At 38.0% G+C, this 144,179-nt stretch overlaps 9 protein-coding genes across 20 annotated transcripts; 3 read left to right on the plus strand and 6 right to left on the minus strand.

Annotated features, from left to right (window-relative positions):
* Window positions 1-11,152: 11,152 nt before the first annotated feature.
* LOC104597511 (bZIP transcription factor TGA10-like) lies at window positions 11,153-17,001 on the plus strand. 2 transcript variants are annotated; one of them, XM_088891393.1, is made up of 11 exons: window positions 11,153-11,730; window positions 11,852-11,949; window positions 12,755-12,831; window positions 12,937-13,065; window positions 13,199-13,267; window positions 13,367-13,426; window positions 13,541-13,618; window positions 13,723-13,795; window positions 13,973-14,244; window positions 15,354-15,593; window positions 16,674-17,001. In XM_088891393.1, exons 1-11 carry the CDS (start codon window positions 11,693-11,695, stop codon window positions 16,821-16,823), a joined length of 1,284 nt encoding a protein of 427 aa, XP_088747519.1. In that variant the 5' UTR covers window positions 11,153-11,692; the 3' UTR covers window positions 16,824-17,001. The 2 variants fall into 2 exon arrangements, with proteins under 2 accessions (XP_088747519.1, XP_010257393.1); XM_010259091.3 differs by having other exon boundaries at window positions 11,216-11,730; window positions 11,849-11,949.
* Window positions 17,002-28,639: 11,638 nt separating this feature from the next.
* On the plus strand, window positions 28,640-30,877 carry LOC104597510 (large ribosomal subunit protein eL6-like). Its single transcript, XM_010259090.3, has 4 exons — window positions 28,640-28,989; window positions 29,085-29,191; window positions 30,192-30,373; window positions 30,467-30,877. The coding sequence occupies exons 1-4, from the start codon at window positions 28,733-28,735 to the stop codon at window positions 30,620-30,622; spliced, it is 702 nt and encodes a 233-aa protein (XP_010257392.1). The 5' UTR covers window positions 28,640-28,732; the 3' UTR covers window positions 30,623-30,877.
* A 5,081-nt stretch (window positions 30,878-35,958) lies between these two features.
* Window positions 35,959-38,082, minus strand: LOC104597508 (polygalacturonase inhibitor-like). The gene has a single exon (XM_010259088.3). It carries the CDS (start codon window positions 37,870-37,872, stop codon window positions 36,847-36,849), a length of 1,026 nt encoding a protein of 341 aa, XP_010257390.1. The 5' UTR covers window positions 37,873-38,082; the 3' UTR covers window positions 35,959-36,846.
* A 5,441-nt stretch (window positions 38,083-43,523) lies between these two features.
* On the minus strand, window positions 43,524-44,742 carry LOC104597507 (polygalacturonase inhibitor-like). Its single transcript, XM_010259087.3, has one exon. It carries the CDS (start codon window positions 44,707-44,709, stop codon window positions 43,687-43,689), a length of 1,023 nt encoding a protein of 340 aa, XP_010257389.1. The 5' UTR covers window positions 44,710-44,742; the 3' UTR covers window positions 43,524-43,686.
* Window positions 44,743-54,204: 9,462 nt separating this feature from the next.
* Window positions 54,205-55,470, minus strand: LOC104597506 (polygalacturonase inhibitor 3-like). The gene has a single exon (XM_010259086.3). It carries the CDS (start codon window positions 55,425-55,427, stop codon window positions 54,405-54,407), a length of 1,023 nt encoding a protein of 340 aa, XP_010257388.1. The 5' UTR covers window positions 55,428-55,470; the 3' UTR covers window positions 54,205-54,404.
* A 4,115-nt stretch (window positions 55,471-59,585) lies between these two features.
* Window positions 59,586-61,489, minus strand: LOC104597760 (polygalacturonase inhibitor-like). The gene has a single exon (XM_010259484.2). It carries the CDS (start codon window positions 61,032-61,034, stop codon window positions 60,030-60,032), a length of 1,005 nt encoding a protein of 334 aa, XP_010257786.1. The 5' UTR covers window positions 61,035-61,489; the 3' UTR covers window positions 59,586-60,029.
* Window positions 61,490-63,221: 1,732 nt separating this feature from the next.
* On the minus strand, window positions 63,222-96,119 carry NOXY38 (tetratricopeptide repeat (TPR)-containing protein). 6 transcript variants are annotated; one of them, XM_010259084.3, is made up of 29 exons: window positions 95,551-96,119; window positions 94,738-94,971; window positions 93,076-93,137; window positions 92,574-92,763; window positions 92,337-92,468; window positions 92,026-92,182; window positions 91,641-91,834; window positions 91,434-91,535; window positions 89,766-89,901; window positions 89,444-89,572; window positions 82,776-83,172; window positions 82,537-82,641; window positions 82,083-82,201; window positions 79,262-79,370; window positions 79,066-79,173; window positions 74,536-74,670; window positions 74,161-74,331; window positions 73,782-73,868; window positions 69,691-69,825; window positions 69,277-69,429; window positions 69,101-69,169; window positions 66,465-66,623; window positions 66,272-66,328; window positions 66,143-66,183; window positions 65,470-65,589; window positions 65,063-65,372; window positions 64,849-64,956; window positions 64,692-64,763; window positions 63,222-64,029 (listed from the first exon to the last, which is right to left on the minus strand). In XM_010259084.3, exons 2-29 carry the CDS (start codon window positions 94,958-94,960, stop codon window positions 63,562-63,564), a joined length of 4,248 nt encoding a protein of 1,415 aa, XP_010257386.1. In that variant the 5' UTR covers window positions 94,961-94,971; window positions 95,551-96,119; the 3' UTR covers window positions 63,222-63,561. The 6 variants fall into 6 exon arrangements, with proteins under 6 accessions (XP_010257386.1, XP_019053360.1, XP_010257385.1 ...); XM_019197815.2 differs by having other exon boundaries at window positions 89,766-89,925; XM_010259083.3 differs by having other exon boundaries at window positions 92,337-92,471.
* Window positions 96,120-108,709: 12,590 nt separating this feature from the next.
* JMJD5 (2-oxoglutarate (2OG) and Fe(II)-dependent oxygenase superfamily protein) lies at window positions 108,710-132,632 on the plus strand. 6 transcript variants are annotated; one of them, XM_088891994.1, is made up of 6 exons: window positions 108,726-109,333; window positions 111,114-111,323; window positions 112,469-112,603; window positions 124,092-124,320; window positions 128,860-128,952; window positions 132,037-132,603. In XM_088891994.1, exons 1-5 carry the CDS (start codon window positions 108,872-108,874, stop codon window positions 128,925-128,927), a joined length of 1,104 nt encoding a protein of 367 aa, XP_088748120.1. In that variant the 5' UTR covers window positions 108,726-108,871; the 3' UTR covers window positions 128,928-128,952; window positions 132,037-132,603. The 6 variants fall into 6 exon arrangements, with proteins under 6 accessions (XP_088748121.1, XP_088748120.1, XP_010257384.1 ...); XM_010259082.3 differs by having other exon boundaries at window positions 124,092-124,235; XM_019197839.2 differs by lacking the exons at window positions 128,860-128,952; window positions 132,037-132,603 and adding exons at window positions 127,251-127,376; window positions 127,464-127,569 and having other exon boundaries at window positions 124,092-124,235.
* Window positions 132,633-136,981: 4,349 nt separating this feature from the next.
* Window positions 136,982-138,778, minus strand: LOC104597502 (UDP-Glycosyltransferase superfamily protein). Its single transcript, XM_010259081.3, has one exon. The coding sequence runs from the start codon at window positions 138,548-138,550 to the stop codon at window positions 137,063-137,065; it is 1,488 nt and encodes a 495-aa protein (XP_010257383.1). The 5' UTR covers window positions 138,551-138,778; the 3' UTR covers window positions 136,982-137,062.
* Between the last annotated feature and the right edge of the window lie 5,401 nt (window positions 138,779-144,179).

The following is a 144,179-nucleotide window of genomic DNA, read 5'->3' on the forward strand; positions in this document are numbered from 1 at the left end:
ATGTAATATATTGCTTTTTTTACATGGTCAAACAATTAAATAAGGAAACAAAATTGGTTATAGAGAAAAGATAGTCTAATTGAAGCTTCTAGCTTGGCCATTTTTTCCAGGTGGAAAGATGATGCTGCCAAAATTGTTTTGCATCCTTTCGTAATCTAGAGTAGTCAAGACTTTGATGGTTGCCTGTGAATAGTGTGCCATGTTAGGATTTTGAGATGGAAAACTGCAACGAGTGTGAAACTTAGCTTGCATTTTAGTCTTTCATTTCTTCATTATTTCTTTTTAATTGTTTTTTTTTTCATTTCTTAGATAAATATATGATTAGAAGAATTAGGGGCAGATCGAAAGGGACTTGGATGAAAGTAATAAGAAATGATTTAATCATCCATAATTTATTGGTGGATATGGCACTGAATAGAATGAAATTAACAAAACCCGGCCATATGGTTGGGAAGATGATGATGGGGTACCTGATTAGTAAATCGGGTAATGCGTTGTCTATGCATCAATTCCTACAGGCTCGACCAATCAAGCAAGCTAGAATCTTCATTAACTCTTGGTGTGTTGCTAAGATTAAAGGGTCCCTTTTATAATATTTTTTCTTTTAGCTAGATACATCTCTTTTGATAAGCAAGAGCTAGAAAGGGTAGTTCTGGATCTGGTTTTGTCGTTCAAACATTGGCCAAACCCCCTCTGGTATTTACAGATACACCATACACCTGAAGAATAGAACAATCAGTGGCTTATAAGGATTGGTAAGTAAATGGGCAAAAGTTGTGTAAGAATTTGAGTTTTGGAACTGGGCTTCAGTCCTTCCTCAATGGAGACTAGATATACCCACCTTTCAAGCAGTAGGTGAAGTTAGACACGTAAATGTAATGTGGTGGTAGTGGTACATTGATTGGGTGGTGATTTTGCAACCAAGTCTTTCTTTAATTTGCACCAAAAGTTTCAGCAATTTATTCTTGATAAAGAGTTCATTGAATTAAATTTGCTCTCATCAAAACTAAAGTGACAGTTTAACTGATCACCATCTCAGCCACAAATTTGACGCGTGACGTTTTAAAAATGCTTCAACAAGCTAATTTAGTTTGTAGGTTTCCCAACTAGTTATATATCCTGTCTCGCAAACTAACAATTTGGCTATGTTTGGTTTGAAGGAAAAGATAGGAAAAGGAAGGAACAAGGTTTGTGAAGGTTTCCTACATTTTCCATCCTTCCCCTACTTTTTTCTTCAAACCAAACACAGTGAAAAAGTTTATCACTTTATCAGTGTTGTTGGAGACTAGAATTTCTCTAAATGAAAACTCATTTTCTGCTCCCCTCCTCTCACACCCTGAAGCTTTTTCTCAATCCCTTAAGTTATGTTTGGTTTCAAGGAAAATGCAGGGAAAGGAAGGTAAGCCTTTACAAACTTACCTACCCTTTCCTTCCTTTCCCAACCTTTTCCTTCAAACCAAACATAATCTTAATGTCAAGACATGCGATGTTGTACAAATTGGAGTGCAGGATTGGGTCTCTCTTCTAATTCTTCTAATTTGAAGCACTGATACCAACTCCCAAGTGACACTTTCAAGCATGCATTTTCCTTTCAAAGATTCTCTTCAAGCGTTGAAAATTTAGTAAAATGTAGTAGTGTCTTACCTAAAATACTAATCAATTGATGAAGGCTGTATTTTTCCTAACTAGAGATCTCTCTGAAAACGAAATGAAATGGAGTCGAGATCAGTTGAGGTGCACTGCTATTTCTGTATCATGGAGTTTAGTGAGATATGCTTCTATGGTACAGAAACACATTTTGATGTACCTATAGTATAGAATCCACCCTCAGCTATAAAGGTTGTGCCATATATTGAACTGAGGACACTTCTAGTGATTTGAGTAATTCATTTTAAAATCTAGTACCAAAATTAGCTACAAATATAATCCGGAATTTTTTTTTTTTTTTGTTGTAAATATTTTGAAGGTGCAGAAAAAAGTTGTACTAAAATTTCTCTCATGCTTAAATAAGATGATCTGGAGTCACCAAGGCATTCTCCTAGGTAGGTCCTAATCTTCCCCACATCCAGTCACTTTGAAGAGTTAGATCCCTTCAATTAGGATTTTCTTCTTCTAATTATTCCTAATTTCTGGCCTTACCTGAGATTTCCATACCACAATTAGATTAGGGTCATTGACCCTTGATCGAAGATAATCCCTTGGGAGGAAGATTGTAATTTCTATAAGGGCCTGTTCTTTTTATGTGGGATTCACAAAAAAGTTTATTTTCCCTATATATCATTTGTTCCGTAAGTGACACCCATCCCCTATGTGGATAAATAACTTTTCCAATGGGGGAGTTGCATGATCATTTTCTTATTTACATGAAAAATAAAAAAACATGAATAAATACATTTACCTCAATCTAACATTTTTCAAAATTAATTTGCAATCAGTATTGCTATCTAGACAAATGTCTTTCATGCCAATAATCTTGGATGCATCAGCATTCCCCATACGAACATGTCCAAAATCACCATTAGTGTAAGTTGTGAAAAATTCACCATGGGGAGTAACATGAAAAGAAACACCTGAATCTATGACCCATTCACTGTCTGAGCATGCAAAGTTGACATAATTATCATCACAAACAATAACAACATCACCCTCAGCTGCAACAGCTGTAGTATCTTTTTTTTCTTTCTTGCTTTCACCTTTCCCTTTGGCTTGTTCTCTTTTCCAGACTCTGCATTCATTTTTGTAATGTCTTGATTTATTACAGTGATGACAAATGATATTTTTCTTGGACCTAGACCTTTGGTTTTATCATATTTGTTATAGGGACCTCTACTCTTACTTCTTCCCTTACTTTCTTTCTTTTCTTCACAAGAGCTTGAGATTCTGAGTAAGTCCCTTGTTCTTTCCTCCTGGACTCTTCATTCAACAAAGTATCTTTGACTGTGTCAATGGTTACTATACCCCTAGGGGTTGAATTACTGACTAAAACCACCAAGGTTTCCCAACTGTCAAGCAAGGAACTAAGTAACAACATGGCCTGTACTTCATCATCTAGATTCAATTTCATAGTAGTCAATTAATTTATCAAAGTTTGAAAATCACTCAAATGTTCGGACATATTAATCCCATCTTTATATCTCAAGTGTGCTAGTTTTCTAATCAATGCAACCTTGTTTAAACCCGTTCTCCTTTCATACATAGACTCTAATTTTTTCTATAAAACATCAGCCCTAGTTTCTTGTGCAACATGGTGAAAAGTACTGTAGTCGATCCACTGTCGGATTTGGCTTACAATTTTCCTATGCATGATTCCCCATTCATCACTTAACTTTGCTTCATCACATCTTATGGGTAGGTACAAATCTTTGCAATAAAAAATGTCCTCCATTCTAGGTTTCCAAATGGCATAATTCGATGAAGTCAATTTTATCATAACACTCGAGGATTCCTCCATTTGTATCAACATAAACAATTAATTTAGCTAACCTATCTCTGATACCACTGTTGGGTAAGTTACACTATAATAGAGGATTTAGATCTCACCAAGTTGCTGTAAATTTGAACTGAGAAGTAGAGAAAAGAAAAATCACCAAATCTGAATTGGAGTGGGATTCTTAACTCCAACACTTAATACCATCAAGAACGGGCTTGAAAGACACCTCCGAACTTGATCTTGAATGGAATAAGAGCCAGAAAAACCCTTGGTTTTGTGTTTTGTTTTTTCTTGTTTTTCATAGTTCAGGTGGTTACGAACATGATGCCCAAAAAACTGAAAAGATGAAAGCATTTTTCTTCCACTATACGACTCCTTTTGGGAGCAAATAAAAGTGGAGTGGGCCCCTCATATGGGCTGGACCCACACCCAACAATAAAAAATGTAGATCACGGTACAATACAAAAATGGTGGTGGGCATATGCACTTAACCCATCATTATCTCAATGCAAGGTATGATCCCTTTCATATCCTTTATTAGTGGCTTCCTTTCGTTGGTAAAATCTAATATGGGACTTAATTTTAACATGGGGTGTGGGGAACATCCCTTAAAAGGCAGCTTCGAATAGGTTTTGGATCAAATCAGGTATTGGCAGATCCGAAATTGATTTGTTTATCTTCAAATTCAAATCAGATCATATTTATATATAGAATATTTAATGAATTCGAATAAAATTTGGATTACGATTGGATATTAAATAGTATAAATAAATTAGACTACAAATGATTAAACTATTATGTATTATTGATAAAATGAGCTAAAAATAACTTTTATGAACAAAATGAATTAAAAGTACTTGTATAAAACTTGAACCCTATGGCAAGTTAGTGAAATACAGCATTCGGATCAACTTCAATGATAAATATAATATAAATTTTAAGTATATATATATATATATATATATAGGATTGGATAGGGAAAAAAAAAACTTTTACAGCTGTAGTTGTAATTTTAGGCATCCAACTTTAAAACAGATGAAATTAAGTTCAAAGACTTATTTCTTTGTTCCACTAAAATATTTAAAAAATAAGATAATCAAGGGTGTAGTAATATACAAAGCAATAAGCATTTCAGGTGGCCCGTTCTGCTGTTATTAAATGGCCAGCTTACCTACTTCATTTGGGTGATTGATATTTTTTTATGCATAAAATCAACTAACCCATTTCATTTCTTCTTAATTTTTGGGTAACCGGAAATTTAATATTAATTTTATGGGTGATTTGTACATGATTCCGTTAGTGAAACCAATTTTGATGATAGAAAACTTTTGATAATCTAAAATATTATGGTTAATCATTTGAATAATTTGAGAGCTTTGAATTTTAAAACTTGAAATATATAAGAATAAGGTCCAACTTGGCCCAACTCAATCCCAAGTCATCATTCTTACATTGTGGTTCACCACTGCCGGCCATTCACCTCAAACTCAATGTAGATGGGGTTTCCAATCAATTTTAGTGTGGACTTGGACTTGTGGTTTACAACTCTACGTACAGAGGGGAATTTTACTTGGGTTGTGCGATTAATGTCCCTCCGGAGGTTATTGAAGCTCCAGCTGTTAGGGAGGGTCTGCCGTCTGCGGCATACCATCGACGAAGGAATTAAGAAGATTTGATTACAAGGAGACGCACAACAGATTATTAGTTACTTGTTGGGCATTTTTTGGGAGTTCAGATCTACGCCTCACAACATCCACACGGTATATCCCTGCCATGCATTGGAAATATCTCCCGATGATAGTATTAAAATTGATGATATTATTAGTGGGAGATGCTTCTAATACACGGCAGAGATATGCTGTGAGACATTGTAGGGCACAAATCTGAACTCATTCTTTGAAGGTTCCTTTGCGTTTACATCATCTACTAGCCAACTGCAGGAACCTGTTGCAAGAATCTGATTACTTTTCTATCTCCTTCATTCATCATACAGGTAATACTAATACTGTGGCCTATTGCTTAGCGAAACATGGTCGGTTTATCCCCCATTTCTACTACCCGTACTGATGAAAGATTTAGTGCAATGAACTTGTCTATGGGTTTTACAGGAAAAAAATGTATAAGAATAAGGTCGCTACAATTCCGAGTTTACAATTCACCTTTTGGGCCATTACACTTCAACTACGACTTTAGATTCCTTAGGCTCAATTTGGAAGGAATATAAATGCAAATATGTAGAATTACATTTTTTGTATTGTTTTATATATATATATATATATATATATATATATATATTTGTATTTATACACTTTTCCAAACTGAGCCTTGATAATTTATTTACCGAAAGATGAAATAATAAATCACCCCTCGGCTGTTATCAATCATCCCCTTACTAGGAAAATATCATGTGAATAAATAACTTCTTTTTAAACACTTAACCTCTTCTCTTCTGTTTCACCCGTGTCAAGAACTGAAATTTCATCCATCTTCCGATCGGTCCCCTATGCATACTCTCACAAAGTCACAAGTTTACGTCACTTGTGTTAGTCTCTGCAGTACTGCTCAATATGTTGGTCCTTAATTTTCTCAACTAATAATTCAAGCTGTTATTAAAAGTTTCAATTTTTTAGTGTTAAAAAATTTACAAACAATGACTTTCGTTTTGCCAAGTGGCAAGCTGTGACCTGAGGTTCCAAGTGAAATTTCTTAGAGGACCGCTCTAGCAATTAAACCTGAACCCCCATGTTATTCATTGATTGAATCATATCCTAAACAATGCACCCATCAACCATTGATAACCAATTTTGGACGGTCTGATGAAAGCTTCATCTCCTTTTTCTTCCTTTAAACTTTTTTGCATATTCAAATTCAATGTCGTCAACACCAAAAGCTTTTTCTTAATGTTATCAAATCTAAAAACTTAATTCCTTCTCTCTCTCTCTCCCTCATGCAAATGGGGTTCTAGTGAATAGAATGAAAGAGTTATAAAGGACTAAATTAAACAATGAGGATTTTCATTTACAAAACAATAATAATATAGAAATCAAAATCAAATTGTTAGCATTTCTTATAATCTATAATGCTATATGCAAGCCTTCCATCAGCATGATGGGAAAGCTGGCTGGTGAACAGTCACTACTTACTAGCATTAGAAGGTAGGGTTTAACGCTAAACCCAAGTATACATCACCAACCCCTTATACTTTACCTACTAGGCAATAAAAATCACAGTTTCAGGAAGCACTTGTTATATATCAAATTTCATGCCGATGAAGTGGTATATATCAAAAAATTCATGGGTGGATTTTGATTGGTCAAAACACTTCCGATATTATGTAGGGCAAAATCTATGGTGCATTAATCACACCATGCAACAAAATGAGGGTGTGAATCAGTGGTAAAGCGATACTTTACAACTGACATATTTGATGCTGCTAAAATTTTTATGGTAAAAATTTTATAAAACAGAACTGGTGAAGGGTGAATAGATCACATAACGTTTATAACATGATTGGTTGAAATCTTGATTTAACATGTGATAAATAGTGAATACATCGGAATTGATCAACCTTTTTATAGGCTTACATTTATCTACTTCGAGTGCGATATAGAAGCATATTTTACTCCTATTTTAAACGCAAAAGCGTTAAAAATTTAAATTTTACTTTCATTTTCATTACAAAGGCATAATCTCAAACCAAAAGGCTTGATATGGTGCTGGAAAGACATGATATTGAAAAAACTCATGACCAACTAACCAATATTCATAAATCAGGTATAACTTCATCGAAATTCACAAGAGGTTGTGATTGGTCAAAACCATTCTGTTTATAATACAACATCATGCCCATAGGAATACGATATCTAAACTAATAATAATAATAATAATAAACCAAGTTTTCTTGAATTGCGTAAAGTGGTTGTTAAACAATAATCTGATTTAATTAAAACCATTCTGATCAAATGAGAATTCCAAGAATATTAAAATTTACGGTGGACAAAGACGTCCTTTTCAGTTCAAATTTTTTAATTTTATTAATATATATTGTTGAATAAAACACGCCGAATTTTTCTAATCCCGAAATTTCGTTGTATGATAAAACGTTACGTGTTGTCATTTTCGGGTCCGGAATGTAGACGCAACCAATGGGAGGAGTGGTTGAAGCAAATCCCTAGCCCCTTGCCACGTTTGACGATGGCCTTGAGAGGATGAGAAGAGTTAAAATCATAATTAATTTTGTATAAAACTTAGTTTATTTTGTTAATAGATTCTGATATACCTAATTCAAATGCTTCTCTCATCATAAACGTAACAATCGCATTCGCATCTTCTTATTTAACTTATAAAGAGGGTTTGTCTCCCTTCTATGTGAAACAAATACTAAACTGTCTGTGATACAGACAAATCAATATTTGATAAAAGTTTTCACTTTTCTTCTGAATTTCAATTTCTCTTATTGCACAAATTTCTTAATTTACTATTTTTTTCTTTTAAGATTACACAAGACGTGGATGTTCTAATATTTTAAAATAATTTATCCAGTATTTGGTTACATTGAACCATGCTATGAAAGAAGTTCATTTCTGGTATGTGGTATACATTGTAGTTCTCGCAAAAATTACATTTTATGTGGGCTTAATTAATCAGACCCATTAAAGAGGAGCTACACAAGATGGGAGGCAGCCGTAAGATGTACAAAAGGGACCAAGGAGATTTGAAGGGTCCAACTATCCAAGAGAGGAGAGTCAAAGGTTTCGTTGTCTAATCGATCTTGGCAACTTGATTAGCTTCACAAAAGACATGGCGATAGGCAACACTTGGCTCCAGCTTCATATTCATAGATTAGGTTCTCTTTGATGATGTTCTTCAATCCCATTTGGGCAGTTTTTACTACCTTGCATTTGCATTGAGAATATCTCCGTATTTGTGTGTTTTATTTCATAAAGAGATATTCCCAATATAAGATTGCAAAAAGCTGTTAGAATGGTATAAATACAAATTTGCCCTGATAAAAGCCGATCTCCCTCAAACAATGATAAATTTATTTTTAAAGTTCAGTGCCAAGTCATGGGCTTCCCAAACAGCCCAGGCCTCAGTGACAATGATTTTAAATCAAGCACTCTACCCAAATAATTTCGTGCAATAGAACACAAACCAGTACGTTTCAAAATTGATTTTAATATGTTTGGGACTTTCCAAAGAACCACCAGAATTATCAATATAGTACATTTATAACCCAATAAGCCTAGGTATTTATGTATATGACAATTAATTGGGCTTAGCACAGTCACCTCAACCCAATTAAGCATAAGGTTTACCATTTAACTAGACCCACTGACATCCCTAATTATATATGGCAGCATAATTTTAAGACCAATCATCTTTTGGCTTGTAAGAATGTGATTTTAATTAAATGTGGCATATATTTATTGCCTTTTCATTGGGAATGTCCTGGTTTACAAGTCAGCACCACTTCTTGTCCTAGTGGCCAGCCAAAAATCAATCTAACAGCATGTACCAATTAAGAACAAAGTGTTATTCATTTTATTACTTTTTAATTAATAATATTATCATTTTAGTTTAATGGCTCAAACTTAATCTCTATCACTGGATATGGGTAAAAAAAATTAAGAAAGAGAAAATTAAAAAAAAAAAAGACAGAAGTGTAACTACAAAACAAGGTTTCTAAAACTGACCCAGACAATAAACCAGTCAGGGGTCCAATTTCTGGGTTAAACGGTCCAATTGTTTGAATTAAATAATTGGCCCGTTTTGACAAAAAATAAAAAAATGGTCAAAACTGTTAAATGGTTCAAATAATTCAATCGTCTCAGTTAATAGTTTGCTGACCAAATCAACGTTTTTTTAGCAAAAATTTAATTTTAGGAAAAAACAGAATCGATTACCTGACCGGTTCCCATTTTTTCCGGTCCAACTGTTTGGTCCAGTCTGGTTTTAAAAATCATGCTACAAAATTCCTCTCTCTCTCAATCTATCTATATATATATTATATTGATGGACGGTCTTGATTGAACAGGCCCAGTCGCCATGCCTTTTGGGTTAGGGGATTTGGTAGAAGGACTAGAAGCGGAAGAAAGAAGTTAGTAAGACTCGTAACCGAATTGGGTTTGTTTGTCTGTTCTAAAATTCTTCTAAATTTTCAATATTTGTTGATGATAATTTACCCTTTTTTTTAGTGATTTTGATTGATTTTCATTTGCAGATTAGCTGCTGGTCCGGGATTTTGGAGTGGTTGGAAACGGGAACTAAAGAAATCGCGGGAAAGGAGAGGGGGGCTGGTCGGTTGGGACCCACACTCTTCCAGATATTTGATTTGACGAATCTGGTGCTTTTTGAACCTCTTGGCCGTTAGATTCTTTCATTTTGTAAAGCACTGTGGGTCCAATCCTCTAACGTCCCCGATTTTCTGTTCCCGCAAAACGGGCCCACCTCTTGGGAGCACGTGCCAGTGTCATGCTTATGTCAGCATGATGACAGTTACCTACGCTGATTCGTTCCGGTCCATCTAAAAACACCAAATGACAAAACTACCCTCACTTGTTCCTAAATTTACTTATTCCATTTCCATGGCTACTATACTCTATATTTCCATTTAGTTTAAGAGTTTTTCGATAATGGCCGTAATTCCTTTTTTCTTATTTTTTATTTCTTTTTTAAGAATAACACGGTAATATACTTAATTACTCTCCTTCAAAATCAATGGTAATGAGACTAAAATCCGCATCTTCATTCGACCAAACCAGCTAACATATCAACTCAGATGTTATTTAGATTTAGATTGTAGACAATGAACATTCACATTCAAACAATAAGAAGAATGCTGAGTTCAGTTATTCCGCATTCATTAATATTGGTTGTACACTAAATTTAGATTTTAAGTGATGATATATTAAAATATTTTATTTTTATTGATTTATATTTCATAAAAGATATTTTTACTTTAAAAGGAATTGAACAAAAGATATCATTGATCCATATCTTTTGCCAAGAATGTTTATCAATACAAAAAAAAAAATTTACAATTTTTTCCAAAGAAAAAAAACCTGTCTATGACCTGAAACTGTGACCTATTTTGGATGTTTTCACCAAATTCGATGCTTGATACCAAAGAAAAGTTAGTAAATATATCCCACAAGTGGGTTTTAATTAATTCTCAATTCGATAATCTTCGTCCAGAAACACATAATCAATTGACATATACCTCTCATCAAAAGATCGTAACCATCCATCCAATCAATTATCCATTTTTCTGACCCACCCCTGATTTAAAAAAAAAAAAAAAAAAAATGCAGCTGATATGAACTCAATACTGTTTGTTTTTGTTTGTATTTTGATCCATAAGTCATAACCAAACCCAAATGACATTTTAGGGTTTGAGCAGACCACTCTCCCTCTACCTGGCTTAGTCATTCGTGGTCGAATTTGGGTCAGCCAATTTCAAACCAGCTTTGGACCCACCGCTATGTGGTTCAGACCACGTGTGAACTGGTTGTTTCAAAAGGAATTTCCAATTTTCCTTGTAAAGGAGAGGTGGGGAGACTTGAACCGTAACCGGAAGAACATTTTGACAAGATAGTATCGACAAATTACCTGCGCACGAGTACAGATAAAAGTCCGACACGCATGAGGGTAACCATGGTAGTTAATTACATTTGGAAGGCTGTTTATGTCATTTAAAGAAATTTAGAGAAGCTCACACAAGAAATGGGAAAAGCGGTATTCGGTAGAGCTTGAAAGGGCGGTTTCCACCTTCCCCCCCGAAGTAGTTTTCTTAAGTCTACGGCGGTTTTGTCCGCGTGGAGGGAGAAACTGAGAAAGAGAGAGATTTTAGCAGCTCTCTCTTTGTCTGAGAATTGTCGTGGTTTGCTCTCATAAAGTCGTCGGAGGAGGTCGGGATGAGAGAAAGAGACGAGAGTAAAGAAAAAGCTTCTACTTTTCCTTCTTTGCATACTTGTGCTCCATTTCTTCTGCTATAGTTTTTCTTAAGCTCTTCGATCAAAACTCTCTCTCTCTCTCTCTCTGCCCTTGCCCATCTATGATGATGGATATCGAGAAATGATCGCCATGGAGAAAACAGAAGATCGTTTAGCCATTAATGGGACGCTTGCTCCATAGCTCTTAAAGCAGAGAAGGAAAGAAAGCTCGTCGGGGTCCTCTCGATTTGTGGCTCGCTGGCTGGCTGCTAATAAAGACAACAGCAACCAAACCCAACAACACGAACGCCATCAGATTTCTGTTGGGATGATGCAACCCACTTCGTCCTTCTCTGGAAACCTCATGTAATAATCGAAGAAAGCAAGAGATTCACAACCCATGTTTTCAATTTTCCTGTCAAATTTTCTTAAGAAAAGAATCGATTAGTGGTGCAGAGAGCCTCATAGTTCTTGTTTGTGACAGCAGCGGTAAGGACACTGGAGCTTATGACTTGGGTGAATTGGATCAAGCTTTATTTCTGTATCTCGAAGGACAGGATCACTCATCACTACAAGAACAAAGACGTAAGTTTTATTATCTTCTTCTTATTCATGTTTTTTGTTTCCTGGGTTTCTATAATGTTTCCTCTTATTTCTTTATTTATTATGCTTTTCCCTTCGGCACGAAAGAGAGAGAGAACCATTGATGTTCTTGACAATGAGATCCTTTCGGTCCTGGGAAAAGCGTTTTTTTGCAGATCAATTATTCAAATCTGAATCTGCTTGTACTGTGTTTGACTGGATTCCCACACATAAAATATGTGAAATTTTGAAATTTTGACAAGATAACTTTTTTCTTATTTTCTAAAGTTTTTCTTTTCTTTTCTTCAAGTTCATTGGGACCGTGACATCTAACAAACTGCTCATGAATTCCTCGCAAATTCCAGTGTACTGCAAAGAGTACGAAGAGGGCATCAGTTTTGCTTTTCTTTGCTTTTTTTTTTTTTTCTTTTTGTCTTTGTTTCTCTTTTCTTCTTGGGACGGTTTTTTTTTTCTTACTTTCCTGCTTGGGACGGTTGAGTGCTGCAAATCACAAATGCATGGCGATCCTACACTCCCTCATGAGCCATAGACTCCTATTCCTTTCACCTTTTTTTTTCTTTCATGGCTCGTGTTTCATTTAGCTTTTATCTCCTGCCTCTCACTCGGGTTCACCTGTAATCATTATGTCCGTGCAAAAAAGAATATGCCCTCCCTCCCTCTCTCTCTCTCTCTCTCTCTCAAAAACACAATTCAAGTTTGAACTTTGAATTGCAAATTTTGGAGAGATTTATTTAATGCCTGTAGTGTGGCATGATGGGTTTCATTTAATTTCATGGTATATATGCAGAGAGCCCAGGGATCAGACCACCCACTTTGAATATTTTCCCTTCTCAGCCAATGCATGTAGAGCCATCTCCTACAAAGGTATGCAGTCTAAAGCATGGAAGTTTCTTTCTTTATTTCTTTATTGTGGGTTTTGCTTATTTTAATAATAATTTGAAATGGGTATATTTCATTTTATTTTTGCAGGGTAGTGCAGTTTTTGTTTCTCCTACAGCTACAAACACTGGTCCAAAGAGATCATCAGAGCCGACCATGGAGTTATCCAACCCTAAAAATGATAAGGCATCTGGTCCAGAACCAGCAAAAACTGCCAAGGTAGGATAAGAGATAAAAAGAAATTGGTGAATGGGTTTGGAAAAATACTTATTTTGAGGTTAGTTCCCAACTTTTGTTATGTTTCTCTTTCGAATTAGTTGTGATTCTTGTGGGTTTTGATTGTTGGGGGCAGCGTGAAGTAAACCGAAAAGGCCCAACATCGAGTTCAGAGCAAGAAGGACCGAAAACACCAGACCCTAAGGTGGCTGGCTACTGACTTCAAGACAAATCTATAGTTCTGTTAATTGCTTCTGCCTTTCAGCATTGACTGTGTTTTGTGTTTTGGTTTATTTCTGCCCAGACATTAAGACGGCTTGCTCAAAATAGAGAAGCAGCTAGGAAAAGCAGGCTACGGAAGAAGGTCAGTCTACAGCCTCGAAAAATTAAAAAAAAAAAAAGGGATGAGCATATTTAAAATTTCTTCTCTAATTCTTCTTGTCGACCAACCTGAAACTGAGTTATGTTTCAATTACAGGCCTATGTTCAGCAACTAGAGTCTAGTAGGATTAAGCTAACTCAGCTGGAACAGGAGCTCCAAAGAGCTAGAGCTCAAGTGGGTCTTTTTTAATTAACACCCGAAGCTACTATTTCTCGAGATTGTAGACATGGTTAATACTGTTCTAATTTGTTTGCTCTGGTCATCTTCTTGATCACTAGGGCGTATTATTTGGTGGAGGAGCCCTCCTAGAAGACCAAGGCACCCCTCTGGGTATCACCAATCTGAGTTCAGGTATTCCTCTATATATTCTTCCGCCGAACTACGTTGGCTCTGCAACAGCTCATCAGCCTTAGAGTCATGTTTCAATGTTCTACCTTTTTCTTATATCCGGTTGTGATTAATATACATATATATATATATATATATATATATATATATATATATATATATATATTCTTTGTGTTTTAGATGCTGCAATGTTCGACATGGAGTATGCAAGGTGGCTTGAAGAGCATCACCGGCTCATGTGCGACCTCCGAGCAGCGGTGCAAGAACACTTGCCTGAGAACGAGTTGCGCCTCTTCGTGGACAATTGTCTAGCACACTACAATCAAATTATTAACCTGAAGAGCATGATTGTGAAATCCGACGTCTTTCACATTGTTTCCGGCCTCTGGAAAACTCCGGCAGAGCGCTGCTTCATGTGGATGGGTGGATTCCGGCCCTCAGAGATAATTAAGGTCCAAACCCAATAACTTCTTCGAACCATTTCCAAAGATAATGCTTTTCTAATTTCACAACCCATACAAATTCAGAAACAACTGCACTGCTGCAAATTCCTGCATTTTCCAATTCAGAGAGCTGAGAATAATGGGTTAGGATCGGTTATTGCTCCCGAAGGGTATCGAATTCGGAGTGTGATGCAGTAACACAGAAAATATATAATATAAAAAAGCTAGCTAATACAGTTTTCATCTTTTTGGACCGAATTTACATGTTTAGAAAGAGAAAAAGATAAATAAAGGAGGGAAAGAGAAGTTTTGTTAGCTTTAATTTACAAGCTTTGGGCCAATAAGTGACGAACACGTTCGGATCACACTATTTACTCTGTGTAACTGCTCCTGCATGATCACCATTCATCATCCTCTTTGTTTTAATATGTACGTGGATATGATAAACGAGGATTGAAGATAATAGCTATATATGGTGAGACTGAGATGCCAAGCTGGGAAAGAAAGATTTAATGCATGGGGAGAGTTAGTTCTCGGGATACTGGCCAATAGTTAATGACGACGATAGTATCGTGTTCGTGAAGGTTGCTATTACTTATTAGCTGTCGTGGTAGAGTATATAAACTCGACCATCATAGAGTTTTCATACGTCCCGGCCCGTGCACTTCTTTTCTCTTGGAGGTTGCAGCTTCACCGCCGGTCAGTCGGCGTGAAGTGACCTGCGACGCTTTATCGTCACCTTCTCCATCCCTGTATGCAGTGAAGAGGAGGCGACGAGATGATGCTGCGTTACGTTACAGAATTACAGTCTGTATCTCTGCTGTTACCATAGAGGAAGAGAGAAAGAGACTTGAAGGTTTTTGATTACTTTTTCCATTAATGGGTGGATAGTGGTTTAGATCGAAAGATGCATATATTACTTCCGTATCTAGACACTAGACCGAATATCTCGAACTTTCTTTCTCTTGCTGCATTGATGAAAGCTATTTCTGCTTCCTTCTTTGTTGTTTAATAAATAAGTGAAGCTCTTACAAGTTTGTAGAAGAGAAAATAGAAAAAGAAAAGTGGAACAGTTTTGTACTTGATGTCATGATTTGGTTCAAAAATATGTTGGGCAGATTCTTTTGAATCACATGGAGCCATTGACGGAGCAGCAGATATTGGGAATATGTGGACTACAGCAGTCGACGCAGGAGGCCGAGGAGGCGCTCTCACAAGGGCTCGAAGCCCTCCACCAGTCACTCTCCGACACCATTGCTTCTGACGCTCTGAACTGCCCTTCTAACATGGCTAACTACATGGGCCAGATGGCCATCGCCATTAACAAGCTCTCCACCCTTGAAGGTTTCGTTAGACAGGTAAACGGAGCTCCCTCTACTCTCTCTCTCTTAAAATTTTCCAGGCAAGCCAAGAATCGTTTTATTCCATCTAATTCTAATTTTGTTTTGATCTGTTTCAATTCTGTCTGCAAAATTCTGTCCGTAACTCGGTATTACTTTGAAATAGAATGAAACCTAACACCCGGCATGGACGTAGGCCCCACATCTACCATGTCCGCATTCCGGAGATATCTGTACACCCATGTGGACATGATGTCATGGTCCCTAACCGTCTGATCCGTAGATTTGTGCTTTCCTCCGCGAGTGATATTTGATTTTGTCTTCTGTCCATTTGAGGGAGGGAATATTGAGATTTTAATTGATGGTTAGTTCTGTGTTCCGGCCCGGCGTGCATATTAATTTACATTATTCATACACATATTTACATATTTATATTTATATTATATATACATATTTTATGTGTTTTTTATGTTATATTTTATATATAAATATTATATAATAAGCCTAGGCTGCCGGGCTATATCACAGATGCTAAGCCCGGCCCATGATCACCCCTACTTGGGATACTTTTGAATGATTCATAAATTCAATTGGAAATCAATCAGTTAATCGTTTGATTGATTTGGTTATTTGATTTTTCAGTTTTTTATATTTATAATATATATTATAAATAAATTTATTTCAGTAACCGGTTGACCCGGGTATCGCACAGGTGCTAACTGGTTTCGTTTCACCTTAAAACCACACCACTCCAGGGAGGCCAAAAACCGTTGATTTGATCGGTGACCCACTAACCCGCGTGGTTGATCCATCGATTTGGATAATGGTTTTAACCAATTTTTTATTTTATTTATTTTTTAAAAATCAAAAGGGGCCGTACGTTCAAACCAGATGGTCGGACCATTCGACCTAGAACCGATGGCTAAAACTGTTTCAAAATTACCAAACTGAAACTAAATCGAAATTTTCGATTCAATTTCATCGGTTCGATTCAGATTTGGGTTTTTTTTTTATGATCACCCCTAGTTTGTATCAGATACGGGATGCATGAGTTGTAATGTAAGTACAAGGAGGTAATGTTGTTTGGATGACTTACAGGCTGATAATCTGAGGCAGCAGACCCTTTACCGGCTTCACCAGATCTTGACGACCCGCCAGGCTGCCAGATGTTTCTTGGCCATCGCTGAGTACTTTCACCGGCTACGAGCTCTCAGTTCTCTGTGGCTGGCACGCCCTCGCCTGGATTAAATAACATGCATGACATCCTATCATCCTTCTTCTTCTTCTTCATCTTTATCAGAGACCCCTTTGGACTCTTTCACATGGAGATGTATAGCCAACCAGATAAACAGATGGATTAAAGCAGTGTACTGAGACATATACATTTCATCTATGAAAAAAGAGATCGATACTCTCCTCTTCTCTCTATCGTTGTCTCTTATATATGGTTAGGAAATTGGGAGAGGTAATGATTTAAGAGGGTCGAGACTCAAGAATATCAACCACGTGCATGAAGAAAGGATGGAACAGAAGAGAGCTGATTGATTCATGTATCTTCTAGAGAACGAGAATGCCAATGTGATTTTAGCTTAATTGGGGGAAGGACGCAGAGGACGAGTGTGCGAGTCAAACGTCCAAGTGGCGTTTTAATGGGTGAGTGCATGTGTTTTGGACGTATTCGACGAAATGTGACAACGAAGCCTCTACCAAGGACATTTTTATTCTAACTCTAGTAGTCTAGTTTTCTATCAAGTTTGGGTAGTGATGGCTCTCCATTGAAGTCAAGTACTGACGTTCTGTAAGGCATAAACTGACAGTCATGGAGGGTTGGTAGCCCAACAGTCATAACAACTGTTACATAAAACTAAAACCAAATGTTCAGTCATTTCGCCATGGTCAGCAACTTGGGGTAGTCGTGGGTCGGGTTGGTTTGAATTGGGATCACCCCAGAAACTTCCATGTTTGAAATTTGAATGATATAGATCAACTCGGGTTGGTGAGGGAGGGAGATAACTTTCTCAATGGGGCCTCCATTGTGTGGGTTAATTAATGGGATTGGGACCAATTTTGAATGGGCACTGTGTGAGCCTCACAACCTAAGTTTTGCCCCAATTAGTCAGATAAAAATAAAATTTATGAAAGAAAGGAAAAAAAAAAAAGCTCTATTGGTATGTCAACTAAATATAGTTGACAATCGTCTATAGTTTGACATTTGAGAACTAGGGTTTCAATTATCTTTGTTTGGAGGTTAGGGTGATTATACATAAGAAATTGTTCTGACTTGTGACCAATCTTTGTGCTTCTTTAATTCTAAATGAATGAAATACTAAAAGGGCTTCACGGTGGGTTGAATAGGGTGGAATAATCCCAGATTAAAAGAATTGCAACACCCGCAAAAAAAAAAAAAAGTTTATGCTGACATGGCAATTGCTTTTGTTTCATAAAATAAAATTATACATATTTCTTTTTTCTGATGTGGCAATTGTTTTTATTATAAAAATTAAAGTTATAATAAGGCTTAAAAAATATAATACACAAGAAAATGTCTATCATGTATTTCAAACAATGAATACTCGTTTTTTATTTTTATTTTTTTCATCTTGATATTTACAAATAGGTTTGTTAGGATGGATATTAACAGTTGGAACCATTAATATTTACAGATAGGATGAAAGTATTAACATCCCTGAACTCTCATTATTTCACGTATCAGTGACTTGTGGATAACCTTGATATATATGATATTAACACCATCACATGATATGCATCAATATTAATATTGAAACTTGGTTTACGCAGCATTCCCAAACACCCCCTAAACTTAATTAATACCTAGCTAGGATTGGAAGGCAACAAAACCTTTGTTAGTAAAGAAATAGGGCGTGAATTAGGGGTGGTTTCATAAAAACTCAAGTGACTAAACTGAATGGCTTACTGCTTAGTCTTTCAGTTTGTTGGACATTGGCGCACTTGAGAGCTGAATATATTTGGAGTATAATTGAAATTCTTGGACTGTTTTTCAAATTTTTTTCTTTTTTGCCCCTAATGGACATGGACATGGACATTGCATTATGAATTTGTGCAGTTCTCAAGCAAGTGGCATCATCAACTTATAAGGTCCCACTTGGTTTGCGGGAACAGGGGTATGGAATGGAATTGGAATGCGGGCCATTCCAATTCCAACTGTTTGGTTGGAGGGAATCAAAATTTTATTTTCATTCTTGGTGGAATAGCATTTCTTTATTTGAGGGAATGACCATTCCCCTCCCTCTCCCTTAAAAATAAAATCTCATTTCAACTGATTCTAATTCATGTTTCAATTCCTGTCTGAATCAAACAGATTATGGAAATAGATCATTCCAATTTCCATTCCCAAGAATTTTGATTCCAATTTCATTTCTGAATGATTTTGATACTGCAACTTTGCTTATATCAATACAATCTTGTTCTTACAGATAAGCTGTCGTTTAACAGATTTTATGAAATTTTGGGCTCAATTAACAAATAGTAATCTGATTAGGATTGGATATCTTGAAACAAAAGCCTTAGGCTCAGTTTGGAAGGAGCACAAGTGCAAATATGTGGAGTGTAAAACCTTAGGCTCAGTTTGGAAAGAGTGTAAATACAAATATGTACACTGCAAAACCATATATTTTGTATTAGGGTAAATTATAAAGACCCCCCTGTACCATGACCATGAGACAAAGATCCCTTGACCATTAAATTTTTCTATTTTCTTTTTTTGCCCTTTTTTCTCTTAAAACCTATTTAACATATTGTCTTGCGTTTCTTCTCTTCTTTTCCTCTCCCTCACCGTCCTCTCTTTGGCCACGTGAGAACTAAAGGATGGATACGACCCTTCAGTTCAACACTTCATAACTCGTAAAACTGCGCCTCCTCTATTTCTTGTTCTCTCTCCTCAGAAAAACAGAGGAAGACACGGAAAGAGTGAATGACTGCGCCTCCTCTGTGAGGTTGGTGTTGGTCTGTAAGGGTAACTAATGTTTTGTCAATTTTGCATTCGTGAGTTGTGATTTTAGTATGCAAATAGCTAAACATAAATAAATAAATAAATAAAATATATATATATATATATATGGCACATGGTACCAAACCAACCATTAATTCTATAAGCATACAGATGCAAAGATGGTTTTAAGTACATCGGATTCGTTTTCTAGTTTGAGCTTGTTAACCAGATATTTCATCAACAATCGAACTGTCATTCTCCCATCTCTGTAGAAGACAAGATTAATTTACGGGGGGAGGGACAAATGCTGTTGATTAGACGAGGAGTTGTTTTAACCAAATACCACGGTTTTCCTTTCAGATAAAGCACAGACATATAGAAAAGGAGGGAAAAGAAAGAAAGAAAAAGTAACAGACTTACTTGATTCTTAGGTAGCTCTTGGGTATCTGAGGCAAGAAAGGTTCTCTTGTTCCGCATTGAGTAGCAAGGTGCAATAGATTAACTGGAAGCGACACTAAATCAAAAAATGAAAGAGAGAATAGGGTCTTGAGTTTCTTCCATTATTTCTTCGTGATCTGATTCTTCCATCTATTTAGTACTTACTGATGTTGTGATGCTTGGAGAATAAACCAAACACCGGATTGCGTTCTCGGAGGAGCCTCGACGACTCTAACATCTGAGCTCGGACTGACAACGTCTAAAGCCGGTTGTTGAAACTGTCGGGCGTAATAAGTTGCAGGCAGCAGCATCGGAGAACAAGAAGAGGATGAAGCTGTTGGATTCCATGGGTTAGGCCTATATCGCCATAGGACCTCAGGTTGAGGAAAACTCAAACTGGTCCTCGGGTGCGGCAAGAACAAAGGCGTACCGATGATACTGGTACCACCACTAGAACTGCTTGGACGATGTTTAATAATGGTTTAACTTGTTGTGTGATGCTTCTAATACTACTGCCGCCGCCGCTGCCGTTGGGTGGTAATAGATCGAGCTCCACCAATCTGACTGTTGGAGTGGTTGGTTTCATTTGATTATGCTTAAACTCGGTTATTCCCGCCACATAATTACCGATTCCCAGCTGAAGCTAACCTTCGTCTTTCTGATCTTGTTGGAAATCCTTGGAGCTGGAGCCGGCTTCGTTGAGGCTACTGGTTTTGCAGTCGTCTTCGGCCATTTGACCAACCACCGGATCGGATTCGGGGAGAGAGAGGAAGAGAGAGAAATGTGAAGGAACAGGAAGATGAATAGTGTTTTTCTCGTTTAATTATGGGGATTTAAAGATATTGTAACCGCCTTTTTGGACGGAAGGCTAAGGGAAGGTGGTCTTTGTCTCACGGTCATAGTAAGGGGTCTTTGTAATTTACCCTTTTGTATTATTTTGTATGCATTTGCACTATATATATATATATATATATATATATATTAAAATTGGTCCTGATACACCCCTCTCCTTGTTTCAAAACCCCCTTTCTGATTTTTTGTTTTTTTGAAATTTTTATTTTTTTTTTAATTCCACATAATTACACATTAATCCAATAAGGAAATCACATATACTTAATTACTACTAACAATCATAAAAAAGAGGGATTTGCTTTTCTAATGTTTAGCCAAATAGCACCACTTTCCCCCACTTCCTCATAAATTGTCTCTAATTCCAATTTATGTCCTAAATAATTTCTAACTCTTATTTATCTCTTAAACTATCTCTAATTTAGTAGAGAGATTCTCCCATAAAATATCTGTAATTCCTATTTATCCTCTCCCCCACTTTTTATCTATATCTATCTAAATAAAGTTTCAATTAAAAAAATTCAGAACTATTTAAATGTTATAATGAAATTAAATACTAAATTTAAAATATTTATTCAAAACACAAAAAAAATTAATAGATTTAATAATATTCATATTATTAATAATAAATTATTTTTATAAAATTCATCATAAAATTATGTAGTAACAATATAAACTATAATTTTACGAATGATTCGATTTAAATGTTATTCAAATAATAAAAATTTAACACTAAAAATAAAACATTGTTTCAATATTTCAATAACTAAAAATCTTAAATAAAAACATTAAAAATAGCTAAATAATATAACAAAATGTTTAATATTACTAATAAGATTAAAATAAATATAATTCAAATAATGAAAATTTTTAAATATTTTACATATTATTTAAATATTTAAATAACAAAATATTTAACATGACAAAATTTTAAATAGTTAAAATAACGAAATTATGTAATAAATTTAAAAAATTCTTAAAAGTAGAAAAATAATTATCATATTCATATTAATAATAATTTAATAGTTTACAAAATTAATAACGAATTATGTAATAATAGTACAATTATAATTTTATGGATTATTAAATTCAATAAATAATTGATATTTTAAGAATTTAAATAACAATATTATTTCGATGACTAAATAATATTGTAAATAACTAATTTCACTTATATCAATTAATAATTATAGAAAATAACTACCAACAAAATTATATTTATTAGTAATAATTTACAATAATAGTGTATATTCCTTATATATTTATATATACTATAATTAATATTTATTTTATTTTCAGTAATTATTTATTGTTTTTTTATAAATGTTCTTTCAATAATTATTTATAAATGTGTTTTTATTTTTTTATTAATAGAAATTTATCAATAATTATTGGAAATTAAATAACTATTATTTAACTTTTGTAATTTAATTTATTGTATTTTTTTATAAATTTATTTTTAATAATAATATATTTTTTATAATTTAGATTAATACTAATTAGAGATTAAACTATTATTTAAGATTACACTATTTATTGACTAATTTAGTATATTTTCAGTATTTATTAAATTTTTGTAATTATTGTATTTTTATTATATATTTATTATATTTTCATTATAAACTTATTTACAATGATTGTGTACGTTTGCTATAAATTTTCAATAATTATTGGAAATTAAACTATTGTTATTTATTAGATATTAGACTACAAATTTAGTTGAAATTAGGAGTATTCAATGATTGGTTCAATTCAGTTGTAGGTTGTTTCGCCGACCAAATCGATATGGTCAAGTTCACAGTTTGTCACGTGAAACCGATTGACCATTAGCGAAAACCCACCAACTCAGGTTGAATCAATTTGGGTCTATTTTCGGTTTAGTTTGTTTGTTCAAAAGATTTAAACTTAAAAATTAACTTTAAATTTCATAAATTTTAATGATATTATTAAAAAATAAATTATAAAAATTAAATCTATGATATAAATTATTTTAAACTAACAAATATGGGAATTTTCTTACTTTCCTGTATTAAAAATTTTAATTTAAAATATAAAATATTAATATTTATTTATTAAACCAAAGCCCATCTGAAATACTAGAAAACTGACCAACTCGGGTTATGTTTGATCAGATTGTTTATTAAAAAGTTAAAATATAAAACAATTATATACTCTTATGTATTTCTATTCTTTAACTTTTACTTAACAAGGCAAGTGTCCCCGTCACCATGCCTCTCCTTTCTCCATTATCCCCACCCTGCATTCTCTTTTGACTTTCTCTCCTCTCCCCTTCCCACCACTCCCATTAAGCCATGTCACCCAACTACCTAAAAATATTCCTATAACCTCTCTCTCCTTAGGTATTTCATTTAAACCAATAGGAAATTATCATATTGCCCCACTCCCTAATCAATTCCTAAAATGCATCCCCCCAATCTATATCCACTCTCCCTCATTTAAAATATGTATATTAATTAATAAATAGTTAAATACGGTTAATATTTAATCTCACCCATAGTCAATGAGTATTAAATAGTGTTATGACCAAAAGTTAATAAATAGGGTTAGTAAATTATCAAAAATTAAATATTCTTATTAGTACGGTTAGTAAATTACCAAAAATTAATAAATATTGTTATTAATTAACTCATTAACAACATTTTATAGAAATTGAAAACTCTTTAACTAATTTCTATAAAGTTGAGAATTATATTTAACAATTATCAAAAAGTATAAAATTTTAGTTATTGTTATTGTTGTAATTAACAACCAAATACAAATGGGGGAACAAAATATTATAATGTTAGAAAATGAAATTATTAATTAATTTATATTGAAAAATAAAATATAAATTAGTATAATTTTGTTAGTAAACTACCAAATAAAAAATATATTTAATAACAATTAAAAAAATTCAATAAATCCCCATAGTTACACAAATGTAATAAATTTTTCAAAAATTTTCATGAAAACCTTGGACGGGGAGTGGGTGCCTTGCCTTGAGATTGGCTTGGTGTGCAGCATGGCCTAGCCCAAGGCCCGGCCGCCAATGGACTAGCCCGACCCATGGCACGGCACGGGCCCATGCGGGCTAAAGCCGTGGACTGTGCCTAACCGACCCCCAAATTATCCTAGAAGAGGGAGGCATGACCTGGGACGCCTCGTGGGCCAACACGACACGACTATCACTTTGTGCGGGTCATTTTGTGCCGACCCAGTACGACCCAATTTACACATCTACTTGAACTCGCCCAATACTGGGGATGGGGCAAGGAAATTTGAGGATTATTCGTCCTTGATGAGGAATGGGGTGTCTTGCCCCTGAACTCGCCCGACATTGAGGAATGGTTACCTTGCCCTGAACTCGTGTGAGACTAGGGATGGGGCGTGGATGGGGTAAATCAGTAGAGTGTCTTGACTATGGGGTAGAGAAAGGGATGGGGTGCCCTGCCTTGAACCCACCATGTTGTCATTCCTATATAATTGTTAATTATTAGTGGAATTAATAAAAACATTAACCTTTAAAATTATTTTTATTTATTTAAAATTAATCAGAATTTCATTTAAAAATAATAAAAAGAACAAAAATGATTAAGACTACCACAAATTATTAATAAAACTAAATATATTAAAAAATATTTATTCATATTCAATTAACAATAATTATTTTCTATAAATCAACATTAAATGAAAAATAAAATTATTAAATCCTTCAGATTTTCTCGTACACCACGCGGGTCCCTGCTACTTTGTATTTATACTCCTTCCAAAGTAAGCCTTATGTTTTATGTTTTGTATTATTTTGTATGTATTACTCACTATGGAACAAGTCCATCTGCCACGGATTTAAGGATGGCCCACCAAGGAACAGACACGCAAAGGTCCGCTAGTGATTAGTCCGTGGCTTAAAGCAAATGCATGGTAACCCCAGAATCACATGTACGCCAAATTAGCTATCTGATTCATCTCTCTCTCAAGATCACTCGTTTAGAGATAGAAATTAATTGTGGTCCAGGGCATTTCCTTTTTATCGGGGATTGAGAATCTCCGAATTTTCCCCGCCCCCTGAGTCAATTCCTAAAAGTATATCATATTTAGAGTATTTTAAGAAATTATATTATGGGAATTTAGGAGTATTTTAAATATTGTATTATGAAAATTTACAAGTATTTTAAATATTAAATTATTAGATCCTATAGGTTTTAGGAATTTGGGAAAATTTAAAGATATTTTAGAAATTAATATTAAACTTAAGCATATTTTAATAATTTATTATCAAGTTCGAGAAATTATATGCAAAACCCGTCCCACCTCATTCCCGATTCAGGGCAAAAGTATTTTCCCTATCCCCACCCCGTCCCTGTCTAAGATCAAGGAAAACCCATCCAATTTAGGGCAGGGCCCCGATTTTACAGGGAAAGTTTCCATCCCCAGTCTAGGATATTGTATCACAAAACAGCGGTAATAGGCCCTCAAATAGGTAGATTAGAGAGAGATGCAAGTTTCCCAAGTCAAAAATATTAATTGGAAATGTGTGACCCAACACTGAACTCAATACCAATGATGGATAGTCGAGTTGGTGTGCATGAATTGTCTCAGCAGTGGTGCGGTTTTGAATCCTATGTATTGTTGTACTATTCACTTAGAGTAATGACTCCTATGGGATGTCATGCAGTGATTAACACCAAAAAAATAACCCTAAACTCAAATGAGAGACTAATCTAGTCTTGGACTAACAAATAATCATGAAAAATAGGGTTTTAATCGGATCGATCAGCTACATAAATCCCATATCCAAACTTTATTTTTGTTAGATTTGAATCGGATTGGGATTTAATCCAAATCCGACTTATTTAATTTATTAATTATAAATTTTATATAATTGCATATAATGTGTATATATAATATAATTTTATATGTATAAAATAGTATTTATTTGAATTTGATTGAATAGTTAAATTAAATGCAAATTATTAATCAAATGCAAAGATAATTGGACCAAATGTTGAATTGGGTAAGCACTTGCAGTTGACAGGCCAACATGAACTCAATGATATTGATACATGCATGTAGCTTCCTATCTAATCAAACATCCATTAAGTGCATACATCTCATTCACTTGTCTAGTCATCACTCTACTTCTCTCCTCTTACAACATTTGATTGATGAAGAGGCTGAAAGCACTTTTTTTTTTTTTTTGAATATTACTAAAATTTAATTGAACGATGGATCCTTCGTAAGTCATATTGAATTTAATTACAGGACTTGACTCAATACAGACATTTTTTTTTCTTCTTCTATTCTCTGTTTCATGAGCAATATATTAACGAATTAAATATTCCTGAAGAAGGCGTTCTATCCCCATTTCTTTGTTCGATATTGTTCCTGATATATTCTAAGTTTAAGGTTATCAATAATTGAGTTGGGAGGAGAAGTGAGATTTGAACTGATTGAGTTGAGGTCAGATTGGGCTTAACACCACATATGCACCTTAGGTTTTGGATTTGGGGTAAGCTGGTGTCTAACCTAGCCCAGTAAATGAATAGACGTCTCAATCCAATTTTAATATTATTTCTATATCTATATTTTATTATACTAGTATTAAAGTTGTAAATGAGGGTGTAGAATTTTTCTTTATTAAAATACCCCTGTTTAAATTTAGTCCATCTGTGATTATGAAGACAAGAAATTGAAACTTATTTTGCTCCGACCAAGAGAAGATCGAATCTCTCTCCCCATGCCTATTTGTAGAGAAGACAAGAAATTAGGGTTTATTGAAGCTTCATCAATCACCACCGGTGCTTCGTCTATTCTCCTCTTCTGCCTCCGTTCACCAATCACTGCTAATGTTCGATCACCAATCCATGTTTCGTCTGCTTTCTCTGTAATTTAAATTTTAGATTTCTCTTTGTTCGGTATTCAAAATTTTCAGAAAATAGGTGTATATGGATATAGAATTAAGGCTTCTCTATCCTCTGTAACTAAGGCCTTTCAACATTGGAGTTTTGCTTAATGGAAGAATGCCCTCCTCCTCCCAATTTTTCATTTTCTATAATTTTTTTTGCAAACACTTTTGCATTTGCTATGTTTTTGCATTTTTTTTAATTTTTTGTATTGTTTTTTACATTGTGTGCATTTCTATATTTTTTTACAATTTCTGATTTTTTGCTCAAAATATATATATATATATATATATATATATATATTAAATTTTGTATTTTCTGCAATTTGTGCATTTTTAGATGAAATAAATATATTTTTTTGATCTTTTATCATTTTTATGCAATTTCTGATTTTTGGCTGAAATATATATGTTTTGATTTTTTTTTTATATTTTTGTGTTTTCTCGATTTTTTATCATTTAATGTATTTTCTGTAATTTCTACTTTTTTGTTATATATTATAAATTTTGATCATTATGTATTTTAGTTGAATCATAATTTTTTGAGTTTTTATCATTTTATGTACTTTTTTAATTTCTTTTTTTGGTTGAAATTTATTTAAAAAAAAAAATTGCATTTATAGGTGAGGATGAGTAAGAATCATAATGGACAGGTAAGTGGGTCAATATGGGTGGGTGAGGGTCAGGGTGGGTGCTGACCCATAAACAAGGATTGGTGATGAGTCATGGTGGATTGGTGGGTCAATATGGGTGGATTGGTATTCAAACATCCCTTACCCAATCCAATCCACCCATTTGCCAAGATCTGCTGCCAACGAGCTCTTCCCACAACTCAAGTCATGAGACATTGCAGTTGTATATTTGAATATCTCCCTTGTCATTAACGGTGAGATGTTCCCAATACAGGGTTGTGGAACTCTGTAGGTAAGGATGTGGGAACAACTTGTGGTAACAGATCAGGAGTGGTACGATTAAACCTCGGTTTTTATGATTTTCACAATGCTCTTATGCTCTTGTACTTGGTCAATTAAGACAGTTTCGAGCCCAAAGTCAACTCGAGGCGTAGATTTGTCCCAAAACCAATCATAGTTCTGATGGGTTGGTCAGGTTCAACCAAAATTCTGCATCGGACCAACAGAACCTTGGACACGACAAAACCGGCCTAATGCTTCCATGCTGGGGTGCGTAGTTGCTTATCATTTTACTCCGTTTTGTTTTGGGCCTTATAACGAGCTGAGTTGTACCTATATGGTAATATGGGCTTAAATGGAAAGTAAGGGTTCTAGGAGAGGAAAAGGTTCACATTTATTCAAGCTCTTCAAGAGCCCAAATCTCAGATTAAGCCCAAAATTTCGATATTGGGCCCTTTATCTATACAAACATCTAACATGTAAGATTGACTGTCGATGAATTTGGTCCGACCCGGTGGATTAAATATATAATATTTTCAATAAGCTTATTATAATCTGGTCGGTTCTGGGTCTAAAATTATAGACCCTGATTTGCATAGTTCTTTAAAATTTATTTTCTCATCGGCTCCACTTCCACCCAGACCCGACCCCGTTGACACCCCTACTTATACGTGCTGATTTCGATAATGGGCCTAATTAAGCCCTAATTTTGCAAAACAACTGACGAGCCGAAGAGATTTGGGTTGGGTTATTTCATGTCTTCTCTGCTGTGTGAACCCAATCCATGATTGGAATTTTTCTGCGGTCTGACCGTCTGCTTAATGCTTGACCGTGACCGGTCTAATTGTAGCTCAAAGATCGGGCTGTTATTGTAAGCCCCGGTAGACCGGCTTCAGTATAGATTCTAATCGGTCGTCTTCGGAATGGGGTCTATGAGTGAAGATGTAGATCCGCATCATTCCATTTATAAGGCATTTATAAAGCCATTAGGGTTTGGGGTTTTATCTCTTTTCACGAATCGCTATTTCTCCTAGGGTTTGAGGAGTGAGATAGAAGTGAGTCGCAGAGAGACTCCCAACCTTCGTCAATGGCGCCGAACGAGAGAAAGCCCAGGGTTTCCAGAAACCCAGATCTGATACGCGGTGTGGGCAAGTATTCGAGGTCGCAGATGTACCACAAGCGCGGTCTCTGGGCTATCAAGGCCAAGAACGGTGGCGTCTTCCCCCGACACGACGCCAAACCGGCAGAACCGAAGCCCGCCGAGAAGCCGCCGAAGTTTTATCCCGCGGATGACGTTAAGAAACCCTTGGTCAACAAGCGCAACCCCAACCCTACCAAGCTCAGGTTCTACCTCCAATTCCCATGTCCATATCATTACAATTGCTTTGTTTATAGGCTTATCGGTCTGATCTCATTTTTTTATTTCTTTTTAAAATAAGGGCGAGCATTACTCCTGGGACGGTGTTGATTCTTCTCGCTGGGAGGTTTAAGGGGAAAAGAGTTGTTTTTCTGAAGCAACTTCCATCCGGTTTGCTTCTTGTTACTGGTGAGTCTATCTGTTTTTACTCATTTAATTGTTCCTTTTAAATGTAAGTTTTTTATTGGATTTTGTTTTCTTTGAAGCACGATCCAAGGGATTAAACTAGATTAATTTAACTTGTTTAGGCCTTTGCTTATGGGTTAATTTGTTCAATTGATTTAAATGTTGAATTTATTTGTTCGTGTGCTGTAATGAATTTGTTTATCGTGTGCATCTCAGACTTGATTTTCTGGGATTCTCCAACTGTAATGCCTTTGTATGAATTGTTGGTGCACCACTTCGTTTAATTTTATTCTTTTAGTGGGTACCTTCTACAGGAATATATGAACTAATTATTAAAACATCGGAAGTGGAGCTCATTCTTTCTTATTGTCTGCATTCAAATTTCCTGGTTAATTCTCCTGACGAGTTACTGAGTCACTTGCTGATTTTTCATTGCTAGTATATTTCATTTATAGTATAATTTCCATGACTAACACTCTAGCTGTGTCATTGGCTCCTTACTACATCTGGGTGATATAGCATAGCTGCAAATTTAATATAAATGGTTTCTACTATGAGTAATCAATTGGTATTGCTCAGAATTTTCATTAAGCTCCGCATCGTACAAATCTTATTGTTTTTTTTTTTTAAATATGAAACAAGATCTAATTGATTGAGGGTCCTCTGTACTAATTCAGGGAAAATCTGTCCTTCATTTACTTTTTTTCAGGTTTGCGTTATATTGTATTTGATTCTTTCCAAAAAGAATTAAATTGCACCCCTGGGCATGCCACTTTGGCTGTGTTGCAGCTCTTGTATGTGGAAGAATTTTAGTTGAAGATCAATAACTTCCGTCACCAAATGTTATTGCATTGCTAAATAGTTTTGAAGGCTGTCTGACATTTTTTATTTGTTGTGGAGGGTGGTTCTGAACAAATGAAATAAAAATGATGAAAAAGAAAAATGACTAATTATTAATTTGTAGGTTTGGTTGGTTATTGATGCATCTTTCCTTCTGGCACAGGGCCCTTCAAGATCAATGGTGTTCCCCTAAGGCGGGTAAACCAATCTTATGTGATTGCAACTTCCACCAAGGTTGATATTTCAGGAGTAAATGTGGAGAAATTCGATGACAAGTACTTCACAAAGGAAGCCGAAAAGAAGAAGAAAAAGGGGGAGGGCGAGTTCTTTGAATCAGAGAAAGAGGTTAGCCCATCTCTGTTCCTGTTAATACAATGGTTTGCCATAGCACTTGTGGGTTTTACTAAAAACTAAATTCCTTGTTTTTGCAAAATATAGGAAAAAACGGCACTCCCACAGGAGAAGAAAGATGATCAGAAGTCTGTTGATGCTCCATTGTTAAAAGCTATTGAGGGTGTTCCAGACTTGAAAGCATACTTGGCAGCTAGGTTCTCTCTCAAGGCGGGCATGAAACCCCATGAGCTTGTGTTCTAAGGAAACGCTTAAGACTTGTTCTGTCCCCATCACTCCATAATTTTGTTTGTTTAGTTTAACATTTGCAACTTAGGAATCCGACATTTCTTCCAATTTTTATATTTGTAGTGGGTTGATTATTTTTATGGTATGCTCTCCCCCCAAAGCAAGAATTTTGTTGAGTGATAACTTCATGTTTTAGCCTCTAGGCATTGGATTTGCCCTGGACTATATGTAATAATTAAGGTCTATACTTTGGGCTTCTTGACCTGTCAATCATGGCCGTGGAAGACTCGAAGTAGTTTACCAAACATTCTTGAATTGCATTAAATACGCATTAGGTGTTGAGGATATTAGACCCGAGTTTTAGTTTGTGGGAAGGTGAAATGAAATAGAAATAACCGAGGAAATTGCTTATCTTGCGATGCCGTCGCAGAACAATGCAGACACCCCTCAATGAAGTTCGATCATGCGGATGTATTGGATTTAGGGGTGGGCAAAAAAACCAAAAAATCGAATAGGCAGTCAGTTTGGTTTGGGTTTGGTGTTTTGAAAAAATCGAAGTTACAAACTATTTGCTATATAGTTTGTTGGGGGATCATTTATGTCATTTGTTCAATAATACAAAAATACCCCTTAATATGGCTGTTTATAACTTTTGGGGGGTATTTTTGTAAACCCCTCTCAAAAGTTGAAAATAGCTGTTGGGCCCCTTTGGTAGAGGGTCCAACAGTTATATTCTCGGGCGGGCCGAGCGTGGCCCGTTATGATTCTGGTGGTCTGTGGTGGGCTCTGCTTTGTTTCGTGTCAGCATGTTTGCCATTCTGTGTCGGCCCATGGTCCTTCAACCCCCGGCTCAGAATGGCACGGACTTCCGTGCCTGGCCTGACACGACCCGTGGGTCTTCATGCCAAGCCGCGGCCTGATTTACACTTCTACCCAGAATTGCTAAGGCCAGAACCATGTTTGAATCGAACAGACACATGCTCACACCTAATAATTTCTGAACAAATAAAAAAAAACCCGTACACCAGAAAATTCAAACTTTGTGGCCTTCATTCATGCCATCGCCGGTCGACCAACCCGATTACCTGCAGTCGGGCAGCGGCGTACCACACAAACAGCGATTTTGGATAAATGACTCAGCTGAACTGCCTCACCTTTCCGCCAACTGTGATCCTTCCACACAACCGATTGTAACTGAAATCCATCCTCCACAGATCCAATTCTGTGACCTGCTGAGGAATACTTCCCCTAATTCTGTTGTGTGACAAGTCCAAGAACGTCAGGTTTTTCGGAAACTTCACATTTGATAGATCAAAGTCCAGTCGATTAAACGACAAATCGAGCCTCCTAACCGTTGAATTCTCCCTGAACAGCATCGACGCGTCACCTACCAGTTTATTGTGAGTAAGTCGATCGAATCACAGTCCAATTGGCTTAACGACTTGGGAGTCTTACCGGAAAACATGTTTCGAGAGAGGACGAATACATATAAGTTGTCCTTGAACCTACGAAATGAGTCGGAGTCTGTTCGCTGCCAGTTGAATACCTGTCAAGTTCTGGAGATTGGCAAGGGAAGCTGGGATGGAACCAGAGACCTAACGTGCCAGTTTTAGTAGGTACATTAGGTAAGCACAATGAGTGAACACGTGACACATGTCTAATTAATGTTCATTTCATTTAAACGTTTTTGTTCTATTAGACAGAAATTATTCATTATTTTCTTATTTTTATTAAAATAATTAAAAATAAAATACAATAAAAAAAGAAAATGTAAACGAATTCCAACTCCCAACACGTTTAAGTTTTCTTTTTTCATTGTTTTTATTTTTAATTATTTCGACAAAAATAATAAAATAATGAATAATTTCTATGTAACGAAACAAAAACGTTTGGATGAAAGACACATTAGCTAGGACGTGTGTCACACAGTTATTATGTACTCACTCATTGTATTTACTTAACATGCCTAGTACATCCGGACCCAGATCAAGGTACTCAAGGCTTTTGGGTTGATGGAGGAAATGGGGACTGCGCCAGAGAGAAGGGTCCAGATGATACTTAGCATCTTGAGGTTCTGAAGTTTAAAAATACATGAATACAGATGAATGATATGCATATGCGAACGTTTGGGAAATGTTTGCAAATTAGATAATACATTTATTATAGCAATGAACTTTTATTATTTTACAATTTTATTTGCATTTCCTGGTGATTCTGTTACGAAGTGATTATTCCTTTCAACGAGACAATGAGCAATAGGACTTTTCTTTGTGAATCTGAATCTTCTGCCGACACAAATCTTGTCCACGTCTAACCACATAACATCGCAGCTACACATGGAAAATATCTATTTCTCGTACATAATATTATGCAGGGGGAGATGTTCCCAATTCATGGGACATACTGTGGTGTAGATAGATGTGGGTAGATCTATTGTGGGCAGGAGATCCGGAGTCTTTTTCTTTGTATGGGTGGCTTTGGCGAGAGATCTTGCTGGGCGTTAATTGGAATCTGACAATATTCTTAGCAATAGACGTGTTGTAGCTATCTTTCATTGTTATTTACATTAAGTGGAATAAGTTGTTTTGTGTTGTTTTACTTCTACCCAACTTTTCCTCCTTATTGGGTTGGTGTTTTTCTTAGGCCTCTCCTTTGCATATTTGTAATTTTATCATGTTTATTTTTATTTTCAAGATTGTTCTCTAAGTAATAGAATGACATTTTTATCCATAAAAAACAAACATACAAATAGATAAAGTTGTTTGATTATAAAAAAGATACCCATTAACCAACTTTACCAAACTTATTTATTGGTAAACGAAAAGGGCCTTAACTCAAGATTTTTTTTTTTTTACTAAAAAAAGAGGCAGCTATCATTCATTGATGTGGCTTAAATGTACATACATCTTACTGTTTGTAGTAGAGACTATAGATAAAGCTGCTTTACAAGCTGTATATGCTAAAATATGAGCAGCTTGATTGTTTGATCTATTTACATATACCAAAAGGAGACTAGTGAAAGCTTTCAGAAGTTTAGCTATCCGCGGCTGATGTAGCTTTTCAATCCAGAGTTTTGGCTTTTGGATGTCCTGCAAAAAGGTCTTGAGCTGCATGGAGTCACTGTAGACTGCTACTGAAGATAATTTTTGATTTCTTGCTGCCACTAAACCTGAAATTAATGCCTTTAACTCCGCATCATAAGGGCAGATTGCCCAGCAAGGTTTTCCTTCGTAGATGGCTTCTTCTCTTAGCGATCGTTGGAGGATGAATGCTCGTCCTGCACTTCCTGTTACAGGATCATATGAACCATCAATTTGCAAAGTGGCCACTCCATTGGGAAGGTTTTCTGAGGACTGAACATCAGCATAACTGCCCAAGGCTTATTGCCTCTCTAGTGCTAGATAGGTACTCCATTTCTTTATGATTTCCTAGGGGGTGTATGTGATGTTTTCAAACTGTTTCCTGTTTCTTGCATTCCATATAAGATAAAATATTATGCGTCCTCTTCCCAAGATCTCTACTGCTACTTCCTTTGGATGTGTGGACCTGAGTTTCTAGTACCAATTTGAGAGGATTGTGTGGGCAGGTTGATTGGTAATTGCTTCTGGGTTTAGTCCGACTTGGGCTGTGCACCATATAGCTCGGGTGAAGTGACAGTTAAAGAAGAGGTGGTGAAAAGTGTCTACTTCATTTGAACACATCACACATGCTAAGTCTGCCTGAGCTAACCACCGGTGATTTTTGTCTTTCGTGGGTATCCCTTCCCATAGCATTCTCCATACAAACAATTGAAATCGATATGGGGTTCTCGAGTTCCACAGCAGCTTCCAGTCGAAGAATGATGAAGATGATGAGCACACCTTTGAGGAGAGGAAGTGGTAAACTGAACTTACCGTGAATTTCCCTGTTTTTGTTAACTTCCAGATGGGTGTGTCTCTCTATCTCATTATTTGGGGTGATGTTTAATACATGAGGGATTGAGTGCTGGTCTACAAACTGGAGCAGTGCTGTTTGGTTCCAGACTCCATCTGGCCTTAGGAAGTCTCTCACTCTCATACATGGGTTATTCCGAGCATTTGGGGTTGGCTTTGGCAACCCTCCTCCATTTAAGGTAGGGATCCAAGAGTCCTGAATGCCAGTATTTCTGAACCATTCTTGATCATCCACAGAATGTTTGGTTTGAGAGTGGATAGGAGTTTCTAGGTATGCCGCCACCAAGGAGAACTGTTATTTATTTTTTTTCTTGCATTAAACAAATTGGATGTGGGGAAGTATTTCTGCTTGATTTGTGAACTTCACAAACTGTTTGGGAAAGCCAGCAACACAAACTTTAGGAAGACACATCTTGCTCCAAGAGACTGTCCCGGTTGGGAATACCACCAAAAGTCCCGTATCGATTTGTCTAGTGTTTTGTGGAATTTTTGGGGTAATAATGATGTTGACATCTGATATTGTGGGATGGATTGCAAGACTGACTTTTAGCAGCAGTCACACTCCCAATGAAAGCAAAAGTTAATTCGGGCCGATAGGACTTGCTTCGCTATCCCTATTTCAGTGATGGGGGAATGAGAGGAGACAATTGAAACTTGAAACAGAGAATGCTGTTAAGTGTAATATGGTGCTGGTTTCATGAAATTCAGAAGTTGTCCACGCATCTAATCACAATGAAAGCAAAAGTTTTTAGTGGAGATGTAGGGGATCTAACCCTGTACCTCTCAGCGCTCTACCATTTGAGCTACATCCCCGATACTTAAATTATTTTACTCAATTATCCACTTAAGAAGATAAATAAATCTGGAGGTATGAAGAATTATAAATCCAAATCAACCTTATAAAACAGGAAGTGGAAGGCGCATGCATGGGCGAGTTTATTAGTGGGATTTGGGTCCAATTTCATATATGCAATGGCCTTAATATTGAAACATGATCTCTTCTTTTAACATTACAGTTTACAGATTCCAATTGATCGTTATTGGGCTAAGCCTGGTCAAAGAAGCCAGATTGAGCACGGTCTTTCAGTTTCAGCGATTGACAGGGTACATTTTAGGTTGCACCCTTCATCCTGTTGGCCTGTAATGTGGCAAAATTTCAGCCCAGTTCATCAAATTGAGCTGGACCAACTGTGGGTTTTTCATCACATCAGCATAAATTGTCCATTAGTCTGTTGACGTGTTTGTTTCTGATTAGGTGTTCCATCAATTGTTACACCATCTTTTTGGTGCAAATCCGGATTTGTCTCATGGCATCATGTTATAATGAATTTGGCATAGCTAAGCAGCTAGGGAGATAAGGATTTGGGTGTTCATGGACTGTTTCACGTCCCCAAGGAGAACCAAACGGATCTTAAATTATGCTTCAAAGTTGATCATATTTTTCATAAATATCAAGGGTATGCTGTAATTTACTATTTATTAATTTGAATAATAATTTCCAGGGGTAAGCAAATGGGTAGGTTCTACCCAAAACCAAATGGATTCGGTTTTGAACTAACTCTATCTGATCTGTTATAGGGTAGAATCTGGTTCCAAATTCATGGAACTCACCCCCACCCAGGTCGATTCTAGGGTCTAGGAGTTTATCCTACTCGAACCAGCCTTGATTGACCTTGGTAGAACTGATGTTGAAACTGAACTTGCTTTGAAATAAACTTCAAAATATTTTTAAAGATGTGAATATTTGATCTCGAACACTCATTGTTACAAAAGCCATGTTCTCACTAGACCATTGAGTTATTTAAGTGATTTGATCATTTATTTTCATTTTAACATTTGTACGTGTATAATAGATAATGTAAAAGGTAATATTTATAAAATTCAAATCATAATGATAAATTTTCAACCATATATTAATATATTTTTATAAACTACATATTAAATTAATCAATTTAATCAATAAAGATAATATAAGTTTTAAAATATATATTATCATTATTGAAAATCGTGTTTTTGAAAGGCATGTTTTATTTTTTACTTAAAGGGGAGAGTAAAGAAAGAACGAATAGATCTTGAAACCGACCCTAGAACAGCCAAGACCAAAACCGACCTTCACGGAATAAGTTCGGATTCCAAAAACCTACAACCAACCCCTATAGGATAGGTTCTGGGTTCTCTCATCAAACCGAATCGAACAGACATATGCTCACACCTAATAATTTCTAAACAAATGAAAAAAAAACCCATACACCAGAAAATTCAAACTTTGTAGCCTTCATTCATGCCATCGCCGGCCGACCAACCCGATTACCTGCAGTCGGACAGCGGCGTACCACACAAACAGCGATTTTGGATAAATGACTCATAGCTGAACTGCTGCAACTTTCCGCCAACTGGGATCCTTCCACACAACCGATTGTAACTGAAATCCATCCTCCACAGATCCAATTCTGTGACCTGCTGAGGAATACTTCCCCTAATTCTGTTGTGTGACAAGTCCAAGAACGTCAGGTTTTTCGGAAACTTCACATTTGATAGATCAAAGTCCAGTCGATTAAACGACAAATCGAGCCCCCTAACCGTTGAATTCTCCCTGAACAGCATCGACGCGTCACCTACCAGTTTATTATGAGATAAGTCGATCGAATCACAGTCCAATTGGCTTAACGACTTGGGAATCTTGCCGGAAAGCATGTTTCGAGAGAGGACGAATACATATAAGTTGTCCTTGAACCTACCAAATGAGTCGGGTATGCTTCCGGAGAGTCTGTTCGCTGCCAGTTGAATACCTGTCAAGTTCTGGAGATTGGCAAGGGAAGCGGGGATAGAACCAGAGAACTGATTGTGGGACAGATCGAGGTACTCGAGGCTTTTGAGTTGACCAAGGAAATCGGGGATGCGGCCAGAGAGAGGGGTCCAGATGATACTTAGCATCTTGAGGTTCTGAAGCTTGGTGATGGAGTAGGGGATGGGGCCGGTGAGGTTGTTGATGTTATTGAAGACAAGGGCTTCGAGGTAGGGAAGGTCTCCGACGGACGGCGGGATTGGGCGGTGGATGCTGGTGTCGTACATGAGGAGTCGGTAGATGCGATTGGTTTCAGTGTGGCATTCGACGTAGTCCCAGTAACAGCAGTCATTGCTGGCATTCCAGGAGGCAAGGTGGTCAGGAATGGTGACAGCTTTCTTGATGTTTAGGAGAGCTCTTTTATCATCTGGGTGGCAGCGCTCAGAGGTGGAAAGAGTGGGAGATGGAAGAGAACCCAAGACGAGGAGGAGAGTAAGAAGGAGAAGGGATAGCAAAGAAGAAGTAGAAGCAGAACTGTGTGTGTCCATATTCTCTGTATGTGAGTGTGAGAGGTCAGAGGAGTTGATACTTAGACGACGACCTCTCTTGATTTATAAAGGAAGGTGGCCGCGCTGCACTACCAGATGCTATCTTGATTATTCTTAGAGGGCAGAGAATTTGACTAGTCAATCCAGAGGGACTCCATTGGTTTGCTTTCTGTGTGCTCCATCTTAATGTTCAAATTGTTTGTCTTCAAAAACAATTTCTTATTATTGTTAGCTACCAGCTTACATGTATTCTTCATCCTCGTAATCATGCAAATCTAAACTGTGTATTGGAAAATGGAAAGAGTTCACATATGCGCCCCACAAGAGGGCGCCCCACAATGTCCCACAGCGCATCCCCGCCATGTATTGGTAACGATATCATCGGGAAATGTTCCTAATGCAAGGCTGGGATGCACTGTGGGACGTTGTGGGGCGCCCCATCGTGGGGTGCAGATCTAAACTCAAATGGAAAGTGCCCAATAAATCAAAATAGGCCCCACCTAGTTAGGGATGTGAATGTAGAGTTCACATCTACGAGGCGCCCCACATCACATCCCAACCTTGTATTGGGAACTTCTCCCGATGATAAGTACGGGGGATGATAAGACATTATCCAGAGATGTTCTCGATATAAGGTCGGGATGTGCTATGGGGCGCAGATGTGAAGTCAGCTATCAATTAATCAATTTTGGGTCGAATCCTATCAAAATCAAAATCAATTTAGACGAATTGGACGGACCAATAAAGTATATTAAATTGAACCAACCAGTCCAGACTTCAATGGTCTAAAGTATTTATTGGATTGGACTCGTCCTAGCCTATATGTAATGGATTTATATTAGATTTGGCTGGATTGAACCAATATCCGATTCTTTATAGAAGATAAGAATACAGGTGTCAATGGACCAAGTTTGAGTTGGAACTAATTTAAGCGTGTTTTTGAACCGTGAGCGTTTATTGAATAAATGCTGCCACATGGGCACTACTTCAGCATTTCCCTCATTATGCGGATCCATATGCATAGAGATTCAAAAAAGTAGGCCTTAATTTATGTGCATGCTTGCCGTTGGGGGAAACTTCATTTTAACGCTTTCCCAAATAGGTAGTCATTTACTCATTGTTTTGCTGATGTGGTGCCTAATGGCGCCTAGTGGCGCATAAGTGTCAATAAACAGGCTCACTATTGCTTTTCCCGGTTTTGCAAACAAATCAAGTACAAACATTTAATGAATAAATGCCCATGATTCCAGACACGTGCTAAATTAAAATCAATTTGAGCAGATTGGACAATCCAAACATTAAATTAGACCAATCCAAAATGGTCTAAAGTATTCATTGAATTGGATTAGACCTAATCCATCTTTAATAGAAACATATTGAACCGAATCAGATTGGATCAAATCCAATCCAATCGACACCTTAACTCCCAACTCCCCAATAAAAGAGATCTAAGAAGAAAATAAGCTTGAAAGATGACCACCACTTCGTCTAGTTATTATATTCATTTGAGTGGGGTTTCATAATTTTCATTACACCCATTGGAAAGCCAAGGATAAAGGACGGCTTGAATTAGATGATTCAGTCATCTCAGATCATTATATAATTTGCTTTTCGCGGGCAACCTATGGGCTTAGTTGCAGATACAGAGCCTAGGGTGCAACTTGGACCGGATTCCGTTGGGTTGGGTTTAATATCAATCCAGTTCCAACTTGAAGTAAGAGTACCTTAACTCTAATATGTGATATTCTCAGGTCCCATTAAAACTATAATTTATAAATATTTAACACTATTCAAAGTTGTTGTTAGGGTTAAAATTGTTTATATTACCATATAATCCAATGTTTTAAAAATGACCTGGAACTGAAATTGTTCTAGTCACCGATTTCTGGGTCGACGGTTCAATCACCCCATTTTAATAAAAAATTAAAAAGTTAAAACAAAAAATAGCTAAAAATCGTTGAACGAATTAATGGTTCAACCACCCGAGTCAACAGGTCATTGACCAATTCAAGGGTTTTTAGTCGGGGACTGGGATTGGGGTAAAACAGAACCAACTGTCTAAACAATTCTCGGTCCGACTGTCTGGGTCAATGATAGTTCAAAAACATTGATATATTCTTACATTATTTAAGGAATTTTAAAGGTCTTGTGATAACAAGCAATAAGATGAGCTTTTCCTCCCATTATACAACATAGGATTGACTAGGCTGAAAAATGGAAAAAAAAAACACAACTGTTTTTTTGTTGTCATATTTTTAGGGCCAGTTTCGTTTGCAGGAATAGGGGTGTGCAATCAGAACCAGAATGGGCCATTCTGATTCAAACTGTTTGGTTGGGTAGACTGGCATTCCCCCATTGGAAGTAATGGCTATACCCTCCCCTTCTTTTGAGAATGAAATCCCACTCCAATGTATTTCAATTCCTGTATAAACCAAATAGATCAATCTGGTTCCAATTTTGACAAATTTTAGGATCTCTTTGATTCATAGTCGGAATCAGAATTGGAATGGTCCATTCCCATAGTCTATTTGATTCAAACAAGAATTGGAATCGGAATTAGAATAAGTTGGAATGAGATTTCACTCCCAAAAGAGGGGAGGGAATGGCCATCCCTTAAATAGAGGAATGCCATTCCACCAAAAATAAGACTTGAATTCTAATTCCATCCAACCAAACACTTAGAATGGATATGGCCCATTTTGATTCTGATTCCAAAGCCATATTCTCATAAACCAAATTGAAACCTTAATTTCAATTCCACTTCCGATTCAGATTGCAGACTAAACGGACCTTTAGTAAGGCTAAAATGCATTTTAGCCGGATTGGGAATGGGGAATTGATTTTGTATTTTATATTTTATTAACTTCATCGTTTTAGACTTATTGGGCAATTTTAAAGATTATTCTATATTAGAATCATTGGTAGTCATTGTGGCTCATCAAGGGCCACTTTTTTGGGAATGACCTTCATAAGATCATTTTTGTAATTTGGCATCTTTTATGGTGTTGCATGCAGCTGTAAATGGACTCAAACACGACCTTCTGGATTGGTCACATGTTCAGTCCTCCAGAAATTATCAGCCTTATACCACACATTGGCATTGTATTAGTGGCATCCATAGCAAAGATAAAATTTAGGGAAAATTGTATATTAGTATCCTGTATTTTGGGCTTAGTCTTACTTTGGTCCCAAAACTTTAAAACATATTAATTCAGTATTTAAACTTTCAAAACGTGCTAATTTAGCATTTATAATTAATTAATATAAAAGGACACAAGTGCCATTTGGGTGTCATCTAGTTTTCTTTATTAACTAGTTCTTTGCACTGGATCTAATATGTGGAAGATGACACCAGAAAACAATCCGGAGAATGCCATACTGAATTCGTTTTGTCAAAGACTGATCTGATGGAGAAAAGTAGTTTATTAAAAATCGATTTGATAGATCAATATTGCTTTGGTTCAATATTGATTCTTGAGGAAGAAGATGATGAACAATGTCATATTTCAAAGGGTAATTTTGATATTTCAAAAGTTTTAAGTCACACATGTCATCACGAGATAGAGATAATTAACTAACAGGCTTGTTAATGGTAGGGAGTAAATTGACACAGTTTAGAAGTTTAGGTACTAGATTGACACATCTTAAAATTCGGTTGTTTGGGAGACCAAAATGAAACTAGCCCCAAAGTATAGAGTATTAATCTGAAATTTTCCCTAAAATTTATTTTCATATAAAACTTCCTCCCAAATAAGATTATCGACCTTAAGGCTCTTTGTTGGCGGTGCAATTTCATTTGCACTAGTACAACTGTATGGGAGTGCATATGAAAAAAAAATGTGTGAAGTGTGAATTCTAATTCAACTTTGCTTAGGATTATACGTACTTTGTTTTGAATGAAATATAAAATAAATGAATAAATAATAAATCAAAATTTACACTTACACATTTGCATACTGTTACACCAGTGCAAAGAAATTTTCACTTTAAACAAACGAAGCCTAATAATGAATCATCCACATAAGCTTCTCCAACAAAGGAAAGGAGAAATATTTGTTTTTAGCTGAAAAGTAACATGTAGGGCATAATAGGTCTTTCAGCCGCGTCCCTTAATGGAGTCCACGTATCACGATATTCCATAACCCCATATGGGGGCAGGGTAGGGTAGGGTGGGGCCACAAAAAGGCAGAATGCATGTTCTTATATACGACCACCCTTTACCAATGTTGCAAATCTCGGCTTAAAACCCTCACTATCCTTTCTCAAATCATAATTTCTGATGCTCGGACTTTGGATATAGTAGCAGTTTTGATAAATTTTCTTTTTTAATGATTTGAGTACATGCGCAAAAGGAAAAGTTATGCTGCCGGAAAGATATGATATCGGTAGTAAGCATTTCTAGTTGTAACTCATGCAGTAAAAGGACTGAAAGAGCTGGGAATTGAAGTAATAAAAATTGTTTTAGGCTCAATTTGGAAGGAATACAAATGCAAATATATAGAGTATAAAATCATATATTTTGTGTTATTTTGTATATATTTATATTTGTATTCCTTCCGAAACTAAGCCTGAAGGAGAATGGATATAATACCTAATGGATCCATTAAAATAGATAGATAGAATTAATTCATGTAACCAAATCCATATAATTGGGAGACAATGGTGCAGGGATAAGCTTTGTGTCCCACTCTACATTTCTTCTACCATGTGAAGGGATGGAACTAGCTACTTCATTGAAATTGTATATATGCAGGAGAATAGTGCTTTCCATGCCCCATATACAATTTAGGTAATAACGACCATTGGATTAACAACTTCTGGTATTAAATAACAAATGGGTTCACTATGTAGTGGACTGACTATCCACCTAATTTAGTACTAGCTCAGCTGTATGGCATGTGCGCGCATTGTGGGCTTGTGTGGCACGTCAAAGGAGAGAAGATATAGTGGACACTAATAAATGGATAAATATAATGATGGTCCGGACGTGATAAAGAATATCTTAAGCATCTTACTTTTAATTGATGGGGGCAAGTGTATAAGAAAATTAAAATGTAAATGAATTAACAAAACTGCCCTGGTCGTTTTTCATTCGTTCATTGATTTGGGGAAAGTGTATTTATCCATATTTTTTGAGTTTCATGATCGATCTGGATCTATTGCATTCTTTTCGGCCTTCTTGGTTTATAATTTTGTAATTTATTTGGGTAAGTGATTCATGTCTTTATTTCCTTCGATTCTGAAGTAATAGGATGACATTTTTATTCATAAAAAAAAATAATATTAAAATGAACAAAATTATTTTATTATGTTTTATTCCAGATGAGATAGATAAGTTTTATCTAAGAAAGATATCCATTGATCAACTTTCTCTCTCTTATTGATCGACAAACGAATGGGCCTTTTATCTATCATACAACGGAAACCCTTTGTTGTTGGACCTCATTCTAACCTATAGATATCTTATGTTCCTATTTTTTCACAGTCGCAACTCAGTAATACAATAGAGCCAGTAAGAAACAATAGATATCCCATATCTATTGAGAAGATGGAAATTAAGAAAATGGAGAGAATTCCGTTTTATCAGTGATTGTAGTATCGCTAATCAGGAAAGGAATGAAGCACCTATAATGCCTATTTTGTCAAGAAAGTTACAAGGTCGCAAAGAGATTCATTAAATCACCTTGTTCATTAAAGCACAACTCCTACTAAGTCATCTGCTATATTTCAAATCAACTATATCAAACAAGCCATACACCAGAAAATTCAAACTTTGCGGCCTTCATTCATGCCGTCGCCGGCCAACCCAGCCGATCACTTGCATTCGGGGAGTGGCGTACCACACAAACAGAGGTTATGGGTAAATGTCTCATAGCCGAACTGCTGCACCTTCCCGCCAACCGGGATCCTTCCACATAACCGATTATAACTGAAATCCATCCGCCACAAATCCAATTCTGTGACTTGCTGAGGGATACTTCCCCGAATTCTGTTGTATGATAAGTCCAAGAACGTCAGGTTTTTGGGAAACTTCACATTTGACAGATCAAAGTCTAGTCGATTCCTCGACAAATCAAGTCCCTTCACCGATGAATTCTCCCTGAACAACATCTTTGCGTCCCCAACTAGTTTATTATGAGATAAGTCGATTGACTCACAGTCCAGTTGGCCTAACGACTTGGGAATCTTGCCGGAAAGCATGTTCTGAGATAGGACGAACACATACAAGTTGTCCTTGAATCTACCAAATGAGTCGGGTATGCTTCCGGAGAGTTTGTTTCCTTCCAGTTGAAGACCTGTCAGTTTCCGGAGATTGGCAAGGGAAGCCGGGATGGAACCGGAGAACTGGTTGCGGGACAAATCAAGGTATTCGAGGTTTTTGAGTTGACTGATTAAATCAGGGATGCGGCCGGAGAGAGGGGTCCAGATGATACGCAGCATTTTGAGGTTCTGAAGCTTGGTGATGGAGTAGGGGATGGGGCCAGTGAGGTTGTTGATGTCGCTGAACACAAGGGTTTCGAGGTAGGGAAGGTCGCCGACGGACGGAGGGATGGGTCCGTGGATGCTGGTGTCGTAAATGAGGAGTTGGTAAATGCGGTTGGTTTCAGTATGGCATCCGACGTAGTCCCAGTAACAGCAATCTGTGCTAACATTCCAGGAGGCAAGGTGGTCAGGAATGTTTAGAGCCTCCTTGATCCTTAGAAGAGCTCTTTTGTCATCTGGGTGGCAACGCTCAGAGGTGGAAAGAGTGGGAGATGAAAGATAAGACAAGATGAAGAGGAAAGAAAGAAGGAAGAGAGAGCGGGAAGCAGAACTAGTAGAGATGTGAGTGTCCATCAACTCAGCTGACTCTGTATGTATACAGAGAGGATAGACTACCTGTAATATATATAGGTCATGAAGATGGTCATATTCAACAAATTAAAGACCAAACAGATTAAGGCGCAGTTTGGTAAGCTTGAAAGATCTAAAATAAAAGACTCAAAAATACCGAAAACATCAAATTTGGGAAAGTTACAATTGAAGCTTTTTAGTCTTTTCTAACTTTTAAAAAACTGGATGCAAGGACTGTGCCACTTGTCAAAATATATCGTTTCAATGCTCACACAACTAGAATATCTCCCCATAAAAAAAAAAACGTATAAATATAAAAATATTGCGAATGCACAGTGCAAAAAGCTGTATGAACAGGTCTTGTGAGAATTAAAGTCGATTTCCTTGCCAAAAGCTCGATACATCTTTTGATCATCTGATCTGCTGAAAAATCTATCTAAATAAACTTCGTCAAACGGCACCTAAGTCAAATTAAGTGGTTTGTTTTGCTTTGTCTTCGTCTTCGTCTTCGATATTAATTTTTATCTCTGCGCGCTGGATCTCAATCTTAAAAGTCAATATGGACTGATCGATACTTATCTAAAGCGAGAGACCATGACTTCATCGACACAATTCACTCAAATCCAAGTGGGGATTCGAAACCGCAAAAAGAAGGAATGAAAATTGAAAAGACAAATGAGGTTCCAGCGAATTAACATGTATATTTTTATATACCCAGTACGAGCATATATCTCGGATCTGGGTCCAGTAGAAACTTGAGTCACTGGTTTTCAGAAAGATCAAAATCCAGTAATCCACCACTGTCTGTGTCCCAAATTCCCAGCAACGATATCTACTTAATTAACCAGAAAAAAACAAGCAATTGTAATACCAGTATACCACCACAGCTAGACCACTACTTTGTGCTGTTATTATATTCATTTGGACGGTGGCAAAGTTCATTTTTATTACACTTAAAATAGAGAGCCGTTTGCTATACATGTCCTTCAGTGTTCATTGGCATTAATTTTCTTTTTATGGGTATTGTCTTCATATCTTTGTCCTTTGTTAGGATATTCCTGTCATTGAATTCATCAATTGGGGAGGGGTAATTGTGTAGGCATTTCATTGGTCTCGTGATGATTAGATGAGCCTGCTCTCACTGAATATATTACTCAAGCTCAGAACTGTTTTGTTGTCTGAATTATCTAGCTAGTGATTAGACCTGTTCATGGGCCGGGTAACCCTACGGGCTGGCCGGGCCTGGCCTGACCCCCTGACGGGTTTGTGCATAGATTTTAGCCCGTGGGTTTGACCTTGGGATTAAAAGCCCGAGTCTAACTATTTTATGGGTCGGGCTCGGAATTTGTCACAAAAGCTGGACCCAGCCCGACATTTTGTATTTTATTGTAAACCCTAGTTGATTAACCCTTTCCTATTCCCTATTTTCATCTTTTATCTTCTCTTCTCAAGAACCGGCACAAACCCAGGTAGGCAGCCACCGTTCTGAGTTTCACAAGCGACAGGCGAGCTTAGGCACCGGTCATCTCTCTCTCTCTCTCTCTCTCTCTCTCTCTCTCTCTCTCAGTTCTCATTCTTACACACTGTTGCATATTCTCAGGAACCAGCAAACTCATGCACCGATGCCAATCGCGCCACCAGTGAACTCAGTCGCCCCTCTCTCCAGCGGTGAATCCTGCATTTCTCAACATTGTACAAATCATGCATTTCAGCCTCTGTTAAATTGGGCTCAGGCCCAGACTTCAGGTTTTTTATAAGGGCCGGACTCGGGCCTAAAAAAATATTATTAATGAAGAACAAAAGCCCGACCCAACCCATAAATAGATCTACTAGTGATGAACATAGCAGGACACTGATGAGGACTTTATTAAAGCAGCTCATAAGATAATCACTCTTTCCAACCTTTGAGGCATTTTTACAATTTAGTTTGTTTTGTAAGTTTCTATCTTTGGGAATAACTTTGTCATTTTAGGGTTACATTTAGTCTATCTTAGACATTTCCCTATATATCTTAGAACCATTTTTAGTTACTTTGGCCCATCTACTCATATATAGCACCTTAGTATGATGCAATACAATCCATTCTTTCTTTCTTAGTTACTTTGGCCCATCTACTCATATATAGCACCTTAGTGATGAACTAGTCTAAGTTAACACTTCACCTCACCTTATCTCTATAGTTTTCTCAAACAAATCTTGGGAAGTCAAAGTTTCATTTTTCAGTATAAAACTTGCCCATAGATTTGAAGGCCTGATTCAAATACATGGTAAGGTCTTTTATATTGAAATTTTAATTGTTGCATGAATGTAGTAAGACTTCAGATTCTTCTCTAAACAACTCAACTTGCAAATACAATTCTATTGTAGTGCATATGCATGTTTATTTACTACAAGACTTGCAACTAGACCTGTTCATAGGCCGGGTAGCTCGATGGCCTGGCCTGGACCGGCCCGCACCTTGGTCGGGGTCATGTAATTAGGCCCACGGGCTTGACCTCGGGCTTAACATAGTACGCCCGACTATGTTTCGGGCCGGGCTCGGAATTTGTCAAAAAAGTCCAGCCCGAGCCTGGCCCAGCCTAATTCAGCATTATATATTTTATAAAGTACATAATGTGTATTTTATATATTATATAAATAATATAATATTTATTGAAATATATATATTTATAATTTAATATATACATTTTTTATTTTTTCTTTATAATTTATCTCTCTCTATTCAACCGCTTCAACAGTAGTAACAGCATGGACTAAATTTCGGGCTCGGGCACAGGCCCGGGCTTCGGGCTTTTTATAAGGGCCGGGCTCAAGTCCAAGTTATAGGCCGGGCTCGGGTTCGGGCTTTAAAAAAATCTGTTAATACAGAGTGAAAGCCCGACCCGGCCCATGAACAGGTCTACTTGCAACTCCACTTTCAAATACCAAAAATTCAAAGTATTGAAACACTGACACGTAAGAAACAAAGTTACGTCTGATGTGCATACCAGATGTTTTCCAACACGCTCTAGGTTATTTTTTTATTTTTCAAAATTTCACAAGGGCCTGTTTTACTTTTAGGCTCTTGCCAATCTCCTGAATATTTCAAAATCCCCAAACATCAAGTATTTAATTAGTGTATCAGGATGTGGCTGGAATGATATGATATGCTTGATACACCTTCATACATTGCAAAATTTTGATCCTAGAAAAATGCTATTACATGAATATACCTTTGGCTTGTTTTTGAGTTTTCAATTACCCAAAATTCCAACACTTGTCCAAATGGAGCCTAGATCATGTACTGTTCAATATGGAAACCGCCCACGCAATTAGTTTCACTTCACCCTGAATCCGTCTTTTACCAAAAACCATTGAATCATCGACCCCTTTGACCCAAATAATGGATTTTGATTATTTCTATTTTTTTAATTATAATAGACCATCCATTTGGAGTTCGGACAGGATAATCACTGACCCAAAAACCGGTGCCGAAAGCAATTTCAGTTCTGGGTCGATTTATAAAATAATTGATCACAAAGAAATATTTACTGAAATTTTGTTTCTGTTTTTTTCCTTCTATTTTATATTTTCGTTTTTTCAGAGTGATTTACCGGAGATTGCCTTGATTATCCACCATACGTGGCATGATATTATTAGTGTAAACTCGACTTGCACCGCCACGGGCCACGGGCCACGGCGAACAATCAAAACTGGATCTTTTGATCAATTAGATTAGATGTATAGCGTTGCAAAATGAAAAGCGTGTCAACGGTGATGAAAGGATAATCCAACGGGAGTGAAAAAGTCAGCATTTCACACCTTATTGATCTCTGGTCAACGCGAATCACACCAAATCCGAATTGGGATCTTCTCCTCACATAACAACACACCTCACACCATCCTCAGCCCATTGTGCATTGGCAACATCTCCCATGAAATACAGAAACCTTTCCTAAAGTTATGAAAATCATAAGCCTTTCTTATAGTTTTATTTTAACAAAAATATCCCCTGAACTTTTAAAGATTTCAATAAAAACCTCCCTTCCATCAGTGATTCAAACAAAAAAAACCAATAAAATTATTAAATTGCCCCTGATTAATTATGAGAGAGTCAATAAAACATTTCAAAATATTAAAATTGCCCCTGCATCCCCTTCCTCTCACAATAGAAGGGAGTGGCGTGAAATCATTTCCCCGTTCTCCCCCATTGATTTTTCTCGTTAATTTCTTCTTCTCTCTCGACTGTGAATTGAAAGGCCTTGAAAAAAAATATAAAACAGAAATAAATACAACGAGAAAAAGAGGGGGAAAAACATTTTTTCCTCCCTCAACTCATCACTCTGAAGACCTCTCTACCTCTGTTTCTCTCTTTCTTTTCCATGACTGACGGCTCCAATCGTAGAATCCTCTATATGGGTTTTATTTGTCATCTGTTTCTCTATGATACCCACATCTCTGTTTCCACCCTATTCACTTATTTCTTTTTCTGGGATTACCACTGTCAATAGAGTTTCTCATGCTTTTCCACGGCTGGTCATGGTCGTATCAATTTTTGAAGACGAGACATGGGTTCATGACTTCATTCCCCCCTTATTTTCATTTGCTGAGCACATATTTTCGTGTTCCTCATTTTTGTCTCTCCCTTTGTCGAGTTCGAGTACTTTCTTGTTCCCGCACTCTCCCCGATGCTCTCATTTATAAGTGATTATTCTTTAAATCCACGCAATGACTTTATTTTCATTTTTGTGATCTTTAAAACCCACAACTTCATTTTCACTATATCGCTCTAGAACAGCCGCTCTTGCTGTTTCTTAATCTGTTGCCTTTTAGATGCTTGCTCCAGGGAAGGAGAACAAGTAAACCATGTATTTGTCCGAAAAGTCTCGCCCAATCAATTTCTATTTCGAGGAAGGAAAGGACATGGTGATTGAAGTAGTTGGCAATGGCGGGTTGTGGATAACCGTAGCAGCCACAGTGGTAGATGATTCTTGCAGAGAGCAGTGGAGAAGACCATGTGGTTAAGACTCCCAAGAAGAAGAAGAAGAAGAAATCAATGAGAAAAACTAGTGAGGGGAGATTGGAGGTAGGATTTTACGCCATTCCCTTCTATTGTGAGAGGAAAGGGAAGCAAGGACAATTTCTACATTTTAAAATGTTTTATTGACTCTCTGACAATTTATCAGGGGTAATTTAGTTATTTTATTTTTTTTCCTGAATCACTAACAGAAGGGAGGTTTTTGTTGAAATCTCAGGAGAGATTTTTGCTTATGTAATATGATGGGATGTGAGGAGCAAGCTTATCAAATCCATCATATAACGATCCATATTAGAGAAATACACGGCAGTTAGGCCGTTAGAACTAGTCAGCTGACCCGGCAACGCAGCTGTACAAGAATCTAAGACCCCAAGAAACATCCCGCAATGTATTGAGAATATTTTCCGATGATAATATCAAAAATGATGATTTCATCATTGGGAGATGTTTCTAATATACGCGGAGATGTGCTATCGAACGTTGCGAGGGTAATCTTGTGGGGGGCTGATTTTAACTCAGATCCCAACCGATTTATACAGAAATATAGTTTCCTTCTACTCAGCCATATTTGTCAATACAAGAAATAAAGTAAAAAAAAAAGGATATGTACTACGGGCTACGCAGCCTAGGCTGCGGCTGGCCAACCAAAATCATCAACGTAACGATGTTTCGGTTTGGTTCTTTCGCTGCAGCGATACTGAACAATATTCCGGCAACCGGATCAGTTGCAGTCAGGGAGAGGTGCACCACGTAAACACAAATTATGGACAAACGATCGAGCACCGAGCTGCTGCACCTTCCCTCCGAACGGAATCATTCCACACAGCAGATTATAACCCAATTGCAGATTATCCAGTTCGGTTATCTGTTTCGGAATGCTTCGTCGAATCCTGTTATGTGACAAATCCAGAAACGCCAGGTTCTTGGCAAATTTGATCTTGGATAGATCATAGTCGAGTCGGTTCCACGACAAAATCATCGACGTCATCGTCGCATTCTCCCTCAACAAGATTGATGCGTCCCCAGTGAGTTTGTTAGATGACAGATAGAGCTCCTCACAGTTCAAATGTCCGAAGGATTTGGGGATCTTACCGGAAAGCATGTTAGCGGATAAGTCTATGATACCTTTCAGTCTACTGAAGGAGTCGGGTAGCTTTCCGGTGAGTTTGTTCCAACCGAGATCAAGATGTGTCAATTTATTGAGCTCTGCTAGGGAACCGGGAATGAGGCCGGAGAACTGGTTGACGGATAGCTCGAGGTATTCGAGACTTTTGAGCTGAGAAAGGAAAGCAGGGAGTGGACCAGAGAGAGTGGTGTTCTATATGCGGAATCTTTTGAGGTTTTGAAGTCTGGTGGTAGAATAGAGGATGGGGGTAGTGAGGTTGGCGATCTCGGTGAATTCCAGGGTTTGCAGGTAAGGGAGATCTCCGGTGGCCGTCGGGATTGAACAGTTGATGGTGGTTTGGTAAACCAGGAGTTGGATGACACGGTTAGTATTGGGACTGCATTGGACGTAGCTCTAGTTACAGCAGCCGGTGTTGGGATCGGGGATGCTTAGGGATTTCTTGATTCTGGGAAGAGTAGGAGATGGGATTTCCTGTCATCTGAGTTGCAGTGGATTGAGGCAGAAAGAGTAGGAGATGGGAGAGAAAACGAGAGGAAGTAGGAGAAGAGACAGCGAAGAAATATAGCGAGTAAAAAAGGAAATGAAATAATACATAGATGATTTGCTGACGAAGCTTTATATGAATTTAGTCATCTAGTGCCCTTTGGGAGGGCTTTCTCAATTACAGCTTGATTCGAGCCGAGTAATTGGTCAAATTGTATTCCGTAAATGTAATTTTCTGGGTAAATTTTTTTGGTAAATATTTATCCGGGTAAGTGCATTTATCCATGTTCTTTTATTTCTCAATTAAATAAGATAATGACTATTTTAGTCATAAAAATTTATTATTAAAAGGAGTATTTTTGTCCCATTCAAGTATTAGCAACTTTCTTCTTAGGTGGGAATTTCCCACCTAGGAGGTACCCAAGAAAATAAAATTTTCCTGCTCCTCACATTAATCTGAAAAATAAACACAGTATTATTGATCAATAGAAATCAGAATCTCATTGACCAACTTTCCCCCCTCTCAAAATCTCAAAAAAGAACGCCCCCTTAATTCTAGTGGTTCGTGAATTTAATCGAATTCATAGTAAAATATTATTTTTAATATATATATATATATAATACAAATAATTAAATACAATTATATATAATTGATTTTCATAATATATTTTTATTTATAATATTTATAATATTAATTTATCTATATTCTTTTATAAAAATATTTTAACATACTTAATATTAATGTATGTATAATCTCAAGCTGAGTAAAGCCAAACTCGAATAACTTAGGAGCATTGACTCAAGTCAAATTCAAATCAAAAACATGAAACTCAATTGAACTCAAACAACCAACTCTAAAGTCTAAACAGCTTCTCCAAAAACACACCATGGGTGCTCAACCAAAGCAACTAATTAATGCAGCTCGCCTCAAATACAGAAACCGTCCCAAAGGAAGCATTGGTGGCTTGGATAAATTTGATATGGATCGTAATCCTAAAACTTCTCTACCAATTGATCCGATTACCTTGTGACAGGCCCATCGTATAAGACTATTTTGAATTTTTGATAGGCAAGGCAAGCCAACGGTATACTACTATACACTATAGCGATGCGCAGATGGCAAAGTAATGAAATAATTAATTCGGCCTCATGAAAGTCATTTTCTCCATGATTTCTATGCTTGTAATATCAAAGTCAGAATATAACTGTTCAAATTAGAGCTGGCTTTTAATTTCAATCCTATTAAAATTTTATCATTATGCTGCGTCATCATCATCATCCCTGCCAATTTTTCAAAATCGGACTGGGAAAATCGGGAATTGGTCACCTGATTGGTTCCATTTTATCGCAAAACCGTCTTTTAGCTAAAAACCATTGATTTGGTCAGTAAACCGTTGATTCGGGCGATCAAACTGTTTGAACCGTCTAATGGTTTTTGATGGTTTTTTTTTTATTTTTTGTTAATGGTTTTTGATGGTTTGAACCGTCTAATGGTTTTCGAATGGTTTGACCATTCAACCCGGGAACCGAACCCCTGAATGGTTCGTTATCCGGTCCATTTTTAAAAACCTTGATCCCTGCCTTATCCCAATTATATGGGGTTGGCTATTTCGTCAATTCATTCTATTTAGGTCCTATTTGGTTTGCAGCAATGAGGTTTGGAATTGAAATCAGAATGAATCATTTCAATTTCAACTGTTTGGTTGGGCAGAATTCGAGTCTCATTCCCATTCTTGGTGAAATGATATTGCCCCATCCGACCCATTCCCATTCCTGATGAAATGATATTGCCCCAGAATGGTCATTCCCTCCTCCTCCCTTGAGAATTAAATCGTATTCCAGCTTATTTCAATTCTTATTCCGAATTAAATCGTATTCCAGCTCATTTCAATTCTTATTCCTATTCTTGTATGAACCAAACAGACTATAAAAATAAACCATTCTGATTCTGATTCTGAAAATCAAATCAAATGGTCCCTTAAAAAAACACTCTAGTATAAACAAAAACAAAAACAAAAAAAATCAAGATTCATATTCACGAGGATTTAACAAAAAGTTTAGTATCGTCTAACCTGATACAACCCATCTCTTTTATCCGAGCATGGAATCAGTATGTAAGACAATCTTACACCAGGGAGTTTATAATTATGTAAAAATTCAATATTTTGTACCTATATATTTATTTTATGTGTGAATTAAAAAATAATTAACATGGATATTATACAATAAAGAGGATTTGGATTAAATTCAAATATGATCTAAGTAGATTTCAAGATTTCAATAGTCGGATCAAGATTTGGATGTAGTTGGATCCTACCTAAATTCAACTCAATTACAGCCCTGGTTTAAACCCAGGCTCAGATTGAGTATTTGTTAGAACTTGAATGGGCCTGCACATTTAGGATGGGCCTTGGACCTAGCCCAGTGCTGCATAAAATTTTCAAGCTGGGTTCTGTACCCAACCAAACTTTAGTTGATCCACTAAGTTGCTTGGAATAGAGTGAGCTTTGCATTTGCATTAATCTTTTAAAAAAACGATCACAATTATGTAAGGTGGCTTTGCATGAACTTTGCATGAACCATTCTTTTGTTCATTTGTATTGAACGAATTTGCATTTGCTCTATTACCAAACGTAGCTTATTATTTACACTTCTAAACTCTATCTGATTTATAATTTATACCTTTTTTGTCCCATTTGATGTAAAATTTGCATCAATTCATATAAAATGATGACCATATTATGTTTCATACGGAGTGAATCAAATATGAGGAAGTAAACCAGAAATTACACAATGCCTAATTGCACCCTCATGTATTAACACCAGTGCAAATGAAATTTGCACCGTAAACAAATAAATACTTGTGTGAGAGTTCATGGCAAATTAATTAACATTCAAAACTTAGTATTACATTACATGCATATTATTCCCACTATTTCTGAAGAAAACACACATAAATTGCATAATTAAAAAAAAATACATAAAAGAAGTGCTTGCTGCATTTTATTCAATTAATCTGGACTTTTGTGCAGATACCAAACACTCGAATATTCAAACACCCATTGTCTTCAATCATGGTGACCGGATTGATTTGCAGGCAGGCAGTGGCGAACCACACAAACAACGATTATGTTCAAACGAGTAAAGACCCAGCTCCTGCACCTTCCCGCCGAACGGAATCTTTCCACACAATCTGTTATAACTCAAATCCATCACTTCCAGGTTAACTAACTCGGTGACCTGCTCCGGTATACTCCCTCGAATCCTGTTGTGAGATAATTGCACATATGTCACATTCTTTGGAAACCTCACTTTCGCTAGATCAAAGTCCAAACGGTTGTTCGACAAATCTATGGACGTCGTCCTTCCGTTCTCCTTGAATAGAATCGATGCGTCCCCGACGAGCTTGTTATCAGCCATAGATGTAGTCTTACAGTCCAGTTCTCCTAGCGAGTTGGGAATCTTACCAGAAAGCAGGTTGTGAGAGACGTCAAACCAATCGAGTTTGTTTTTGAACCTTCCAAACGAGTCGGGTATGCTTCCCGTGAGTTTGTTCTTTTCGAGTTGAAGGCCAGTCAGTTTGTTGAGGTTTCCTAAGGAAGAAGGAATTGGGCCGTAGAGCTGGTTGTCGGAGAGATCGAGGTATTCGAGGTTTTTGAGTTGGCCGATGAACTCAGGGATGGGGGAGGAGAGAGTGGTGATCCAGACGCGAAGGAACTTGAGGTTGTTGAGCTTGGTGATGGAGTATGGAATGGAGCCGGTGAGGTTCATCTCAGTGAAGATTAGTCTTTCGAGGTAAGGGAGGTCGCCGACGGCCTCTGGGATTTGGACGGGAGTATTGATTTTGCTGATGATGAGTAGAGTGATGCGGTCTGTTCTGGGGTGGCATTCGACTTGGTCCCAGTTACAACAGTCGGTATTGGGTTTCCAGGAGGCGAGGATGGGAGGATTGTTTAGGGACTCCTTGATGCTCAGGAGGACCCTTCTGTCATTCGGGTGGCAGCGGACGGAGGCGGAGAGAGATGGAGATGGGAGAGAAGAAGAGATGAAGAGAAAGAGGAAGAGAAGAGAGAGGGAAGAAAAGTGAGTCTCCATGAATTTAATTTCACTAGCTGTTTGTGTATGTGGCGTAGCGACTGAGGATGGATTAAGATGCAAGGTACACATGTTAATTTATAGACGGACAGAGGTAGACACTGTAGTACACGTGGCTAAGTTTATTCATTCATTACGTCAGAGTAGACTTTGACTCGTCAACCATGTCCAGCTCCCTTGGTTTCGAATTGCTTTTTTCTCTGTGTGCTTGTATCATCTATCATGTACATTTCTTGTCCCACCTCGTGCACATGCCATTTGTTGATTTGTTCTAGCTGAGTAGTTGTACGTGTAGAAAGAAAGGTGTTGGACAAAAGGCAAAATCCGTGGATTTATGTCGGTGTAGAACAAGGTTAGCTCCCCAGGGTCACCACCCCCAGGCCCCAGGTCTATCCGATCATCCAATGCATGCATCTAGGTCCCGTTTGTTTTCCGGGGCTAAGTTCGTCAATCGTTAAATTGATCTTTGATCATGATGACCACATTTATTTGTCATTACATTGGGTCGACATTGGAGAATATTCCTTTGCAATGTGGGCAACTAACTTATTCTCGCATGCCTACATTAATACTCTCTCCCTCTCGTCTCTCTCCATTGTTTTTGTGGTATGGAATGAATTCCGGGGGACCATTCACTGATTCAGCCTTGGTATTCAATAGGTTTGGCCGCATGTTCACTTCAATAGTTGATGCCTGTTTAATACCTTCTCATATAAGCCCCCATCTCCAACAGTTGTTCACAAATGGCTCATTTATAACTGATGGGGGTGGAGATGACCCCAATAATTAACATCACCAACACACATGGCGACCCCGGACAACCAACGGTAACCTCAGACATTATCTGAGCTACCTTGTCAGTTAACATGTTCTTTTATATTTTTTTAGTTAAATATAATAATGATTATTCTAACCATAAAAATTTTATGATCAAAATGGGGTATTTTTGTTCTACTCAAGTATTCATAACTTTCCCAAAATGGGAAAGCTAAGTCATGTTTGGTTCAATTCTCATTTTTTCTCATTTTTTAAAATGGACAAAATGGGTAAAATTAGGTAGAATGAGAAAATATTACTATGAACCAAACACTTTTTTCTTAAAAATGAATTCTTTTCAAACTGACAAGTGTCCTATATTGCTCATTTTCATTCTTAAAAAAAAAAGAAAAAAAAAACTGTACCAGTATTCATAAATCGCCAGCCTAGGTTTCCAAAACTATTGGCATAGATGTTTACTAAATGGATGGCTGATCGTCAATGTTTACCACTTGGCATAAATGTTTTGTAAAATTACTTTTGTAAAAGTACTTTCATAAAAAAATACTTTCACAAAAGTGCTTGTATAAAAGTATTTTCGTAAAAGTGCTTTTATAAAAGTACTTTCCTAAAATTGCTTTCATAAAAGTACTTTGATAAAAGTGTCTTTATTAAAGTTCTTTCATAAATTTACTTTTATAAAAGTGCTTTTATAAAAATGCTTTCATATAAAAGCACTTTTGTAAAAGTGTTTTCGCAAAAGTAAACATCTATGGCAACAGTTTTGTAGGCAGAGTTTCCTCAAAGAATGAAAATGAGCAAGATACGGAATGATTATTTTTCATGTTGCAAGCTACTCAATTTTTGTACTGTGGGGCTGATTTTTCATTCTAAAAAGAATGTGAACCATGGTAAAAGTTTTGTAACCAATAACTCTAATATTATTCATTATTCCCTAAAAAGAGCAAGAACTGAAAAAATGAAGCCTAGAGCAATGAACCAAACATTGTCTTAATTTACTCACCTAGAAGATAGGTATCACTTGCTTGGTCCATTGACTAACTTTACTCGGAAAATAAACTTTTTCTGATCCCCACATAAATCAAAAAGAAAAACATGGATTCCTTGGTCCATTGACCAACTTTTACCCCTCTCACAATCCCAACAACAAATGCCGCCTAGAAGAAAAACATCCAGAGTTCTACTACATGTAGGCCTAGACAATCACTTGGCAATGTGGTTGTTCCACCTATCCACGTATGGTTAAACGTGGCATACAAGTCACTTGAATGTGTCCCACCTTACCTCCAGGTGTCTTACTCATCTTCACCACGTGCAAATTAACACGAGCGTCCCCATTCCCTAATCTATATAAAGGTAGGCTTCACATTCATTACACATTTTTTTTCTTACATTTATTGCTACCCAATTCACCTAGGGTAGCTCAACTCATTAATGATTTGCTCGTCGGAGTCTCAAGCCTGGGATATCACCAAACTGTTTCTTCCTTGCAGGTAGACCTGTTCATGGGCCGGGTGGCCCGACGGGCCGGTCCGGCCCGGCCCGGCCCGGCCCCTGGACGGGCTTGAACAGGCTTTTTGGCCTGCGGGCTTAGCCTCGGGCCAAAAAGCCCGGCCCCCGAACGGGCTTGAACAGGCTTTTTGGCCCGCGGGCTTAACCCCGAGCCAAAATAGCCCGGTCCGACCTATAGTTAAACCTAAGTAAAAACCCTATGTGATGTCCATTTGAATAAATATTTTGATTTAAGAAGGTTGTTGATTCACTTGTAGGCCCATTGTTCATTTAAATAGGGAAAAAACATCTGAATTAAAATAGATAATGTTCATTTGAATAGGGAAATATTCGAATTTCTTTTATTAGGTCGGCCTTTGGGCTTTTTATCAGGGTCGGGCTCAGGGTCGGGCCCAAGTTGTAGGCCCGTTGGTCGGGCCAGGCTCGGGCTCGGGCCTAACATTTTTCTGTTAATAAAGAGTAAAAGCCCGGCCCATGAACAGGTCTACTTATAGGTCCCTCTACCTCCTTCCGAGCTGAGCTGAATTTAAACCCTATTAAGACTTTTAATCCTCATAAATTGGCATTATTTGTGAGAAACCCCTAAAATGTGTTTCATAGATGGAGGGAGGAGAGATGAATCAATAATTGAATTTATAATGGGTTCTTGTTGATAAGGGCAACTTTTGGCCCCTAATATCAATAAAAATAATTTTTTTAATATAATCTCTAGAATAGGCCAACTTTCCTCCTCTAGAAAGGTGAACAATGGCGCCACATCTTCTTGTTCCAAACTCGGAGTAGAGCAAAGATTTCCTCTCCTCTGACCAACAAGCCCAATGCACTCAGGTGTGGCAAATGTCCTTCAACAAACCTGGTGAGTTGTTTGTGAAGAAGAAGAAGAAGAGAGAGAGAGAGAGAGAGAGGAGGAGGAGGAGGAGGAGGAGGAGGTGGGGGAGATTTGACATCACTGTTCACTGTTCAAGAAGAGGAAGGAGGTTAACAATAGAGGTGGGTTCGAGCCGAGCCGAGCCGAATAGTATGAGGCTCAAGCTTGGTTTGAGCTAGAACCTTGAGCTCGAGCTTGACTCGAGTCAAAAACTTGTAAGTTCAAGCTCCGCTCAACTCGAGCTCGACTTGAGAAAAAAATATAAAAATAAAAAAGTATATATAAAAAATATTTTTTATTTGATATTTAAAAAATTAAGAATTATAATAATTAGTTATTATATATAAGAATAAAAATATTATATATATTAGTAGTAGTAGTAGTAGTAGTAGTAGTAGTATGTATGTAGCTATTCGAGCTCGGCTCGCGAGCCTCACGAGCCAAACTATATTAGGCTTAAGCTCGACTCGAAGCTCGGTTGAAACTGAGCCGAGCTGAGCTCGAGTAAGTTATGAAGAGCTCAGCTCGTGGCCACCCCTACTTAACAGTATTTCTTTCCTTATTTGATATTTTTTTCAAAAAAATTAGCCTTTTCTTGATATTATATTAAAAAATTTATTTTTATTGATATTATGGGCCAAAAGTTGCCCTTATCTACAAGAATCCCAATTTATAATAGAGTTAGTGAGGGTTTTGATCAAAATGATGACATACAAAAAATAACAAGATGTTTCGTTTTTTTATTTATTTAAGGGAAAATTCCCAATTGGTACCATATACTTGGGTTTAGTGCCATTTTGGTCTTTGGACTTTAAAATGTGACAATTCAGTACCCAAACTTTTAAAACGTGACAATCCGGTACGTGTCATTAACTAGTTGTTAACCAGTCGTTAAGTGGCATTTGAAAAAGACACAAATGCCCTTCAAGTGTTATTTAATTTTCTTTATCACCCATCTAAACAATGACAAAAAATTAACAGCCCCAAATCCTTGCATTTTCCATTCAAAAAAGTTGGGGTCACATTTGAGTGGGCATTCTGGTGACCCCAACTTTATTGAATAGAAAAGGCAAGGATCTAAGACTTAATTTGTTGTCAATGTTTGGATGGTTGATAAAGAAAATTAGATGACATTCAAAAGGCATTTATGTCTTTTTCAAATGCCACTTAACAACGGGTTAACAACTAATTAACGGCAGGTACTGGATTATCATATTTTGAAATTTATAAATACTAAATTATCACATTTTAAAGTTTGGGGATCAAAGTGGCACTACATGTTACTAATCTGGAATTTTTCCTTTATTTAAGACATAGTAAAACAGTTCAGATTTTCACAAATAGTTCATAATAGTCGACTTATTTCCTTAACAGCACTCCCCTGGCTAAGCCAATATGAGCTCGACCACCGGAAAATTCGGGTTTCAAGCTGGCCTGCCGGATTACTAACACTCGTCGGGGAGTGGCGGACCACACAAACAACGGTTATGAACAAATGAGTAATTGCCCAGCTGCTGCACATTTCCACCCACCGGAATCCTTCCACATAAACGATTGTAACTCACATCAAACACCTGTAGTAATTCCAACTTGGTGATCTCTTCCGGAATACTTCCTCGAATCCTGTTGTGCGATAGATATAGACCCGTCAAGTTCTGCGGGAACCTCACCTTCGACATATCAAAATTGAGCCGGTTGTCTGACAGAACGATCCATCTTACCGAACTGTCGGGCCTTAAAAGCATGGACGCATCCCCGGTAAGCTTGTTGTACATGGAGACCAGATAGGGGTTTAGTTGGCGTAACGAGTGGGGAATCCTACCCGTTAGGTTGTTTCCATGGAGTCGAAGATTTACCAGATGCTTGAGCTTCCCTAGAGAAGCCGGAATCGGACCGTAAAGCTTGTTGCGAGAGAGGTCGAGCCACTCCAGGCTTTTAAGTTGGCCGAGGAATTGCGGTATGCGACAGGAGAGAGGGGTCAAGGTGATAGACAGAGTTTTGAGTCTCTGAAGTTTGGCGAAGGAGTCGGGGATCGACCCGGGGAGCTCGGCATTATTCAAGACGGACAGGTCGAGGAATTCGAGGTAAGGGAGGTCTCCGATGCCAGGCGGGATGGGGCCGACGATGGTGGTTACGGCGATAAACAGTTGAGTGACGCGGTTGGTGTTGGCGTCGCACTTGACAAAGGCCCAATCACAGCAGTCGGTGTTGGGATCCCATTGGGTGAGAGCTGGATGGACGTAAATGGATTCCTTGAATCCTAGGAGGACTTTTTTGTCTTCTGGGTGGCAACGGGCGGAGGAGGCGAAGGTGGAAGATGGAAGGAAAGAGAATAATAGGAAGAGGATGAGGCTGAGAGAATAGATGAATACTAAACCAGGACCACTGCTACTGGGACTAGGAGCCTTCATTTTCAATTCTACTTGTTCATGCCGCCGGCCGGATATCATTCACAATATAGCCTCTTCTTTTTCATTTTATAGATAATAGAGGGATCAGGGAGGTTGCTTTGCTTGTTTACTTCGGCTTTCAACTTTTGTTTGGATGAACTCCATCGATCTCGTTGCATGCTGCAATCCAGCTAACTTTCGGAGCACTCCACTCCTAGAGTCGCAGAAGCCGAACAGAGAAATATTATATATGAATAGCTGAACAATACATAAGATATCTTAAAATGGACAAAAATAATTTATATATCAAGTAGAAATTATGTGAAAATAAATTTATGAGCTTTAGTCTTTGACATGAATAATCATATTCATTAGGAACTTATTTTATATAAATAATAAATAGTTTTTAATCAGTTGGCCATGGACAATGTTTGGTTTGATAGAAAATAAGAGAGAATTCCTCAACCTAGGGTCTGGTCCAAAAACATTAAAAAAGAAATCCCATTTTACTAAGCTCCAAAAAGATACTATAATCTCATGTTACTGGAAATCTAATTAATGAGTTGCTTGTCAAAGTAAAAAGCATTGCTGCAGTTGCAATCGATGTGAATGAATTGACTCTGCAATCTGCATTCCCCCAAACACCCTGTTCATGGTTCAAAGTATTATCTACCATATTTATAAGTATTAGTTTCCTTCCGAGGTCAATAAAATAATGTTTGGTATCATGGTGTTTTGTGTCTATTATTGTGTTTATGTGTTGGAAATAAGAAAAAAAAAGTTAAGGGCATAAAGTGTAAAGTAATAATTGTTTAATTTGTTTTATTATATACACATAAGTGCCATTAAACATCATTAGGCATTACATAGACAAAATAGAATCAGACCAGAAAAAATGTCAAAAAAATATTTCCTCTAAAAGTGAGTTTTACACTCGAAATAAAAAAAAAAAATACATTGAAATAGAATAAAATTCAAGCATAGTAGCTTGTATATATCATTGAAATGGAATAATAAGACAAACAACACCATGATATCAAACCCCCACAGAAAGGCTAAGTAGTGGGATTTAAGATATTTGGCCATATTCCATAGTTAATACCCTTAGGCTGTGTTTGGTTTGAAGGGGAAAGTAGAGAAAGTTAGGGAAACCTCTACAAATCTAGTATGGGTTTCCCTAGCCTTTCCCTACCTTTTCCTTCAAACCAAACATAGCCTTATGGTCAAACATTAAAACCAAAAACATTTGGTATCCATGGGTATCATCTCTTTGAATCGTATATAATACTCATTTTTTATGTATCGCATGTGTCAATACTTTGAAGTGTGAACCAGGCCCGATGTACATAAACCATGAAAAATGTTTTGTGGCTGTAATAAATTAAATTTTTCGAATTAAATAAAGTCAAGTAGCCTATGTGATAGTTAGGACACCATAGTTGTTCCATAGACCTATGAAGTTGATTGCTATTTTCTTATTTACCTTTAGCTCTATAACACGCCATCCTTTGAACGTATTGCCAAATGGTGCTTGCTATTTAACTTTCCAACTTTTAATATTTAAAAAAAAAAAAAAAAAAAAGCTCTAATGTAATTCTTGTTTTGCCATATAGTAGCTTAGTTTGACAAGTTCAACTTAGGGGCCGTTTGATGACAGGTGAAATTGCTGATTATTGTTTTGAATTCTTGTGAAACAGATGGAGGTTCTAAATAGGGCCGCAAACAGATAGGATAGGATCATAGGAGATATTATTAACTAAAACTAATTTTGATTAGTTAACATTTGGATTCAAGTCGAATCTTGCCTTAGCTTGAATCAGATTTGGGTTAAAATTGGATATTGAATAGCATTAATAACATCCACAAGGACCACAACCAGCATGTTATTGGATAAAACCAGAGATTTGGTTTGGGGGTCATCCCGGAAAGCAGGTTGTGAAAGTGGTCGAAATGTTAATACTTTGAAGTTTGAACCATGTTCTACATCATCATCATGGCTTCATGCCTTATCCCTACTAAATTGGAGTCGGAGAATCATGTTTCAGCAATCCGTCCACTGTTAAATTATTAGCGCTTAAAATCATTTGTCGCTACTTGTACATACATCCAATCAATAATAATAGAGATTAATTCCATTCAGATGGAACTAGACAAATAGTAAATACTTTATTTTACAGTAATTATTTAAATATGAAAAATAAAAATAAAAATAAATTGCCCAAAAGAAAGGCAGATCAGATCATCAGATGACTAATCAACTAAAACGTCATTCAGATTATTTAATAAAAAAGCTTACACCTAGGTAAGTAACAATTTACCTTGCGGTTGGAATTTGATTGGACCTTCTTGAGATCCAAAAGCATCCTTAATTATGAGCAAAAATAATTAAGAAAATAAAATACAAACGCTTCATGGGCATCATCCAATACTCGATGCAACCTCCAAGGAGCATTACCACTCAAATCTGATGAAGGAAAAAAGCAATCTCCAACAAAAGAATGGTGGACCAAATCCTTCAAACTCACCGCAACGACCAAAACTTAGGCCAAATTACTCGTGCAAATCCCACTCTTCTCGTTTCAAGTTTCTAAGTGGTGACTTTTGTTTTCATTTTCTGCTTCTTAGGATCTAAAGCAGTTAGGCCAGTGCCCAATCCAACAGGAGCCTGAGCTTCTTGGGCTGTAGTAGCACACCCATTCTCTTTGCTATCTCCTAACTCATTCGTGGTTGGGCCATTGGCTTCTTTTTTCAGATCCTCTGATTGTGCATTGGACGAGGCTTCTGGAGCTATCCCTGAGTTGATTATATTCAGAAGCTGTGTGAGTTGTGGCAAAGCTGGGACAGGAACACCATGTGGACGTACAAGGAGACCCCTAGCTGCAGCTTTCTTCCTAACCTCTGCTGCTGCTCGGGCAGCCCGTTCATCAACCCCCCTCCCTCGAGGGAGGGTCTCTCCAATAATTGCTGCACTAAGGGATTTGCTCACTGATGAATTGGCATTTCCAGAACCTCCAGCTGCAGCGGATTGGAATGCCTGTATGAGGTCTGGACGGGCCTGTCATGCAAAAGCATTGCAAATCACATCAAAAACTAATACCAATTAATCAAATAGAAACAAAAAGTTTTCTAACCCAATGGCAACATTGAAGGGTTGTTCGACGACATGGTTTCTGATATGTGCCTTAGGAGAACTCACCCCTAAAAGCTAGCTGTTAGAGGGAGGGAACCCAAATACATATATATCCCACAACAGCATCCCATACTACCGATGTGGGATACGTCACATTAGCATCCCATACTACCAACATGGGACAAATGGATCGTAACAGTTTCCAACCATGTTGAACACCTCCTAAATTAAGCAGTGCATCCATTTAACAATATTGGCAATCGTATTCTGAAATGAAGTGGTAGGAAAAAAAAAGACAGGCTCCTTGAGACAAGTGCACATCACTACCCATGTAAAAGTTCACAGCATCACTAAAACAAATCCTTTTGGCAGTAACAGTTATCTCTAGGGTTTTCCTTGACAATTATTTCCATGAGCATTTTTCAGGCAGTAACACCAGCTGATTCACGGATTTTAGCTCAGAAATTTATAATGTTATATCAACACTTTCAATGTTTGCACAATCATTATCAAACCAGTACCATATTGAACCTTTATGATGGACAATGCTCTAGCTTAACTTGATTAAAGAAAAAGATAAAATATACCTTCAATATCTCAATAGCCTTCTGAGCAGAAGCTGCATCCACTGCTTGGCCTTTCTGCTTCTGTGCATTCATCTGAAAGAAAAAAAAGCACCATCAATGTGGATCTACCATGCAAGAACACTTCAATACTAGCAGTGTTACTGTAGCATGAATTTACTTGACGATCACGCATTTGGAATGTCGCCATCCACTTCTTTGAATCTTGTGTCCTGGAGTCATCTTCACCAAGTTGCTTAACAAGTATATCATGAGTCTTTTTTTCATGCTGTCACAAACAACCTTAGTTCACTTGGCAACAAATCTCCTCATAATATTTACTAATAGGACATACTATATATACTATATTTTCTCATTAGGGGCTAAATACATACCTGAAGTGAGAGTTTGTAGGCACCCATGCAATTGAATGCAATTGCAAGCGCATGATAACATACTGCAGTTTGAATATGCTCCTCACCTAGAAGCCTTTCATTCTTTTTCAAGGCTTCTTGCAAATAACGAAGAGCTATATTCATCTTGCCAATATCCTGGTACATCATAGCAACATTAATGAAAGTTGCAGCCACATCAGGATGATCTGGACCACAAGATAAACTTAGAAGGAGCAGCGTTCTAGACATATGCCGCAGAGCAAGCTCTGTTTGGTTGAGACCATGATAGAAAAGAGCCATGTTGCCATAACTACAGAAATACAGACATGGAATAAGGTACCAGTGAAGAAAATAACAACATAAATTCAATGACCAACAAACAACGAATGGGTGATTAGAATTAATGCCTGTGAGCAGTATCAGGGTGGTCCAACCCGAGGCAGCGCTCATTTATAATCAACTCCTTATGTTGCTGCATTATGGCTCCTGCCATGTCTCCAGCATGATAAAGAACCATGGCAAGGTACCTAAAAAATTACATCAGCTGTGAATAGGGTGGCAAATACATCATGAGCATTCTTCTGTGTTCAAGAATTCCCTTTGTATCCAACACTAGCAATTGCAAACACAAATTCCTTTATAAAGCTAGACCAAATCAAAAAAGAAGCAACAATTTCAAAGTTTGATAATCAGAACTGCTTCGTGAGAAAACTTTCAAAAAATGGTATCATGATTGTAAGACAGTTACAAAGCATGAATTGCTCAAGTATTCTCATCCAGAACTATAACCCTTTTTTTGCTTCATAGTACAGTACTATAGCTATAGCCTACCATCGGTAGGTACATAGAATTACCATTGAAAATATTAAAAAATTCAGAAATTAAAATTATTATAATTGATAATCAATTATTTTTTAATGTCACTTGAACCTGCAATAATCCTTCCTTGTATACTTGTAAAGAAAAAATGCTGATTAAAATTAATAATGTATTATTAATTTTGACATCCCATCTGCTTGGTTTAAGATATGACATGACTACAAGAAAAGCAACATAATACTAGAGGAAACAATGATTTACCGACAGCAGTTAGCAACTTCTCGATGCATTGGACCAGTCACCTACAACCCATGAGAAAACACAAATGAAACTAAAGGAAAACAACAAAGCGGAAAATTCTATGGATCAACATGAATGGAGAAATCATACTTGCTGAAGAATGGAGAATGCTTCAGAAAATAATGTATAAGCTTCATTAAGCATTCCCTGAAACACAACAATTTCGTTGTCAACCATGTTTTCTACCAAATCAGTTTACAAGAACACCATAGAATGTTTTCTATCTTCAATGTAAAGGCAAATATTGGGATGATAAATCTATAAGAGGAGGCACATAACACACCTCAGCCAATCGGACTTTTCCTGTTTCAAGAAGATCTCTGGCTTCTGAACATACTGGAATTGAATGCTTAACTACAGGTTGAAGATCCAAGATATCTGAAATTTGGTAGGGTGCTTCTGCATTGAGATCATATTTGCGAGCAGCAACGGTTATGCCTACCTGTTAAGAGTACCACATTCAACCTTACTACAAATTATATGTAAACACACTTACTGAAGACAATTCAATACAGCAAAATAGTAACTATGTCAAGATGCCTGTCTTATCGACAGTAATTAGCATGTGTATAAGCAGTAGCCTTAGACCAGAAGGTAGAAACTTAGGATGACCAGCAATGTCAGATGGATCCAGAATAGAAATTTAGGCTGCATTAGTTAAATTTTATTCCTGAGCATTACTAATTGTGATCTGAGCCTTGAGCTAAAAATGGTTCTTGTGAAGCTAAAATTTTTAGCACCACAGAATCACTTCTATGAATGAGGTTTGGTCCAAAAAGAAGGAATTAGGGCTGTTCATAAGAAGGCCCAACCCGACCAAACCGACCAACCCAACCTGAGTCAGCACGGGTCGGTTTCGGGTTGTGCAAATTCCTAAACTGATGATTCGGGTCGGTTTCGGTTTTCACACAAGAAAACCGAAACCGCCCCGCACTGAACCAACTTAGTTCCTAGTTCAAACATGAAGTTCCAAAGCCCATCAGGCCACCTAGTTTTTGAATGGTTGCAAGAAACTTTGGATTAGTGAATAGTAATGAACAACTTTTGTGATTAACTTTTCATTTAAATTTTATCATAGGAGATGGCTGAAATGATGTTCAATTTATGACTGTTTTTAAAATTAGCAAGATTTAATCACAGGGATGAACTTAGAACCGAAACCGACCCAACCCGACTCAAACCGACCAGGTCGGTTTCGGTTTCTATGTCAGGTAACCCGACCAGGTCGGGTCGGTTGGAAAAACCGCAGTAAACCGACCCAACCCGACCCTTGAACAGCCCTAGAAGGAATTAATTCTGGTAATTTTCACATATTAGAACATAAAAATGATTCTAGAAGTAGAAAATCACCAAAAATAAATACATACAAACATGCCACATCATACCTTCATATAATTAAAATATTCACAAAGCTAGTCTGCAGATTGTATGGTGCTGGGTGGACCATCCCAGCTAAAAACACTCAACCCAAGCATACCTTGTCTCAAAAACCACAAATCCTAACCGAACACAATTAATCCTTTCAATGTTTAGCATACATTACAAGTACACAAGCCCAAATATTACATGATGTGAAAATTAAAAATAGATTTACTATCAATTCAGATCATAGGGGATCACCAAGGACAACATTTAGGGTCCATTTGGTTCGCAGTCAGAATCAGAATCGAAATCCTCCGGAACCAGAATCGGAATGGTCCATTCCCATAATCTGTTTGGTTCAGACTGGAATGGGAATGGGAATGGGAATTAAAATCAGCAGAAATGAGATTTCATTCCCAAGGGAGGGGCAGGGAGTAGCCATTCCCTCAAATGGGGGAATGCCATTCCAGCAGGAATGGGAATGGGAATGGGATTCCGATTCCGCCCAACCAAACAGATGGAATCAGAATAGCCCATTCCGATTCCGATTCCAGACCCCTATTCCTGCGAACCAAACGGGGCCTTAAGTAATTTGAGACTCTATAAACCATTTCACCAATATTGCAATTGTTTAAAGATCAGATATACCTAAATCCAAATTTGATCCATTTAATATCCAGATATGAAACAAATCATATTTGTATTAGACTTGAACCAACCAATTTAACTAATTGATGCATATTAATTTTATGTAGATAAAACACCTACCAAAAGAGTTGAAGTGTTACAAGTTGAAGGATCTAGAAGAGCAAGGGTCAGACCAAAAATTATGCAGGTCTAAGTAGTGAGAAATTATTTGAGGGCCCATAGTTTAATAATGTATACAGCACTGAACATAGTGGAATGGCAGAAAACGATTCACGTAGCAGGCACATCATCATCATCTAAATCTTGCCCCAACTATATGGAGTCAGCTACACCAATCTTGTTTCACCATTCCGTACTGTTCGGTGCCATATCCATTGTTAAACTATGGCACTTAAATCATTTCTTACTACTTCCACAGTTCCACACAAGTCTTTTTCAGTCTACCTCTAGCTCTTCTAGCCCCTTCAGCTTGTAACAGTCCACTTCTAATAGGTGGTGTAGATGGTCCTTTATTCTTGTTATAAAACCATCACAATCTACTTTCATTTTATCACCTATGGGAGCTATGTAGCAGGCACCATATTGTTAAATTTTCTTATATTGTTACTTTCTCACATTTTTCGATAGTATCCAAGTGGAGCTGTTTCAAAAGGAGTGTAGCAAGGTTGCTTCTCAGGATGATGGTGTGCCTATTTCTTCACTATCTACTTATAAAAGTTGCGCTTCATTCTATTTTTTCAGTAAAAAAACTTTACTATTAGAAAATAGAAAAAGACAATCTATAAGAATTAAGGAAGAGATAATGAGTGAAACCATTCATACTAAAAAGTTAAAAGCTAAGGCCCAGAAATCCATGGTATTATAATTACTAGATCAGAATTTTGTTCCATTTACAATACTTAAACATACCTTTTGGCACAAATTACGAATAACCAAAACCTTTTTTACTCGCAATCTTGCATCCTCTGGCAACTCAAACTACAAAAGAAACTTTCATTTAAAAACAGCCAAATAAAGAATACAAGCAGGTTAATTAGATATTAACTTCCCCTTGGAAAAATCTTTTTTTTTTGTAAGAGAAATACCTGATATTTAAATTTTGCAAACTCCTGAATGTCAATCCATAGGCTTTCTGAGGTAATATGCGCATATGATGATTGATTTTTCCTTGCAGATACTCCATTCTTCAACTTTGTCCCTCTAAAGGACTTTCCTGAGCCTTGCTGCCCTGCTTGGTCCTGAAAAAATTGTACAACCAAATTCACTGGAAACAATTAGAACAGAGCTAGAACTCCAAAATGAAATAATAATAAGAATAAGAATAATAATAATACTTAATTAATTCATGCATAAGCATCATAAGATTTCACTATTCCCAGTACTACAGCTCCCTTGTCCCCAAAACATGGCATAAGATAGATTCTAGATTTTTTTTCTAACAGATAATGCTTCCACTAGGTAGAAAGAGAAATATATATATATATATATGTTTTGCATACCTTTTTCTGAGTTCGAGACTGCATACCATTGGCAGAAACTTTTGTACCAAGAGGTTGGCTATGTCCAAATAAACAATTCAAGAAATGTGAGATTGCTGGCCCAACATCATGATCTTGAGATTCCCTCAAAATTTCCTGCATGTTCATAAGAAGATGATTCTGTAAGTTTTTATATTTTCATTTGGCAAACTATTCAGCAGGTCCAATTCAATTTACTTCTCTTTATCAGCGACAGAAGTCATGGATGCTCATAAAATTGATGATTTTTCAATTTTTTTCAGCTTATGGTGCCATGAACAAGATTGTTTTTATGGCATCCCAAAAAAGGTGTTTGCTTTGTTCATGGGTAATTTTGGAATTTGCATAATTTAGGTCAACATTATAAAATGAGCAAGTTACGATACTTAAAGGTGCTTTGCTTTGAACATGCTTACAAAATTGGGCATCCTAAAATTTGGGTTTTGAAGATTCAACCCCCACAAACTTTCTGACCCATCCATAGGGTAGTAGTATTGCACTAGAAGACAGCCTGATGCTAGTTGTTGTCATGGTTTTGAAGATCACAAGAAAAAATTTTGAAAGCACTTCTAAAATAATGAAGGTTACAGTGACTTAGTCCAACTTGACTGTCAATTCAATTTGATCAAAACTGAAGAGATCATTAAAAAAACGCCACATGGAGGTTGACCACGTGTTCAATCTCACACTCCATATCAGCCCTTTTTTTGAAAATATTAATATATTGTGTTGATCCAAGAAAACTACAATTACTACCATCACAGCAAGTTGCTATTCCCCGAACACACATCCAAACCATACATCAGTACAAATGCCTAATAGGTACAAAAAAGAGTGCCCATATCAAAAAAGAACTATAAGGACAAAGCATCTACGTACCCCATGAGTATATCCTGCCAGGGCCATTACAACAGTGTAATAAACTAAACCTACTTTCAAGTATCCTAGCATTTCCTCTTGTCCACACCATATCAGCCCCATTACACAACCCCAACCTTGTACTGGAGTTTTGCCTGATCAATAACAACCCAACCCCATTAGTTTTTCAAAAAGTTGGGCATAAAATGAGAGAATGTAAACTAAGATGTTTCGTCACATGCATAGAATGCCATCAACAGCACCCGTAAAAAGTGACTTGTTGCAATTTGAAGGTAGAGGTGTAAATCAGGTCGTGCCGCCCGCAGCCCTGCACGATTTTGAGCAGAGCCAGCCCGGCCCAATGGTCCACGGGTTGTGTCGTGGCCCAGCACAATTGTATAGCCATGCTGGGCTTGGGGTTGCAGGTCAGTGGGTCGAGCTGGCACGGCCTGCACTGTCGTACCAGGCCACCCGTGGAATGCAGGCTGGCCCAGCCCAGCCCGTGGCACGGCCCAGCAAGGCCTATAAATATTTTATATAAATATTATATATTTATATATAATATATAAATCATAATTATATAATAATATATAGTATATAATATATTAATAAAATAAACAATTTTTTTCAATTTTATTATACTATTTTATTTAATTATTGTATATATAAGCCATGTTTTAAAAGAGCAAGGACCAATTTGCGCCTGAGGCGCAAGGCGAGGCACGCGCCTTTTTAAGCAATGCGCAAAATTACAAAAAAGAAACTAAAAATTCAAAAAAAGTAAGAATTTTCAAAAAATGCCAAAATTTATAAAAAAAAATGCAAATTTTTCAAAAAATATTAAACATAATGTTAATAAAAAATATAAACTTAAATTTTAAAATAAATGTTCTAAAAAATTTATTATCTAAAATTAAAATACATAAACATAACATGTAAAGTGTATTCAAATGAAAATTTAAAAATAAAAGCAAACATATAAAGCATTTTCAAGCATGTAAAACCCACAATCTCTTTTTCTCCTTAATTACATTGCTTCAAGTAGCTAAAATGATGTAAAACATATTGCATTCTTGATTCTATGAGTCGCCTTTGTACCACACCCCTCGAGGCAAGCCCGAACAAGTCTATGTTAGGGTCTGAAGTTCTTATTTCTCACATAAAAAATAATGATTTTATAACTTTCATTGCCTTTTAAGAAGATATTTTATTGCAATGAATGAATGAACAACATTAGAAAAAAAGCGCAAAATTTTAAAAAGGCGCACGGCTGGGCTGAGGCGCAAGGTGCATCAAACGAAGCCTAGGCACAGGTAGACCTGTTCATGGGCCAAGCTGGGCCGGGCTTTTACTCTTCATTAATGAAAATATGTTAGGCCCGAGCCCAAGCCCGACCCTGATAAAAAGCCCGAAGCCCGAGCCCGAAGCCCAAAGCCCGACCTAATAAAAAAAATTAGAATTTTTCCCTATTCAATAATCAATATAAATTAGAAATTATTTACATTAAAAAAAGAATATAAATTCAAAATTTATTTACATTAAAAAAAGAATATAAAGAAGGGAAAAAGGATGTGGAGAAGGGTTCGGCTGGAAAAATAAGGGAAAGAGGTGAAAAAAGAGGGGTATTCGACTAGGGTTTTTAGGTTTATTTATAGGTCGGGCCAAGCCGGGCTTGAGCCGGGCTATTTGGCAAATCCCGAGCCCGGATCGAATTTACTGTGAGTCAGGCTTTTTGGCCCGAGGTTAAGCCCGCGGACCCATATACCTATTCAAGCCCGTCCGGGGGCCGGGCCGGGCCGACCCGTCGGGCCACCCGGCCCATGAACAGGTCTAGGCACAGGCATCACCTTTTGAAAGGGGTACGCCTAGGACCAGGGCGAGGCGCATACCCCAAAATGCACCTCGCCTGTACTCCTAGGCACACCTTTTAAATCACTAATATAAGCAATTATATACATAAAAATTCAAATAAAATTAAAAAATTAAATTTTTTTAGTTTTTTAAAATAAATAACTTCAGCCCGATGCACGACCCAACCTATCCCAAGTCTCGGCCCATAGACCGGCCCGACACGGGTATATTTTGGCGGGAGGCACGGCCCATTTTACACCTCTAGTTGAAGGGGCTAGAAGGGCTAGGAGTAAACCAAAAAGGACATGGGTAGAAGTAATAAGAAATGATTTAACCACCAATAACTTAACAATGAATATGACATTAAAACAGAACAGATTGGCAAAACAGGATTCGTGTAGCCAACCACATATAGTTGGGATAAGGCTTGGAGGATGATGATGGTGATATTACAATAAGGTGTCCGCCTTGTAATTTTGTTTACTTGAGAAAACGCCTTATCACCTAGATGTGAACCATCTTATATAATGCATGGCCTTTAGCAAGGGACCCAACCAAAGGTTCCTTGTCACCTAGAAAACACCTTGGCAACTATGAGAAACACCATTTTAATGGCATATAGATCATGGATAGTTCTGATAAGAAAGGGAATGTCATATGGAATCTGGAATCATGATCCAGAGCCATTAATTTTTTAATCAGTAACAAACAAATTTTATTAATCACGATGCATGCATAAAGTAATGATGTAAAAGATGAAAAGCACCATGCAGCCCTTGGTACAGGCTAGCATCAGATAGCTATCTCAATATAACATTGTGCATTAAATCTAATTTTCCTAGGGACAGTCTCCCAAAATAATTGATTTCCATTTACCCCTTTGCCTTGCCATAGCATCAGACATGCTGTTAGCTGAGTTTTAGGTCCATATGAATGTGGCTCTTAGTTCGCTGGCCAAAGATACAACTTCTGTGATGATATATCTGTATTTTCAAAACCCTGAAAATCTATTTTCAATCCATCCAACCACCACCTTCATGTGCTCTCCTACCACAAAGTTGTGGAAATTTAGAGATTTAGCTAATTTCAATCCTGTAGACCTTCCAGTACTTCAGCCCCTGTTGAGTCTCTCTATCCTATAGGCCCAAAGAGACCCAGAGCCATCATTGACGGTAACAACATCTGAAAAATGTGAAGTTTAGCATGGAAACAAAAATATATCTTAATTTACTCCTTACTGTAATGCTTTTTTTTAGTTTAATAAGCATAACAATCTATTTAGTACAAGCACCAATATATGCAGGAAGAAAGGGAAAAATAGAAACTTAAAAGAACATAAGATAATAGGCAGGAAAGATGATAACCTTGGCAATATGTTTCGCAGACCTCACAATGACCTCAGTGAGACAAAGATCCCATACATGAGGTAAATGCTTGACCATATCAGCTATCTGGATGACATGAAACAAAGTGTCAAAAACAATAAAACAAAATAGAAAAAGAAAATTTCTCCAAATTGCTAATTAAGAATGAGTATGGCTGGTCAGACAATCCCTCCCCGTGAACAGTGTAGGAACACCCATTAATTGATAACCAACTGTGCACTTCTAGGAGCCACTATAAATCTGTGTGGAAGTGAGACAGACGACCAATCCACTCGTGGATGGTCAGATTCCCATGTTTATATTTTTGAAGGTAAATAAAGAGATTACTTCCCATCTACAATTTTCAGCAAATGCTTACTTGTCCAATATAGCGAACATTAATTCCATGAGCATGCAAGGCCTCAGTAAGTGTCTGGCCATCCATGGGTGAGACCTCAAGTGAGCAAAGATCCTGTACAAATTTTGGAAGCACAACATTTTTAAGATACAAGCCAGCCTTCCTCACACCTTCTTCATCTGCAGCTATCTCCTGATGAACAGGAAAAGGATGAGCAAGAGCAGAAAAAAACATAAATAATGAAAATAACAAAGACACAGGATATCTCCTGATGAACAAGAAAAGGATGAGCAAGAGCAGGGAAAAAACATAAATAAAGAAAATAACAAAGAGACAGGATACATATAATATGCATGTGTGGAGGGAAGAAGACAAAATAAAGTGGAAATGAATTACCTCTTCACTCCCAGCAAGCTTGAACTCAGTAAAGACATTTGGATTTAAAAGTATTTCCTCACACAATGTGCCAGTTTCAGAAGGTGGAGAATCATGTGCTTGGGCATCCCTAGTATCCCCTTCTGTTATTTTATCCTACAGAAAAAATATATACATTTCTAAGTATTACTAAAACTGCTTAAGATACCCAAAATGCTGAATTTCCAGAGTACAAGGGCAGAAAACGTGCACATATGCAGCATAAAGAAGGCATCCAGTTTTCTTACTTTATGATATTACAAAGCATAAGAAGAATATAAATAAGAGGATTAAAATGTGTATAAATAGAAAATTATTGAAAAACAAAATTAAGTTTTCCTAATGTAATTAAAAACTAGCCCAGAAAACAGCCTCCCTATTCACTCCTTGCTTGGCCAACCCATCCGCAAATGAGTTGGCACTCCTCTTCACCCAGCTGTACTGAATCTCTATGTCCCTACCCAGCCATAAGAACTGTTTTTTCTCATTGTTAAAGTTCCACAAACCACTGTCCTCTGTCTTCAACCAATTAATCACCACCTTCGAGTCACCTTCCAGAATCAAACGGCTAATATTTAGATCTTTTGCTCTTCGAAATCCTTCAAGCGCTGCAAGGATCTCAGCCCTAAGAGAGTCACCTTCTCCAATAGGACCAGAGAATAAAGCAGTAACAATCCCTTCCTCATTCCTGAAGACTCCTCCAATCCAGAGGGCCCTGGATTCCTTACACTGCTGCCATCAAAATTCAGCTTTAAAAAGCCCGAGGGGGGAGGGGACCAGAACGGACAAAGAGTCCTCTTGCATCTTGCAGTGAAAGCAATCTCTTTCCAGTTTCTTAGCAAGTCATCCATAGGACAATCTGAAAACAACTCCAAAGATTTTAGCCAGTGGACCGCTCTTATAAGGATTCGATCTAACAAATCTTCCAAAGTTTTTTCCTTGTCAGAAAATATGCGCAAGTTTCTTTCTTCCCACAAAGACCAGCAAACCACTGCCCTAATACACCGCCACATAGTCTTCCCTCGCTTCTTAGGCCAACTGAAAAAAGATGGGGAAAACAAACCTTGGACAGTCTCCGGAGGATACCAAGAGCACCCAAAACGGGAGAAAACCCACTCCCAAACAGATTTAGTAACCTTACAAGAGACCATGAGGTGGTAGCCAGATTCCCCATCTGCTTTACAAAGAGCACATCTATTAGGAAGTAGACAATAGTTGGGTCTCTTTCTTTGGAGTAAGTCTAAAGTGTTGATTCTTTCCAGGAAAATTTCCCAACAAAAAAACCCCACCCGAGGAGGAATAGGTCTGCTCCAAATTTCCTTAACTGGAAAGGACAACCCCAGGGGGGTAGGAGGCTGAGTTAAAGTTTCAAAGAAAGAAGCACAAGAAAAGGTGCCAGAGCTAGAAAGGGTCCAAAATCTGGTGTCTTCCTTAGCAGGGTTTAGGAAGACACCCTCAAGGGAGGCTAGCAAAGCTACCAGGCTATCCAAGTCCGTATCCCTAATTGCCCTACGCAGGCCAAGGTTCCAACCAATGCCCGAAGTGGAAGCTAAAGGGACTAAGAAAGAAGAAATGGGTTCATTTTTCAAGTCTGAAAGAGCATACAAGGAAGGAAACGTGTCTTTCAGAAGAGAGTCCCTGACCCAAAGGTGTTCCCAGAAAGTTATTCGGTTACCAGAGTTTAGACCATACCTGATCCAAGGGGAGAAAACTGGAAGCAGATTGTGGATGGATTTCAAGGAGAAGCAGCTGAAGCCCTTGCCAAGATTCCAGGATCCCAGCCATTGTCTTCCAGCCCATGAATGCTAGCCACAATCTTAGTCCACAATTTATCCCTTTCCAAAGAGAACCTCCACAACCACTTCCCCAGAAGAGCCATGTTCCTTTTCTTGAAATTACCAATCCCTAGACCTCCTATTGTTTTACACCTAGAGACCACCTCCCAACTCACCCTATGATCTCTCTTTTCCTCTCCAGGCTCCCAGAGAAAGTTCCTTATTAATTTTTCCAAAAGATTTGAAACCTTTGAGGGGATCTTAAACACTGACAGAAAGTAAACAGGAAGGTTAGCTAGGGTAGATCTAATGAGAGAGACTCTTCCACCTAAAGAAAGATAACTCCTCTTCCAGGCCGCTAGCCTCTTCTCAAACCTCTCCACTACCGGAGCCCAAAAGCTGACACTCTTAGGATTATCTCCTAAAGGAAGGCCCAAGTAAGTCATGGGCCAATCCGTAATGGCACAACCTAGCTCATCTGCAGATTCCCTTAGTTCTCTTTCGTTTACATTCACTCCCGCCACACAACTCTTGTCGAAGTTTACCTTGAGGTTAGATATCTGCTCAAAAAGTTGTATTGTCGACTTTAGATTCTGGATCCAACTGAGGTTCCCTCCTTCACAGAAAATGATAGTATCATCTGCAAACTGTAGAAGAGTTAAGGGAACCTCCTCCCTCCCTACTCTCCACCCTCTTATCAGATTCCTCGAGTCTGCTCTATGGATCAAACGCCCAAACACATCAACAATAAGGGTGAAAAGAAAAGGGGAAAGAGGAACTCCTTGTCTTAGACCTCTCAACGCCGGAAAGAAGTCAACCACAGACTTGTTCACCAGGATAGAATAATGGCAAGTCCTAACACAGCCCCAGATCCACTTGCACCACCTGTCACCAAAACCAAAACTCCTCAACACCTCCATCAAGAATGATCAATCAACCAAGTCGAAAGCCTTCTCCATATCCAATTTGTAGACCACTCCCTTCTTCTTTGACTTTCTAAAGCTCTCCAATCTCTCATTTGCAATGAGGATCTGATCGGTGATCTGTCTTCCCTCCACAAAAGCACTTTGGTTGGGTGCAATAATAGAGGGGAACACCTTCTTTATCCTGAGAGACAGCACCTTAGCAATGATTTTGTACAAGCTAGTCACCAGACTAATAGGTCTAAAATCTTTTGGTTGAGAGGCATCTTTCTTCTTTGGGACTAAGGCAATGAAAGTTGAGTTCAATCCCGGGTTTATTACACCCCTCCTGTGGAACTCCTCAAAGACCGAAGCAAGATCATTCTCCAAGATATCCCAGCAATCCTGGTAAAAGGCCATCGTGAACCCATCTGGACCCGGAGCTTTTGTCCTATCCATAGAGAAAACTGCTTCCTTTACCTCCTCCATATCGAATCTCTTTTCTAGCCACTCTCTCTTCTCTGCACTTAGAGTCGGCCAATCCAAACCCTCCAACCACACTCTCTCATTCATAGGCCTTCTAAAAATAGATTTGAAGTGATTTACTAGGGCCTCTGCAATTTCAACCGGGTGAGACAAAACTGTTTCATCAACTTCCAAGTTAGAGATGTAATTCTTTTTTCTCCTTCCATTTGCCATTGAATGGAAAAACCTTGTGTTTCTGTCTCCCTCCCTTAGCCACTTACACCTAGATTTTTGCCTCCAATTGATTTCCTCCTTGATCAGGATGTCCTCCAACTTCCTCCTTTATGAGTAACAACATAAAGAAAACTTAATTTTCTTTATATTCTCTGAGTTTTCTAATTTTTGGGGAGCTAAGTTATTTTATCTCCCTTTGTATTCCTTTCCCTTTATTCTCTTAACTTAATGAAATTGATGTTATTGATCAAAAAAATAAATGTAGTAGTACAAGTTGTAGTAGTGGTAGTGGTAGTGGTAATGATGGTAGAGAAAGAGAGAGAGAGAGTTTCACTAAAATTGTGGCCTAAAATCATCTTGCAGGTCCCTCACAAGTGTACTAGCATAAACAAATTAAAGCTTTTGCTTGTGATCTTGACTTTACATTTGCTTGATTGTTTTCCTCATTCATCTTAAGCTAGGTTACTAAGAGGTTATTTCAGTTAGTAAACATAGTTGTCAAGCTAGGTTACTAATAGGAAGAAGTTTCTATGATCCGATTTTTATTCAGGCCCCATAGGAATACGGAACTCCATGAGGACTGAGCTTTTGGCTGTACTACAAGGATTAAGGATAGGAAAATCATTGCCCTCACTCTTAGTGGAAGGGAACTCAAAAGTAGTAGTGTGCTGGTTAAAACATAACAAGCAAGGAATACTGCACCTACAGGAATATCATGAAGGAGATTCATTCACTAACAAGGCAGATGGATCAGATTCAATTGGAATCATATATCAGCTAATATGCTGGATGGTTATATGTTAAACAAGGGGCAAACAGAGCACAACTGTAATGGGGAAACCTATTGTAAGATGAAATGTAAATGATATGGAGGATGAAGTAGCTTAGCCAGCCTCGTTGAGAATGTTGAGTATTGACAGATGACAGGTACATGAAGTTGGTTACAAAACTTAAAAATTTAAGGACAATTTTAGTAAGACAAAATTAGTTCATGCAAAAAGCGATCAAAATACAAAAATATAAACACATATTGTATCACATGAAAAAACTGTACACTGTAATACAATTTTGAAACCTAATCTTAACTGCAATAGTGAAATGACATTAGAAGACTAACAAAAAACAACACCCTTTACCTGAGAGTTTGGCTTCACATCTACATCACTAACATTGGAAGAATCAGTGGAGACGGGGAGCCCTCCATCAGGTTTAGATTTACATTTTGCCTTCTCTGTGGCTTCAGCCTTGCTTAGATTAAGCCATGCAATAATTAGAAATGGAACATAAAAATCCAGCCGGATTATGCAAGGAAGAAATAAATCTTGCGATTACCTGGCAAAAGGCTGTAACAAGTTCTGGCCTCAAAACACAAAATCTGCATCCAGGCCCAGTATAGTTTGCATCCCGCGGAGTTACTCTCATCAAGTCCAAAAGGTAATGCCTGGAACATAGACACAGCAAACAGAGAAATGATGTAAATAAGCAACAATATATGTTAACATTATGACAAAACCACACAAGGTTGTAGCTCAAAAAGGACAGTTCAATGCATCAGATCCAGTCACAAGACTCACAACTGAAATTGGTAGCAGGTCTTCATTAGACATAGTAAGAACTTTAATATGGCAGAAAAAGGATTAATGAAACAACAGATACGTCAATGCATCAGATCCATTATTATTTTGCATGTATTCAGGAAACTGATTCAATAAAAGCTGAAACTGGTACTAGGTATTCCATTTCAGCTAGGAGATACCTAGAATTTGACGTCAACCAGTTACAAATGTTGTAAAAGCATAATTATGACAACGCACTAGTAGAAAATCCAGCCCACTCGATTGTTTATAGATTTCAGGGATGGACAAGGTTTAATCCTGTAGCTTTTCTACATACAGTGGAATAATAATACAACACTGGGTGAAAATTTTAAAGTGGGGGAGCCTTAGTTGATACCTGATGGAAACAGGCACAAGGGCCATGACACTGGTGGTTTGAGAAAACATGCTTTCTAATTTGTCTCTAACAAGCTTAACAGTCACAATAGACTCATTTTGATATTGGCATAGGCATGTTAGCAGGCTGGTAGCCCCACAGTTTAGCTTATGCTCAAGTCAACGCCATGGACTTTGATTGATTTTTTTTCATTGATAAGTAAAATAAATTCATTAATCATGTAATATAAGCAATAAAAGCATCACTTGGAGACTGGAGAAGCGCGATACAAAAATAACTTCTTACAATTGAGCCCAGCACAAACAAATCCCATTTCACCCCATGTTTAGCTAACATATTAGCAAATGCATTAGTCAACCTTCTCACCCAGTGTTTTAAAAGCGCAAGGGCCAATTTGCGCTTGAGGCGCAAGGCGCAAGGTGAGGCATGTGCCTTCTTAAGAAAGGCACAAAATTACAAAAAAAAAGGTTAAAAAATCAAAAAAAATCAGAAAAATCGAAAAAATGCAAAAAATGCAAAAAATATTAAACATAATGTTAATAAAAATATAAACTTAAATTCTAAAATAAATGTTTTAAAAAACCTATTATTTAAAATTAAAATACATAAACCTAACATGTAAAGTGTATTCAAATGAAATTTTAAAAATAAAAGCAAACATATAAAGCAATTCCAAGCATGTAAAACCCACAATTTCTTTTTCTCCTTATTTGCATTGCTTCAAGTAGCTAATGTGATGTAAAACATATTGCATTCTTGATTCTATGAGTCGCATTTGTACCACGCCCCTCGAGGCAAGCCCGAACAAGTCTATGTTAGGGTCTGAAATTCTTATTTCTCACATAAAAAATAATGATTTTATAACTTTCATTGCCTTTTAAGAAAATATTTTATTGCAATGAATGAAAGAACAACATTAGCAAATAGGCCTTTGTACCACGCCTGAGGGGCAAGGCACATCAGGCGCACCAGGCGTGCGCCTTTTGAAAGGGGTGTGCCTAGGACCTGGGCGAGGCGCATACCCCAAAATGTGCCTCGCCTGTGCGCCTAGGCGCGCCTTTCAAATCACTACTCTCACCCATTGTAGCCTTAATGTCATGTTTCTTATTAGCCATATAAATTTCTTCATTTCATTTCTGTAGCACCAACATGCAAACTCCAGTTCTTTCAACCATCCAACCACCAGCTTAGAATCACTTTCAATCAACAAGCTTTCCATGTTTAGCTCATATGCAACCTGAACTCCTTACAGCTCCAGAATGACTTTGATTAATTGTCTATATAACTACAAATAAAGTTCTTCAGAGTTCAGACCCCATGTACAACCAATCTAGAAGTGCCTTTAGTTTGCAAAGCTAATCACTAGTATAACTAGCACATATCAACCACCCTCCCAAGCAGCTGAACTATCTTCCAAAGAATTAGTCAACACTGGAACCATCCAAATAAGAAATAACATCTGGAATCCAGGTAGTAAGAAATGGTTTCAGCACTAATAATTTAACAATAGATATGACACTACACATAATGAAATGGTGAAATAGGCTTCATGTAGCTGAGTCCATAAAGTTGGGAAATTGGGCTGAGGCATCGGTGATGATGATGAAATACATAAGAGACCATGGGCCTGAGGAAGGGAAAAGTATCCAATCAATACCAACCTGTGAATCACCTTCCACTACCACCTGATCAAAATCTAGAATAGACAACTTAGATGTGCTAGAGGTCTCTTGAAGATTAAGAATACAAAATTAACAATCAGAACCACGACCTATATTCTTCTTTATCATAGTATGTTCTTAGTAGATCTTTATACCCAAGGCAGAGTACTCTCAGTTCTTATCAAGTGTTTCATGTCTGGTAATCTATCAAAAAAAAAAACAGTGTTTCAGGTCTGGTAGGAGATGTGTAGGCCTCTCATCTTAGGTCAGTGAGGACATGCTCATTTTCTATAAGAATCAAGGAGAGTTGAGTGCCAATGCCAATCTTTGGAAGGTTTAGAGAATAAACGAAAATAGAAAACGTAAATGAGGGGGAAATGTCCAGCCTCTCATCTTAGGTTACAGAGGGCATACTTATTTTCTGTAAAGCTCAAGGAGAGCTGAGTGCAAACATTCAGAAAACACAAAGAGAAGTGCATGCATCGACAAAATGAAACTCATCAGTCATCAGACAGTAAGTTAGACCAAGAAAAGATCACCTGTCATCACTTCCAACAATACCCTTGCATTCCACAGGTGCAGCTAGTTTGACAACATTACCCGATCCATCCAAGACTGTGTGTTCCTTTAAATGTAGGCGCTTGGCAGCCTCTAATACCTAAGGATATAAAAGAATTAGTTCTCATAAAAAAGGAATTAATCAGATGATGATAAAAATAGAACCAAGATCAAATCATATAAACATTCCTTGCTAAGAAAAAAAAACATAGAACATAGATGATGGCATTAATTTCTATCAAAAGTATATTATGGGGAAAAAAGCATATTATGGAAAAAAAATAAGTGAATCATGCCTTTCTGCCCCACTTATGTGAAATACTCTAACCCATTCCTTAATTGCAAACCATCTACCCAACAACTTTTGCAATTAGACATTAAAACAACACAAACTACAAAGAATCAAGCTTACAAACCAAAAAGCAAGTCCATCACCTTGGAATGAAACGCTTCATTCCAGCAAATTTTCTTTCCGTTGTCAACTGAGCCATACAAAAGAGAATCCGACTTATCTCCCTGAAGAATTCCAGGTATAATACTCTGCAAAGGAAGATTATAACAATGTAAGAAGAAGATGAGGATGATGAAATTAAAGCTACTACAATGAGAAAATGAAAACAAAAACATCTTTTAAGATATAGAAAAATAAGCACACATTAACTTTCAATCCCCACCTGTGCTACTATTCTATGACCTCTGTAATCAATTATGGCCATGGCAAGATTATAAAGCCCAGGAACATCAACTTCCTGATAAGCTCTAGTGCCTTTCAAATCATTATTAGCAGAAGCATATGTAGCCTGTTCACTTTCAGCCAATTGGGAGTCAACAGACGCATCAGCAGCCACAGCTTTAACTTCATGAATTTCCTCTGAATTTGAGCCATTGTATATATCTGCTTTGGAAATAGCCCCAGTTTCATGAATCACATCACTTGATGCCTTTTCATAGGAATTGGGAGAAGTATTTGTGTTCTCAAACTTTAATTTAACATTTGACGCATGGTTTTTGTAGAATTGTCCGATATCCGCATCCACAGCAAAACTGAAAAATATATTATTGTGTACATACCTGAAGTAGAATAAAAACCAAATATGTTAATAAAATAACTGCTGAAAACATTAAGCAACCTAACAAAAAAACAATGATCGTTTAGAGAATGAGACCAGTTATATGGGATTGCAACAAATATGGCATGGAGTTGTTTGTAATTTTTTTATCATTGAATAGTAAGATTTATTAAATAGCCAATAAACATTGTTAAGCATTGTTAAACAACATCAAGTATCAAAGAAATGTATATTTACTAATATATGTATATATTGGTATATAACTGATTTGAGATGGGACACAACTGATTAAAGTGCTACTGTGATGGCTTCCATTTGGGACATAACTGATTTGAGAACAAATCCTCTACTTCCATTTGGGCATCACAAGTAAAAAATAGCTCCATACCTTTTGTTGTGAATGAGCATTCCAGGAAAAAAAAAAGATGAGTTGCACTCTCACCATTCTTCAAACAACATACTAGGAGAGAGGCACAACTTAGTCCTCTGTTGAAGCATGCCACCTGTGTTGGTTATCTTCAAAGAAAAAAACTGATATTGGAGCAGGGCCCACCCAAAGAACTTGTGTTTGGGTTCGGGACCAAGGTATAGAGCCAGAAGGCACATCTGGGTTCAACTTTTGATGGATTCCTAGAGAGGTAAAGTGGTAGTAAACTTATGTTTGGATTGTCTACCTAGATTGGATGGAGAGGGCCAAAATTCTATTGCCATTTCCTAGCAATCATGATTCAAAATTTTGCTATCGATGGGTTGTTTTTTTCATGAAGAGATGAGGAAACTTCAGGGATATTTCACCAAGGCCAGTGATTCAGGGGTGAGATGATTAAGTTCGATTCAGTACTACTAGGAAAGTGGTTTTGAAGATGGAATGAGTAACCCAATAGCTTGTGGAGAAGAACAATTGTGGTGAAGTACGGGTCTAGAAATTTTAACTGGGACCCAGGTGAATTTTATGCATCTTATGGGTTTTCTGTGTGGAGAGGCATACAACAATCTTTTTGATGAAGTCAAGAAGGGAGAAAGGAATTAAATATGAGGTACGGGTGATATAGGATAAGATTCTAGTTCAAAACTTGGTGTAGGGACCGGCCACCAAGGGAGCAATTACCAACACTGTTTGAGATTGTCCAGAACAAGGATAACAGGATTATAGAAGGGTTCTCACCAGAGGGAGAGGAAGGAAACTGGAATCCAAGTTTGAGAAGAAATTTAAGTAACCGGTTGTAAGATGTGGCTTTTTGCTAACAGAGGGACCTTAGGTTTTAAGATATCTTGTCAGAAAACTGTGTTATCTACCATCTTTTTTTATTTTATTGAGAAAAGTTAACCAAATTCATCGGGCTCACTTGGGAAGGAGTGCAGATACAAATATGTACAGTGCAAATACATACAAAATACAAGGTTTTGCACTCTACAAAATTGTATTTGTACTCTTTCAAAACTGAGCCTTAAGAAAAGAGAGGGGTACACAAGAGGGTGTACAAAGAAGACAAACAAACATGGATCAGACCCCTGAAAATTACACAGGATGGATCTTATCACAGTACAGCAATTCTAAAAAAGCACCAAATTTTGCTAACCCATCTGCAAGAGCATTAAGATCCCTTGGAATCATGCCTGAGGTGCGCCTAGGCACACAGGCGAGGCGCATTTCAGGGTATGCACCTTGCCTAGGTCCTAGGCTCAGCACTTTCAAAAGGCACACGCCTGGTGCACCTAGGCCAACGCTTGATGCGCCTCAGCCTCAGCCTCAGCCTAGGCGTGCGCCTTTTTGAAAATTTGACGCTTTTTTACTTTTTTTAAACATAGCAGCTGGGCTGGGGGCTCCGCCCCGGACCCCCATTCCACGCCCCTCGAGGCAAGCCCAAACAAGTTCGGAGCATAGTAGAACCCCCAATTTGGTAATGTTGCTCATTCATTCATCCTAATAAAATGTTTTCTTAAAAAGCAATTAAAACTATAAAATTGTTATTTTTTGTGTGAAAACTAAGAATTTAAGGCCTAATGTGGACTTGTTTAAGCTTGCCTCGAGGGACATGGCACAAAGGCGGCTCGTAGAATCAGGAATGTAATATGTTTTACATTACATTAGCTACTTGAAGTAATGCAATTGATTGAAAAAAGAGATTAGAGGTTTTACATGCTTGAAAATGTTTTATATGTTTGATTTTATTTTTAATTTCTCATTTGAATATGCTTTACATCTTATGTCTATGTATTTTAATTTTAGATAATAGGTTTTTTAAAACATTTAATTTAAAATTTAAGTTTATATTTTTTTATTAAGATTATGTTTAATATTTTTATATTTTTTGAATTTTTTGGCTTTTTTTTAATTTTGACATTTTTTTATTTTTTAACATTTTTTGTATTTTTGCGCCTTGCTTCAAAAAGGCATGTGCCTTGCCTTGTGCCTTGTGCCTTGTGCCTCAGGCGCAACTTGACCCCTGCGCCTTTTGTGCGCCTTACGCTTTTAAAACACTGGCCAATAGACCCTTTACCTCTGTCAGAAAATGACTGTCTCCACGGCCCAGCATCCTGTCTTCCTAACCACTTTATTGTGTTTGTAAAGTCTCCATCTATGGATAGATGCTGAATGACTAGTCTTTTGATCAATCGGATTCCTGTAAGTGCAGCCATCACTTCTGCCTTTGAAGAGTCAGCTATACCTATCGGCCCACTGTACACCCAGCAAGTGTTCCCATTTTCATCCCTTAATACTCCTCTAATACCAGCAGTACCAGGGTTCCCTGAAGCACTTCCATCAAAACTTAGAGTCCAAGTTCCTTCTCTCTTGGTTAAGGGGCCCCTGTGAATGGGGAAGAGAGGTGAGAAGGGAGGAGAGAAGGTAAAAACCAGCATCCCTGTTTAGGTCAATTATAGAGACTCCTTTAAGCTTGTCTGAGTTGGAAGCCCACTGATTACATAGATAGGTAATATGAGAGATCATATCAGTCTTTGTCTTAGCTTTGTTCTCAAACAAGCGGTTGTTCCTTTCTTCCCAAACTTCCGAAAGTACAGCATGCAGAATTATTTGCCAATATACCTTACCTCTTTTACTCAGCTCTTTGCCTTGCCATTGATGAAGCAAGTCCTGGAGGTGGTTTGGAGCAACCCAGCTGTACCCAGCTAGCTGTAGAAAATGGCTCCAGATATCCCTGGTTCCCTGACAGTGAACGAAAAGATGGTCGGTTGGTTCCCCTTCTCTCATGCAAAGGATGCAGACATGAGGGGAGATGAAAAGTCCGCCAAAATTCTTCTTTTGCAATAGCTCACAAGTGTTTATCCTATGCAAACAGTCACCCATACAAAGAAACACACTCTAGAAGGGATGTAGTTGCACCAGATCTTCTTGAAAAGGAAGTGATAATTCTGCTCCTCTGCAACCAGAACCTTAAAGAAAGAATTGGAAGAGAACTCGCCTAAGGGTCTTCTAAGGCTCAAGTTTATGCAGCTCTCAATGGGGGAAGAGGGGAGGCATTGTGAGATGGTTGTTTCTATGTTTAGGGTGAGGTTAAAAAGTCTAGGGTAGGAAACTGCTAAAGTAGTGTTGCCCCACCACAGATCAGTCCAGAATTTTATTCTAGTACCATTGCCCACTATAAACCTTATGAAGGAAAGAATTTGTTAGAGGTTGAGATGATACCTTTCCAAGGGGTTGATGAAGTTACACAGTTTGAATGAAGGTTGCAGTCCCAACCATTGGTGTCCAACCCATATTTACTGGTGATGACAGCTGCCCAAAGAGAGTTTGTCTCTTTAGGGAATCTCCAGAAGCCATTTTCCAAGTAGAAAAGTGCTCTTCTCTTTCAGGTGACCAATTTCCAGCCCTCCCACCTCTTTAGATTTACAAGTCTGAGCCCAACTCACTAGATTTCTTATCTCCCCTCCACCATCCCAAAGGAAGTCTCTTTGAAGTTTCTCAATTTGTGTTCTGATTTTGCCAGGAATTTGGAACACTGAGAAGAAATAGGAGGGCAGATTTGCAAGGGAAGTCTTAATGAGTGTTAGCCTTCCCCCTTTTGACAGATGGCATCGCTTCCAAGTAGCTAGCTTCTTTTCACATTTTTCCAACACCGGCTCCCAAAAACTTGGACTTTTTGTGTTCCCACCCAAAGGAAAGCCTAAATAGGGGAAGGTTTTCCACTCGGCAGTTCAGAATTTCCTTGAACCTTTCCACGAGAGCTTCTTCAACTGAATTGATTGTCACTATAATACTCTTTGTGAAGTTAACCCTCAGTCCGGTGACTAGTTCAAAACAGTTCATATTAATTATGGGGCCGTTTGGCAAGTCTTTTTTGGGAAGATCTTCTGGTAGCTCTGACAGTAAAAAGATGCAGTGAGCTTTTGCATTAAGATCTTGACAGCCTGAAGATTGTTTGGTTCAGGCATGTCTTTTCGCGCGTCTTTCCGCGCGAAGATGAACCGGAAAAAATAAATAAATTGAAAAGCTCTATTTGGAGCTTCCCGAAAATCACCCAAAATGGGCTTCTCACATCTTTTTGGCGCATCGGCTTTTGACAACTAGATCTACTACGAACCAAACAAGAAAAGACGCAAATGCGGTCTACCAGGCTTGTAAATAGTCAACTGACCGTGCAAAAAGATGCGCCAAACAGGGCCTATGTTTTCCAGATCAGCTTCCAAGATTAGAATAATATCATCTGCAAATTGGAGGTGGGAAATGTTGAGGGCATCTCTTCCTACTTCAAAACCTTTTATTAAATTTAGATTTTATGCCTTGTCTACGAGCTGGCTGAAAACATCCATCACCAGAGTAAAAAGAAAAGGAGAGAGAGGGCATCCCTGTCGAAGACCTCTGCTTGCCTTGAAATAACTTTTGGACTCTCCATTCAAGATGATTGAAAAAAACCAGGTTGAGCTAATGCATCCTTTCATCCACTGCAACCATTTAACTCCAAAGCCCCTCAGTTTCAAGACTTGAAAGAGGCTACCCCAATCAACTTTGTCATATGCCTTTTCAAGGTCAAGTTTGACAAGAAGACCCGACCTGCCACTCTTCCTTCTCTCTTCAACACTTTCATTTGCTATTAGGATACTATCCACAATTTGTCGACCTTTCACAAAAGCAAACTGATTAGGTGAGACCAAATCTCCTAGGACTTCTCTGATCCTTTTTGCCAACACCTTTGCCAAGATTTTGTACACACTCCCTACTAAACTTATAGACCTGAAATCCTTAAATTCCAAGACACCTCTTTTTTCGGGATCAGACAAATAAAGGTCGAATTATTGCCTTTATTTACAACAGCCGAAGAGTAAAACTCCTTGAATACCTCTAACAGATCTTCTTTTATTTATGTCCCAACAGGTCTGAAAGAAGAAGATAGGAAAGCCATCTGGCCTAGGGGCTCTGTCTCCATCAACATCAAAAACCGATTCCCTTATTTCTTGTTCCTGAAATTCTCTTTCAAGCCAATTCATCGTTTCTTCTGTTAGGGCCGGCCCATCCCAGCTTCTTAGTGTCAGTTTTCTGAAACTTTCCTTAGAATAGAGCTCTTTAAAATGGTTAAGAAAAGTCTCTGTTATCTCCTCCGCATCTTCTACCTTCCTTTGGTCAACTTTAATTTTTGAGATGTTGTTTTTCCTACGCCTTCCTCATTCATATGATTCTGAGGTCTGCTAACACTTAAGCAGATACTCTAGCAAGGATGGGTGTTAAGTTAGAGAGGGGAATGAAGGGCCTAGTGGAAATCAGTAGTCTTATATAGTATTAGTGTTAATGGAACTTTGACAGTCTACAGCTGCTGTAAGGTTTCTGTCCTACTCCAACACAAATTGGAGGATAGTGTTGTACTTCCAAACTTTCTATTTTTTTATCAGTACTTCCAAACTTTTCATTATCAATGATATCCAAAGCTTTTACAGGTATCAATGGTATTCACTGTTACTGATTAAAAATGATCCATCTAAACCAAAACATGTCTTCCAAGGATTCCCTAATTCTATTGAGTAGATGTGCCATGCACCAAGGACCACTTTTTTATCAATAGAATTTTCTACATTTTGAACCCATCTTATAGAATTTGCCAACTCCATTTAAATTATGAAGTGTGTTAGTCCATTCAGTTTTGCAATGTGACTCCCAAGGGCAATGCTTCCTGAGTTGACATGAGTTAAGTTGAAATTCCCCCCAACCTGTGTTTTTTACAGATCATGCCACCTTAGACCTATTTGTCAGAAACATTATTCAACCATTTAGAACAAAACAAGATGTAAAAACATTTTGGTATATTTTGGTACAATCTTACATGTGAAAACACTCTGGATCAGTTGGATTAATAGGGGGTATGCATCTGTTAATGACTCCAATTGCACCACTAATCGCTGCATCAACAAAATCAGATGTAACCTTATAGAGAGCCCTATCACGCAAGATCCTGCAATAAAAATTATCTTGATAAATAAGGTAAACCACTGATGCCACTTGTAATTGACAAACACTTGAGGGGGGAGAGATATAATGTCAAGAAAGTTATCAATAAACAGTTAACACTAAAAATCCATGGATGATGAGAAGATCAGGTAGTCATGAAATGTATGCATAACAGTAAAAGAATGATAAAACTACACCTTTCCTGAGGAGTTGAATGAGGGAACTCCCGACAAGACTGTAGTTCCTCATTCCAGTCCCTCTGCATGCCAATTAGCTCACTGCCATATGAAAGGGTCAGGGCATCCTCTGCTCTTGCTGCATCACGTCTGTGATCTGCAATAGAAAGAACCCATAAACCTGATTTTTTTTTATCAATACGCATAAACCTGAATTTAAGAACATCTAAAAAATTGAAATGGACAAAAAGAAACTTTAGCTTTCTATTAAAAAAACAACACTTGGAGATAAAGGCATAGAGCCAAGAACTTTTGCAGTAGAAAATAACAGATAAATCTGCAGCAATTACCATTAAAACATAAGCATATACCTTTTTCCTAAATAAATTACCATTGAAAAAATGTTGTTGATTAGAAAGATGGTCATTAATAAAAAAAAAATTTGCATTCCTTGTTTGTTTTTGTCATGTATGCAAGCATTCCTTATCATGCCAATTCATCCAGTAGGAAGCAGGGAGATGATACGATATCCAGATGAGAGTTCATTTTTTCTGTGAATTCATGAAAGGTAAAGGACCAAACACTTGGTTGAGTTGCTGAGAGGTAAGGGGCCAAGCACTTATGCTTGAGGTCATGAGAGCCAAGGAGCCAAGCATTCAACAGAAGGGCTCAGGTTTCCCTCTACAAACTCCAATTCCACCTTGAAAGTGACCAAGAATTACTCCTAAATCCAAATTCCTTTAGAACAAAGACAAACCTCCAAAATTCTATTAAAACTAAAACCAAAAATAACTCCAAGATAAACCAAAAAAGAACAAAGGCAAGGCTCAGTTTGGAAAGAGTACAAATGCCAATATGTATAGTACAAATATGAACAAAATAATACAAAATACAAGGTTTTGCAATCTACATATTTGCATTTGTACTCCTTCCAAATTGAGCCTTTGTTCCTAATTCCATTAAAAACCTACCATTACAAAATATAGTCATAACACAACTGAAAAGCACCACGTTTACACTATTATGATTTCATTGAAAACGCCATCCAATAACCTATCTAATGACACCAAAGACGCACAAAATGGGAAAGTTTTCACCCCTGAAAAATAGACAGAAAGAAGAGTGAGTGGTTGCATCTTCACCTTTTCAAAATTCTAAAAAGATTGAGATACTAATAAATTATAGGATAAGTTTTTAAAACATAAATTAACCAAAAGTTGAATAATACAAAAATTATGTAATTAGCAATTGTGCAGAGAACTTTTTATAAACAACAATTACATAAATTTTATAACTTCTTTTTATAATCAACAATTACGTAAATTTTATAACTTCTTTTTATAATCAACAATTACATAAATTTTATAACTTCTTTTTATAATCAACAATTACATAAATTTTATAACTTCTTTTTATAATCAACAATTACATAAATTTTATTAGATTGAAAAGAAACCTACCTGTCATTCATAGAAGTAGATAGCAGAGTAGAACATTACAGCAATTAGGTGACTACACCTTGTTCTTTACTGATACATGAAAAGCATTGCAGAATTTCAATTTGAAACAAGAAAAGCATGCTTAACAAGAAGAAACCAAAATCTCTGGCTTCCAGAATCTCCACAAGCCAGTGATGTTGAAACAAAAGCTATAAAACTCCGTCATTAACTTTTGAGAAGCCAAAGTTACCAGGAACAGGATAAACTCCTAGCCATGAATTTGGTGGCAATAGAGACTGAACATTTTCAAAAGGGTGTGCAGAGGCCTTCCGCTCCAAAGTTTCACGAAAAGCTTCAAAGTATAAAAAAAGGAACACACATCAATTGAAGCCAATAACAGGATATTCAAAAGGAACATTCAAGCCACAGAATCAAGTTATGATCTACCATTTTTTACCTTTCTTGAATCTGGAACTAATCTTTTGTAGAAGTCCAATAAGGGTTGTTGCTTCAGATGAAGCTTTGACTGGTTTTGGGTCTAGGGTATTGCCAGTGCTTGAGTTCACATAAAATGATTTTGTGGTTCCCGTAATACAGAACCTATTTCCCTCCAGTGTCACCACATCCAGGTAAAGCAAATCTCCAACAAGCCTTGAGATTAAGAAAAAGAATAAGAACAAAGGAAAGTGGATTGGAATAAGTGTGTGGAACTTCTTTCATAGAAATACTCTAAAGGTCAATATATTTAGTTCTCTTTTCCTTTCTTGACAATTTATGAGAAATTGTAGAAAAGAGAGAAATATACAAATAAAACAAAGAACGATACCTAGTTTATAACTTACCTCCTATAACTTGGAGGAGGATTGAATGAAGAAAAGACAATGCTTTCCACACATTTGATCTCTTGAGCAGAAGATGATAGCAAACTACCAAGCGAACCGGTAACATCATCCATGAATCCTAATCCATCAAGCTCTGGGACTTCAATTTTCGAAGAATCTGGAACACAATAAAGTAGAGAACCAAGCAAAGTAATAAGACTAAAGACATGCAGCTATATTCAAGAAGAAAAGGCAGAAGGGAGAACAATTCTATGGGAAAAACAAAGCAAACATATTAGATGTATAAGTGCACAATCACAAGCATGTGGTACCTGTTGTTGTGTTTTGCATAGTCTCATGCTGTAATGCAAGTGATGTTGATAATGAAGAGTGGAGTGTGGAGAGAGAAAGCAACTCCCTAGCACGGTGAACATGGGCCCGGATAGACCTATCATCATATAATGCTGCTATCCAACAAACATTATTAGAACCCAGAATATAACAAGACTTCAAAACTATATGATAGAAGCAGGAAAAAAATATATTTATTTAGAAAAGCTTCAACACACCAGCAACCATCTCCAATGAGCAACCACCAGTGGTAATATCAGCAACTTCAGAAATTTCATTGTAATCTTCTAAATGATGAATTGAACCATCCTTTGTATGCAGTATTAAATCATAGCAAGTAACAAAACAGGTCTCAGGAGCATCAAGAAGAAACTGCCTTAAATCCATAACAGAATCTCCTGGACTTAACTGCACATTAGAACCAAATATCAACATTATCAATTGAAGTGGCATTTATAGTAGACAAGGAAAACATTTTGTAGTTCAAAAACAAAAGGCATATAGTTCAAGAATGGAGCAGCTTAATAAGATGATGGAAAATTTAAAAGATGCAAATATTAGAGGTTAGAATAAAAAGTACAATACCCTAAGTTATATAGTGTAAAAGTGCATAATAGCTCTTCCATGAGTCACTTTCAATCATCCAAATTCCAAACAGGATAAAATGTTAAAAAAAAACAAAATATATCCAAAATAGCATGCTACATCGTCTTCACTTACTTGTAACTCAAGCTTCTCGCCAGATTGTGTCTTGACAGAAACAGGATATAGATGGATGTCACCTGTTTACAGAGAACTGAAATCATTTATAAGGAACAAAGAAGGTAAAATAAAAAACAAAAAATACAGACAAGATATGTCTATATTTATTCTCTTTCTCACATCAAAGAAAATGATATTGAAAATGAGATCAATGGACGCACTCAGTGTGGTTAATATGGCTAGGTGATGCCTAGGCATTTCGGCTTGACAAGACGAGTAAATCCTAGCCAACAACTAGACTTCCCCTAGGCTACAAAAATGAATAAGTAAAATACACATTTTTACTATGAATATCAGAATATGGCACTTAACAGAATAGAATGGCAAAAACACCAGAAGACAACTTAATTTTCAAAAACAATGACAAGATTTTTAACAATCCCCTTTGGTTCAGAGAAAAGCACTCATGTACACAAGAATTATAAGTTTTAATTTTTAGCATTATAATACATTCCTCTCTTGACCAAAATAGGTTAAAAAACTCAAAGCAATAAATAAGAGGACATAGGTAATTATTTTCACCCACTAAGATGTTTATATTTATATCGCCCTCATAGCTGGTCTCCTAAGTAATGGGCCTTGGAAACACCCAGGCAATCGCTTAGGTGATGCTTTAACTACATTGAAAGCACTAAAGGACCAATATCCTTTTTATCAGAAATGCAAGGAAGATAATTTTAGAGGTGCTACATTAGAGGAGACAATATCCCTTTCCAAAACCCTATTTTAGATTAGGATATTGGGGGAATATGTATACAAGGAGTTTATGGTGCTTGTAATAGACATCATTTTTCTTGCCAACACTGGCATTTACTGAAAAAGGAAAACAAGCGAGAAAAGAGAAGCAAAAGGTCATGATAGGTTAATGAAGATTAAACAAGACCAGCCCAACATTGACAGAAAACACCCCCGCCCCACACATACACACAAAGCAAATGCTCGGACATGGACCCCAGAACAAAACACAAAACAACAGAACAGAACAGGCCCAAGAGCCAATAGCACCAATGACCATCAAGTGTTTCTTCTTCTATTCTCAGCTTTTTTCCCACACATCAGGCTTCTCTTTTACATAAAGACAGCCCTGAAAATGGGTTTGATTCCCACAGACGGTGCCCTGAAACTAATCAGCTCAATCTAGCCCTTAGTGGCATGACCATCCTGTTCAGTGAACCGAATTTGGAGTCCAATACCTATTAGATTGGCATAGAGATTGTTGTCCCCTCTAGAAGATCCATTTCAGGTTCCAAATTGAACTAAATATAACAAAAAAAATATGCAAGGAAAAGTGGGGATGCATTAAGTTAATTGATATTTTTTGCACTCTTCAAAATTTTATATAATCTGTTTGGCAATTTATCCCGTACTTCACGAGTACATTTTTTGTCACATATATAATCAATACTAAAAATGTTATTTTCTGCTTTTACATTCAATAATAGACATAGTAGAAACATTGATCAAAAAATGGACAAATAGAAACAGTCAAGACATTATTTCCTGGATTTTGGTTTAAATGTGTTTAGGAGGATAAAGAAAAACAAAAGTTAATATATGCACATGGAAGGTTAAAGAGAAAACAAAGAAAAGATGGAACAGAATGATTCTGAGTTATCTCACCCTGCTTTGACTGGTTTGTTGGTGGCACTGATGGAGCGTCCGTCACCTCTGACTTGGTATTGGCGGATTCATTCGGTGAAGAAGCTCCATTACTATCAGCCTTGACCGATTCTAAAGTGCTTGACTCATCTTTCATCGGAACATTAGAGGAAACTGGTTCTGTAGAGTGCATGGCATTCTGTGATACCCTCCTATTTTTTGCTTTGTTATGCTTTCCTGCCATGTTGAACCCCTCTATTCCACCAAAACAAATTTGAATTATTTCATTTGTCGTCATTACCAGATGAAAATAAGTTACTGCAAATATTAATGTAAGTCATAAAAAACTTCAATTAAAAACAATTTTACAATAAGCAGAGTAAGTAATGAATAAGCATGCTACAAGAATTACGTATGCACGTCTTAAAAAAATCTAAAATGGAAAAACAAAACACCATTTTTCTTTAGAGAAATTATGTACAAAAATCAGAAGAATATTTATAGTTTCGTTTGAAACTCCATCAATCTTCCTAAAAATTAAATGTCCAACTCCACAAACAAGAGAATACAAAAAAAAAAAAAAAGATGAAGAACAGGTGCTTCCGACCAAGAAAAAAAGAACAACCCACATAAAAATAGAGAACCTACAAAGAGCAGTACAGAAAGAACAACTACAAGAAGCTACTGAACATCGGATTAAAGTAAACTCTCAAAGCACACTCGGATTGCAGAAGGATGGATAGACAATAGCGAATAAACATTCAATAAGACAAATAAAGACAAAAAAAAAGAAGTAAACTAAACACTACGATCAAGGGGCGGAGAAGAATCGACCTGCGCAGCACAGCAGCCGACGAGAAGCTAGTAGACGACGGCGGCACTTGAAGCTAATGCAATGACTGCGAAGAAAAGGTTATTAACTTGGGAACCGCGAATTCGTCCAACCCATTAAGCTCTTAGAGATTATATATATCCCCGTTTAGAATATGCGAACCGGGTCCGTCGGTAAGGTCTCTGGCCGGCAGTAGCGGAGACTTGCGATCGAACCCCGCCTACACAAGGGTTGGGTTTGAGCCGTTGGGGGGAGGGGCGGGATCGGTGATATGGGTAATGGTTCTAGACTTCTAGTACTACTCCCGTCCGGTGGAACCCAAAAGGAAAGAGGGGACCGAGTTCAGTCAAAGAAGACAAAATTAATTTTTGTGTGGTTAAAACGAACAAACAAAGCCTCTCTGCCTTTCTTTTTGCTACCAGAAAGGAAAAAAAACTCTCAACTTTTTAGGGTTTCGACAGCTGAGCCTTTCAGCCTTTGCTATGATTTGGTTCGATATTAAGAGAAAAACGTAGAGTTGAGGGAACCCAAACACAACCTTTGAGTCTAGGTTTGGTCTAGGCTCGGTCCTGTCTCCGGACTCCCGATGGTCTGAGTAATGTTGGACGAACTTGCCTACCGGGCCAGAAATGAAAAGTACAGGCTTGGTCTAGGCTCGGGCCTTAAGCCCAAAAGTTAGAACTGAGCTTGAGTTGATCTTAAAGCCGGCCCAACCCACCAATTTCCACAGAAAGCCAATCAAAGAAAGAATTCACTTTGTATGCCTAGAAGAATGGAGGGATACCAACATAAACACATGAACCGATTTTTTGTGTGTATGATTCTCATAAAAGTAAAACTATTCCACTTTTGGTGACATAGGCCCAAAGCCCAGCCCGGTTCATCATCATCCCTAGTCTATGTTTTTTGTTTTATAATATACGCTGGGGTATAGGGTTTATATGAACAGTCAAAGAAAAAAATAATTTCTTTTTAATTTTTCTTTCAAACTAAACACAGTCTAAAAGGAAGAATTTTTATGTCATTTAATGCATCAGATTCCAAATTGTGATATACAAATAATTTTGTGAAACTGAACAATAGAAGAATAAACAGAAAATACAATTCAAAAATTCTGTATTGTATACTTGCATCCACCTTCTTCTTTGAGTTATTTTTCAGCGGCGGTGATGAACTGATAGTAGCGGTGAAGCCGGTAGAAAACCTTATCCGATTACCCCAAAACAAGTGTTGGGATTGTGATACCGGAAAAGCTTTGTATGTGAGCAGCCGGAATAGGAATTGGAATCAAAACGGAATTTCTCAGAAATCAGAATCAAAATGGGCCATTCCCATTTTCTATTTGGTTCAGATATGATTTAAAATAGGAATTAAAATCAACAGGAATGTGATTTTATTTTCAAGGATAAGGCAGAAAATGGCCATTTCCTCAAATGGGAAAATGTCATTCTAGCAATAATAGGTATGGGATTCCGATTCCACCCAACCAAACAGTTGAATCGGAATAACATATTCCAATTCTGACTCCAGACCCCTGTTCCCGTGAACTAAATAGAGTCTTATCACATTTCTGTCATTAAGGGTGTCAATGGACCGGTTTGGATTGGACCCTGTCTAGTCGAAAATCAATTTGGATGAAGACATATTGGATTGGACCAATCCAGTCCAAAATATTTATTAGATTAGATTGGACCTGGTTCGTCTGAAACAAATTCATATTGGATTGGATTGGATTGGATTAAGCCAATATCTGGTCCATTAATATAAGATAAGAATGTATGTATCAATAGACCAATTTTGGGTTGAAACCAATTTAAATCAAAATGAATTTGAACAGATTGGATGGTCCAGATATTGAATTGGACTGGTCCAAATTGGTCTAAAACATTTATTGGATTGGATTAGACCAAATCCATTTATAATGGATTCACATTGGACTGGATCAGATTTGACCAAATCCAATCCAATTGATACCCCTATCTGTCATCCCCCAAAACCAATAACTGAGATAGTCCCAACCCGATCGGGCTAACTAAACTTGCCTGGAAGTGCTTTAGGGCCATGCTGGACCATAGCTCTCGTGGCTCTCGCCCTGCCCAACTCAAACCTACCTAGTACGTGCACACACTTTTGCATGTATTTGTTGATGTATATATAACTATATGCATACAAGGCTTATACGCGATACAACATAATACATTATTTATTAGAAGGTACATTTAAATTAGGTTCGAATATCTTACCCATTAATAAAAATAAGAATGGCACAATGTTATCGTGAAAGGACCCTGATTTCATTCTTCCATTTATACCCCTGTCATTAAAATATATTTTCATCTTATTATATTTTTAGAAATTTATTAATGTAATTTTATTATTACTGTAATAATAATTATTAAGTTATATTAATTATAATAGTAAAAATTGTTATTTTCAAAATACTGTAATTACAGGGGATGGAGGGGGATGGAGAGGTCCTAGACCGGCTGATACGTATCGTTTTAGGGGATGGAGGGGTCCTAGACCGGCTCCCCTGAATCAGTTTTGAAAAAAATTAAAAATTAAAAATTAAAAATTAAAAAAAATATATCGAAACATCTGATACGTCGGCCGATATTTTGAACCTTGGCTTAATGTTATCGTTAAAGGACCCTGATTTCATTATTCCATTTATACCTCTATCATTAAAATATATTTCCATCTTATTACATTTTCAGAAATTTATTGATGTAATTTCATTAGTGTAATAATAATTATTAAGTTACATTAATTATTATAGAAAAAATTGTTATTTTCAAAATACTATATGTAATTCCAATAATAATTATTAGTGTAGTTAAATTAATTATTTTTTCAAAATAATTATTATTGGAATTTTGGTGTAGTAATTAAATGGAGTAATCATTATAATAAATGTTTTACTATAGTTACAATTTCTTAAAATTAATTTTATTACTAGAAATCAATGGATATACAAAATTTTCAATCAATAATTTCTTTATAAATGTCATTTAAAATTTATAAAATTGAAAAATAAATTCAACAATTATAGCTCCAGGAAAGAGTTGGTAGAGTTTGCAAATTGGAAAACAAAATTTTGGAGAAGAAAATAATATATATATATATATATATATATATATATTAATGTAATTTTAGAAAATTTCTTTTAAATGTAGTAAATAATTATTGAAAATTATTGGAATATTTTGGAAATTTGGGAATTTTTATTACATTTGATAGATTTTGGAAAATTATTTAAAAATTATGTGATTTTCATTTTAAACTATTAAAGACAAATTAGTATTGGTAAAGGAAAACGTTAATTTGAACCAATAATTACACAAATTATTTCTGTTGTTAATATAAATTAGTATAATATTGGAAAATTTTAGAAAAGGAGATTATTAATTAACTTATATTGAAAAATAAAAGATAAATTAGTGTAATTTTGTAAATAATATATTTAAAAAATAAAATAAATTATTTAATATATTTAAAAAATCAATAATTTAGTATATATACTTTTAGAAATTTACTAGGAGTTGACATTCAATATATCATTTTGATCATTTTTACCAGCAAATTAGACATTGGGTTTTTCCATGCATCGCACGGATTCCCTACTAGTGATATGAAAAATATATGATACTTGAAAAGCGTCTGACCAGTCAACTAGAATCATAAACGTGGTAGTCAATCAGGTGTTATTTATCAAGGTCAAAACTCTTCCGTTACCATGTCTTTCCCACATTATAGATTTTATCTTTATACTAATAAATATGTGGTGATGCATGTAAGCATATATACTTATTATATTTACATATATAGTAAATAATAACAAAAATGTACATACATTATTTCATAAAGTTAAGTTTGGAAAGAATACATATACAAATATATACAGTAAAAATACATACAAAATAATTGACACTGTTTGGTTTATAGTTGAGCTAACCTCAAATGCCACGTGTCACCTTCATAGTCGCCTTATCACCTCGGCCACATCAGCATCACATCATATGGATAAATGTGACAAAGACAGGAGAACGTCGTACAAATGATGACAACTCCGTTGGGGATTAGGTCTTATCCCAAATACCTTGGTGGGCAACCTCATCCCAACAGTCCTGAAAGCCTCATATGACCAGAACACGGATCTTGAGCTATAAAAAAAATACATCTCACTCAAGGTAAGGGATCTAACTTTTGACTTTCATACCGTTACTCTGTTCGGACCAGCACCGTTCTCTAACTACTCGGCCCGAGCGCCCACTATTCTCGACTAGATTGAGCATTGAAGTACCTACACAGGGATAACTCATCAGGCCTTTGACCACTTTCATGGTTTCAGGTATTAGAGCACGGCTTCATCCTTCCACCTCGGCTTCGCCCAATTGGTAGGATTGTCTGACTGCGACATCGGTTCAAGAACTACCTCGGATCAAGCAGCATTAGACACTATCAATAATATGTTGACTCTTTTTTTTTATATATTTGGATGCCATGCACCATTAATGACTTCCCTTGACTTCCTTCTTCCCCAAAGTGTTGGTTGCGGGATTCGAATCCGCATCAACGTTTGAACAAACCAACTAATACACCAATGAGCTAGCCCTCAATTGGTCCGATATGTTGACATTAAAATCAATAGAAAATGCTAATGGCATGCTCTCAATTATTATTAATGCTGTAGCTTACAGTGTATTAGACCTAAAATATGAAAAATAAATAAAATGGTATATGGTACCTTTGGTAAGTCAATGAGTTTCCCACACACGAACACAAATCCATGTACTAGAAAGAGGGAAGTGTGGGAGGCAAAGGATGCATTCGCCACAATTTATGTCATTTTGGAAAACTCTATTTGCATGTGGAGTTTGAAAGAGCTGAAAATGATGACAATGGGCTTGACCATGATGGGGGTGCTTGTATGCTATATAACCCATGACACAAAAAAAAATGGCAAGTCACAAAGACTTTGGCTATGTTTGGTTTCGTGAATATTTATTGAAAAAAAAAAACAAGTTATTATCATATCAGCATCACATAGGCATTGATGTTTATTATGCATGAAACCATTGTTTAGTTTCAACGTTTTATCAAAAAATAATAAAAAATATAAATGCTTGGATTTACATGCATGAGGCATTTGGGGGAACTTTAAAAGCAACAAACACCCCCATCTATAAGATGTTCATGGAACCAAAACATACTTGGTGGATGCATCGATATACACAAGAAAACACTACCTGAGACTACCATATTTGAACAAGCTCAGTGATTTCCATGAAATGTGAATATGCCAATGTTTGAAATAAAAAATAATTGTTGTAACACATTAAATTTATTGCAAACACTGATGTGTTTGCATTTTACTAGAGGTCACTGGACCAATATTTTTAAATCATCATTGATCTGAATGGTTGAACCGTTCAACTAGTGAATGGGTTGTAATTTTATAACCTTTTAAAAAATGTTGAAATAGTAAGAAAACTGCTGAAATGTTTGTGTGGATATTCGATACGTTTGACCCAAACAACAATTCATAGGCCGATGTTAATTTTTAAGAAATAAACTAGTAGGGACCCGTGCAATGCACAAGATTTATTAAGCAAAAGCTAAATAATAGAAAGACATAAGAGTATATAATTGTTTTATATTTTTAATGTTTTAAGTAATTAATAACTATTTATATTTTATATACTATTTTTTACAATACAAAAATAACAATAATTAATTTCAGCTAGGGTTGTTCATCGAATTGATGAAATCAATCAACATGACCAACTTAAGTCGAGTTGGTTAATTGTCTAGTATATCCGATCGGATTTGGTTCAACAATTTCCTAACCCGACCAGGTTGATTTACTTTCGATTTGGTCATTTGTAAATCAAGCAAAATTGAATGACTTTAACATAAATATATTATATTAATATTTTATATTTTGAATACAAGAAAGCGAGAAAATTCTCATATTTCTTAGTCTAAAATATTTGTATCATAAATTTATTTTTTCAATAATGGCACTATATTTTTTAATTTAAATTAAGTTTTTAAGTTCAAATCTCTTGAATTAACCGACCAAACAAAAAATCTACCCAAACCAATACAACCCGAGTTGGTCAGTTTTAACTAATCGTCAATCAGTTTCGAGCGATGAACTCCCCAACCTCACTAGGTTGATTTTGTTGACCAAATAGCATACAATCGAATCGAACCAACTCATGGACACTCTTAATTTCAGCCAAATTAATATTTTAATCTCTAAGAAATAACAATAGTTTAATCTCCAATAATTGTTGAAAATTTATAGAAAAAATACATAATTATTGAAAACATATTGATAATGAAAATACAATAATTACAAAAACATAATAAATACTAAAAATTAAATTAAATTACTCAATAAATAGTTTAATCTCTAATAAATATTAATTAATAAATTATACAAAAATACGATAAGTACAACAAATTAAATAATGATAGTTTAATATCTAATAATTATTGAAAATTTTCAATTAAATTGCAAAATTAAAATAAATTTGTATATAATTATTTACAAAAGAACAATAAATAATTATTAAAAATACAATAAATATTGATTTTAGTATAGATAAATATATAATAAATATATATCAAGATTTTAGAAATATTATTAATACATATTAATTATGTTTGTAGAATTATCAATTGATATAATTTAAATTAGTTATTTACAATATTATTTAATTATTTAAATAATTATCATTATTTAAGTTTTAAAGTAATAATTATTGAATTTAATAAATTGTAAAATTATAATTTATGCTATTATTACATAATTTCGTTATTAATTTTGTAAAATATTCAATTATTATTAATTTGACTATTACGTTATAATTATTTTGATACTTTTAAGAACTTTTTTTTTAAATTATTGCATACCTTTGTTATTTTAACTTTTTAAAATCTAGTTATGTAAAATATTTCGTTATTTATAATATTTTTTTTGTTATTTAAATTTTATTTATTTTAAAGTTATTACATGATATTAAATATTTTGCTATTTAAGATGTTTAGTTATTGAAATATTTAAATAATATTTGATTTTTTATTGTTTGAAAAACATTTAAATTGAATAATCTATAATATCATAATTTATATTGTTAGTACACAATTTCGTGATGAATTTTGTAAACATATATAATTATTAATAATATGAATAGTATTAAATCTACTATAATTATTTTTTGTGTTTTCAATAAACATTTTAAAGTTATTACATTATTTTTGTTGAATATTGGAATAACTTTTTTAATTCAAACTTTCTTTAAATAGATGTAGATAAAAAGTGGGGGAGAGAATAAATAGGAACTAGAGATAATTTAGAGAAAGTGCGAGAGGTAGTTTAGGAGATCGATGATGCATCCTTACATCCAACACATTTTTCATGGTGGGAGTGATTACTATGTAGTATATATGGAAGCATCACAACAAGGTGGTCTTTAACAATGCTCATATTTCTATACCCTCTGTAATCTCATCAATTCAAGCCCATTCTTCAGGAGTGCTAATTCATTTAGGCAGACAAAATCCTCATAAGCAAAACCAGGTTCAACCTACATCAGTCTCTTCACTATAATGGTATAAACCTCTTGTTGGTTTTGTTAAGGTTAGTACAAATGGTGCTTGGCATCAATCTTTAGCCGCCATCGGTGTTGCTATCCGTGATTCAACAACCCACTTCCTATTTGGTTTGGCTCATCCAGTCCAATCCTCTTCCATGAAATAAACATAAGCTATTGCCATTATGGAAGTTTTATTGATGGCTCGAAGTTTGGGTTTACAAGCTTTTCATCTTGAGAGTGATGCCAAATGTATTGTGGATCTGTTTAATTCCCACATAGACCCTTCCTAGAGATTACACCATTTAATTATGGAGTGCAAATCTTTGTTGTTTTGTTTTTCTTAAGCTTCAGTGCTTTTTGCATCTCGAAGTTGTAATCAACTAGCTCACAAACTTTCTACCTATGCTAATTACTATCATGTTTCCAAAACTTGGGTATCACCTATTTTATTTGTAAGGTCAAAACTCCATTTTGAGATGTAGTGATCTTGTTGAAAGTTGAACGAATGTGCCTTTAGGCTTAAAAAAAAAAAGTGAGTGGGAGATAGGGAGAGTTAGAGAGAGAGTGATTTTAGATAATTTTTTATGGGGAAGGAGAGAATCTCATTGGTTGTTTCAAAAATGACATGGAATCAAAAAATAAAAAATAAAGACAAATTTTAGACTATGTTTTAGTATATATATATATATATACTATGACATTTCTGCCATAAACATAAACCCAAATATTTCATGTTTTTACCCAATTTTCTAATTCCTCGTTGATTGAGTTCTCGCAAGGCAACTTAAACTAAGTGTTCATTTGACCCCCCCCCCCCAACAAAAAAACTAAGGTGGCGTTTGATAAATCTGAAAATTCAGATCTGAAAGGTTAAAAAGATATTAAATGTGTCTGAAATCTGAAAAGAGGTATAGTTGCTTTTTTACTTTTTAGAATATCTGAATCCATGAGTTTGTTTGTGTTGGATCAACCTTTTACCATCTGAAATCATTGATTTTACTATTTTACCCCTAAAATATATAATTTGAAATTGTTGAATTCAATTTACATTATCTCATAAAAAATAATTTTCAACCTCAAAATAATATTGAAACAATATAAATAAAAAATAATAAATTAATAATTACTAATTAATAAATGAAATAATTAAAATTAAAAAACAAATAATGATTATAAAAATAATTAATAATTAATAATTTACACAAATAAAATTTAAAATATATTTTTAAAATTAATGAAATAATTAAAATTTATTAGGTAATAGAAATAATTAATAAATAACATAAGTAAATTTAATAAAAAAATAATAATTGTTTAATAAAAAATATTAAAATAATTAATAAAAATATTTTATAATTAATAATTAATAAAAACATTATTATTATTCACCGAAGTATCAAACCACCACTACTGCTTGTTGCAGCGGCGATGGCGGTGGTGGGAAGACAGGGGATGGAGAGAGAGAGAGAGAGGGAGAGAGAAAAGACAGGAGGAGAGAGCGAGACCGGGAGAGAGCCACCGCTGGGGGGAGAGAGAGAAGATAGTGGCGACGGTAGTGGTGGGAATATAGGGGAGAGAGAAAGAGAGAGAGTGAGCGATAGAAGACAGGAAAGGAGAGAGAGAGGGAGAGAGAGAGAGAGAGGGAAAGAGAGAGGGAGAGAGAGAGAGAGAGAGAGGTTAGAGATAGTCAGAGAGAGATAGAGATAAGTTTAATGTTTTGGTTTTCTGGGTTTTGGGGTATCAAGGGTAACTCGAGTCATTTACGAAGAATTGTAAGGATATTTTGGACATTGGGTCGACTCTGAAACACGTTTGAATGCATTAAGAGCCAGCCCAAGGTCAGTGATTTTCATATCTGAAAATTAGTTTCAGACCCAGTTTAAGAGGTACAACCAAACAAGGGGTGAGGTATGAAAAGTAGCACTTTCAAATTCAGACCTCTAAAAGGAACAATGAAATGGTACCTAAGTGTTAATGGCTTCACATGAATAGGTTATCTACTCTCCTTCCTCCCTCTAGTTTGTTTATTATTTTGTTTTTTAGTTTTCCTTTTTTTTTCTCGTGTCTTTCTTCTTCTTCTCTTTCTCCTCCTCCTCTTACGTTTATTTCCTTCAATAGGAACTTGGAGAGGTATAAGGTTTGAAGGACAAAGGAGTCTCATTTTCTATAGTCATCTAGACCATAAAAGACCATTCATTGTTTTTGATTATTGAACAATCCCAGTTTTCTTTCTTATCGGTTCATCTTGTTCTTCTTTTGTTTCTTTTGGCTACATTTTCGGATGGATCTTGTGATTAGATGAATCAATTTATAGTTTGGATTTTGGGATGGATGTATGATAATGGATTTTTCTGGTCTCTTTTTTTTGCATATTTTTGTGATTAACGACAAATATTCTTACATTTTTTTGGTAATCAAAATATTCTTACATGTTACATCTTGGTTGATACAAACTTATACAATACACTTGGGCCACATTTGGTTGTACTAAAAAGTAAGTGCTCATTCGGAACACTGTGTTAATTTGGGTAAGGACCACACCATTAAGCACTTATTAGTGTTTGGGAAAGAAGCCCGAAACAACTGCTTATTTTAAAAACAAGGGCTTATTTGTTAAGCCCATATTTCCACATTTTTGAATGCTTATACAATAAGCACTTATTCAATTTTTTTCTTCCAAAATTATCCCTAGTTGAAATTTATAAAAGTACATTTGTAAAAGTGGTTTCATAAAGTACTTTTAGAAAAATGCTTTTGTTAAAGTGATTTACTAAAAGTACTTTGTATAACTTTCATAAAAACACTTTCGTAAAGTTTTTATAAAAGTAATTTAAGAAAAGTACTTTCACAATGGTATATTTTGAAAAATTGAAAGAAGATGAATGACAAAATAGTCATACGTGCTTATTGAAGAAAAAGACTATCAAACACGCAATATGAAATAAATTATTATTTTTTTAAATAAGCACTTAAAAAAGTTAGGTGCCAAATGCAAATAAGTGCTTATTCAAATAAGCACATGTTTTTAACCACTTATTCAATAAACATTTGTTTTCAACATAAACACTCCCAAACATGGTCTTGTATGCTTTGTTTTATGGTGAGATATTCCCAATGCAAGGTTGCAAGGGACTATGTGAACATAGTGAGCATGGTCTTGGGAGCATAGAAGTCAATTTCTTGTTGGCCATGGCCTTGTAGGATTTGTCAATTTAGTTTGGACTGGAAGTTAGGAATGGTAACAGGGCGAGATGGAGGCGGGGAGCCTCTCCCCATCCTTGCGAGGATCCCCATTCCCTGTGATTTTTTATAATGTCAACTATTTTGTTTTTGCTTTTTATTTTATTAAAAAGTAAAATAATTAAAAATTAGAATCATATTAGAAAATATTCAAATATATCTAATTATATTTTTAAAAATATTAATACATAGACACATGTATAGATACATACATATATAAAACATATGTGTATATATACGTATATTAGTGGGGATCGAAGTTCCCGTGGGGGTGGAAAGTACTCTCCTCATCCCCGCCTTATTCACGACTGATCCCCACTAGAAGTAAGTTGTTATTTCTCTAGGTTTGCATGGACCACTTGCATGCTCATGCTACCTTCAAGGCTCTATTAGAACTTAGAGGAATGCCACAACCAAAGAGCACTCATAACCGGTGATGAGAGTGTGTTTACAATATTTAAGGTATGTCTGGTTTGAGGGAATAGGACCTGTAATCGGAATTGGAATGGGACATTCCGTTTCCAGATGTTTGGTCGACCAGAATGGGAAGGAGTAGGTGGAATGCCAGGGGAATGACCATTCCTGACCCCCTCCTCCGAAATGCGATTCCCATTCCACTATTTAGTTTCCTTTTTTCTTTTTGGACAAAAAACCCCTACAACCCAACCTACGATTGAGTTGTTGTGAAAATGAAGAATCCCTCCAATCTCCATACTATTCGTTGCCGTTGCCGCCATCAACCCCATCTCTGGTGAGGTAAGACCATTATCAACCGTCACTCTCATCCTCCTCCTCCTTCTTTCTCCAAATCAGCTACCACTCTTCTTGCTCCTCCTCATATGGCTTTCTTGGCCTAATAGAGTCTGAACCCACTATCTCTGCCAATAATTGAATTAACGGCATTGATTTATGTCGTTGCTTTGCTTCTGATCTGCTCCCCTCTGCAACTCCAACTCTTCTACTCGAGCTTTTGTTATTGTTTGCGTCGTCTCCCTTCCCATTCCAAAAAGATGCAATGCAGCATAGGTATTAGAAGAAATGTATACTAGAGAGAGAGAGGCTGTATACAATGAGCGTGCTTTATATGTCAATGTGTTACGAGGGAAAGCTTGCTCTTCTAAGAAGGCTATTTTCGTCATTTTGGCTATTATCTCTGGTCCCTGTCTACTGCGTACACAAACAATACATACGGTACTCTATGATCTCTCTCATTCTCTCTCTAAACCCCTTTGATTCTCCTGGGTTTTTTCGTTCGTACATAGCGCCTCTCTCCCTCTCTCCCTCTCTTCATTACTTCAATATCCACCTCAACTCCCCTTTTCTTATTTTTTTAGTGAGATTGCCCCACTCAAATCCCCATGGTCTTATACATGCATCCCGAGCTTCCCCCAAAGTGGGCCTATGTTCTACTCGTTTCATCCACTTTTAGAAGATCAGAAAAAGTAGAGATAATAGAAATTGTTGTATTTTTCCTAAAAAAATTCTATATTTTTTTTTGCAATTTCTGTAAATTTTGAGTATTTTCATGCATTTTTTAATTTTCTATAAAATTATTGTAATTTCTTAATTTTCTTGTAAAAATTTTCCAATTTTTGATATTTTCATGCATTTTCTATTTTTATTTTTATTTTTATTTTTATTAATGACAAAATTAGAAATCATGATTGATTCTGATTCCAGCTTCTTCATGAACCAAACAATGAATCCAGTTTTAATTCCTGTCTGAATCAAACACGTAGGGGGAATAAACCATTCCGATTCCAATCACAAACCAAACAGACCCTTAATTCCTAACTATGAAACCATTCAATGGGTTGATGAATTGGAATTAGCTGTTCATATGATCACTCATAGCTCCATGACGATAAAAGCAATCGATTCACCCCCCGATGTTTTTAGCAGGGAAAATGCTTAATTGGCTCCTACCAGACATGAGTTCCCTTCTTAACTCAGTAATAAAAATATAAATGTACAATACAAATACATACAAAATGTAAGGTTTTGTATTTGTACTCCTCCTTTCCACCGATTTGCATTTCTGCGCACATAGAATTGAAAATCCCTCGCCCTCGGTTAGACGTGGAGCAAAAGAATTCCATGAGGATAATAGGCGTACTCATTGACGGTTTCTGCCTGTTATATTAATCAACCCAGAAATCCGAATCAGGTCCCACACCAAATCATAAGCATCTTCGACGACGACAACCTCACCGAGCATCTTTCGATTGGAATCTATGCATGGAGCCATAACAGATCGATTTCCAATTGAAGGCTGTTTCGGTTGTCCTCACATAAGAGCTGGCGTACCTAATCATTTGTTTTTTCACTTTATGCACAACAGTCCAAAACTACTCTGCAAAAAGTGCAGAAAGTGCATACTTCCCTTCTCTGTCTGTGAGAAATCTAGCTCCACCAGCTTCTAGTTAACGGTAGCACCGCGCCACCACCATCGTCGTCGTCACCGCTACAACCGCCTATGGCTGCCACAGACGGAAACATCCTTCAAACGCCGATATTAGATGCCGAGAGATCAAATCTACTCCAGAGAATCTCTGACCAGGGCGGTTATGCATATGTTACTGTGGCTACGCTGGGTGCTGCCGGTGACTTCCGAGCGGCGGAGGCAGCGCGGGAGATGGCATGGGAGCAGCTCCACTCGGGTCCGTGGCACTCTGTGTTGCCTGTGTGGAGGGACGCCTATTCGATGGCTTGTCTCCACGTCGCGGCGTTCCACCTCGGCGCCGGAGATTTCCGGGAGGCACTTAGGGTTCTTGACATGGGCTTGATCATGGGAGGAAGCCTTCTGCGTCAGGATTTGGACGCGGCTGTGGAGAAGATTATGACGAAGTCCAGTGTTGCTAAGAGTCAGAAAGGAGCAACAAAAGAAGGTGGGAAAAAGGAGCTTGTTCTAAGTTGCGAGGGTCCAAACAAGGCGGAGGTGAGGTCCGTTCAGCTTTCTCTGTCCTCCTTTCGATTTCCACCTTCTTAATATCAGTTTTTTAATTCATCATTTTAATTAATGCTTTATTATTGTTGGAAATACCTGCTTTCCTTTTTCCCGAGTGAAGTTTCTTCTTCTTTTATTTCTTTTTTTTCCAAATTAAAGGAATGAAATGGATTCTAACTTACAAGTTCCTGACCCTCCAGCGAATTTCTGATAGGTGAATGAAACCATCTTCTCTCTCAATGAAGAAGGGAGATTAATTCTTTCGTGAAATCATTGAACTGCTTAAATCCATTCATCTACCTATGCACTTTACAATAGGAACTAAGGTCATTCCCGTGTTTCTAAACGAAAATCAACATAAACCCCTAAAAAAATGCTATTTTGTTAGTTAATCAGTGGAACCACATTTATCTACTGCAAAACATCCCCCACTCCCAAAAGAAAGAAAGAAAAGAAATGGCAAAGTGGTAAAATAGGCTAGAGTTGTTCTTATCTACCCCTCTTACCTATTATCATCATTATCCAAGCCTTATCTGAACTATTTGTGTTGGCTACGTGGATCCTGTACTGCCAGCCCACTCTATTTCTAATTTTCTAGGGTGATAAGATGGGCAAGGCCCGCGAAAAAAAAACATAGAGTGCCATTACCTTGCCGAGTCAGATTAACATTTATGAAAAGGACTTTGCTTCACATTCTATGGCCTTGCCTTCTTTTAAAGCATGGATGTAATTTTTTCACACTACATCTACAGACACTTTTATATTGATAAAAAAAGATAAACTGACACTTTTCTGACCTTTTTTTGTCCTTAGCCTACAACTTGCACCAGAAAATTCTTTTTTTTTTTTTTTGTTGTGTCATCACGTAGCCCGGTTGCACATATCAAAGCAGTGATACCTTGGTATGTCGTGTGGGTAGCAGGTATTTAAATGTGCACTAGTGGCCAGCGCATCAACCTCAATAAATCATGGTATGGAACAGTACCATAAATAAATAGCACCCTATTCAGCTTAATTCAACAGAGTCTTATCCGATTATCCAAACTATAAGGGGTTGGCAACACAATCCTGCAAAGGTCATGTTCATTGTTAAATTGTGAGCCTCAAATAATTTCTTACCACTTCAGCCCATGCTATTTTTGACCCCATCTGATCTGGTTAAGATCTGAGTCCAAATAATATATATGTAGCATAATCATGTTTGTATATAGATATTATACATAAATTCTATAAGGTTTATAACTAATAAGTTCAATATATCTATTTATATAAATATAATATATATGTATAAGTTAAAAAGTAAATTTTTAAAAAAATTCTTTGTTTTAATACTATAACCTGAATTTGATCTGAGTCAGATATATTTGATTTTGGATTGGACTTGAATTTGATCTGATTTGAAGTTTCAACATATCTGAGTCTGATATGTTGGATCCAACCCATTTACGGCCCTATTGACATCATGTCAAGAGTTTGGGATGAAAGGTGCTCGCTATGCACTAAATATTCAAATAGAGATGTGCCTATTATAGTTATTACAAAATATTTTTGCCGCATTTGTTTTTCTTTTATTACTTCCAGTTTATGTTCACTTATTAGGTAACTTGAATACTGCCTCCCTATAATGTCTCATATTCTTGTTATTTTCTTATATCCTGCATTTCGACCTATTGGTTATGACTTATTGAAGTATCTGTTATTTCCTTATGGTAACCTGTTATTTCTTTATAGTATTTTTAGTGTCTCTAATATTTTTTCCCATTTTGATTAGGTGCTTCAAATTCTGCCAACAAAGTCTCTTTCTTGTAAGATAGTTGAGAAGAGGTCTTCTTTATCTTTGGAGGGATTCCTTTGTGATTATTTCCTATCAGGTTCTCCGGTTATAATCAGAGACTGCATGGGTCATTGGCCTGCCAGGACAAATTGGAAAGAAATGGATTATCTCAGAAGAGTTGCAGGTGATCGGACAGTTCCAGTTGAGGTGATTAATATCCCTTAATTTTATTACTTTATTATCTTGAGCAAAACATCCCTAATTTGTTGCTTGAGAGGAGAATTGTTAACCATTTCCAAATACATATGTTGATCAGCTTACTTCTATGCCTTGGATTTCTTCTTGTGGTCCTAAAGAATGTAAACCTGCTCTTTATAGTTCCTTCTGTAGGCATATTGGTAGAAAGGACCAGTTTTCTTTTTGCTCACTGTAAAAGACATTGGGTATTCCACATCTATGTCATTTGGGGCAGAGCTAAAACGTCATGATATATTGTATTTGTCTGGTGAACTAGTTAGCTTATATAAATGCTTCCTGATTTCATTTCGTGCATTCCTAAATACAAGTTTGAGCTAGGGGCTCTTCTAGGTGACATGTGACCCTGGGCCTATGTTACTCTGCTGGATGAGTCAATGGGGTCTCAGGGGTTTCATTGTGAATGCTGAATGAAAGGGTCAACGAGCCTCTTGGTTAATGTGAATCTAGCTCACCTGCTTCTTAGAAGTAATGATGGGTAAAGGTGTGTGGCATGTCTTGTTCTGGCTCTAACCTCTTCTGTTGGAGCTAGATCATGGACCGAGTTATAAACACTCCAATGTTTTTGTCCAACATATTCTCGCACTGATTAACCTGTTTGGGAGGTCTGTAAATTCTTCTTCTCTTCTGCAGTGGAGCAGATTTATCTTCTCTGTATGTGTATATTCCCTAATACTTCAGCTGCCTTATTCCTCTCTCCAGTAGCGCAATGGTGAAAAATATTTGTGGACTTGGTTTTTGATAGCTATTAGAGTCACTACTCCTACCTATACCATGCATCATCCTTGCAACCACTTATCTCATCAGTAGAATCACCACTTATTTTTTGTTATATTTTTGGCCTTATCTTACCATGTAGTTACTTTGTTCCGGTAGACCTATTGCATTTTAATTTCTAAAACAACAAAGCTGAAACCTGGCATTTGGATAATCTGCCATAATTTGATGCTTCTCTGTTCCTTTTCTTTTTTCCTACTTTGTTGTCATCTCTCTCTCTCTCTTGCTGTTATAAAACCTTATTCTTATATGATTTCAAAGAAATTTGATTCTCAAAATGACTTGAACTGAAGTTTGGTAAAGTTGAAAATATTTTGCAGGTAGGAAAGAACTATCTGTGCTCAGAGTGGAAACAAGAACTAATTACTTTTTCCGAGTTTCTTGAAAGGATCCAATCTAGTGAATGTCCCTTTGATGTCCCAACATATCTTGCTCAACATCCATTGTTTGATCAGGTATTTGTCCTTACTATGGATGATTTCTGGTGTGAAGCTACTCCAATCACTATATTTGCAAAATAAAAGATAACTTTGAAAGGTGATATCTTGATAGAGCCAATTGATTTTGCATCATGTAAGTTAAAAGGAAGTAAGTTTAGGAAATGGAGGGTTAAAATTAACGTAAGAAGCAAGTATGCAGTTAGTTATTTTATGGTCAACAGTTGGTAGTTGATGAGGAATGGATGGGTTGATTGCTAATTGGTGTATTAAAGGTACCAATTGTGGATACAGTGCCATTTTGGTTTATTGGATACAGTTGTAATTGGCTGGAGATTAGATGCAGATTTCTAAATTTTCTAACTTCCAACAGTTTATGAAATCTTTGAAGTTAATGGAAAATGCTTTACGTATTTGTTAGGCTTTTAATTTTAAATGTTTTAAGCTTGAAAGAGTCTTAGGGACTGTTTGATAACAACTGAAATGGCTGAACTGAAAAGCTTATTGCTTCGTCTTTTAGTGAATAAGATTTTAAGGTTAGTGGTTCCTTAATGACTGAAGCTGAAGTTGGGTAGGTTACTGATGGAGCGCAATCCGGCTGGTCCTAGCTGTCAACGATTTTGCCTTTGGGCGGAGATACGGGGAACCTGAAACGGAGAAGATGAGGAAGCTCCGGGGGGAACCTGGTATGAATGCTCCGAAGCTCAAGTTAGAATTCTCTCAAAGGCAGGACAAAACCAGATGGCACAACGTTTACCTTACCTTGTCCTCGGGGGTGGGGAGCCTTTTATAACCACCTCGCGCACTCACTTCTAAGCTTCTATCAGGTCGGGTATGATTACCCCTGGGCCCCTGTCAGTTCGGGTGTCATCCCCTCTGCTGGACAGAACCGCCACTGCTCTCTTTGTCGGAGACGTCTCTACGACTGGCGATGACGGTGGCAGGTGGCGGTGGCAGGTGGCCGTTGACGTGCGGCTGTCAAGCGTCAGATCCCAAGTCAGTCAGGTGCGCCGCCCTTGGATATGGACTTCCTCAGTGTCAGGTATGGTACGTTTGTTCAGCTCGGCGTCCTGGAGGTGAAGTGCCGGAGTGGTGAGCGAGGTGAAGTCTTGAGTTCGGATAGGGGAGTGTCGAACTGCCATGAGGCGGGCCAGTTCGGGTCACTGCCTTGTGGGAGGCTCGGGGCCTAAGGGAAAGTTCGGGCTCCTAGTAGGGAGTTCGGACTGCTGGTTCCTCCCTTTGGTGCTCGCGCCTTGGGCGTGCTGCTGTGCCGAGCTGTTCGTCTTTGACACGTGGAGTGATTACGAGGTCGGGCCAAATCTTCCTTCATCAATTGCCCCCCACTCCTCGCGCCAAGGGTCTTGCCCTGGTGCGGGGAGTTTGCGAGCTGGCAGTGGATTTGTCCCGTACTTCGAGTCTTGGTTGACTGATAGCGCGGAAGAAGCGTCGACCTGCCTACAAATGCTGATAGACGTGGCAACGTGTTCCTTATTTCGAAAATTCAAAAAGCGTGCCGCTGGGAGACGTGACAGCAGGCGTCTTTTCAAATTTGAAAATGTGCCGCTACTGCCTTTAATGTGAGGAGACGTGCACTGGCGTGCTGTCAGTTTCAAAAAGACGTGCGTCGGCGCATGTCAATTTCAGAAAGACGTGCACCAATCACGTCTCGGTCTCAGGGGACGTGCAGTCAGCGCGACTGCGGGCCGTCGGATCGGCTTTGATCTGCGCCGTTGCTTCTCGGTCACTGTGGTTATAAATAGTGGGGGACCCCAGTCGCTTTGTCACTTCTGCGCTGCCTCTTGAACTCGCGTCTAGGTTTCAGCTCGCGTCCGGGCTTTCAGTTCGCGTTTCAAGGTTTTTGCTCGTTCAAGTTCTTGTCGTGTTCAAGCTTTTATCCGGGTGAGTACCTTCCTGGAATCCACCTTCTTTCTTCGATGTCTAGCTCGGATAGATCAGGCGGCTCTTCCGGTGAGTCAGATGCCTGATAGTTCCAGTGAGCTGGAGGTAGAGCTCGAGGAAGAGTTCGAACCCGTTGGTCGAGTCGCCTCGGGTAGTTTGGCGTCCACCTCCCATCGGGGTCGGTCGTTAGACAAGTTTGGCCCCTCGACCATGACCCCCGAGGAGCTCCAATCCCTTATTTCCTATTATAATCTGCCCGGGGAGTACGCTTATTTCATACCTTCGGGTAGCTTTCCTTGGGAACACGGTCCTGATGAGATCGTGATATTCCGGGAGTAGCTCGCTGCGGGGCTGCGATTGCCTTTCTATCCTTTCCTTGTCGAGGTCTTGAATCACTTCGGCGTTACGGTCGGACAGCTTCACCCGAACTCGATTCGTAATTTGGTGGGGACCATCTCTCTATTTTGCGAACAGGGCTTCCCTTTAGATTTGGAGATTTTCTCTTCCATTTTAATGCTTAAGAAGCAAGCGGGTCTCCTCCCCGAGCGTAGGCGAGCGTACTACCTGTCTCCTCGCCCGGGTTTTAAGCTTTTACACGAGCTCCCTAATAAGGTCCCGGCGTGGAAGCGGGACTACTTTGGGGTGCGAAGTGTGCTGGGGTGGCCGTTTCAGACCGGGTGGGGGGGATGGCTGCCCCTGACTCCGGGGTTACACTTGACAAGGAGATGGCGAAGGGCCTCCGGCAATGGGCGCGGCTTGGGCTAAAGTGCCAACACTATCTGGCGGAGGCCAAGCTCATTGCGGCCGGCCTGAGTTCGGGTAGGTTCCTTACTAAGAGGTTCTATTTTGCTGTCTCTTGCTTCCTTCTGATGCCGAACTCGTTTTTGCAGGTGTGATGGACTCAGGAGGGACCCGTGGTGGGCACTTGTTTCAAGGCACGAAGAGGAGGAAGCGAGTCGCCAAGCAAACTTGCGCCGAGCTGCCCCGAGATGCGGAGCCTGAGGTTCCGGACTACCCGTCAGAGGATCCGCCCAGGGAGCCCGAGATGGCTCCTCTAATGCAAGAAGCGGTAGGGGGCCCGTATGCTAAAACTACTTACACGGGGGCTCCCACCTACTCTGGGTCTGCTTATACCCGAGCTGGGCCCTCGGGCTCGGGGGCCCCAGGGGAATTCAGGAGTGTGTTGTCGCCGATCCACGCTCTTCAGAAGAGTAAGGGAGGCCATTTTTCCCGAGGAGGTCGCGGTGTGGACTGATCTCCCCCTGCACCAGGTGGCCTGTCGTGCTGTTACTCATGCCATGGTGGTAAGTCTGACTTTTTGAGCTCTTCTGCTTTTATCCTTCTTGCTGTTGGTTCTTTTAATCACTTGTTCTTTCCTTTTGGTAGGTGAACTCTTCTATTCACGCCTTGGCGGCCCAAGTGGAAAGGAGCTTGAGGCAGGCGCGAGCTACCGAAGAGGCTCTTCGCGCTGCTGAGGCGGCTGCTCGTGCTGCACAGTCCAGGCAGGCGAGGTCTTAGAGAGATGCCGAGGCCATGGGAGTCGTAGTGAAACATATGGCGGATTTGAGGCTGGATCTGCAGCATCAGGTCGAATATCTTCAGGAGGACATTAGGGAGAGGACACAGATCTTCTCTCAGGGTATTGAAGATGCCAAGAAGAAGGCTGTCGATGATTACATCGCCTCGCCGAGCTTTGACGACCTGATGGTGGATTCGTACCGAAGGGGTTTCAAGTTAAGCCGGTGGATGATCCGGAATACGTACCCCGAACTTGACATCAATGCCATATCCACTTCGCGCATAACTCAGGAGATGGCCAATGCTGCGGATGGTGAGCCAGATTCCGAGGGCGAGGCGGGGCCTTCGGGTGTTGTTGAAGTGCCTTCCGATAATGAAGAAGTAGCTCCGGGCCTGTAAAAATTTTTATTATTATTATTATTTTTTTATTTTTATTTTTTTGAAATGTACTCCCTTATTTTGAAATAGAACGTCTTTCCTTTTGGCTAAGTGTTAGTTGTTCTTTCTTCCGAACTGACCATACGTCCGGTCTGTCTCCTGCTTGGGTTACCGCACTCGCGTGGCCTGTTTTGGTGCTCTAAGATGTCGGTCCCCATTAGTTTGTTCTCCTTTTCGCCTTTGGCTTTTTCTTGGCTTGCCTATGCCGAGGTTCCTTCGTTAGCTCAGCATCCTAGTTGACGATGTTCCACTTCGCTTGGTGGTCTATAGGTAGTATCGCCTTAAGTTGACGATGTTCCATGCTCGGGGTACTTGCTTACCCTCTAAGGTTTCGAGCTTGTATGCCCCCTCAAGTGCTTTCTTTACTTTGTACGGTCCTTCCCAATTTGGTCTGAGTTTGCCCATGCCGGGTTCGGGTACCATGATCTTACGGAGGACCAGGTCGCCGACGCGGAAGCTCCGCTTCTTTACTTTGGCGTTGTAGTACCGAGCTACTTGTTGCTGGTAGGCCGCTGTTCGGATGTGCGCGAGGTCTCTTACCTCATCCAGTAGGTCGAGGTTGGTGCGTAACTCGTCTCCGTTTGTCTGGTTGTCATATGCTTCTAGTTGCAGTGTAGGTATTTCGATTTCCGCCGGGATTACCGCTTCGGTGCCGTAGGTGAGGTTGAAGGGGGTCTCTCCTGTGGCGGTTTTTTCCGTGGTTCAGTGAGCCCATAGAACACTTGGTAGCTCGTCTGCCCACAACCCTTTAGCTCGGTCTAGTCGTGCTTTCAGTCCGCGGAGGATGGCTCTGTTCATTACTTCTGCCTGACCGTTTGCCTGCGGGTGTGCGACTGATGTGAAGTTCTGACGAATTCCCATATCTTGGCACCATTCTTGGAACTTGATATCCTCGAACTGTTTGCCGTTGTCGGAGATCAGTACCCGAGGTAGCCCGAAGCGACATACTGTGTTCTTCCAAAAGAAGTTCTGTATGTTTCGGGCTGTGACTGTTGTCAGAGGTTCAACTTCTATCCATTTTGTGAAGTAATCTACTGCCACCACTAGGAACTTTCTCCCACCTGTTGCTGGCGGGAATGGCCCCAGGAGGTCGATGCCCCATTGTGCAAAGGGCCATGGACTGGTGAGGTACTTGAGGTCGGCGGCGGGCTGATGTTGGATATTGGCATGCTTCTGACACTTGTCGCATTTTCTGACGAGCTCGACGGCTTGTCTTCATCGTTGGCCAGTAGTATCCTTGTCGAAGTGCTTTTTGGGCGAGGGCTCTGCCCCCCAGGTGTCTGCCGCACAGACCTTCATGAGTGTCGCGGAGTACGAGCTCGGCTTCGGCAGGTCGCAAGAAGCGCAGGTAGGGGAGCGTGTAGGACCGTCGGTACAACCGTTCGTCTATCATGACGTACTTGACTGCCTGGCGCTGCACCCTCTTGGCTGCATTGCGGTCCGCAGGGAGGGTCCCATCTATCAAGAAGCTCGTGAGTGGGTCGATCCAGCTCGGCTCTGCTTCAAGGACGGGAGCGACCTCTGCCCCACCGAGAATGCTGGGCCGAGGTAAGTCGTCTATGTACACGGTTCTCATGGTGTCGTGACCTCATGCTGGCTAACCGAGACAGGGCGTCGGCCTCAGTGTTCTCTGACCTCGGGATTTGCCTGATGAAGTGTGACTGGAAGTTGAGCAGAGTCTCCTTTACTTTGGCCAAGTATGCGATCATTGTGAGCTCGCGCGCTTCGTATTCGCCCGTAACCTGGTTGACCACGAGCTGGGAATCACTGCAGATAACTACGTGCTTTGCTCTTACTTTGTGTGCTAGGTTCAGTCCGGCTATCAGTGCCTCGTACTCCGCCTCGTTGTTGGATGCCGCGAACTCAAAGCGTAGTGCGTATTCTAATTTCGTGCCACTTGGGCCACGTAGCACTATTCCAGCCCCGCTGCCCTACTGGTTCGAGGAGCCATCTACGTGAAGGATCCAGGGCTCCTCATCCCAGTTCGCGTTTGGCCTAACCAGGAGAGATGCCACACTGGCTACTACTTCACGGGGTTCAGACTCTATTGGCTCGGGAGCTCCGGGCTCGCCCGAGCCGGGGATCTCGGGCTCGGCCGGCCCAGGGGCTTCGAGGCTAAATGTGCACTCGGCGATAAAATCTGCTAAGGCTTGGGCCTTAATAGCAGTTCGTGGCTTGTATTGGAGGTCGTACTCGCTGAGTTCGACGACCCATTTCGTTAGTTGACCGGAAACCTCGGGTTTGAGTAAAACTTGCCTCAGAGGTTTGTCAGTCAAGACGACGATAGTGTGAGCCTGGAAGTATGGGCGGAGTTTTCGGGCTGCTACCACCAGTGCGTATGCTAGCTTTTCTATCTGCGGGTACCTTGTCTCTGCTCCCTGCTCCCTGCAAGATTTTACTAACATAATAGATGGGTTGTTGGACTCGATCTACTTTTTTGATTAGTACCGAACTGACCACCTCGTCGCTTGTCGAGAGGTACAGTTCCAAGACTTCGCCCTCCTCGGGCCAGACTAAGGCTGGTACACTAGCGAGGTAGCTTTTCAGCTCGTCGAACGCGAGCTGGCAGTCTTGGGTCCACTCGAACCCTTTGCCTTTGACTGCTTTGAAGAAAGGCAGGCAGCGGTCTGCTGACTTGGACATGAAGCGGCTCAGGGCGGCTATACGGCCGTTTAGCCTCTGAACTTCTTTTACTTTCCGTGGTGGTCTCATGTCTAGGATGGCCTTTATCTTGTCCGGGTTGGCCTCAATACCGCGCCGGTTGACAATGTACCCTAGGAACTTGCCCGAGGTGACACCGAACATTTGTTAGGGTTCAGTTTCATGCTAAATCGACGCAGGATTTGGAAGACAGAGTCCAAGTCTTGTATTAATTCATGTGAAAACTGCGTCTTAACTACCATGTCGTCTACATAACATTTTAATTTCGTGCCAATTAAGGGCCGAAACAAACTATTTACAAGCCTTTGGAAGGTCGCCCCAGCATTTTTTAATCCGAAGGGCATGACCTTGTAGCAGTACAGATCGAACTCGGTTATGAAGCTGGTTTTTTCCTCATCGGTTCGATCCATCCTGATTTGGTTGTAGCCCGAGTAGGCGTCCAGGAAGCTTAGCAACTCATGTCCCGAGGTCGCGTCTACTGGGCGGTCAATTCTGGGGAGGGGGAAGCAATCTTTTGGGCAAGCTCGGTTTAGGTCGGTGTAGTCGACGCACATGCGCCACTTGCCGTTTGTCTTTTTCACCAGCACTGGGTTGGCTACCCAGCTCGGGTAATGAACTTCCCTTATGCAACTTGCTGCGAGGAGCTTTTCGATCTCCTCGTCGACCGCCCTCCAGCGTTCTGGGGCTAAGTTGCGTTTCTTCTGTCTAACGGGACTGACTACAGGGTCAGTATTAAGTTTGTGAGTTATAAGGCTGGGGTCAATACCGGGCATGTCGGCCGCGGACCAGGCAAAAATATCTAAATTTTGAAGTACGAAAGTCACTAGTTTGGTTCGTAGCGGTTCCTTGACGGAAGCACCGATTTGTAGTGTGCGAGCTGGGTTTGTAGCCGAAGTCGGGACTGCGACCGTTTCCTTTGTGGGCGAAGCTCGTTCCTCGCCTTTTTCTGTAGGCCGCTCCAGTTCAAGGTCGTCGGCCGCCTTGGTTTTTCCCTTCAGGGCAGCAACATAACACTTGCGGGACTCAAGCTGGTCGCCCCGTGCTACCCCCACACCGAAGTCTGTAGGGAACTTCATTGCCAAATAGTATGTGGAGACCGTTGCCCGCAGGATATGCGTAACTGGCCGCCCTATTATGGCATTGTATGGGGAGGGGGTTGCGACCACCAGAAAATCGTGGTTGAGTCTGACCGCACAAGGCCATGTGTCGACTTCCATAGGTACTGTTATCTTTCCGATAGGCCTGACTTCCTCTCCGCTGAAGCCCACCAGAGGAGTGCTTGCGGGCTTCAGCTCGCTTTTCCGCAACTGTAGCTAGTCAAATGTCGACTTGAAGAGGATGTCCGCCAAACTACCCGAATCCACAAGTACGCGCCTGACTTCGAAGTTGTTGATCCTGAGTTTTATGACGAGCGCGTCATCGTGGGGGTAGTGGACATCGCTCATCGTCTTCAGTGAAGAAGATCGGTTCTTCTGTCTTCGGCCTCTTGGGAGGGTTCTGCTCTTCTCGGGCTGCCTCGCGAACTGACGTCCGGGCTGCTGCCGAGGTACATCCTGCTACCACCGAACCTCCCACTATCACATGGATGGTTCCCCGAACTGGCCTCTCTTCCGGAGGCTGTGGCAACACTTCGGCTGGTCTGCTGCTGGGTTTAGGGGCATCCTTCCCGTGCTCCCCTTGCCGACCTGCCTTATTGTTATTATTGTTATTATGCTGTACAAAATTTCTCAAGTATCCGCGACGGATGAGTCCCTCTATCTCGTCCCGGAGATTATTACACTGTTCGGTATTGTGACTGTGATCTCTATGAAAACTACAGTACATATTTTTGTTTCTCTCGTTTGGATTTCCTTTTAGGCGAGGTGGCCACTTGACGTATGGGGCGTCTTTGATTGTCATCAAGATCTCAGTCTGCCTGGTGTTTAACGGCGTATAGTCCATCCGAACTGCTAATGGTGCTCGGGACGGTTGCCTTGGCTTTGCCTCCCGGGCCGTGTTTCTTCTGTCGCCTGAGTTGGAGGGTTCACCCTCCCTTTTCCTTTTCTCGACCCCGCCTTCGGTCCTTTGGTTGATCTCTTCCTCTGTTCTCATGAACTTGTCTGCGAGCTTGAGGAATTCGGCCACGGTCACGGGCTGGCTGGCTACCATGTGCCATTTAAACTCCTTGTGCGCTACTCCTCTCTTGGCCGCCACGAGCTGACCTGCAGGGTCTAATCGTGGTATCTGTAGGCACGCTTCATTGAACCGCTTGATGTAGCCCCAGATGGATTCTCCTTCTCTCTGGACTACTCCGAAGATGCTTTCCTCAGTTCTGGGGCACCGCTTGCTGGTAACGAAGTGCGCGGTGAAGACCTGCACGAACTGGGTGGTCCAGCTTCTTATTGACCCTGGGGCTAGGTTCCTGTACCATGTGCGGGCCACCCCCCTGAAGGTGGTGGTGAAGGCCACGCACATGCATGATTCGCTGGCCCTGGCGAGGTGCATTTGGGACTGGAAAGCATCGACGTGGTCGTTGGGGTCAAAGGACCCATCATACTTGTCCAATGGTGGAAGCTTGAAGTCTCTGGGCATGGGGACTGCCAGGAGTTTTGATGCGAGGGGGGAAGGAACTGAGAGGATCGGGGCAGCTTTTACTCCGTCCGAGCTCGTCTCTTCCTTACCTCTGAGTTCGGGCAGGACACGGGTGGCAGTTCGGCGGCTTCGTCGGCGCCTGCGTTGTTGAGTGGGCCTGGTACTGGCGCTGCTGGCCTCTGTGTTGCCGAGCTTGATGGGTCCAGAACGTTGGTAGTCTGCTGCTAGGGCGTTGAATCGGTTCTCTGTGAGCGGGAACTCAGGCTTGGAGCGCCGAGGTGCTGACTTCGCGGGTGAGGTTCCCGACCCACCTGCGAGCTGCGAGGCGGGGGTGATTCTTTCCCTTCGGCCTGGGGATGAGGCCTGGCTGTTGGGGGGGTTCTGGGGTTGGGAGGGTTCTCCTCGGCGAGGGCGTCCACCCTGAGGGGAAGCCTTAATTGGCTTCGTAGCGGGGTGCCGAGGTGGAAGTAGCGGTTGGTTCAGAGGCAGTTGGGGGAACTGCTGCTGATAGTGATACTGGGAGATGTTATGCAGTACTTGGTGCTGCTGGAGCTGATGTTGCTGGAATTGTTGCATTTGGGCTTGCATTGCCCGCATGCATTGCATCAGGTCGTCAAACTGGTTCTGGCGGGTCGCCAGGGGGACAACAGTTGTTTTGATAGGGAGTGGAAGGGGGATGCTCATGGCGGGAAGGCTTATGGGTGCCACTGTTTGTGGCGCACTCAAGCAAGGGATCCCATCCACCGGAAGGGGGATGGTGAACTGCCCGACGCACACCACGGGGGCCTGAAGTTGTTCCCCGGTGGTGTTTGTCTCCGTGCCATGTTTGGCGTTGTTGGAAGAAGCCATGAGTGTTGGAGCTTTTGGAGAAAAAGAGATTATGAGAGTTTAGAGGGAGGCTTTTAGAAGCGTATTCCCACAGACGGCGCCAATTAATGGAGCGCAATTCGGCTGGTCCTAGCTGTCAACGATTCTGCCTCTGGGCGGAGATACGGGGAACCTGAAACGGAGAAGATGAGGAAGCTCCGGGGGGAACCCGGTATGAATGCTTCGAAGGTCAAGTTAGAATTCTCTCAAAGGCAGGACAAAACCAGATGGCGCAACGTTTACCTTACCTTGTCCTCGGGGGTGGGGAGCCTTTTATAACCACCTCGTGCACTCACTTCTAGGCTTCTGTCAGGTCGGGTATGATTACCCCTGGGCCCCTATCAGTTCGGGTGTCATCCCCTCTGCTGGACAGAACCGCCATTGCTCTCTTTGTCGGAGCCATCTCTACGACTGGCGATGACGGTGGTAGGTGGCGGTGGCAGGTGGCCGTTGAAGTGCGGCTGTCAAGCGTCAGATCCCAAGTCAGTCAGGTGCGCCGCCCTTGGATACGGACTTCCTCAGTGTCAGGTATGGTACGTTTGTTCAGCTCGACGTCCTGGAGGCGAAGTGCCGGAGTGGTGAGCGAGGTGAAGTCTTGAGTTCGGATAGGGGAGTGTCGAACTGCCATGAGGCGGGCCAGTTCGGGTCACTGCCTTGTGGGAGGCTCGGGGCCTAAGGGAAAGTTCGGGCTCCTAGTAGGGAGTTCGGACTGCTGGTTCCTCCCTTTGGTGCTCGCGCCTTGGGCGCGCTGCTGTGCCGAGCTGTTCGTCTTTGACACGTGGAGTGATTACGAGGTCGGGCCAAATCTTCCTTCATCAGTTACCATACCCTTGAATATTTTATTATTTTATCCACTAAATGACAAAGCAACAAGTCATTTAGTTCAGTAACTTCAGCTGTTATCAAATGGCCCCTTAGGGTTTGTTCAATAAATTCTCTAACAGTTACTCATAAAAAGAATCTTAGGGTTTGTTTGGATAAACTTTAGGAAGTGCTATGCTGAAGATAATAGAAGACAAAAGACAATTTATCTAAAAAAAAAAGATAACAAAAGACAAAGAAAAAAAGAATTCTGGGTTTGTGGTCAGGCATCAAATGAAAAGTACATTCAAAGTTTAGATAAGCAAAGCTCTTTCCTGAGCTTCTTTATGGAGCATAAGAATGTTGCTTTTTTGATAAGAACGTGTCATTATGCTCTTCTCACTGTCTTGGGGTTGATGTGCAAGGTTTTCAAGAAAAAAATTTGCTCTATTTTGCCGTTGACTAAAGGGAGAAAAGGGAAAAAGCTTATCCAAATGACCCATTAAATTAGTAATTTCAACTTGGGGTTGGATACAACTCAATCTTTGTATTTAGAGAAAGTGACTCTCTTAGTTAGGTCCTATTTCATCAAAAGGATTGGTGAAGCTCTGTTCAGCTACTTACTTTCTCTTTATTTTATGTTGACCTTAAATTCATTTTTTCTCTCATATTTGTCCTTTTGCTTCTCCCCAGATTTCTCTTTGGAGTTTATTAGGCAATGTCTTAATTCTTTATGTTACAAAATTGGCAGATACAAGAGCTGCGGAGAGACATTTTTGTCCCTGACTATTGTTTTGCTGGTGGAGGAGAGCTCAGGTCTCTTAATGCTTGGTTTGGACCAGCTGGGACGGTGACACCATTGCACCATGACCCTCACCATAATATTCTTGCTCAGGTTTACTGGTCTTATTGTTATACATTGGATAAATATGAAGATTTATTAGGGTGTTTTTCCTCCTTCAGCCCTGTTTTCCTTTTCGGTATTTTATGTCTACTCTTGTTTTTGAAATTTATGAGTCATGACTATTTTAGCTTTTGAAACTTCTATGCTGCAATTGTCCTTTTCAGAAAATCCTGCTTCCAACAGTTCTCCATGTATAATTGAGAAGAAATGTTTCCCCATGTGAGGAATCCTATCGTTTGTCAATGTCTCAATGACTTGCATGTACATCAAGAAGTACAGTTATTATTGATGCTGCATGGCTAGATATAAGGAATAAAGGTCAAACATGGAATAGTGGCCAATAAGATGTAGCAATTCTTTGGAAAAGGACAGAATTCTGTTACAGTATCTACTTTTAGGAGGTATTTTTGGGATGATCTGGAAATTGTGTATAATACTGGATAGTCATTTCAGACTTTGTGAACTGGGGAATCTTTTCTACAAAATGTCAGGTCATTACCCAATCTTGGGAGGAGGGGTGGAGTGCATTCAGACCTAACCATTGACATTTTTCTACAAAATGTCAGGTCATTACCCTATCTTGGGAGGAGGGGTGGAGTGCATTCAGACCTAACCATTGGCATTTTTTGCACAAAGCCTTGTCCAAATACCAATGCCTTCTTTACTTATTCTTTTTGTTCTTAATAGGAAATGCCTTCAAGATGGTAACCAAACTTGTTCCCTACTTGTATTGAAGAAGAAAATGCATTTTTACAATTAACCAATTGCAAATGAAGTGCCGACATTTCTACTTATATATTTTGCATTTGGTTTGTTACAATGAATTTGCTTAAGTTAGTTTGGGATTTCCAACATTGTTGATTGTGCAATTGTAAGGGTCATGTGCTTGTTTCTGGCCTTAGCATGGAGCTAGGAACAATAACTTGTTTTTATGTGCACCCAGAAACCAGATTTGGACCAATAAAACAAAATAACTGGGTGGACTTATGTTTACTTTGGCAGCTAGTTTTTATGTTGGTGGGAAATAATATGAGATCCCATGTTCCCTCTCTTTTTCTTAATGAATTCTGGTTAAACTCTCTCAAAAAATAATATGAGAAGCAGAATGGTGAGACAAACGGTTTTCTAAAATTTTGTAGTCATGGTCCTGATAAAGAGCAACAGAGTGAAATTGAGAAACATGGAATGTGCTAGGAGAAATATATACAAATGAGCAAGAGGGGGCAGCATTTTCACTTCATTGCAGTGAGGATAGGTTGTTGGGTACTCATAAAGAGAGGAGTTTAAATGTGTGTTGTTGGACTCTATATTTGGTCTTCAGTGGCTAGCTTTTACCCAGGAAGACATCAGGTGGATGCAGTGTGAATAGTGCCAGAAATGGGAATAACAAAACCTAACTATGGTGGATGTTGTCTTGGTAATTTGGGCTTGTCAGGTGTAAGGGTGGAGTATCTAGGGATCGTTTCGGCAACATTATCCCAAACTTTTAAGGGCCAGATGAGGAAGGAAATCTCTTGTGATCTGAACTTTTTTCTCTAGTTCAATGATTAGCCTATTCATCAGGATGGAATTAACTGATAATAGAGGACTGGCAAGAAGTGGTTGGTTGGGTTTTAACAAGATCACGTTTGCTGATGCCTTGTAAATAGAAGTGCAACAAGGGAGAATCTGTTGTTGGGGGCATAGAGGGGTCAGTTTGTAAGGGTGATTTTATATTTTTAATGAGTTGTTGGCCTATAATTATCGTATTTGTTCTCTCTCTCTCTCTCTCTCTCTCTTACCTCTCTGAAGTAAGGGGTTGTTGATAAATTAATAAGTCCTTGGGTTGATGATAAAAAACATCATTTTTTATATTTGTAAGGGTGATTTTTCTACGTAAGCTAGTTGAGTTGCTCTTTAATACTTCAACATCTCGCAGAAAGAAGCTAATTTACTGTCAAAAATTATCCCAGACTAGTGCAACTTTAAATGCTTTATTTATTTATTTTGCTTCTTGCATCTGGTTATTGCATGTTGCAGAAGCTGGCATTACAAGTATACTCTGGAACATCTAATGGAGGAGTTTTGAACTGTGCTTCTATTTTTCTTCATGTGTAAACATACCCTAGAAGAGTTAATTCTCATTGCTCATGTCATGGTGTTATGGCAAGCAAGTAACTGGGAAATCTGAGACCGGGTAGCTGGTCTCTCATGGGTACATTGTTAACCTCAAATTGTGCAGTCAATGGTCTAACAAAGCCCTAAGATGCATGTGAAGCCCATTGGTTGATCACCACAATGTAGGATTATATTATTCAGTCAAGAGAGCTGTGTCTGTTGGGCATCAAGTTTAGTTGTATCAGACGTGTTTTCCAGTTACCTAATTTTTAGTCCTACTCCAGAACTATGGGGATATATGAGATATTCTTTAAGCTATAATTCTTACCATTTGAAAGTTGAAACATGTTCTCTTTGAATAGAAAATTATTGGACGACATACTCTTGCTTGAAATAATTCTTTTTCTTTTTTCCTTTAAAGACTTCCACATTCATTTTGTTTCTGCATGTTTCTGGTGTTTTCATCCCTTTAGTGGTGGTAGGATTCCATTTAAAGGGAACAACACCCTTCCCTATTATCTCCAAAAGGATTAGTGACAGTATACCTTTTTTATCCATTTTTCTGGAGAAGGTTTCATTCCTCACCCCACTTCCTGTACTAGTCATAAAGCCGAGATATTGTTTCCTTTGAGCCCTATAGTCTAATTGTTAATCCTAACAATAGCCTTAAAGCCAGTTGTACTTTGCCCTACAATTTGTCCAAGAAAGCTTTTATTCTGAAATTACTGCCGAACCTAAAACATCACCCAAGTTTTAAAACCATCCGCATTCATGTTTTAAGTCAATACACCCAATGGATTAACTTCCCAATATTTTTTTGGAGGTTTCACTGGTTGTTTAATCAATGGGTCATGTGCCATCTGCATAAACTCAAGTCTTTTAACTGATATGATCTTATTTATTTTGTAGGCACAGGAAGTCAAGAAGAGTGGAGAAACTTCTTACAGTTTGTCTTACCTCCCAAAAAATTTTAAGATTCTGGTCCCTGCAGCTGCATAGAAAGAAAGCCCTGTCTGGTGTACCAACCATAACAAGGCACAACCACCAATATATGAAGTCAATTACAGAATAAAATAGTTATGTGTGTGTATTGTCTGATGTGAATCTTCTTATTAATTTTAGGTATTTGAAGAATGAGGATGAAAAACTCGATTCTGCGAGTTCTGCAATTTACATGCTCCTTCTCATTGGCATTGGCAAAAGAGAAGAGGGGAGTTGTCTTGCTGCAAGTAGGGTTGGATAAATATCTGAACCATATACGTTATCATATACCATATTCTCTGTTAAAGAAAGCACTGGATCTTGGAAACATAGGTGCTTAATAAGAGAGATTGCACAGCTCTTTACAATCTTGGTAGCAAGTTTATTACTGCACTCCTAAGGCCTGCCAAAAGTATGGTGGATGGGTTGGCAAGATTAGGACTTAATAGAATTCAACCATACTGGGGAATGATTCCCTAAAGAGATACTTGGTAAAGAAAATCAAGTGACTATTGGGGGCTAGGTCATCTGTTGGGGTGCTTGACCCAAAAATTGTTGAATATCATTCTTCCATACAATAAAACTTCATCATTATGGATGATAAAACTCTGTTAAAGAATAGACTACTGAAACTGTTCTCATCACCTGAACCAGAGTTCGTATTGGCCTTGTCATTGTATTTTTAGAGCCTACGGTGCAAAATCACACCTAAACAATATGAATAATAAGTTGAAATACCATAGCATGTTTTTCTTAAGCAAGAATGGATCAATATCAATATTTGATACATTGATGAGATGTGGTCACAAGTGAAATGTCAAAAGGACTTGGCTATATAAATATTAGAATCAACATAACAATAAATTGAAGCTCCTCTTGTGGAAGGTTGCTAGGTGAAAGATGCACTGGTATTTTTGAGAAATGGAAACTTTCATTAAAAGAAGGGAAGGAAAGATGCACTGGTATTACTTGAATAGTTCCACATGGATATCATATTAATGTTGGATGCTTTAATTTAGTTGTAGATGATCAGATGATGTATCAGAGTCATGTCCTATCTAGGTATTGAAAGTGTCAGATGATTAACAAGTAAAATTAAAGAGTAATTTGTTCATACGATTGTATGAAATAATAACCATACAAATAGAAAATCTTTGAAGGATAGGTTATTTACAGTTTTACACAGCTCAAAGTTTCAACTAAAACCAACCATGCTATATTTAGTTTGACAGTTTTAAAATTTGAATCCTATCCAGATATTGGTAACATTACATCTTTTGTCTTCATAAGCTTTAGATTCATAATAAACATTATAACCAAGTCAAAGCTTGTTCTTCAAGGGTATCTAGAATAACAATTTCATGTATCCTGTGATTTCCCCACTCATCTATGCTCTTGCTTTAGGAGCATTATGTTTTTATAATGATTACTTTTACCTCTATCTCTATCTCGGATACCAAAATACTCACATAGGCATATCATATGTTTTGAGTCACTCATACATGGCTCTGAGTGATCTTCCTCTATCTTTCTTCAGGTTGTTGGAAAAAAGTATGTAAGGCTTTATCCTGCTTCGATATCAGAGGATCTTTATCCTTACAGTGAATCTATGCTTAGCAATTCCAGCCAGGTAGCTTGTCTTCCAAGTCTCTCTTGCTTAAAAAAAGTTCATTTGAGACAAGTTAATCTGGTATTTTGGTCATCTACCTGGTTCCTTACGACAACACCTTTGGAAGCAAGCCCTGTATTGACTATTGTTTACCACCTTTATCTTTTATTTTTACTGAGAATGTTCCCCTGTTTGCTAGATTTAATGCATTTTTTCAAAGTATTTTTATGATTTATCATTGATATCTGAGAACACTGGGTCAGAGATATCAATGCTAACTTTGAAAGAGAGGTGAAAAGGTTAAGACCTGAGAAATTCGAATTTGGATGCAAAGGATCATCATTTCTGGTGCCACTGATTTTTAATGCTTCATCAATGCATCTCCTAATTGGTGGTTTCTGAGTTCTATGCCATTTCTTTCTCATGTAGAGAATGCCAATCTTTTCTTTCAGTGCACTGTATATGTTCAAGTTTTGGATCCCTTGATTGATATGTTATGTGTATGCCTGTATGGAATAATTATATATCTTTCTTCTTTGGGTTTCAATGGGTACCTGATTGCCTGGATATCCAACGCAGGTGGCCCCAGTCAGGTCTGGGTTTGCAAACATTAGTCCTGGGTGGATACCTGCTAAACTAATGATATGTGAATCTTGAAATTTATAGAGAATCAACATTTTCCTCTAACTTTTAATTGTATTTGTGCAATTAATTTGGTATGGTCTGTTAGTCGTGTTTTTTGGTGGATTAGGTCCAGTATCCAATTGACCATAACTTGAATTGGCATATCTAGTATAGTTTTTGGGTCTGGATATGCATATACCTTGTCTAGATTTGACTTGTTGGTACCTTTTTTATTTTTTTGATAAATGTACCTCTACTCTTTCTACACCACTTGGATAAGGCATAAGGTAATGCAAGCAACAATAACCAATTAAAATATTTGTAATCAACTATTTTAAATAGGGAAAAGATTCTTAAATGGGTCAAGTAGGGAACTTTGTGCATAACATGTTACACTTGCCTTGCGAAGGGATGTCATCGGCAATCCAAACTGTCAACCAAGTAGGGAACCCTAGGGATTCGTCACCTCTGCAAATTTTCAATCCTTATCAGAACCTCATTGTACAGACCTTGATATTTTGTTATACTATTAATTGAAATATACCTTACCTTCTTAAAAAAAGTATACTTCATAAGTAATATTGGACCTTGAAAATTCCATTTTTTAAATATTAATTTGCCTGAAAAAAGTGATTTATTTTGGCCACATACCAAGGGTTTTGGGATCAAATTATCCCTGTTAATTTGGGATCCAGATCAATTTGCCACATGAAAGATGTCTTGGTTGCTCAATCTTCATTTAATGACCTGACTAGCAGACCTGCTCCCATTAAATTGTCTTTTATTGCAGATATACTTATAGATTTGATAAACAGCATATTTCCTAAATATTAAGTTGGTTGTTTGCGTGTCTATATGTTTTTGACATGGGTAGTGTGTTTATTTTTTGTCTTTCTGTAATTAGTACATGCTTCAGATATTGTAGGAAAAGTGACTATGTTTCACATAGTGTGTTCACCTTGGTGTAATGGTAAAATCTTGCACTTGCAAGTCTGAGAAGCAGGTTCGAATCTGTGCCACTTCTTGGAAAAATGCCAGAGGTTACAACTGTATCCAGTTTACCCCTCCCAAGACCTCAGATGGCTAGGACCAACTTTGGGTAATGGTCTTTTTTTTTGTTTAATTTTCCAATATTTTCCTCAACCCAATTCAACCTTAATCTCCATTTGGGATTGGCTGCTCAAATCCTATCCCACCATTTTGCTCTATCAAGAACCATGTTTGCTGTCAAATTACAGGTCCTTAATTGTTTTCAATCACTTGAAATTATGCATTCTTTGGTTTTCCCTTTGCTCTTTGGGCCCTTGCATCAATTCACTCGTTACTGATGTATTCATGCATCAGTAATATACATTATATGAAGAATAGGCATGAGAAAACCATATCAGTTGTCTACTAAGGGAAGAATAGGCATGTATGTTTGTATAATTGTAATATAGATGAACATATTAATACCAAAAAAAGTATATACATGAACATACAAGCATTAGTTAAAGGCTCACCCAATGTTGGTTCCAGTGGGAGGGGTAGATTGGAAAAGGTCCAAACTTTTGGCCTTCTTTTTGCAATATATGTCAACATACAAGCAAAACAACAAATATTGAAGCTTTTGGGTTTCAAATATGATTTCATTTCACTTTTGATAAACCTATGAGTTTCAAATGTTATTTCATTTTATATTTATTTAATGCATGTAAGCTAGGTTTTGAATTTTTTTTTGATTGGTTAAGTTACGTTTTGAATTTCAATATTGATTTAATGAGACACTATTTATTTTTGTGCTTAAACTATTGAAAATTATTTTTGAAACTATATCTTATTTTTCTAAACAAAACAAAACTATATATTGTTTTGAATCCAAAATAATCTTTCAATTTACCTTTTGTTTCTAATGGTTTAATTCATCTTGGTTAGCTTTTACAGCATGGGAACCTTGTCAGTCTATCTTGGTTCTTGTCTTCTTTCAGTAACCAACCAAAATATGGACCTGAGCCTAATACAGTTTGCCCATAAATGGAAATAGATTTGCTCCTCAGATTTAAAGTATCCTATATGAAGTTGGGGTTATACAATAAACCAACTAACGTTGTGGGAACTAAAAATCCCATGGGAAGTACACTGATCTGTCATCAACTGCAGGGTCATCTCCATTCTGTCTTTTGCTAGAACTAGTGTGGATTTTTGACTTGGTGGATAGGGTTGCTCCTGTTAATTCTTTTGATGTGGTTCTCAAAGAATTGCTTTCTCAAATTTTCTTGTATGGTTTTGCTGCATGTCAGTGTTTGTTGACTTTTGTTTCATTTCTCATTGATGTCTTTGTTCCAGCTTAAGCATGAGGCTCCTGTTTCACCACCTGCTTTACATGTTTAGACCTTGAAGAACTTGATTTTGATAGCATATGTGTATGGGAAGTTAATAACTCACTCACTGCAACAAAACCTTAAATGATATATATTTTTCTATTCCCCTTTCTCTTTTCAGGTAGATCTTGACAATCTAGATGAGAAAGAGTTCCCAAAGGTTCAAGGCTTGGATTTTGTGGACTGCATTTTAGAAGAAGGTGAAATGCTTTATATTCCTCCAAAATGGTGGCATTATGTAAGATCTTTGACAACAAGTTTCTCTGTTAGCTTTTGGTGGAGCGATGGCTGCAACTCTCCAGGCTCCTGATTGCTTATCTATCTCATTTTGGTTTGTGTTCTAGCAACACAGCTGTCCTCAATTGAATAAATAGTGCTCTTCTTGTTGGGGGACCCCATCATGTTGATGCTCCCATTTGTCCTGTATATATCCTTCAGTTAAACTTAGTTTGCCTCGATCAGAAGGGAATTTTCTTTGGCAAATTTCTTGTTTTGGATAGTTTCGCGAAAAGGTCGCATGGTTGGCACCGTCTGTTTTTCATCAGGGGGCCATCTATCCGATACGATTTACATATAGAATTCCTTCTCTTTCCCCTATATTTTACACTTCCCATCCTCCATTTTCATGGTGATTCTGTTGGGGATAAGATGTATTTAAAGCAGTAACCCAAGATGCTAGTTTGATGAAGTAGCGTCTCCTTGAATTTCCTTTTGTTAGTTTATCTCCGCGACTAGCATTCACCGGATCACAGGGTTGCTCGACTCTTGAAAAAATGGAGGAAAAAAAGAAACAAGGAGCATACGACCTTGAGGCATGATCATGGTTGTGGTCTGTTAATTCTGTCATAGTTTAGTTTTATTGACTTGTATGATGGCAGTTAAAATATTGTGCATGATTTTCCACATATTAGGTCCATGGAGGCTGTAAATCTTAAAACCAAAAAAAGAAACCAAAATATTAAAGCTACAATCCCAAGGCTATGAGACGCGTTCATTTCAAGCTTTACCCATCATTAGTCAAATGTTAGCCCAGAAAGCTTCATCATGAATTTGTTCCGTTCTGTCTACTATCTGTATTTTTTGTGTAATCTATTAACAAGTTAGATATGGGACTTCGTAGAATCGTAGGGCAATGACTTTCCTTGAGGCTTTATTTGTTTTCATACTCCCAGAATTGCTGACATTGTCCTTTTTTGCGATGTCGTTTGAGGTTTCAAATGGAGCGGAGGATGGCTTGTTTAAAAGGTATTTTTGGATAAAAAGTTGTGAGATCATGCCCTTCCATTGTTTAATGAAACACTTGACCATTCCCAAATGTCTTAATTAATACGATGAAGTACAGGAGGTGTCTTGATAAATCAACCAAAATATTACTTACACATCAGGATTCTTTTATCAATTATTAATTCAAGTTGACCTATGCTATGATATTTGCAAAGAGGGTTGGGAAGAGAGTCTATAGGGGATTAGGGGGAGGGTTTTTGGGTTGAGTTTTATTTGTGAATAGATATTAAACTACTTTATCCTCATATTAGGTTCTATTCTTTTGTAAGCTGGGTGGGTATGGCAACGAGTCTGACTGCTGTTTTAGAAAATTTCTCACACCTGCTTCCTAAAATATTAAACTGGATGGTGGGTAGGGCAATGGTTTGATAGCTGTTTTAGAAATTTTCTCACACCTGCTTCCTAAAATATTAAGCTGGGTGATGGGTAGGGCAATGATTCTGACGGCTGTTCTAAAAAATATTCCTGCCTTATCCTTTAAATCATACAATGTAGCAGTATTTGTTGAATCTTAAGACAAGAGAGTATTTGTTGAGTGCTTACTCATTGTTCTTACAAGGGTTTACCTACTACTTCAGGAACAGGTCACAATGGAATTGGAATCTTACCAATTCAATAGTAGCCGACGACACTATACTATAGCTAAGATGGTGTTTGTTCAGTTTTAGGGGTGGTAATTTATTTTTTCATGTTGTCAAGGTAAGATTATTTGGACACATGGGTCTATATGAATATGGCATAATTAATCATTCTGTCAAATTTTCAGACATGAATATGATCACATTAACCCATTTATTTCAATACTAATGACATGTATAATCTGAACTGATATGAAACCAACATGATTAGCTTGTTTAAATTAAAGTATAAATAAATTTTAATAGTAAAATAAACATTAAAACTATAATCTATATATATATATATATATTAAGCTGAAATGTGTAAGGTTTGAGAATGAGGGAAATGGAATATAACAGTATTTTTTTGCCTTTTTTTTATAGAAATTACAAGAATACCACTCTCTACCAACTCACTCTCTCTCTCTCTTTTCTTCAAATTACAAGAATGCCACTCTCTCTCCTATCAACTCTTCTCTCTCTCTCTTACAAATTACAAGAATGCCATATCTCTCTCTCTCTCCTTTTAAATTACAAGAATGCCACCCTCTCTCCAATAGAGGGAGACCTTAGCTTGGCATCTTGGCTGCTAGGGGACCTGCATTCAAAGGTAGTCAAGTTCGAATCGAGCCGATCTCAAACTTTTGATCTCAAGCTTAAGTCTCTAATTCGAATTGACCACTGAGGGAGACATCGGCTTGGCACCTTGTCAACTAAGGGAGACCTTAGCTCGACACCTCGCCTACTAGGGAAACCTCAGCTCGACACTTTAGCAGCTGAGGGAGACATCGGTTTGGCACCTCGGTAATTGAGGAAGACCTTAGCTCAACACCTCGAATGCTTGAAAGACCTGCAATCAAAGGTAGTCAAGCTTGAACTTCTAAGCTTTTGACTCGAGCCGAGCTCAAGTTTCTAATTCGAATTGATATCGAGCTTGATTGTTTATGAGCGAGCCCTACAACGCAGGGCCCCCTCCTCTAGTATCATAATTAAATGGTATATAAAGGCCTTGATGAGAATATACTTCCTTATAGGCCATAATTGGATTGACACAAACTACATAATTTTTTGGGTCATAAATAAGTCATTTTTTGGTCGAGTGTGTCAACCTAAAATTAACACCTTTTATTGGTGACTAAATGAGTCAACACAATTTTGATACAAACACGATTTAAGCATGGCTTTGAAAATTGGACCAAAAACAGAATTGATTTGACCATTGGTTCTTAGGTCAAATGATCTGACTATCCACCCTAGTTAGACAGTGTTTTGGTTCAAAATTGGACCTGGAGCCATAACCACTTCTTGGGTCAACTGGTCCAACCATTCGATTCGATTCAATTTTCAAAACCACGGATTAAAGTTAGGGATGACAATCTCAAGGGTTAGGGATGGAGGATAACTTTTATCCCCAACAAGGATCGAAATCATAGACGAGGATTTATTTCAAAATCAGGGTCATGGATAGGGAATATGATCCCTACCTTGTTGCACTTTACATATTTGTATTTGTAGTCCTTCCAAACGAAGCCTAAGGAAGGGTCAAGAGTGTAAATACAAATATATACAATGTAAATACAACCATATATAAGGTTTTGCACTAAACATATTTGTATTTGTACTCTTCCCTTAGCTTAGTTTAGGAGGAACATAAATACAAATGTGTACAGTGAAAAACCTTGTATTTTGTATTATTTTACAAGTATTTGTACCATACATATTTGTATTTGTATTCAAACCATTTAACTTCGGAGATTGGCTTCTAGCAGGGAAAATATGTGCCCACACCATTCTAACAACCTTTTGCAACTTTGCATTGGGAATATCTTCCCATGAAATAAAGCACACAAGTATAGAAATATTCTCAATACAAGGCAGTAAAAATTGTCCGAATGGGCTTTGCCTTGACTTTAGCCGAACTCTTAACTTTGTATCCTTAATTTCTCACACTATTAATTGAATGAATATTTAAATTATCATTAAGGGATTTTTATTAATTCCCCTGCCTAATAAATAGGCCTGTAAACGAATCAAATTCAAATTGAATTAGGCTAGATTCGAATCCGAAGTCGATTATAAAAAACAATGTTCGAATTCGATTCGATATCCGACGAATATCGAATGTTTCAATTCGAATTCAAGTTTGATTATTAAATTGAATATTCGAATCGATTCGAATTCGACCGGCATGAGGCCTAGAATCTTAAATGATTGAGTTTGCAAAGGAAAGCAAGTGATTAACTTGAGAAAAGAGGCAAGGGATTGACGGCAACAGTTGTGGGTTCCCGGCGATGGGCCAAGTGTGAGTGTGTGACAGTAGTAGTTGTGGGTTCCTAGCGGTGCAAATGTGATGGTAGTGACTAGTGAGCAATGTTAGTTGGTGATGTTGGACAATTGAGGGCCTTGAGGCGTTGAGCTTGAGCTTGAACTTGAGCAGTGACGAAGGAGATGGTAGTGGCCGGTGACCAGTGCTCGACTACTATCACTGATGCTGACGTCGGTGCTCACAGCTTACAAAGATTGGAAATATAAGAAACAGAGGGAGAAAGAAAGAGAAGAAGAGTGTGAATAGAAAAGACGGAAGGAGAGAGAAGAAGAAAAATGAAATTAAAACTTAAAAGAGGGAGAGGAAAGGACGAAGATGTCAACAACTTTTTTTTATGATGGACATGACCCCTCTTTAAAACTTTAAGTTTAAATTGATATAAATCTTATATTTTATTATATTTATTGTTAATATATATTAAATATATATAATTAATCAAATTTGAATTTTAATTGAATAGATCAATAGGAATTCGATAAATTAATTGATAAAATGTATGAATCCGAATTCCACTATTAAATTTATGGAACCATTGGAACGTCGAATATCGAATTAGGAATCGAATAATCGGATACCGTTTACACCAAATTGTTATTGATTTGCACCGGCAAAGATGAAAGAATAATAGAATATGTTAAAATGCGATGGGGCATCCGGGCATGTTATAGGAGGTTTCTAAAATAATAATAATTTATGAGGTAGTGGCTTTTTGTTTAATGTTTACTGGAGATTTATTTATTTTGACCAGAGATTTGATTTAATTGGAATCATAGGTAATTTGATACTACTAGGAACAGAAGTCCTTCGATCCCTACACGAAAGCAACACAAGAGGCTGAGTTGGTCGGAAAAATAATTATTATGGATATAAAAACACAGAAAACAATGGAAATTTGGGGAAAATAACACATTAAACATTCTTCACACACTCGAACCGTTGCTCAGTTCCTTCTTCGTCTTCTTCGCAGCGTGTGCCATGGCAATAAATTCATCCAGAGCTTTGACAGAAGAACCCTTGTATCCTTCCTCGTATCTAATGGCGTCCTTTATCAGCTCCTTCACAACACGGGCCTTCCTTCTCATCTCTGCTCCTTTTGTCTCACTACCCATCACCGACTCAATCACGCTTCTTATGTGCTCGCTTCTGACCTCACACTCGTTCCCCCTAGAAACCTCAACGCAAACGCCAACTTCCTCCTCCAAAAATTTCGTGTTGTAAAACTGATCGGCGGCGATCGGCCACCCGATGATTGGCACGCCATGGCTCAAGCTTTCCGTCACCGAATTCCAACCGCAGTGGCTCAGAAAGGCAGAGGTAGACCTGTGAGAAAGAATATCCACCTGGGGTGCCCATTTACGTACCAATAATCCTCTGTTTTGCGCTTTTATTCGTTTCTCGAATCCTTCCGGCAACCAGTCATCTGCCCTGAATTCAGAGTTTGTGTCAAATCCCACCGGAGGCCTAACGACCCATATAAAATTCCTGCCGCTTGCCTCCAAAGCAATAGCCAATTCCGTCATTTGTGAAGCAGAGATTGTGTTCTGAGAACCGAAGCAGACGTAAAGAACAGAATCTGGAGGCTGCATATCGAGCCACTCGATACATTGATTCGGGGTGGTTCCGGCGGCTTTGTCCGTACGGGTTTTGTTGGTCAAGGAAGAGGCGGTAGGCCCAATCGCCCAAACGGGGCGACCACTCACCCTTCTGAAATATTGTAAACCAGTCCGATCGAAGTCCTCCACCGTGTTAAACAAAAGCCCGTCGGATCTCAACCACAGACGAACCTGTGTCTGTATGAATCTAGACCAAGCATCAGTCCCATTAGCGTACTTGATGTTGTTTGGGAGCTGGGTGCGGTGGATAACGGAGACCTCGGGAAAATCTGGTAGCAGGAACTCGGGAGAATCCGTTTGGCAGTGAGGGAGGTGGGACCACATGGAGAAGTAGATGGCCATGCCATAAGCACCGCCAGCGTTGAAAACGGAATGAAATATACCCAGGTCGTCGGCGACCTCGGCCGACCATCCGAAAAACATGTCGGCGATAATGAAAAGAGGAGGACGACCATTTTGTTGATGGGTGATATCGGAGAGGAGGCGTTTGAAAGAGGGTTTGAGAGAGAGACTAGCTTCTAAGAGGCGAACGATGAGTGGATAAGGAAGGACATCGGTGTTCTCGGAGTCGGGTGGGAGGCCATGATCGGCGCTGCAGAAAGGAAGCTCGGCAAAGCGGATGGTGGTGTTGGAAGGGAGGGATGAGCGGAGTTTTTTGATGTTGAGTGGGGTGTTGACGTAGGTCACAGTGTAGCCTGTTCTCTCTTGTATCCGGTGAGCAAGCGCCAAGAAGGGGATTAGATGGCCTTGAGCCATGAATGGAAACAGAACAACATTATTTTCCCTTTCAGTCATTTGGTCTCTGAGAGAGAGAGAGGACTTGACCTAGACCGATGCCCTGGAAAGAAGAGAAAATCCAAATATCCAATCTCTCTCTCTCTCTAGTGTTAGAAATAGAAAGATTTGGCCACCGAAGTAAAGAGGGAATCTAATCCGACGCATCTACTGACGTATGTCATGAGTAGGTTGGCAAAGTAATTTTGAAATGTAAGGGCAGCAGGGTCAAGTGGTCAACACTAGATCTGTTAATGGGCCGGATAGCCCGACGGGCCGGGCCGGCCTGGCCCGACCCCCGAGCGGGTTTGTGCATGAACTTTAGTTCGCGGGCTTGACCTCGGGCTTCCCGAGCCCGAATATTTTACGGGCCGGGCTCGGGATTTGTCACAAAAGCTCGGCCTGGCCCGACATTTTGTATTTTATCGTAAACCCTAGTCGATTAACCTTTCATATTCCCTCTTTTCATCTTTTATCTTTCTCTCCTCATTCTCACTCTCAATAACCGGCGCGAATCCAAGCAAGCAGCCACTGTTCACAGTCTTAGAGGTGAGTCCTCTCTCTCTCTCTCTCTCTCAATTCTCACTCGTAGGCACTCGCATATTCTTAGGATTCAGGAACCGACGAACTCAGGCACCGGCGCCAGCCGCGCCACTAGTGAACTCAGGCGCCCCTCTCTCTGGCGGTGAATCTTCTCTCTCTCTCCACCATTCCTCTCTCTCTTGTCTCTCTCGCAGTTCTCATTCTCATGCATTATTACATATTCTCAGGAACCAGTGAACTCAAGCATCGCGATGGCGAACTCAGGCACCGACGCCAGCTGCACCACCAGTGAACTCAGTCGCCTTGCATTTCAGCCTCTGTTAGGTTGGGCTTCGGGCTTGGGCCCGGGCTTTAAGCTTTTTATGAGGGCCGGGCTCGGACTCGGGCTCGGGCCTAAATAAATCTTGTTAATGAAAAGCAAAAGCCCGGCCCAGCCCGGCCCATGAACACGTCTACTCAACACCCTCCACATCTTCTCTCGTCTCACTTTTCGCGTTTGATAACATTTTGCTTTTCATACGTTATATACGTGTGTATTTAGCATACCAATTACCATGTCTGTCCACACCTAAATAAATTGGAAAAGTACAGACATGCACAATATGCAGATTTCGACCTATAAACATTCAAAATGTCAAAAGTCCCCCATTCTATACATCAATGCCCGACAGTGAATTGACATCAATCCCGAGATACTTTGTATAAAAATTCTGATTATGGACTGAACCGTCATTTATCTAATTAATAAAAATAATAATAATAAATATTATTATTAAAATAATAATATTATTTCATTATTTAAAGAATTAATAGTATTTAGTAATAATACAAAATAATATACTTAATAATAATAATTAAAATGTTTTTATTTATTAGTTAATAATGGCAAATAAATAATATTATTAATTGAATAATAAATAATTATTTATTTCAATAAATCATAGTATTTGTTTATTAATTTAATAATATTTTTATTTCATATTCTTTTTAATACTATTTGTATTATTTATAATAGGGTTTAATAATATATTATCAAACAATTTATTTCTAAGAGTAATCAAAAAGCAGAAAATCAAGTATACTTCTTTTCAAATTTTAGATCCAAATAATAGCTTATTTATTTGCAGTCATGCATTGGTCATTCATGGGAATCAAATAGGGTTTAATAATATATTATCAAACAATTCCCAATCTATGGTTATAAGAGTTGTGAGGACATTATGAGAATCAAATTTGTGAAGATAAAATCCGGGTTCATTAGTTTACCGTAATTAGACTCATTTTCAGAAGTTGGAGAATCACTTCAACTCAAACAATCTTAATTTTTTAGACATTAAAAGGCAAAAAATAATCTTTGCTTCGTTTCAGATTTTAAATTCGAATAATAGTTTTTTGTCAGACATCAAACTTCAAGGTTTTCAAATGCCACCTAAGTTTTGGCACAAAAGAAGGTTAGAATCGTATAGGAGGTGATCATAAGCTGACCACACTGCGTCATATCTAAGCTCAAGTCTTATATAGGCTCCTTGCTTACAACTTAAATCTTGTTTTTTTGAATATATATAAGATAAAAATATGTAATAACTAAATTCATATATACCTATATACCATGGTTTTGAAAACTAGATTGAACTGGGTGGTCGAACCATGACCCATGTCTAGTTTTGGACCCAAAAACTATCTGCCCAAGCTTTGCATTGGACGATTGTACTGTTTGACCCAAGAATAGTGGTTTCATTTTTGGGCCAGTTTTTATATAATGGTGAAATATTGAATTTATATATATTATATAAAACCCATTTTTATAAATGCAAAATCTACAGCGCATTTGATATATGGCGAACATGACGATAAGTATATTTTATTAAATATGAAATTAAATTTTGTGAAACTTAAATTAATGAAAAATAAGCAACTATGATTGACTGAAATCTAAATTTAACATATATGTTATACAATTTGAAGCTATCCTATATATGTAAATGATCATTCAAATCTGAGATAAGTGGATTAAATTTTGGAATTCATAGACAGCCCCAAGTAGATGCATGGATTGTTGGAATGGCTAGCTCATCATCATCTTCACCATGGTAGGTGATCCGTGTTCAGTCAAATGCATTTTTTATCAGATGATCCAAGCTTTGAAAGTTAGAAACCAAGACCAACTTGGTAGCCTCCGAAGGAGTTTAAGCTGGCGAGACTTTCCAAGGGAAAGGTTCTGATGTTGCATGGATGAACCAGAATCAGAATATATCCAAAGCATTCAGATAATGTTAAACCACATTCAAGAATTTGCAATATTTCACCATTTCCCCCTTCTATACCCTATTTTGCTTCATTTAAGCCGACCAAACTTGGAAATCTGACTTGTTTTCTCTTGTTGTTTCTTCCTCCAACCTACTCTAATTTTATTTCTCCATCCAAAGGGGCAGGTCTAGACATGGCAATTGGGTTGGATGGGTTGGGTTAAGATACTTCAGGTTGATTTTGGGGTCGGGTTGAATTTTAGGTTAAGTTGTAAAATGTTAGATCCTGACCCTAAGTGTTCGGGTTAGGGTTGACCCATGGGTCAATTTGGGTTATTCTCAAAAAACCAAAATTAAAAAAACCTATGAAAGTTGTCAAAATTAAAGGAATTAACTTTAAAATTTTAAATATAAATAATAGAACTTGAACATTTAATAATTCAAAGAGTAAACAATAAAAAGTAAAGACTAAATAGTAAAAATTAAAGAGTGAAAACTTCTAACAATGCATAAATAGTCCCAACTAGACCTAACATTAACGGGTTGACCCATGACCCAACTCAACCCAACCCAATTTTTTCTAGATTGGGTTGAGTTGGGTCAGGTCATTCTCAAATCTAGGTAGCTAAATATGAGACCCTAACCTTGCTTTTTTGGGTTGGTTCAGGTTTGATTCACGGGTTAGATCAACTTTTTGTCAGGTCTAGGCAGATAAGAAGAGGTAAGCCAATTTTCATCTGTCTTTGCAGAAATTTCCATCTCCATCCTTGTTTCCACTCCCCCAATGGAAACAGGGTTTTTCCAATTCCTCTCTCAATGGGTTCTCCACTCCTTCAATTTTTTTATTTATATTTCATTTAATTTTTTAAATAAAACAATTATAATTTATAATCCTATTAATTTAATAAAAAGGGTACGATTATGATATCAGAATTCGGAAAGATATGGCATCCGAAAAACTTCTGACCAATGAATTGAAATTATAAAAGTGGTAATTAGTCTGGTGGGTGGATTTTGTTGATCAAAACTCTTCCTATACTGTGTCTTTACCACATCATAGATTTTACCATGGACCACACGTGTGGAGAGTATGTCTCTAAGACTATGTTCTGTTTGAAGGAAAATGTAGGAAAAGGAAGAGAAACACAGGAAAACCTATAGAAGGTTTGTAAAGGTTTTCCTACATTTCTCTTCATTTCCCTACTTTTTCCTTCAAACCAAACACAACATAAAAGTAACTTACCAGTTACCACGCAAAGACCCTTCAAATTGAGTTGTCACCTCACTTTGATCAAAGACCTCTCTTGTACTATGGAGTCAGTGACAAAGTCCCCCCTGTACTTTTTTTTTGTGACAAAATCCCCCCTAAACTGTAGCCTAGACAAAGACCACTATTAAGTCAGATAACGAAAAAGTATTAAATTATCAAAATACCCTTCTAAACTTTTTTTTTTTTCTCTTAAAATCAACCGAAAACTGTCCGATTAACGCATTGGTCCGATCATGGTAGGAGAAAAATAAAGTCCAACTCAACTTTGTTTAAACTTTAAACTTGGTTGTATAAAACCCAAAACACCATACACAGTAATAAGATAAAGTCCGACATGCATTTTTATGGTCATCTTAGTGTTAGAAAGATAATAAAACTATAAAAGAGTCGTCGAAAGTTGTTTATTACCATTATTCCTTACGATTTACAACTGCCAGCTTATTTCCTGGGTTTTTTTTTTTATGAATGAAATTGCTATTTTCACTGTGTTTCTAAAAAAAGGCTTATCTTCCAGGATACTGTATATTTTTAAAGGCATTCGGGTTTGTATTTCGAACTGAAAGTGGAAAAGCACAGGAACCCATCAAGGCTCTCTCTCTCTCTTTACCTCAGAAGTGTGGCATCTTCGGAGCGCAGAAACTGAACCTCCAATTGGCACAAAGCTGACAACCCGCAGTGGTAGAGAATCTTTTTGGATCTGTGAGAAAGAAGAAAGAAAGAACAAAAATCCGGCAATTTTTTCCTTTTCTTGTTCAAAATTGAATTGAGGAACCAAGATAGATTCCAACTTTCAGAGTTTCAAGAGGCTGGTTTGAGAGGGGAGAAGAGAGAGAGAGAGAGAGGAAAAGCCAAGCCAGAGCTTTCAAGTCTTCAACCAGAAGAGACACCAGTTCAAGGTCACTATTGCCAGCTAGATGTGCGTTGCCAGAGAAGGAAGAGAGAAAGAGAACAGGTGAGAACCAATTTAATTACAGTCTCCAAAATTAAATCCTCATTCACCATTGCGATTTGCGAGCAACCGAAGAATCACGTTCTTCCCCTACTCCTCTTTCTATAAAGCATTAAACTGCCATTTATTACCGCCTACCCAACTACCACAAAATTCACAAGCAACTGCGCAGGAACAAAGACCACAACTCTTTTTCCCTTCCAGTTGTCTTGTCTGACTCTTGACCCACCCAAGAACTTTTCCATCCAATGTTTCAAAGATGGGTTAACACGTTTTTTTCTTTTTTTATTAATCTTTGTTTCTATTCTACTATTTTTTCCTTTTTTTATCAAGAATTGGGGTTCTGAGTTTCTAAAATTCTTGCCGCTAAACTCTGTCCTTATTAGTTGTTTGACAAAGCACAGGGAGGGTGGAGAAAGAAAGTCAAAAACAACCAAAATCAAAAGTAGAATAACAAGGAACTGATTTCCGAGGAGAGGGAGGAGAAAAAACAACCACCATTCATGTATGTTGTGTTAGAGCTGAGGTAGTGGGTGCATGAATCACGAGAGAAGCTGCCATTGAGGTGGTAGAGTCATTCACGCACTCACTAAATGTTGGTTTAAACATTTCACTTGTCAAAATAAAAATAAGTTGTTGTGG

The sequence above is a fragment of the Nelumbo nucifera genome, chromosome 7 (genome assembly GCF_055504915.1).
Source record: "Nelumbo nucifera cultivar China Antique chromosome 7, China Antique-T2T, whole genome shotgun sequence".
In the NCBI taxonomy this organism is placed as follows: Eukaryota; Viridiplantae; Streptophyta; class Magnoliopsida; order Proteales; family Nelumbonaceae; genus Nelumbo; species Nelumbo nucifera.

Excerpts from the sequence above, each read along its gene's own strand:
- LOC104597511 (XM_010259091.3), top strand. The coding sequence starts at position 11,693 with ATGATGCAACCCACTTCGTCCTTCTCTGGAAACCTCAT. Across the intron at positions 12,832-12,936 it reads TAGAGCCATCTCCTACAAAG|GGTAGTGCAGTTTTTGTTTC; the intron begins GTATGCAGTCTA and ends TTATTTTTGCAG. Across the intron at positions 13,268-13,366 it reads CGAAAACACCAGACCCTAAG|ACATTAAGACGGCTTGCTCA; the intron begins GTGGCTGGCTAC and ends ATTTCTGCCCAG.
- LOC104597510 (XM_010259090.3), top strand. The coding sequence starts at position 28,733 with ATGGCGCCGAACGAGAGAAAGCCCAGGGTTTCCAGAAACCCAGATCTG. Across the intron at positions 28,990-29,084 it reads CCCAACCCTACCAAGCTCAG|GGCGAGCATTACTCCTGGGA; the intron begins GTTCTACCTCCA and ends TTTTAAAATAAG. Across the intron at positions 30,374-30,466 it reads TCTTTGAATCAGAGAAAGAG|GAAAAAACGGCACTCCCACA; the intron begins GTTAGCCCATCT and ends TGCAAAATATAG.
- LOC104597508 (XM_010259088.3), bottom strand. The coding sequence starts at position 37,872 with ATGGACACACACAGTTCTGCTTCTACTTCTTCTTTGCTATCCCTTCTC.
- LOC104597507 (XM_010259087.3), bottom strand. The coding sequence starts at position 44,709 with ATGGACACTCACATCTCTACTAGTTCTGCTTCCCGCTCTCTCTTCCTT.
- LOC104597506 (XM_010259086.3), bottom strand. The coding sequence starts at position 55,427 with ATGGAGACTCACTTTTCTTCCCTCTCTCTTCTCTTCCTCTTTCTCTTC.
- LOC104597760 (XM_010259484.2), bottom strand. The coding sequence starts at position 61,034 with ATGATATCCGGCCGGCGGCATGAACAAGTAGAATTGAAAATGAAGGCT.
- NOXY38 (XM_019197814.2), bottom strand. The coding sequence starts at position 94,960 with ATGGCAGGAAAGCATAACAAAGCAAAAAATAGGAGGGTATCACAGAAT. Across the intron at positions 79,371-82,082 it reads ATTGTTGGAAGTGATGACAG|GCATTACCTTTTGGACTTGA; the intron begins GTGATCTTTTCT and ends TCTATGTTCCAG. Across the intron at positions 64,030-64,691 it reads AGGCTATTGAGATATTGAAG|GCCCGTCCAGACCTCATACA; the intron begins GTATATTTTATC and ends TTTGCATGACAG.
- JMJD5 (XM_010259082.3), top strand. The coding sequence starts at position 108,872 with ATGGCTGCCACAGACGGAAACATCCTTCAAACGCCGATATTAGATGCC. Across the intron at positions 111,324-112,468 it reads ATCGGACAGTTCCAGTTGAG|GTAGGAAAGAACTATCTGTG; the intron begins GTGATTAATATC and ends AATATTTTGCAG. Across the intron at positions 124,236-128,859 it reads ACCATAATATTCTTGCTCAG|GTTGTTGGAAAAAAGTATGT; the intron begins GTTTACTGGTCT and ends ATCTTTCTTCAG.
- LOC104597502 (XM_010259081.3), bottom strand. The coding sequence starts at position 138,550 with ATGACTGAAAGGGAAAATAATGTTGTTCTGTTTCCATTCATGGCTCAA.